Source organism: Aspergillus heteromorphus (genome assembly GCF_003184545.1).
Source record: "Aspergillus heteromorphus CBS 117.55 chromosome Unknown BO70scaffold_55, whole genome shotgun sequence".
Classification (NCBI taxonomy): domain Eukaryota; kingdom Fungi; phylum Ascomycota; class Eurotiomycetes; order Eurotiales; family Aspergillaceae; genus Aspergillus; species Aspergillus heteromorphus.
The window spans coordinates 1-141,250 of NW_020290460.1; the positions used below are offsets into that span (position 1 = coordinate 1).

At 25.2% G+C, this 141,250-nt stretch overlaps 24 protein-coding genes across 24 annotated transcripts; 8 read left to right on the plus strand and 16 right to left on the minus strand.

Moving 5' to 3' along the window:
* Positions 1-12,009: 12,009 nt before the first annotated feature.
* On the minus strand, positions 12,010-12,165 carry BO70DRAFT_302652 (uncharacterized protein; the record flags this gene model as incomplete). The annotated part of the gene is made up of 1 exon (XM_025539759.1): positions 12,010-12,165. A coding segment is annotated over one exon (156 nt), but the record flags the coding sequence as incomplete, so codon positions are not given.
* A 5,904-nt stretch (positions 12,166-18,069) lies between these two features.
* On the minus strand, positions 18,070-18,234 carry BO70DRAFT_302664 (uncharacterized protein; the record flags this gene model as incomplete). Its single annotated transcript, XM_025539760.1, has 1 exon — positions 18,070-18,234. A coding segment is annotated over one exon (165 nt), but the record flags the coding sequence as incomplete, so codon positions are not given.
* Positions 18,235-31,382: 13,148 nt separating this feature from the next.
* BO70DRAFT_302607 (uncharacterized protein) lies at positions 31,383-31,571 on the minus strand (the record flags this gene model as incomplete). The annotated part of the gene is made up of 1 exon (XM_025539757.1): positions 31,383-31,571. A coding segment is annotated over one exon (189 nt), but the record flags the coding sequence as incomplete, so codon positions are not given.
* Positions 31,572-42,658: 11,087 nt separating this feature from the next.
* Positions 42,659-46,252, minus strand: BO70DRAFT_433479 (uncharacterized protein). The gene is made up of 7 exons (XM_025548411.1): positions 45,484-46,252; positions 45,066-45,422; positions 44,116-44,171; positions 43,875-44,025; positions 43,724-43,821; positions 43,282-43,324; positions 42,659-43,228 (listed from the first exon to the last, which is right to left on the minus strand). Exons 1-7 carry the CDS (start codon positions 46,220-46,222, stop codon positions 42,813-42,815), a joined length of 1,860 nt encoding a protein of 619 aa, XP_025394372.1. The 5' UTR covers positions 46,223-46,252; the 3' UTR covers positions 42,659-42,812.
* A 136-nt stretch (positions 46,253-46,388) lies between these two features.
* Positions 46,389-47,828, plus strand: BO70DRAFT_366855 (prephenate dehydratase PHA2). Its single transcript, XM_025544448.1, has 2 exons — positions 46,389-46,459; positions 46,520-47,828. Exons 1-2 carry the CDS (start codon positions 46,406-46,408, stop codon positions 47,408-47,410), a joined length of 945 nt encoding a protein of 314 aa, XP_025394373.1. The 5' UTR covers positions 46,389-46,405; the 3' UTR covers positions 47,411-47,828.
* On the minus strand, positions 47,762-49,900 carry BO70DRAFT_383412 (translation termination factor eRF1). The gene is made up of 5 exons (XM_025545586.1): positions 49,819-49,900; positions 49,483-49,662; positions 49,371-49,420; positions 48,174-49,302; positions 47,762-48,119 (listed from the first exon to the last, which is right to left on the minus strand). Exons 2-5 carry the CDS (start codon positions 49,601-49,603, stop codon positions 48,115-48,117), a joined length of 1,305 nt encoding a protein of 434 aa, XP_025394374.1. The 5' UTR covers positions 49,604-49,662; positions 49,819-49,900; the 3' UTR covers positions 47,762-48,114.
* A 948-nt stretch (positions 49,901-50,848) lies between these two features.
* On the plus strand, positions 50,849-53,252 carry BO70DRAFT_190430 (putative transporter). Its single transcript, XM_025538498.1, has 6 exons — positions 50,849-51,181; positions 51,247-52,187; positions 52,248-52,376; positions 52,431-52,528; positions 52,612-52,778; positions 52,849-53,252. Exons 1-6 carry the CDS (start codon positions 51,003-51,005, stop codon positions 53,228-53,230), a joined length of 1,896 nt encoding a protein of 631 aa, XP_025394375.1. The 5' UTR covers positions 50,849-51,002; the 3' UTR covers positions 53,231-53,252.
* BO70DRAFT_190411 (25S rRNA (adenine2142-N1)-methyltransferase) lies at positions 53,029-54,315 on the minus strand. Its single transcript, XM_025538497.1, has one exon. It carries the CDS (start codon positions 54,132-54,134, stop codon positions 53,274-53,276), a length of 861 nt encoding a protein of 286 aa, XP_025394376.1. The 5' UTR covers positions 54,135-54,315; the 3' UTR covers positions 53,029-53,273.
* Positions 54,316-54,532: 217 nt separating this feature from the next.
* Positions 54,533-55,812, plus strand: BO70DRAFT_366860 (60S ribosomal protein uL23). The gene is made up of 4 exons (XM_025544449.1): positions 54,533-54,609; positions 54,867-54,928; positions 54,996-55,282; positions 55,354-55,812. The coding sequence occupies exons 1-4, from the start codon at positions 54,582-54,584 to the stop codon at positions 55,439-55,441; spliced, it is 465 nt and encodes a 154-aa protein (XP_025394377.1). The 5' UTR covers positions 54,533-54,581; the 3' UTR covers positions 55,442-55,812.
* Positions 55,793-56,487, minus strand: BO70DRAFT_366862 (Tim10/DDP family zinc finger protein). Its single transcript, XM_025544450.1, has 2 exons — positions 56,225-56,487; positions 55,793-56,132 (listed from the first exon to the last, which is right to left on the minus strand). The coding sequence occupies exons 1-2, from the start codon at positions 56,322-56,324 to the stop codon at positions 55,963-55,965; spliced, it is 270 nt and encodes an 89-aa protein (XP_025394378.1). The 5' UTR covers positions 56,325-56,487; the 3' UTR covers positions 55,793-55,962.
* A 95-nt stretch (positions 56,488-56,582) lies between these two features.
* BO70DRAFT_190555 (BUD31 family protein) lies at positions 56,583-57,374 on the plus strand. The gene is made up of 3 exons (XM_025538499.1): positions 56,583-56,821; positions 56,905-57,035; positions 57,175-57,374. Exons 1-3 carry the CDS (start codon positions 56,650-56,652, stop codon positions 57,316-57,318), a joined length of 447 nt encoding a protein of 148 aa, XP_025394379.1. The 5' UTR covers positions 56,583-56,649; the 3' UTR covers positions 57,319-57,374.
* An 802-nt stretch (positions 57,375-58,176) lies between these two features.
* Positions 58,177-61,665, minus strand: BO70DRAFT_356860 (uncharacterized protein; the record flags this gene model as incomplete). The annotated part of the gene is made up of 5 exons (XM_025541953.1): positions 58,177-60,500; positions 61,120-61,135; positions 61,243-61,274; positions 61,425-61,430; positions 61,662-61,665. 5 exons carry the CDS (start codon positions 61,663-61,665, stop codon positions 58,177-58,179), a joined length of 2,382 nt encoding a protein of 793 aa, XP_025394380.1.
* Positions 61,666-63,216: 1,551 nt separating this feature from the next.
* Positions 63,217-65,629, minus strand: BO70DRAFT_325070 (aspartate kinase). The gene is made up of 4 exons (XM_025540632.1): positions 65,370-65,629; positions 65,224-65,304; positions 63,843-65,092; positions 63,217-63,782 (listed from the first exon to the last, which is right to left on the minus strand). The coding sequence occupies exons 1-4, from the start codon at positions 65,516-65,518 to the stop codon at positions 63,685-63,687; spliced, it is 1,578 nt and encodes a 525-aa protein (XP_025394381.1). The 5' UTR covers positions 65,519-65,629; the 3' UTR covers positions 63,217-63,684.
* A 27,857-nt stretch (positions 65,630-93,486) lies between these two features.
* BO70DRAFT_346758 (C78 family peptidase) lies at positions 93,487-95,468 on the plus strand. The gene is made up of 6 exons (XM_025541560.1): positions 93,487-94,086; positions 94,142-94,609; positions 94,664-94,695; positions 94,745-94,899; positions 94,972-95,176; positions 95,242-95,468. Exons 1-6 carry the CDS (start codon positions 93,598-93,600, stop codon positions 95,249-95,251), a joined length of 1,359 nt encoding a protein of 452 aa, XP_025394382.1. The 5' UTR covers positions 93,487-93,597; the 3' UTR covers positions 95,252-95,468.
* A 244-nt stretch (positions 95,469-95,712) lies between these two features.
* Positions 95,713-96,619, plus strand: BO70DRAFT_366866 (nucleoside triphosphates FAP7). The gene is made up of 3 exons (XM_025544451.1): positions 95,713-95,957; positions 96,065-96,213; positions 96,288-96,619. The coding sequence occupies exons 1-3, from the start codon at positions 95,775-95,777 to the stop codon at positions 96,487-96,489; spliced, it is 534 nt and encodes a 177-aa protein (XP_025394383.1). The 5' UTR covers positions 95,713-95,774; the 3' UTR covers positions 96,490-96,619.
* BO70DRAFT_366867 (non-canonical purine NTP pyrophosphatase) lies at positions 96,294-97,505 on the minus strand. The gene is made up of 6 exons (XM_025544452.1): positions 97,215-97,505; positions 97,069-97,142; positions 96,874-97,018; positions 96,784-96,820; positions 96,670-96,731; positions 96,294-96,617 (listed from the first exon to the last, which is right to left on the minus strand). Exons 1-6 carry the CDS (start codon positions 97,386-97,388, stop codon positions 96,549-96,551), a joined length of 561 nt encoding a protein of 186 aa, XP_025394384.1. The 5' UTR covers positions 97,389-97,505; the 3' UTR covers positions 96,294-96,548.
* Positions 97,506-97,633: 128 nt separating this feature from the next.
* Positions 97,634-98,159, minus strand: BO70DRAFT_190722 (uncharacterized protein). The gene is made up of 2 exons (XM_025538500.1): positions 97,895-98,159; positions 97,634-97,842 (listed from the first exon to the last, which is right to left on the minus strand). Exons 1-2 carry the CDS (start codon positions 98,028-98,030, stop codon positions 97,733-97,735), a joined length of 246 nt encoding a protein of 81 aa, XP_025394385.1. The 5' UTR covers positions 98,031-98,159; the 3' UTR covers positions 97,634-97,732.
* BO70DRAFT_190738 (DIL-domain-containing protein) lies at positions 98,121-99,790 on the minus strand. Its single transcript, XM_025538501.1, has one exon. The coding sequence runs from the start codon at positions 99,597-99,599 to the stop codon at positions 98,289-98,291; it is 1,311 nt and encodes a 436-aa protein (XP_025394386.1). The 5' UTR covers positions 99,600-99,790; the 3' UTR covers positions 98,121-98,288.
* Positions 99,791-104,682: 4,892 nt separating this feature from the next.
* On the minus strand, positions 104,683-106,382 carry nap1 (histone chaperone NAP1; the record flags this gene model as incomplete). Its single annotated transcript, XM_025547518.1, has 5 exons — positions 104,683-104,940; positions 105,003-105,340; positions 105,392-106,105; positions 106,171-106,250; positions 106,336-106,382. 5 exons carry the CDS (start codon positions 106,380-106,382, stop codon positions 104,890-104,892), a joined length of 1,230 nt encoding a protein of 409 aa, XP_025394387.1. The 3' UTR covers positions 104,683-104,889.
* A 1,283-nt stretch (positions 106,383-107,665) lies between these two features.
* Positions 107,666-112,808, plus strand: BO70DRAFT_325088 (putative P-type ATPase). The gene is made up of 19 exons (XM_025540633.1): positions 107,666-108,276; positions 108,327-108,668; positions 108,719-108,853; positions 108,902-108,968; positions 109,042-109,173; positions 109,229-109,578; positions 109,632-109,777; positions 109,828-109,935; positions 109,999-110,299; positions 110,370-110,523; positions 110,582-110,914; positions 110,966-111,054; positions 111,102-111,236; positions 111,315-111,547; positions 111,599-111,722; positions 111,778-111,823; positions 111,900-112,050; positions 112,117-112,265; positions 112,315-112,808. The coding sequence occupies exons 1-19, from the start codon at positions 107,869-107,871 to the stop codon at positions 112,599-112,601; spliced, it is 3,690 nt and encodes a 1,229-aa protein (XP_025394388.1). The 5' UTR covers positions 107,666-107,868; the 3' UTR covers positions 112,602-112,808.
* On the minus strand, positions 112,743-112,960 carry BO70DRAFT_302633 (uncharacterized protein; the record flags this gene model as incomplete). The annotated part of the gene is made up of 2 exons (XM_025539758.1): positions 112,743-112,808; positions 112,871-112,960. 2 exons carry the CDS (start codon positions 112,958-112,960, stop codon positions 112,743-112,745), a joined length of 156 nt encoding a protein of 51 aa, XP_025394389.1.
* A 185-nt stretch (positions 112,961-113,145) lies between these two features.
* BO70DRAFT_366873 (CDC2/CDK family serine/threonine-protein kinase) lies at positions 113,146-115,728 on the plus strand. The gene is made up of 8 exons (XM_025544453.1): positions 113,146-113,744; positions 113,794-113,875; positions 113,927-114,023; positions 114,073-114,227; positions 114,291-114,318; positions 114,375-114,588; positions 114,636-114,830; positions 114,889-115,728. The coding sequence occupies exons 1-8, from the start codon at positions 113,635-113,637 to the stop codon at positions 115,667-115,669; spliced, it is 1,662 nt and encodes a 553-aa protein (XP_025394390.1). The 5' UTR covers positions 113,146-113,634; the 3' UTR covers positions 115,670-115,728.
* Positions 115,729-116,147: 419 nt separating this feature from the next.
* BO70DRAFT_366876 (D-3-phosphoglycerate dehydrogenase) lies at positions 116,148-118,155 on the minus strand. The gene is made up of 7 exons (XM_025544454.1): positions 117,697-118,155; positions 117,331-117,638; positions 116,691-117,280; positions 116,594-116,636; positions 116,479-116,537; positions 116,344-116,425; positions 116,148-116,279 (listed from the first exon to the last, which is right to left on the minus strand). Exons 1-7 carry the CDS (start codon positions 118,011-118,013, stop codon positions 116,251-116,253), a joined length of 1,428 nt encoding a protein of 475 aa, XP_025394391.1. The 5' UTR covers positions 118,014-118,155; the 3' UTR covers positions 116,148-116,250.
* A 3,713-nt stretch (positions 118,156-121,868) lies between these two features.
* Positions 121,869-124,302, minus strand: BO70DRAFT_366878 (serine--tRNA ligase SES1). The gene is made up of 7 exons (XM_025544455.1): positions 124,003-124,302; positions 123,864-123,934; positions 123,617-123,778; positions 123,136-123,557; positions 122,983-123,073; positions 122,558-122,926; positions 121,869-122,502 (listed from the first exon to the last, which is right to left on the minus strand). The coding sequence occupies exons 1-7, from the start codon at positions 124,133-124,135 to the stop codon at positions 122,326-122,328; spliced, it is 1,425 nt and encodes a 474-aa protein (XP_025394392.1). The 5' UTR covers positions 124,136-124,302; the 3' UTR covers positions 121,869-122,325.
* Positions 124,303-141,250: the final 16,948 nt, after the last annotated feature.

Genomic DNA, 141,250 nt, shown 5'->3' on the forward strand with positions numbered 1-141,250 from the left:
AAAAATAATATTATTAACTAAAAAAAGTAGATTTTATACTTGAAATATTTATTAATTATAAAAATCTTAAATATTTTGTAATAAGCTTAAAGCTATTATAAAAATAAATAGAATAAATATAATAATTTATAATATTTTAGTTTTATTTTATTTATTATTTAAATATATAGAATTTTATAAATATATTTTTATAATATTTAAATTATAAAACAAATAGTAGCTAAAAATTATAAAAAATTAAATAAATTAATTTTATAATAATTATCTAATCTACTTAAGCTATAGAAGTCAGAAAATATAAAAATAAAAATTTTATTTATAAATATTAAATAGATTCTTATTTATAAATATATCTTAAATATATAGAAGATTATAGAAAGAAAGATAATAAATAATATTATTATTATAAAGAAATTATATTATAAAACTTCTTTTATAAAGCTACTAGCTACAGTATTTATAATATTAATAAAAAATTAATAAATATAAATAATTTATAAACAATTAAGAGATTTTAAAGACTTTAAGCTTTAAAAATAAATAAATAAAATTTTATAATAAAAAAATTATAAAAATCTTTTATAAAAAGTAAAATAATTATATATCTTAGATAAATATATTCTTAAGCTTTAAATATTTATACAAATTATATAATAATTTTATTATAGATTATTTTATAAAGAAAAAAATATTAATATTAATATTATAATAATTTTAATAGTTAGAGATAAATAATTTTATAAATAAATATTATTAAATTTATAAAATATATTAAAATAATAAAATAATTTATAAAAAATAATAAAAGCTGCTAGAATCTTTATTTATATTCATAAAATTTTAAGAAAAAATAATAATAAGTTTTATTATTAATCTATTTATAAGTACTAGTATTATTAAAAGCTTATAAAAGATTTTTAATAATATTCTAATAATAATAAAATAATATAATAAAATAATCTATTTTATTTTTTTATAAAAAAGTTTTAATAAAAAGAATTTTATAAAAATTTTTATTAAAAAGATTTTTTATTTATATAATATATCTGCAAAGATTATTATAAATTATAATAATATTTTTATAAAATATTTCTAATCTAATTTTATTTATATATTAATAATAAAAAAAGAGCTAAGTATAGCTTATTATTTATAAATTAATAATTAAATTAAAAAATTAAGTAATATTTTTAAATAATGATTATAAAATTATATTAATTTTAAATAGAATATCTAAATAGATTTATTATTTATTATAAAGTTTATATATAATAATATCTTATAGAAAAAGAAAGATAAAGACTAAAGTCTTTAAATAAATTAAATATATTTAGAAAATCTATATTAAAATAAAAAAAATCTAATTGTTACTTATAAAAAACAGAAATAATTTTATAATTATAAAACATAAATAAAAAGCTTTATATTAAAAAAATTTTTTAATTATTTATAAAATATTTTTTGTAGAGTGGCTAACAGCCAGGTCAGGTCAGGTTAATTAGAGTTTTTATATCTAACCGCCAGATTATAATCAGATTAAAAAAATTTTTATATCTGATTATAATATAGCTAAAAACTAGATAATTAATTATTTTAATTATTTTTAATACTAAGATCTACTTACTATATTTTTTTAAGCTCTAGTATAATTAAGATATATTCAGATTAAATAATTATTAATCTGACTATTTTTATTATTATCTAAAAATATATAAAAAGAAGTTTTTTAAATTAAAAAAATATAACTAAAAAAAAAATTAGTATCTTCTTTATTATTATTTATTAAAAATAATAAGAAAATCCTAGTTATATTAATAAAATTTAGCTTTTTATAAAATTATTATTCTTACAGTGAGAAATATATATAAAAATATATAATTATTACTCTGTTTTAGCTATATATTTTAATTATATTATAAAATATTAGAAAAACTATATATTAATTATTAATTAAAATATTAAAAATAAATATATTATTTCTATTCTATTATTTCTTCTGGATTAGACTATTCTTAAATTTATAGATAAAATATAATTTAAAGAGCTATTAACAGAATTAAAAATAAATAGATAATTAAAAAGATTATAAATAATTAGATTATTAGAATAAAGCAGATTAAATAAATTAAATAGATTAAATAAATTAAATAAATTAAATAGATAGAATAGATAAATAGAATATTTAAATAAAATATATTAGATTTATATTATAATATTACAGCTCTTATAGAAGATTCTATAAAAACTTTTTATAAATCTTTTCTATAAATATCTATTTTCTATTCTAATTTATTATATCTTAAGCAGCTCTATTTAAAAAAAAAGATTATTTTATAATTTTAGACTTTAGATATAAATTTCTATTTACTAGATTTATTATTAAATCTATAATTAGAGACTAAATTTTATTTTATTATTATATTAAACTTTTATTTTAATCTAATATTTATTAAACAGAGTTTTCTGCTTTTATTTTTCTATATCTATTATTTATAAAATAGTTTTAGAATTATAAGTTAATTATAGTTATTTAATTTATTTTTAAAAAATATTATTAAGTCTTTTTTTTCTATTTCTCAGATCTTTATAAACTATAATAATATTTAAATTAAGATAAGCTTCTTAAATCTTGAGATTATATATATTATAAAGAATTAAAAGATTATTTTATATTTAGCTTTCTAAGAAAAGCTCTTTATTTTTTAGAATTAATAATAAAAAATAATCTTTTTTAAAGACTATATATAAACTTAAAAATTACTATTTTACTTTAATTAAAAAAAATTATTAATAATATAAAACAACTTTTAGAAAAATATATTATTTTTTAATAAAATTTTTTATATTTACTATATTATATATCTTTATATCTTATAATACTTAAAAATTAAAAACTCAGAAACTAGTTCTATAAGCTATTATCTTTATAAAAATTATAAAAAAAAATTATTATTAATTATATCTAAATAAATAATTAGTCAGATACTGAATAAAGAGTTATTATAGATATTTATCTATTTTTTTAAGATAAATTTTTTCTAATTATTATTTTGCTCTAGATTTTTATAGTTTATAATAAACAAAATTTTTAGAATTAAGTTTTATATTTTATAATTATCTATTATCTACTGTTCTAAATTATTAAATATATTTAATTTAAATAAATAATTAATTTTATTATTTTATCTCTCTATTAAAAATTAAATTTTTTTAATTAAATATAGATTAAAGAATATTTTATAAAATTATCTAAAAAAATATATATATAGCTGTTATTAAAATTTCTGAATATTAAATAAATATTAATTATAATAAATTACTAAATCAGTTTTAATTAGAAAATATTTCTTAATTTAACTAAATACTTCTTAATAAAAGATATAGACTATTATAAGATTTTACTAGATTTTTAATTAATATTTAAATCTTATATTAATAAAAATCTAGCTGTAATTATTCTATTAGTCTTATATAAATATAATCTTATCTATTAATTATTAGATATAATAATTAATAATATTAATAATAATAATATAATATTTAATATAATCTTAGCTAAACTCTAAACTTAATTTAGTTAGAGTACTTAATTTTATAATATTTTAATTAACTCTAATTTTTTAAAAATTATTTAAAATTAGTATTATATTCTCTATCTTATTTATATAATTTAATTTATAATTAATACTCTTCTGCAGAAACTTTAGATTAAGATCTTGAATAATATTATTAAATATATATAAGAGAATAATAATAGAAGTTTTAAAGTCTCTTTTAATATTTTAAGAATTTTTAAAAAAATATATTCTAAGAATTATCTATAAAAAACTAATATAAAATCTTTTTTTATAAAAAGCTTTTAAAAATCTTCTATCAGTTAGTTTATTATACTAATTCTTAATTATAGATTTAGAAAATTATATAATTTATAAATATAAATTTTTAATATTATAAGAAGTTCTTATTTATTTAATAACTTAAATCTAACTTAATCTACTATCTTCTTCTTAATTATAAAACTCACTGGAACTTAATCTATTTTATTATTTATTAAATATTTAAATTTTATTAAGTAATTAAAAGTTTTATTTAGTACTATAAGTATAATAATATTAATTATTTTTATTTTATTATAATAAAATAAAAATAAATAGAATATCTTCTTAAATTTTTATATCTCTTTTTTTTTTTTTATTTTCTATCTCTCTAAGAATAATAAGTCTATTATTTATAAAATTTATAATATCTATAATAATCTCTTTAATTATCTAAATTATTTAATTAATAGACTGAAAAGAAAGCAGATATTTTAAAAAAAAAAGATTTTTAAGAATTTATATAATATATATCAGAAGCTCTGAAAGTATTATTATTATATTTATTAAATAAAAGATTATATTTATATAATTATAATTATTCTGAACTTAATATTAAAGCTTAAAAAATTTAAGAAAGATATATAACTAAATAATAATATTAACTAATATTATAAATACTAAACTATTTTTAAAAAAATATTTTTTTTTTATTCTAGTTAAAATTTAATAATTAATATATTATTAATAATCTTCAGATTATTATTAGATCTAGATAAGATTTTTTATAATATCTCTAAATATCAGAGATTCTTATTCACAGTTAAAATATATAAAAAACTTAAAATATATCTAGATATTAAAGATATATAGTTTTTTAAAATATTTTTAATTAAACTAATATAATTTCAGATATTATAAAATATACTAATATTTTTATTTACTAAAAATTCTGCTGTAATCAGTTTTTTATTTTTTATTAGATAATTAAAAATTTTTTCTTAATTATAATTAATAATATTAGTATTAAATATTTTTTTAATAATTCTTAAAATATCTATTATTATTATCAGAATTATCTTAATTCTGATATAATTAAAGCAATTATACTTTAAATATATATTAATTATTTTATTATAAATAAGAAGTATTAAAAAATACTTAATAATCTTAATCTAGATTTAATTATTTTTATATTTAAGAAATAAAAAAAAAATAAAATAATTACTATCTTTTATATTAGTAAGAATAAAAATATAGATAATCTTAAAGATAATTTAGAAAATAGATTATTATTAGAATTAGAAGAACTAGTCTTATCTAAATCTTTGATTATTATATATACTTAGATAGAGATAGAGACCCGGTCTTTATAATTTCTATATTATTATAATTATTATTCTGAATAATATAAAAAATAAATATTTTATATCTTTTTTTATTTTTTTTTATACTAGATTTTATAAAAATCTTTTTCAGAGTATAATATATTTCTTGAGAATCTAAGATAATTAATTAAGCAGATCAAGTAGTAGACTATATCTAAAGAAATAAGAATATTATTATATTTATACTATAATTAAATATATATTATATTTTATATATTATCTATATAAGAAGTATATATATATTATAAATTAATCTATAATTATTAATCTATCTGCTATATCTGATCTTTCTGATTAGTAGATATAAATAATTATAGTAATAATTATATCTTAATCTAATTTTAACTATATAATTAAAAAATTTTTATATTTTAATCTAATTATTAGATTATAGCCAGATTAAGATTAAGATATAATAGTCAGATTAAGTCACTCTAATTTTTTGCAAAGATAAACTAGTAAGAAACTAGATTTATAAAATAAAAAATTTTATTATATCATTAAATAAATAAATTTATAAGTCTATAGACTGAAATTATTTATAAAATTATAAATATATAATATATTTTATATATTATTATTTTATAAATATTAGAGTGGCTTAATCTGACTGTTATATCTTAATCTTAATCTGGCTATAATCTAATAATTAGATTAAGATATAAAAAATTTTTAACTATATAATTAAGATTAGATTAAAATATAATTATTATTATAATTATTTATATCTGCTAATTAGAAAAATCAGATATAATAGATAGATTAATAATTCTAAATTAATTTATAATATATATATTCTTTTTATATAGATAATATATCATGAAGACATAGGAAGCGACCACACAAGGCGACGGGAAACAATAAGTTGATTCAGAGGGCAGGGGCCAGGGATTCTGATATCTGAAATAAAAAACGCGGTTATATATTCTGAAGTAATTATTATTAATATATTCTTTAACTATAACTTCTAAAATTCTATAGATTATTTAATTAGATAATATATATAAAATTATAATAAAATAATTATAAAAAAAACTATTTTTTTAATTCTTAATTACTGCTTTATCTCTTTAAGATAAAATATTTTTTTAAATACTTTAAATTTTATTATTTAAAAAAACTTAGTCAGTCTATCTACTATATTCTTCTTTAAAAAAATCTAATAAAACTTAATCTATTCTTATTTTTAGATATTTCTAATAAATTAAATATAATTATTAAGCTATTTAATAATCAGAGTATAGCTCTTCTTATAAACTAGATTAATAATATTCTAATAATTTATATAAACTAAAATATAATTAGATATTAATATACTAAGTATTTTAATTAATCACTTAATTTATAAATCTTTTTTAATAATCTTTTTATATATAATTAATTTAGTTAAAATTAAGAATTTAATAATAATGTTTTATTTCTTGCTTAATTAATTAATTAATAATTTAATAAAAAAATAATAAATATCTTTATTGATTTATAATCTAAATAATTCTAATATATTATATTATATTATATCTCTATAAAATTAATATATTTCAGAGCTAAAATAAGATTATATTTATTATTCTTAAGATAATAAAAAATATTGTTTATAACTGTTATATTATATAATATTAAACTTTAATAATAATATTATAAATAAAAAATAGAATATATAATATTAGATTTTATATATATTAATAATTAATTTAGTTTATTTATTATTATTATATAATTCTTAATATTATTATTATTATATTTCTAATTTTCAGGTCTAAATCTCTACTATTTAGAATTTATAAAATAATTTTTTAATAATATTTTATCTATATTATAATATTTTAAAAGATTTTTAATATAAATATTCTAATTTATAATAATAATTTCTTTCATAGTATCTCTATTAATATTATAGCTAAGAAAATAAGTTAAAATATCTAGATATTTTATTTTAAAACTTTAATCTAAATATTTATATATCTGATTAATATTAGTCTTTATATAATCTATAATAATAAAGTTATTAATATATAATATAATTAGACTTAATTCTTAAAAATAGAAATAAAACTTTTTAATAATATTCTTAAAATTAAGTATTTACAGTTATTTATTAAAAATCTTATTTTAAAAATAATCTGCTTATTTTAAGCTATATAATATATATTTAATAAAATAAATATTATTATCTTTCTTAAATCTAATTAATTATTTTATATAAATAAGTCTATTATTAATAGCTATATATAAATATATAATAGTTATATTAACTTACTTTTATTTAAGTTTTTTAATAATAATCTTTATAAATCTTATTTTTATAGTAATATTAAAGATTATAGATATATATATAATATTATAGTTTTTATCTATTTATTAATAATTATTATAGATTATTTAATAAGCTTTAAAATAATTAATATATCTATTTTTATTAATCTTTATTATATAAATTTATTTATCTAGAATTATATAAATATCTTTATATATTAAATAAAATATAATCTTAAATATTTATATTTTTTATAGATTTTATAATTTCTCTAGTATAGTCTTCTGTCAGTAATTTATATATAATAATAATATTACTGATTTATATATCTTAGAAATAGATATATTTATTATATATATCTATATATTAGAGACTGCAAGAATTATTTTATCTTTTAAATAAATTAAGAATTTATTTTTAATCTTATAATTTAAAATTTATATTAATTATATTATTTTTTATTTTTTTTTAATAATATACTTTAATAATACTGTGATCTTATTGCCCTGAATAATAATAAAGATATTATTTTTAATTATATTAAAATTATTAATTAAATCTAATTAATCTATTAGCTTGCTGATACTTGATAATTCTACTTAGTATAAATAATATAGAATATCTATAATTTATATAATATATATATTATTAAATAAGAATCTTATATACTTATTCCAAGTATTTTCTCTTAATTAAAAATTATATACTCTCTTTGACTGCAGAATAATATTATTATTAAAATAAGAATATTTAATAATAATTTAATTAATATTATAAAATAGATATATTTTTTAGGATATTAAGAGATCTTAAATTATAATAATTCTTACTAAGATCTGCTGTAATTAATCTTTATTAATATTATAATTAGTAAAATTATTAAAAAAATTATAAAGATATTTTTCTGATCTTTAATATTCTTATAAATAGAAGAAAAAATAAGTCTAATAAAAGACTGAATAATATTATTATCTTTCTTAGTTTATTAAGAGTCTTTTAGATAGAATATAATTAATTAGATAAGATATAATTTCAGAGATAATTAAGAGATTATTTAAATTCTTTTATATATTAGTAATAGATTTCTTGTCTAAGAATTCTTAATAATTATTTTATATTTAGTTATAGATAAAAAAATAGTATAATAATCAGGATTATTCTTTCTAAATCTAATAAATTATAATTAATATTCTATAGAAATTTCTGTATCAGAATCCGGATTATTCTTATTATTATAATATATTTTTATTTTATATAGCTTAATATAATATAATTAATAAATCTTATAATTTAAAGAACTTTAAATCTTTAATATATAATTATACTCTTTTTTATAATTAATTAAGTATTTTTTAATTATTTTTAGAGATATTTTTCTTATCTGTATATATATTTTCTTAAATAAATAAATATATATCTAATATCTAAAAATATATAGAAAATTAAGAATAGACTTTAAATTAAATAATCTATAATATTTATATTATTTTTATAATAAAGACTTATTAATCTTATTATTTAAATAGATTAGTTAATTAATAATTAGATTAGCAGTATTAATTATAAAAAATTATATATTCTTAGATAGATTACTGTTAATAATTATTATATAAATTATTTAATTAAAATAATTTTTATATTACTTTAAAGATCTATTAGTCTCGGATATATAATATAATATTAAAATAATATATATTAATTAGCTTCTGGCCTATTTAATAAAGAGATTAAACTTAGTATCTTTATTAAAATATTAATATTATATTTACTTGCCAGTTAGTATCTTATACTTTTTAATAAAGTATTTTAGTTTAATATTTATATTCTTAATTTTTAGAAAGCAAACTTCAGATTATTAAGTAATAAAATTAATTATAATTAAATATATATAATATTTACTATATTTTATTAGCTTTATTAGCTGAGTATTAGTAGTTTATAATATTAAGAGATTTATATCTATAATAATTAAATCTTAGCTAATAACTTATTTAGATTTTACTAACAAGTATAACTTACAGTTAGATTATATAAAATTATTAATCTTAAATTAATTAATTATTATAATAACTTTTAATTTAAAAATATTTATATATTCTAGTTATTAGTGTAGTAATATCAGATTAAGTATTATAATTAATATGATTCTTAAATTCTTATACTTATTTAACTTAATAAATAGAACTTTATATTTTTTATAAATTTTATTAATAATTTTCTGAATTCTAATACTCTGAATAATAGTATCAGAATAATCTTATATATTATATATTTTATAAGCTGAGATTCTGCTAAAAATCCCGAAATTTATATCTAGATAATAATATATAATATTATATATCTCTATCTGTTCTCTGTAGCTATTATTAAAATAAAGAAAAATTATATTATAATCTAGAGTATAATTTATTATATTATTAAAGATATTAAATTAATATAAAATCTTATTTAATTAATAAAGAGTATAATTAATAAAATAGTTATAATTAGAGATAATATAATAATTAATTTTTAAATCTTAAATCTATTAATTTTTTATATTCAGGATTCTTATATTAAGAGTTATAGATTAAATAAATATAATAATATTATTAATATCTTTATCTATCTTGGTATAAAGAAAGAAAAATAGATATTTTAATATACATTTTTTTTTTATTATCTTCTCTGTAGAATCTAGTATAATATATTATATTAAATAATAAAAATTCTTATTATTTAATACTATTACAGAGATATTAGACTGTTTTAAAGAATTCTTATATATAATAAACTAATTTAATATAGTAGTTTACTTATTATTCTTAGATTAATATTTTTAGATATTTTATTTAGATATCTAATCTAAATCTTGTAGCTTTAAAATTAAGTAAAAATAAAAATATAATTTATAATTATTTAAAATCTTATAATATATATATTTATTATCTATTTAATTATTAAGATATTTTAATTAATATTATTAATAATTATAATTTATTATATTTTTTAAAGACTATCTCTGCTATCTGTTTTTTAATATTAATTTTATATTAATATTATTATTCTTTTTTTTCTTTAAATTAGATATCTTAGACTTAAATATTTTTATTTATAAATTAATTAAAATAACTAAAATTATAAGAATTAAAAAAATTATAATAACTATCTTCTCTGTAGTTTTAATATAAAAATAATTAAATTATTATTCTATATATATCTTTAACTTAATCTTATTTATTTCTAATCTCTAGATAATATATTAAAGTAGTATATTATTCTTAAGCTTATATAATAATATAATTATAGAAATATAGAAAAAAAATATAATATTAAAATATATAAGAACTTTTCTTAAGAAGTAAGAACTTTTCTTAAGAAGACTTTATTAAACTTTCACTTTCTTATACAAATTAAATGTAAAAGTAAGATAAAAGTGAGAGAAAGATAAGAGAAGTAAAAAATAAGAAAAAATTAAAGATTAAATAATTAAATAAGAACTTTTCTTTAATCTCTTAGAAAAACTTTACTGAACTCTCACTTTCTTATATAAATTAGATATAAAAGTGAGATGAAAGTAAGATAAAGATAAAAGAAAGATAAAAGAAAGATAAAAAAATAATAAAAAGAATCAAAGATTAGATAAATAAGAAAAAGACTAAAAGCTAATTCAACTTGATTAAAACTTATTAAAAAACTAATTAAAAACTAAGAGATCTTTTTTATTTATATTTATAGTCAATTGGCTATTAAAAGCATATAAAAACATATAAAATTATATAAAAATCATATAAAAATTATATAAAAATTATATAAAAATTATATAAATAGAACAGGGCCAAGAATAATAAAACCAGTAATTAAATAGAGACTAGAATAATTAATAAAAGTAAGATCTCTTACTCTGCTGCGGGATAGATAAAACTTGAAATTATTAGTCTATTAACTAATAGTCTAAAACAGTTAACTAATCTGAGACTATAAATTAATAAATCTTAAACAGCTAACTAACAGGTCTTAGACAGCAAACTAGCCAGTCTATCTATATTATTAATATATTCCTGCAGTTTTGATAAGATAAAATATTAAAAAAAACTAAAGTAAACAAATTACTAAAAATAGAAAATAATAATAATAGAATTTAATAAATTACTATATTTAATTATTTAATAAATTAAGTATATTTCTAATCAAGAAACTGCTTAGTCAGGCTATTTATTTATATTTTATTAATAGATATTTATTAAATATTAATTATTTTATTCAGAACTTCTTGCCTTAGCTAATAATTAATAATATTAATATATTTCAGACTAGTCCAGAATAAGAAATTCTTATTAGTAAGAATTTTAATTATTTAATAATTATTAAATAATATAAAGAAGTATTGATTAGAATTAAATTCTATTTATTTAAAAAATCTTTTTTATTAAAAAAATTATTTAGCTGCAGTAGTTAGAACTAATAATTCAGCTTTAATAATTAAAAGAATTATATAATACTATTTCTTGCTTAGCTAATTAATAGAGCTATTAAATAAATAAATAATATATCTTATTAAACTAGTATAATCTTAATTATCAGCAAAACTAGTATTACTGGCTATATAAAATAAAATAAAGCTAGAACTAAATTTAATAATCAAGTTTTTTATTTCTTTTAAATAAAAGATTAAATAATTCATAGTCTTGAGATATTTAGGACTTGGATTAATCAGATATTCTAAAATTAACTAATATAATTTAATAATATCAGATTTAGTTTAAACTATAGAATATAAAACTGATTCTATTTTCTGCTGAAATTTATAAATTTAATTAATAATAATCTAATAAAATAGATTCTTTACTAATTTCTTGTTTAGAAGTAAGAATTTAGGGCTTTTTCTTTGCCCTAAATTAAACTTATTAATAATCTTATTAATATAGTTTGATTATTAAATCTATAACTTTCTATTTAAGTAATTATATAAGATTTAAATATTAAGAAATAAATTAATCTCTTCAAGATCTTTGAATTTAAATAATATTATTAATTCTTGCTTAAATTTATTAAATTTTTAATAATTTGATTTATAAAATATATAAATTATATTATTTATAAAAATTATTAAAATTATAAATTTATTAATAAAAATATATTAATCTTTCTGAATAGACTTAAGTTCTAGAATTATTAATCTCTATTTCAGAGTATTTTATCAAAAAAATAATAAATATCTTAATCTATATAAGACTTTTTATAATAGAAAAACTGTTTATTTATTTTCTAATTCAGAAATTAGATTTATATAGATTTTTTTCTTAATAAAATTATTAAAAAAGGCAATAATTATATTTAATTAATTAATTTCCAGATCAAACACAGTAATTAGAGCTAAAAGAATTTATATAAATCTGGCCGCAAGAATACTAGTATATATTTCTAATTAATCAGATATCTGTAAATTATCTTTAATATAAATTCAGACTTTAAAATCAGTCAGATAATTAGTTTTATTAAATTTATATAAAAATATCTATTTTAATAATAATACTTCAGCTCTATTAGTTTTATAAATTAAATATATATTCTAAATATTTAGGGCTTTTAATTAATTAATTTCAGTTTTGATAGTCTGAGTAAATTAACTTAAAAATATATAATTTTTTATTTCTCACTAGTTAATAAGCAGAGATAAAAGTAATAAAAAATTAATATAAAAAATTTTATTTTTATTAATATAATTAATTATTATTTAAATAACTTAGAGAGTAAGCCTAGTTTTTTTAGAATTAGAATTAAATAATTCTGAGCGGGTCTGTTTCAGATCTCTGATTAATTTAATATCTAAGAACTTAATTTTATTAATCAGCTTATTAATATTTAAATTATTAATAAGAATCTGAGATAATAAAAAAAATAAATCAAACAGTAAAAATAATAAATCTTCTATAATTATATTATTATTTTATAAAATATTTAACTAATTATTTAAGACTATTAACTGGCTTGATTCAGCAGCTAACTAATCTAAGATTATTAACTAATCTTATTTTAATTAATTGCCTGATAAAGATTTAGATGTTTATTTTAATATTTCTGAATTAGAAAGATTTTTATTTATATTAGATTTTTTAAATTCTTCAGAAATAGAGATATCTGATTATTCTAATTAAATAGAATTAACTAATTCAGTTATTTTTTATTTTATTAATAGATTTTCTAATTCAGTATATTATTTATAATTAAAATTTTTATTAAAAATAATATTATAAGCCGAAATTATTCTTTTAAGAATAGATACTTAGATTTATTAAATATTAGTTATCTAATAATTAATTAGATAATTAATTAGAGCTCTGGATTTTAGTTTATTTTTTTTGAGCAAGTTACTGATTCAGATATAAATATATAATTTATACTTTCTTAAACAGAAAATATCTAGTTTTTTAAATAATTATAAAAGACTTTTTTAAATAATTTTATATAGTATTTTCTAATTTAGTTATTTATTTAATATTCTGTTTAGAAAAAAAATAGCCAAATTTATTATTTTAAATTATAAAAATATAGAAAGTCCTGAATTAATTAATAAACTTCTTATTTTAAAAATAATTAGAGCTCTGAATCTTTCTGTATATAAATTTTACTCTAACTAATAAATTAGTAAATAACTAATTAGTAGATTTTTAATACTAGTCTAGATTAGAAAAATATCAAGATTCTGATTCTGATTAGAATAAAATCTCTTGGATATTATCTTAAATTAATTAATAATTAATTAAATTATATTAATAATTAATTCTGAAATATCTGATTTAAAAGTTAGGGCTTGCTCTAGATAAAATTTTAAATAAAAATAATAAAAATAACTAATATATCTCTGTTTATTAATTTTATTTATTATATAAATCAAATTCTAATAAATTAATTTAAATACCTGACTTTTTTTCTTAAATTTTTATCTTAAAATTTATCTTTCTAATTGGCTAATTTTATATATAAAATATTTTTTATTTTAGCTTAATTTATCTGAGCTAGTCTGTTTTAATAAATTAGTAATATTAATTCTCTGAATTAAATTACTTAGATAATTTAGAACTTTTTTATTAGAATACTCTAATTTTTTATATTATTCTTTAATTATTTTAGATATTATATATTAATATTCTGAGAGTTTGATTGGCTTAAGACTATGAACTAATAAGTCTGAGATAGCCAACTAGCTTGTCTTAATAATAATAATTATAATAAAACTAGATTTTTGTTTTTATTAAATATAGTATATTTTTTTAATTTTCTTAATTTAATATAGTAGAATTCTATCTGCTTGTTTAAAAAATTTATCTTTTCTATTTAAAAATAATCTCTTTTTGTCAGCTTTTGCAGCTAAGAAAATATTTATATAAAATTAAGAAATATAAGCTACTTCTTTAAGTTTAAAATATAGATCTTTTTTATTTAGATAAGTAAAATAAAAAATAACTATTTTATAGTCTTAAATAACTGAGATAATATCTTCTATTCTTACTAATTTACTTTTATTTATAATAGAAGTATAATTAATAAAAAAATTTAAAAAATTATAGATATAATTATCTGAAGCAGTATTAAAAGTCTATTAAAATAAATAAAATATTAATAATTATTCTAAATAAATAATTTATTAATTTATTACTAAGAAGATCTTTTCTGTCTTAATAATTATTTTATTATTCTTATTAAATAAAGACAGTATTTAATAAGTCTGATAGTATTATTTAAAGAAATATCTTAGTTTAGAGCTATTTTTAAAAATATCTCTAAAATAATTTAAGATTTTGATCTCAGGCTTTTATTCAGAATCTCTTAGTTTTTTATTAATATAAAAATAATTATTAAAATTATAAAATCTATTATTCTTGTCTGATTTATATAGACAGGGCTAATTCTTAAATCTTTATTTTTTTATTAATATTTTACTATTTTAGAAAGTTTGTTTTAATTTAGTTATTAAAACAGTTGTTGAAACAGTTGATTTAGAATTATCTGAAAGATCTTAAAAAAAAATATAATTAATTTTATTATTATTATTGCTAACTAGCTTGATAAATTATCTAATTTAAGAATTTAAATAAATTTAATTATATGTTCTTTATATTATTTTAAGAAACTTAGATAATTCTTTCTGATTATTTTTATTATTAATTAATTTTAATTATTAAATTATTATAAAATTGCTTATTATTTTCTGAACTGATTTAAGAAAGTTATAGATTATTTAAATAAAATTAGTAATCTTGCTTAATTTCAGCTTTACTGCTTTTAAATAAATAAGCTTTTATTAAATTATATAATTCTTAATAGAATTCTTTGTTCTTAAGAATTATAGCTTATAATATTTATTAATAACTTCTTTTATATAGAACTAATTAATAAAGATAATTTTTTTTTTTAGAATTTATAAAATTTAATAAGATTTTTCTAAATTAAATATAGTGTGCTGATTTTGCTTATTTAATATAAAATTTATTAATAAACTTAAAAAGACTAGTCCAGAGATAATTTTCTTCTATTTCTTAAATTAATAATTAAATTAATTTATAATTTTCTGATATAAAAGATAGTCTGATTTACTGAGATCTATTATTAAAGTAATATAATAATTAAAATCTAAAATAGATATAGTAACTAGCTTAATAGAGTAATTAAGTTTCTCAGATAAATCTGGATTTATATATTTTTAGATATTTTTATTAATAATAAATAATTAAATTTAATTAATCCAAAGAAATTAATCAGATTAATTATTAAGAATAATAGAAACTTTCTTAAATTACTGATTTTAAGATATAATAAAGAAATAGTCAAAAGAATTTGAGAATTTAAATAGATCTTATTTTTTACTTAAAAGTTCTATAATTTCTTATACAAATTTTAAGTTAAAGATAAAGTAAAAATAAAAGAAATAAAAGAATATAAAGAGTCTCAGAGATATTAATAAAAAATTAATATAAAAATATAATCAGACTTATAACTAAGAACTTTTCTTAAGAAATAAGAACTTTTTTTAAGAAGACTTTATTAAATTTTTACTTTCTTATATAAATTAGATACAAAAGTGAGATAAAAATAAGAGAAAAATAAAAAAAATAAAAAATAAAAAAAAATTAAAAATTAAATAATTAAGTAAGAATTTTTCTCTAATTTTTTAGAAAAACTTTACTGAACTCTTACTTTCTTATATAAATTAAGTATAAAAATAAGATAAAAATAAAATAAAAATAAAAAAAAGATAAGAAAAAGATAAAAAAAATAATAAGAAGAATTAAAAATTAAATAAATAAAAAAGAGACTAAAAACTAATTTAACTTGATTAAAACTTGTTAAAAAACTAATTAAAAACTAAGAGATCTTTTTTATTTATATTTATAGCCAATTGGCTATCAAAAATATATAAAAATATATAAAATTATATAAAAATTATATAAAAATTATATAAAAATTATATAAAAATTATATAAATAAAACAGGGCCGAGAATAATAAAACTAGTAATTAAATAAAGACTAGAATAATTAATAAAAATAAGATCTCTTATTTTATTATAGAATAGATAAAACTCAGAATTATCAGTCTGCTAACTAATAATCTAAGATAATTAACTGGTCTGAAACTGCAAACTAGTAAGTCTTAGATAATTAACTAATAGATCTTAGACAGTAAACTGACCAGTCTGTTTATATTATTAATATATTCCTGCAGTTTTAATAAAATAAAATATTAAAAAAAACTAAAGTAAATAAATTACTAAAAATAGAAAATAATAATAATAGAATTTAATAAATTATTATATTTAATTATTTAATAAATTAAGTATATTTCTGATCAAGAAACTGCTTAGTCAGGCTATCTGCTTATATTTTATTAATAAATATTTATTAAATATTAATTATTTTATTCAGGGCTTTTTATCTTAGCTAATAATTAATAATATTAATATATTTCAGACTAGTCCAGAATAAGAAATTCTTATTAATAAGAATTTTAACTATTTAATAATTATCAGATAATATAAAGAAATATTAATTAGAATTAAATTCTATTTATTTAAAAAATCTTCTTTATTAAAGAAGTTATTTAGCTGCAGTAGTTAGAACTAATAATTTAGCTTTAGTAATTAAAAAAGTTATATAATACTATTTCTTACTTAGCTAATTAATAGGACTATTAAATAAATAAATAATATATTTTATTAAGCTAGTATAATCTTGATTATCAACAAAACTAGTATTATTAATTATATAAAATAAAATAAAGCTAAAACTAAATTTAATAGTTAAGTTCTTTATTTCTTTTAAATAGAAGATTAAATAATTTATAATTCTAAGATATTTAAGACTTAAATTAATCAGATATTCTGAAATTAACTAATATAATTTAATAATATTAGATCTAGTCTAAACTATAGAATATAGAACTGACTCTACTTTTTACTAAAATTTATAAATTTAATTAGTAATAATCTGATAAAGTAAATTTTTTACTAATTTCTTACTTAGAAGTAAGAATTTAGAGCTTTTTCTTTGTTCTAAATTAAATTTATTAATAATCTTATTAATATAGTTTGATTATTAAATTCACAACTTTCTATTTGAGCAATTATATAAGATTTAAATATTAAGAAATAAATTAATCTCTTCAAGATCTTTAAATTTGAATAATATTATTAATTCTTGCTTAAATTTATTAAATTTTTGATAATTTAATTTATAAAATATATAAATTATATTATTCACAAAAATCATTAAAATTATAAATTTATTAATAAAAATATATTAATCTTTCTAAATAGACTTAAGTTCTAGAACTATTAGCCTCTGTTTCAGAATATTTTATCAAAGAAATAATAAATATTTTAATTTATATAAGACTTTTTATAATAAAAAAACTATTTATTTATTTTCTAATTTAAGAATTAGATCTATATAGATTTTTTTCTTAATAAAACTATTAAAAAAGGCGGTGATTGCATTCAGTTAATTAATTTCTAGATTAAATATAATAATTAGAGTTAAAAAAATCTGTATAAATCTGACTGTAAAAATACTAATATATATTTTTAATTAATCAGATATCTGTAAATTACTTCTAATATAAATTCAGGCTTTAAAATTAGTCAGATAATCAGTTTTATTAAATTTATATAAAAATATTTATTTTAATAGTAATACTTTAGCTCTATTAATTTTATAAATTAAATATATATTCTAAGTATTTAGAGCTTTTAATTAATTAATTTCAGTTTTAACAGCCTGAGTAAATTAGCTTGAAAATATATAATTTCTTATTTCTTATTAGTTAATAGACAGAGATAAAAGTAATAAGAAATTAATATAAAGAATTTTATTTTTATTAATATAATTAATTATTATTTAAATAATTTAAAGAGTGAGTCTAGTCTTTTTAGAATTAGAATTAAATAATTCTAAGCGGGTCTGTTTCAGATCTCTGATTAATTTAATATTTAAGAACTTAGTTTTATTAATCAGCTTATTAATATTTAAATTATTAATAAAAATCTAAGACAGTAAAGAAGATAGATTAGATAGTAAAGATAATAAATCTTTTATAATTATATTATTATTTTATAAGATATTTAACTGATTATTTAAGACTATTAACTAGCTTAATTTAACAGCTAACTAATCTAAGATTATTAATTAATCTTATTTTAATTAATTATCTGATAAAGATTCAGGTGTTTGTTTTAATATTTCTAAATTAGAAAAATTTTTATTTATATTAGATTCTTCAGATTCTTCAGAAATAGAGATATCTGATTATTCTAACTAAATAGAATTAATTAATTTAGTTATTTTTTGCTTTATTAATAGATTTTCTAATTCAGTATATTATTTATAATTAAAATTTTTATTAAAAATAATATTACAAGCTAAAATTACTCTTTTAAGAATAGATATTCAGATTTATTAAATATTAGTTATCTAATAATTAATCAGATAATTAATTAGAGCTCTGGATTTTAATTTATCTTCTTTAAGTAAGTTACTGATTTAAATATAAATATATAATTTATATTTTCTTAAACAGAAAATATCTAGTTTTTTAAATAACTGTGAAAGACTTTTCCAGATAATTTTATATAATATTTTCTAATTTAGTTATTTATTTGATATTTTATTTAAAAGAAAAATAGCCGAATTTATTATTTTAGATTATAAAAATATAAAAAGCCCTAAATTAATTAATAAACTTCTTATTTTAGAAGTAATTAGAGCTTTAAATCTTTCTATATATAAATTTTGCTCTGACTGATAAACTGATAAATAATTAATTAATAGATCTTTGGCACTAGTCTAGATTAAAAAAATATTAAGATTCTAATTCTAATTAAAATAAAATCTCTTGAATATTATCTTAAACTAATTAATAATTAATTAAATTATATTAATAATTAATTCTAAAATATCTGATTTAAAAGTTAGGGCTTGCTCTAGATAAAATTTTGAATAAAAATAATAAAAATAGCTAATATATCTCTATTTATTAATTTTATTTATTATATAAATTAAGTTCTAATAAATTGATTTAAATATCTGATTTTTTTTCTTAAATTTTTATCTTAAAATTTATTTTTCTAATTGGCTAATTTTATATATAAAATATTTTTTATTTTAACTTAGCTTATCTAAGCTAGTCTGTTTTAATAAATTAATAATATTAATTTTCTGAATTAAATTACTTAGATAATTTAGAATTTTCTTATTAAAATATTCTAATCTTTTATATTATTCTTTGGCTGTTTTAGATATTATATATTAATATTCTGAGAGTTTAATTAGCTTAAGACTGCGAACTGGTAAGTCTGAGATAGCCAACTAGCTTGTTTTAATAATAATAATTATAATAAAACTAGATTTTTATTTTTATTAAATATAGTATATTTCTTTAATTTTCTTAATTTAATATAATAAAATTCTATCTGCTTATTTAAAAAATTTATTTTTTTATTTAGAAATAGTCTTTTTTTATTAGCTTTTATAGCTAAGAAAATATTTATATAAAATTAAAAAATATAGATCACTTTTTTAAGTTTAAAATATAGATCTTTTTTATTTAAATAAATAAAATAAAAAATAATTATTTTATAGTCTTAAATAACTAAGACAGTATCTTCTATTCTTACTAATTTATTTCTATTTATAATAAAAATATAATTAATAAAAAAATTCAAGAAATTATAGATATAATTATTTAAAGCAGTATCAAAAGTTTATTAAAATAAATAAAATATTAATAATTATTTTAAATAGATAATTTATTAATTTATTATTAAGAAGATCTTTTCTATCTTAATAGTTACTTTGTTATTTTTATTAAATAAAGATAATATTTAATAAATCTGACAGTATTATTTAAAGAAATATCTTAGTTTAAAGCTATTTCTAAAAGTATCTCTAAAGTAATTTAAGATTTTAATCTCAGATTTTTATTCAGAATCTCTTAGTTTTTTATTAATATAGAAATAATTATTAAAATTATAAAATCTATTATTCTTATCTGATTTATATAAACAGGGCCGATTCTTAAATCTTTATTTTTTTATTAATATTTTATTATTTTAGAAAGTTTATTTTAATTTAATTATTAAAACAGTTGTTAAAACAGTTGATTTAGAATTATCTAAAAAATCTTAAAAAAAGATATAACTGATTCTGTTATTATTACTATTAACTAGCTTAATAAATTATCTAATTTAAGAATTTAGATAAATTTAATTATATATTCTTTATATTATCTTAAGAAACTTAGATAATTCTTTCTAATTATTTTTATTATTAATTAATTTTAATTATTAAATTATTATAAAATTACTTATTATTTTCTGAACTGATTTAAAAAAGTTATAAATTATTTAAATAAAACTAGTAATCTTACTTAATTTCAGCTTTACTATTTCTGAATAAACAAGCTTTTATTAAATTATATAATTCTTAATAGAATTTTTTATTTCTGAGAATTATAGTTTATAATATTTATTAATAACTTTTTTTATACAGAACTAATTAATAAAGATAATTCTTTTTTTTAAAACTTATAAAATTTAATAAAATCTTTTTAAATTAAGTATAATATACTGATTTTGCTTGCTTAATATAAAATTTATTAATAAATTTAAAGAGACTAGTTCAGAGATAATTTTTTTTTATTTCTTAAATTAATAATTAAATTAATTTATAATTTTCTAATATAAAAAACAGTCTAATTCACTGAGATCTACTATTAAAATAATATAATAATTAAAATTTAAAATAGATATAATAACTAGCTTGATAGAGTAATTAAATTTCTCAGATAAATCTAGATTTATATATTCTCAGATATTTTTATTAATAATAAATAATCAAATTTAATTAATCCAAAGAAATTAATCAGATTAATTATTAAGAATAATAGAAACTTTCTTAAATTACTGATTTTAAGATATAATAAAGAAATAGTTAAAAAAATTTAAAAATTTAAATAGATCTTATTTTTTATTTAAAAATTCTATAATTTCTTATATAAATTTTAAGTCAAAGATAAAGTAAAAATAAGAGAAACAAAAGAATATAAAAAGTCTTAAAAATATTAATAAAAAATTAATATAAAAATATAATCAGGCTTATAACTAAGAACTTTTTTTAAGAAGTAAGAACTTTTCTTAAGAAGACTTTATTAAATTTTTACTTTCTTATATAAATTAGATACAAAAGTAAGATAAAAGTAAGAGAAAGATAAGAAAAATAAAAAATAAAAAAAAATTAAAAATTAGATAATTAAGTAAAAACTTTTCTTTAATCTTTTAGAAAGACTTTACTAAACTCTTACTTTCTTATATAAATTAAGTATAAAAGTAAGATAAAAGTAAGATAAAAATAAAAGAAAGATAAAAAAAAGATAAAAGAAATAATAAAAAAAATTAAAAATTAGATAAATAAGAAAAAGACTAAAAACTAATTTAACTTAATTAAAACTTGTTAAAAAACTGATTAAAAACTAAGAAATCTTTTTTATTTATATTTATAGCCAATTGGCTATCAAAAACATATAAAAATATATAAAATTATATAAAAATTATATAAAAATTATATAAAAATTATATAAAAATCATATAAATAGAACAGAACTAAGAATAATAGAATCAGTAATTAAATAAAGACTAGAATAATTAATAAAAATAAGATCTCTTACTCTACTGTAGAATAGACAGAACTTGAAATTATTAGTCTGCCAACTAATAGTCTAAGACAGCTAACTGGCCTGAGGCCGCAAACTGGCAAGCCTTAGGCAGCCAACTGGCGGGCCTTAGGCAGCGAACTGGCCAGTCTGCCCATATTGTTGACAATATATAATATAATTATATATCTTATAATATATAATAATAAAATCCGGAATTAATAAATACTAAATTTTTTCTAAAATAATAAAATTATTAATTATATTTATAATCTATAGCTCACTGCTGTTGATTATAATATTATATATAATAATTTATATATTATTTATATATTTAATAAAAAAATCAGGATTCTGTAGTTTTTTCTGTAGATTATTTAATATCTAACTTAATAATTATATAATTATTTATCTAGATTAACTCTGCTATCAGTAATAGTATTCAGAGTTCTGAATAGATTAAGATATATTAAAATTAATAAATTATCTATAGTTAATAATAATTAATTTCTGTCTGATTTGTCAGATCTAATTCTTATATATAATTATATTATTAAGAATAGTCTGAAGATTATTAATTATAATTAAAAATATAGATTTAAATAAGTATTTCTCTTAATATATCTAATTAGTTATAAGAGATAAAGTTATATTATTAATATTACTGACTATACTTAAAATAGCTAAAATATTAAGAATATAAAATCTAAAATTAATAAATTAGATTATCTAGAAATATATTTATTAATATTAATAAAGATAACTCTTTAGATCTATCTCTGTTATTATAGAATAATAATATATTATATTAATATATTAAAAAATTAAACAGAGAACTTAAGAAAAAATCTGCTAAATAATATATTTAAAATATTTTATAATAATAAAAAATATTTATAAAATATTTAAAAATTACTAGATATCTTCTAAATAACAAGCCGCCGGGCTTATAATCTTATAAAGATATAGAAAGTAATTATATAAAATAATAGAAAATAATAAGTTAATTTAGAGAACAGAAACCAGAAATCCCGGCATCTAAAGTAAGAGACGCGGTCACATGTCCTGGAGCAGCCACCACCAACAATATATAAAGTATAATATATATTTAATTATAATATAAATATAATAATATTTTTTAAATATAATCTACTACTTGATCTGCTTAATTAATTATCTTAAAAAATATATTATACTCTAAAAAAGTCTTTTATAAAATTTAATATAAAAAGAATAAAAAAAAATATAAAATATTTATTCTTTATATTATCTGAAATAATAATTATAATAATATAAAAATTATAAAAATCAGGTTTTTATCTCTATCTCTATCTAAATATATATAATAATTAAAGATTTAGATAAGACTAGTTCTTCTAATTTTAATAATAATTTATTCTCTAAATTATTTTTAAGATTATTTATATTTTTATTTTTATTAATATAAAAAATAATAATTATTTTATTCTTCTCTTACTTCTTAAATATAAAGATAATTAAATCTAGATTAAGATTATTAAATATATTCTAATATTTCTTACTTATAATAAAATAATTAATATATATTTAAAATATAATTATTTTAATTATATTAAAATAAAGACAGCTCCAGTAATAATAATAAATATCTTAAAAATTACCAAAAAAATATTTAATATTAATATTATTAATTATAATTAAAAGAAAATCTTTAATTATTTAATAAAAAATAGAAAACTAATTACAGCAGGATTTTTAGTAAATAAAAATATTAATATATTTTATAATATCTAAAATTATATTAATTTAATTAAAAATATTTTAAAAAGCTATATATTTTTAATATCTAGATATATCTTAAGTTTTTTATATATTTTAATTATAGATAAAAGTTTTTAATATTTAAAAATATTATAAAAAATCTTATCCAGATTTAATAATAATTTAGAAATTATTAATAATATATTAATTATTAGATTCTGACTATAATAAAAAAAGAATATCTTTTTAAAAATAATTTAATATTTATAATATTAGTTAATATTATTATTTAATTATATATCTTTCTTAAATTTCTTAAATTTTAATATTAGATTTAAAATAGTTATAATTATATAAATATAATTTTTTATTTAATAAATATAATAATAATACTTTCAGAGCTTTTAATATATATTATATAAATTCTTAAGAATTTATTTTTTAGAATATCTACTTTCTTTTTAGTTTATTAATTAAATAATTTAAATAATTAAAAAAATTATTATAGATATTATAGATCTTATAAATAATAAATCTATTATTTTTAAAAAAATAAAAAATATAAAAAAGAAAAATATAAAAACTTAAAAAAATATTCTATTTATTTTTATTTAATTATAATAAAATAAAAATAATTAATATTATTATACTTATAGTACTAAATAAAACTTTTAATTATTTAATAAAAATTAAGTATTTAATAAATTATAAGATAAATTAAGTTTTAATAAATTTTATAATTAAAAAAAAATAATAAATTAAACTAGATTTAAATTATTAAATAAATAAGAAATTTTTATAATATTAAAATTTTATATTTATAAATTATATAATCTTTTAAATTTATAATTAAGAATTAGTATAATAAACTAATTAATAAAATATTTTTAAAAATATTTTATAAAAAAAGATTTTATATTAATTTTTTATAGATAATTTTTAGAATATATTTTCTTAAGAATTCTTAAAATATTAAAAAAATTTTAAAGATTTTATTATTATTTTTTTATATATATTTAATAATATTATTTAAGATCTTAATCTAAAGTTTCTATAAAAAAATATTAATTATAAGCTGAATTAAATAAATAAAATAAAAAATATAATATTAATTTTAAATAATCTTTAAAAAATTAAAATTAATTAGAATATTATAAAATTAAATATTCTAATTAAATTAAGTTTAGAATTTAGTTAAGATTATATTAAATATTATATTATTATTACTAGTATTATTAGTTATTATATCTAATAATTAATAAATAAGATTATATTTATATAAGATTAATAAAATAATTATAGCTAGATTCTTATTAATATAAGATTTAAATATTAATTAAAAATCTAGTAAAATCTTATAATAATTTATATTTTTTATTAAGAAATATTTAATTAAATTAAGAAATATTTTTTAATTAAAACTAATTTAATAATCTATTATAATTAATATTTATTTAATATTTAAAAATTTTAATAATAATTATATATAGATCTCTTTAAATAATTTTATAAAATATTTTTTAATTTATATTTAATTAAAAAAACTTAATTTTTAGCAGAGAGATAAAATAGTAAGATTAATTATTTATTTAAATTAAATATATTTAATAATTTAGAATAATAAATAATAGATAATTATAAAATATAAGATTTAATTCTAAAAATCTTGTTTATTATAAATTATAAAAATCTAGAAAAAAATAATAATTAAAAAAGATTTATTTTAAAAAAATAAATAAATATTTATAATAATTTTTTATTTAATATCTGATTAATTATTTATTTAAATATAATTAATAATAATTTTTTTTATAATTTTTATAAAGATAATAACTTATAGAACTAGTTTCTAAGTTTTTAATTTCTAGATATTATAAGATATAAAAATATATAATATAATAAATATAAAAGATTTTATTAAAAAATAATATATTTTTTTAAAAATTATTTTATATTATTAATAATTTTTTCTAATTAAAATAAAATAATAGTTTTTTAGTTTTTATATAATTTTTAAAAAAATTATTTTTTATTATTAATTCTAGAAAATAAAAAGTTTTTTTTAAAAAATTAAATATAAAATAATCTTCTAATTCTTTATAATATATATAATCTTAAGATTTAGAAAAAAAAAATCTAATTTAAAAAATTTATCTTAGTTTAAGTATTATTATAATTTATAAAAATCTAAAAAATAAAAAAAAAAGACTTAATAAAATTTTTTAAAAATAAATTAAATAATTATAATTAATTTATAATTCTAAAGCTATTTTATAAATAATAAATATAAAAAAATAAAAGCAAAAAACTCTATAAAAATAATTTATTTTATTTTAAAATATAATTTTATATAAATATAATCTATTATATTTTAATATATAATTAATATATTTATTATATTTTATTTATTTTAGTAAATTTAATAAATAGAAATTTATATCTAAAATCTAGAGTTATAGAATAGTTTCTTCTTTTAAATAAAATTATTTAAAATATAATAAACTAAAGTAAAAAATAGATTTTTATAAAAAAAATCTATAAAATATTTTTATAGAATCTTTTATAAGAGCTGTAGTATTATAATATAAATTTAATATATTTTATTTATTTTATTTATTTATTTAATTTATTTAATCTGCTTTATTCTAATAATCTAATTATTTATAATCTTTTTAACTGTCTGTCTGTTTCTAATTTTATTAATAATTATTTAAATTATATTTTATCTATAAATCTAAGAATAGTCTAATTTAGAAAAAATAATAGAATAGAAGTAATATATTTATTTTTAATATTTTAATTAATAATTAATATATAGTTTTTCTAGTATTCTATATAATATAATTAAGATATATAACTAAAATAAAATAATAATTATATATTTTATATATATTTCTTATTATAAGAATAATAATTTTATAAAAAGCTGAATTTTATTAATATAACTAGAGATTTCTTATTATTTCTAATAAATAATAATAAAAAAAATACTATTTTTTTTAATTATATTTTTTTAATTTAGAAAGCTTTTTTTATATATTTTTAAATAATAATAAAAATAGCCAGATTAATAATTATTTAATCTAAATATATCTTAATTATATTAGAGCTTAAAAAAATATAGTAAATAAATCTTAATATTAAAAATAATTAAAAAAATTAATTATCTAATTTTTAATTATATTATAATTAGATATAAAGATTTTCTTAATCTAATTAGAACCTGGTGATTAGATATAAAAATTTTAATTAATCTGATCTGATCTGACTGTTAGCCACTCTAATAAATATTATAAAATAAATAGAATAAACTTATAAAAGTATTTTCTTATAAAAAAATAATTATAAATATTATTTAAAATCTTATTAATTTTATAGAGTTAAAATAAATTCTTAAAAATTTTAATTAAATAAAAAAATTATTTTAATAAAAGAAATATCTAAAAATTAGCTATAAATCTATATTATTTATAATTTTATAAAAGGTTTATTTATAAGTATAATTTTTATTTAAAAAATAAAAAAAAGATAATATAATAAAATAATAACAAAAATTATTTATAAAACTTTTTATTTAATTATAATTTAAAATATAAGATATAATAAATACTTATAAAAATAAAAATAAATAGATTAATTATTTAATTTATAAAAAATAGATTTTATAATTAATCTAAATATAATTATTATATCTCTATCTATAATTATTACTAATATATATTATAAATATTCTTAAGTCTAAGAAATTATAATATATATTATATATTTAATTAGAAAAAACATTAATTAATTTTAATTATAAAAAAAGTCTTATAGAGCTAGACTTAGATTTTTAATTAATAATAATTATTAAATTTAATAAAAAAAATAGATTTTACTATTAGCTGTATAATTTAATATTTTTTTAATTAAATAAAGATTATAATTTTATTTAAAAAGAAAGATCTAATTAGAGTGGCTAACAGCCAGATCAGATTAGGTTAATTAGAATTTTTATATCTGACTATCAGATTATAATTAGATTAAGAAAACTTTTATATCTGATTATAATATAGCTAAAAAATTAGATAATTAATTATTTTAATTATTTTTAATATTAAGATTTATTTATTATATTTTTTTAAGTTCTAATATAATTAAGATATATTTAGATTAAAAAATTATTAATCTAATTATTTTTATTATTATTTAAAAATATAAAAAAAAAGCTTTTTAAATTAAAAAAATATAATTAAAAAAATTAGTATCTTTTTTATTATTATTTATTAAAAATAATAAGAAAATTCTAATTATATTAATAAAATTCAGCTTTTTATAAAATTATTATTCTTATAATAAAAAATATATATAAAAATATTTAATTACTACTTTATTTTAGCTATATATTTTAATTATATTATAAAATACTAGAAAAACTATATATTAATTATTAATTAAAATATTAAGAATAAATATACTGCTTTTATTTTATTATTTCTTTTTTAATTTAGCTTAGATAATTTATTATATTCTTATTTTTTATTTAAAAGAGCTGAATTATTTATATTAGAGATTAAACTTTTATATAATATTATTTACTTAGATATTTTTAATAATTATATTTTTTAATAATTATTTAACCAAATATTACATATTATATATTAAAAAACAGACTAATATCTAATTCTTAGTCTAACTAAATAATAGAAATAATAATTTTAATTAAATACTTTTTTATAACTAATTTTCTGAATTCTTTACTAGCTATTAGATTAGATTATTCTTAGATTTATAAATAAGATATAGCTTAAAGAGCTATTAATAAAATTAGAAATAAATAAATAATTAAAAAAATTATAAATTATATATAGAATAGTTAGAAAGAATAATTAGATTATTAAAATAAAGTAAATTAAATAGATTAAACAGATTAAATAGATTAAATAAATAAAATAAATAAAATAAATAAAATAAATAAAATAAATAAAATAAATAAATAAATAAAATAAATAAAATAAATAAAATAAATAAAATAAATAAAATAAATAAAATAAATAAAATAAATAAAATAAATAAAATAAATAAAATCAATAAATAAATAAAATAAATAAATAAATAAATAAAATAAATAAAATAAATAAAATAAATAAAATAAATAAAATAAATAAAATAAATAAAATAAATAAATAAAATATATAAAATATATTAAATTTATATCAAAACATTATAGCTCTTATAAAAGATTTTATAAAAAGTTTTTTATAGATTCTTTTTATAAAGATTTATTTTTTATTTTAATTTATTATATCTTAAGCAGTTTTATTTAAAAAAGGAAATTATTTTATAATTTTAAATTCTAAATATAAATTTCTGTTTATTAGATTTATTAAAATAAATAAAATATAGTAAGTATCTTAGCTATATATTAAAATATAATAAATTATATTTATATAAAATATATTTTAAAATAAAATAAACTATTTTTATAGAGCTTTTTATTTTTATTTTTTATATTTATTATATATAAAATAGCTTCAGAATTATAAATTAATTATAATTATTTAATTTATTTTTAAAAATAATATTAAGTTTTTTTTTATTTTTTAGATTTTTATATATTATAATAATATTTAAACTAAGATAAATATTTTAAATCAGATCTTTTCTTTTTTCTTAAATCTTAAGATTATATATATTATAAAAAATTAAAAGATTATTTTATATTTAGCTCTTTAAGAAAAACTTATTATTTTTTAAAATTAATAATAAAAAATAATCTTTTTTAAAGATTATATATAAACTTAAAAACTATTATTTTATTTTAATTAAAAAAAATTATTAAGAACTTTTCTTAAGAAGTAAGAACTTTTCTTAAGAAGACTTTATTGAACTTTTACTTTCTTATATAAATTAGGTGCAAAAGTGAGGTGAAAGTGAGAGAAAGATAAGAGAAGTAAAAAATAAGAAAAATCAAAGATTAGATAATTAAGTAAGAAATTTTCTCTAATCTCTTAAAAAGACTTCACTGAACTCTTACTTTCTTATATAAATTAGATATAAAAATAAGATAAAAGTGAGATAAAGATAAAAGAAAGATAAGAGAAAGATAAAAGAAATAATAAAAAAAATTAAAGATTAGATAAATAAAAAAAGACTAAAAGCTGATTCAACTTGATTAAAACTTATTAAAAAACTAATTAAAAACTAAGAGATCTTTTTTATTTATATTTATAGCTAATTGACTATCAAAAGCATATAAAAATATATAAAATTATATAAAAATTATATAAAAATTATATAAATAAAATAGGATCAAGAATAATAGAACCAGTGATTAAATAAAGACTAGAATAATTAATAAAAATAAGATCTCTTACTTTGCTGCGGGGTAGGCAGAACTTAAAATTATTAATCTATTAACTAATAATCTAAGACAGCTAACTGATCTGAGACTGTAAATTAATAAGTCTTAAACAGCAAACTAGTGAGTCTGTCTATATTATTAATATACTCCTGCAGTTTTAATAAGATAAAATATTAAAAAAACTAGAGTAAACAAATTACTAAAAATAGAAAATAATAATAATAGAATTTAATAAATTATTATATTTAACTATTTGATAAATTAAGTATATTTCTAATTAAGAAACTGCTTAGTCAGACTATCTGCTTGTATTTTATTAATAGATATCTATTAAATATTAATTATTTTATTCAGGGCTTCTTATCTTAGCTAATAATTAGTAATATTAATATATTTTAGACTAGTCTAAAATAGAAAATTCTTATCAGTAAGAATTTTAACTGTTTGATAATTATTATATAATATAGAGAAGTATTGATTAGGATTAAACTCTATTTATTTAAAAAATCTTCTTTATTAAAGAAGTTACTTAACTATAGTAGTTAGGACTAATAATTTAGCTTCAGTAGTTAAAAAAATTATATAATATTATTTTTTACTTAGCTAATTAATAGAACTATTAAATAAATAAATAATATACTCTATTAAATTAGTATAATCTTAATTATCAGCAAAACTAGTATCACTGGCCATATAAAATAAAATAGAGCTAGGGCTAAATTTAATAGCCAAGTTCTTTATTTCTTCTAAATAAAAGATTAAATAATCCACAGCCCTGAGATATTTAGGGCTTGGATTAATTAAATATTCTAAAATTAACTGATATAATTTAGTAATATCAGGTCTAGTCTAAACTATAGAATATAGAACTGATTCTATTTTCTGCTGAAATTTATAAATTTAATTAGTAGTGATCTGATAGAATAGATTCTTTACTAATTTCTTACTTAAAAATAGGGATTTAGAGCTTTTTCTTTGCTCTAAATTAAATTTATTAATAATCTTATTAATATAGTTTAATTATTAAATCTATAACTTTCTATTTGGGCGATTATATAAGATTTAAATATTAAAAAATAAATTAATCTCTCTAAGATCTTTGAATTTAAATAATATTATTAATTCTTACTTGAATTTATTAAATTTTTAATAATTTAATTTATAAAACACATAAATTATATTATTCACAAAAATTATTAAAATTATAAATTTATTAATAAAGATATATTAATCTTTCTGAATAGGCTTTAGCCCTAGAGCTATTAGTCTCTGTTTCAGGATATTTTATCAAAGAAATAATAAATATCTTAATTTATATAGGGCTTTCTGTAATAGAAAAACTGTTTATTTATTTTCTAATTCAGAAATTAGACTTATATAGATTTTCTTCTTAATAAGACTATTAAGAAAGGCGGTGATTATATCCAGTTAGTTGATTTCCAGATCAAACGCGGCAATTAGGGCCAAAAGAATCCGCATGGATCTGGCCGCAAGGGTGCTAGCGCGTGTTTCCAACCAATCAGGTGTCTGCAAATAATGGTAATACTTCAGCTCCATTAGTTTCATGAATTAAACATGCGTTCCAAGTATTTAGGGCTTCCAATTGATTGATTTCAGTTTTGGCAGCCTGAGTAAATTGGCTTGAAAACATGTAATTTCTTATTTCTCGCCAGTTGATAGGCGGAGGTGGAAGTGATAAGAAATTAATATAGAGAATTTCACCCTTATTAATATAATTAATTATTATTTAAATAACTTAAAGAGTAAGCCTAGCTCTTTTAGAATCAGAATTAGATAATTCTGAGCGGGTCTGTTTCAGATCTCTGATTAATTTAATATCTAAGAACTCAGTTTTATTAATCAGCTTATTAATATTTGAATTATTAATAAGAACCTGAGACGGTGAAGAAGATAGATTAGATAATAAAGACAGTAAATCTCTTATAATTATATTATTATTTTATAAGATATTTAACTGATTGTTTGAGACTGCCAACTGGCTTGGTTCAGCAGCCAACTGATCTTGTTCTAATTAATTATCTAATAAAGATTTAGATATTTATTTTAATATTTCTGAATTAGAAAGATTCTTATCTGTATCAGATTCTTCAGATTCTTCAGAAATAGAGATATCTGATTATTCTAATTAAATAAAATCAACTAATTTAATTATTTCTTGCTTTGTTAATAGATTTCCTAATTTAGTATATTATTTATAATTAAAATTTTTATTAAAAATAATATTACAAGCCGAAATTACTCTTTTAAGAATAGATATCCAGATCTGTTAAATATTAGTTATCTAATAGCTAATCAGATAACTAATTAGAGCTCTGGATTCTAGTTTATCTTTTTTAGATAAGTTACTGATTCGGGTATAGATATATAATTTATACTTTCTTAAATAGAAAATATCTAATTTCTTAGATAACTATAAAAGACTTTTCCAGACAGTTTTATATAATATTTTCTAATTTAGTTGTTTATTTAATATTCTATTTAGAATAAAAATAGCTGAATCTATTATTTCAGGCCATAAAAATATAAAAAGCCCTGAATTAATTAATAAATTTCTTATTTTAAAAATAATTAGAGCTTCAGATTTTTTTATATATAGATTTTGCTCTGGCTGATAAACTAGTAAATAATTAATTAGTAAATCTTTGATACTAGCCTAAATTAAAAAAATATCAAGATTTTAGTTCTGATCAGAATAAAATCTCTTGAATATTATCTTAAACTAATTAATAATTAATTAAATTATATTAATAATTAATTCTGAAATATCTGATTTGGAAGTTAGAGCTTGCCCTAGATAAAATTTTGAATAGAAATAATAAAGATAGCTGATATATTTTTATTTATTAATTTTATTTATTATATAAATCAAGTTCTAATAAATTAATTTAAATATCTAATTTTCTTCTTTGAATTTTTGTCTTGAAATTTATCTTTCTGATTAACTAATTTTATATATAAAATATTTTTTATTTTAGCTTAGCTTATCTGAGCTAGTCTATTTTAATAAATCAGTGATATTAATTTTTTGAACTGAATTACTTAAATAATTTAAGACTTTTTTATCAGAGTATTTTAATTTTTTATATTATTCTTTGACTGTTTCAGGTGTTATATATTAATATTCTAAGAGTTTAATTAGCTTGAGACCGCGAATTAATAAGTCTAAGATAGCTAACTAACTTGATTTAATAATAATAATTATAGTAAAACTAGATTTTTATTTTTATTAAATATAATATATTTCTCTGATTTTCTTAATTTAATATAGTAAAATTCTATCTGCTTATTTAAGAAATTTATCTTTTTTATTTAAAAATAGTCTCTTTTTATCAGCTTTTATAGCTGAGAGAATATTTATATAAAATTAAAAAATATAGATTACTTCTTTAAGTTTAAAATATAGATCTTTTCTATTTAAATAAATAAGATAAAAAATAACTATTCTATAGTTTTAAATAACTGAGGCAGTGTCTTCTATTCTTATTAATCTACTTTTATTTATAATAGAAGTATAATTAATAAAGAAATTCAAAGAATTATAGATATAATTATCTAAAGCAGTATTAAAAGTCTATTAAAATAAATAAAATATTAATAATTATTCTAAATAGACAGTTTATTAACTTATTACTAAGAAGATCTTTTCTGCCTTGACAGTTATTTTATTATTTTTATTAAATAAAAATAATATTTAGTAAGTCTGGCAGTGTTATTTAAAGAAATATCTTAATTTAAAACTATTTCTAAAAATATTTTTAAAATAGTTTAAGATTTCAGTCTCAGGCTTCTATTCAGAATTTCTTAGTTTCTTATTAATATAGAAATAATTATTAAAATTATAAAATCTATTATTTTTATCTGATTTATATAGACAGGGCTGATTCTTAAATCTTTATTTTTTTATTAATATTTTACTGTTTTAGAAAGTTTGTTTTAACTCAGTTATTAAAATAGTTGTTAAAACAGTTAATTTAGAATTATTTAAAAGATCTTAAAAGAAGATATAGCTGATTCTACTATTATTATTATTAACTAATTTAATAGATTATCTAATTTAAGAATTTAGATAAATTTAATTATATATTCTTTATATTATCTTAAGAAACTCAGATAGTTTTTTCTGATTATTCTTATTATTAATTAATTTTAATTATTAAATTATTATAAAATTATCTATTATTTCCTGAACTGATTCAAGAAAATTATAGATTATTTAAATAAAACTAGTAATCTTGCTTAATTTCAGCTTTACTGCTTCTGAATAAATAAGCTTTTATTAAATTATATAATTCTTAATAGAACTCTTTATTTCTGAGAATTATAGCTTATAATATTTATTAATAACTTTTTTTATACAGAACTGATTAATAGAGGCAATTCTTTTTTTTAGAACTTATAAAATTTAATAAAATCTTTTTAAATTAAGTATAGCATGCTGATTTTGCTTATTTAATATAAAATTTATTAATAAACTTAAAGAGACTAGTTCAGAGATGATTTTCTTTTATTTCTTAAATTAATAATTAAATTAATTTATAATTTCTTGATATAGAAGGCGGTCTGATTCACTAAGATTTATTATTAAAATAGTATAATAATTAAAGTCTAAAATAAATATAGTAACTGGCTTGATAAAATAATTAAGTTTCTTAGATAAATCTGGATTTATATATTCTCAGATATTCTTATTAATAATAAATAATTAAATTTGATTAATCCAAAGAAATCAATCAGATTAATTATTAAAAATAATAGAAATTTTTTTAAATTACTGATTTTGAGATATAATAAAGAAATAGTTAAAAAAATTTAAAAATTTAGATAAATCTTATTTTTTATTTAAAAATTTTATAATTTCTTATATAAATTTTAAGTCAGAGATAAAGTAAAAATAAGAGAAATAAAAGAATATAAAAAGTCTTAGAGATATTAATAAAGAATTAATATAAGAGTATAATCGGGCTTATAACTAAGAACTTTTCTTAAGAAGTAAGAACTTTTCTTAAGAAGACTTTATTAAACTTTTACTTTCTTATATAAATTAAATACAAAAGTGAGATAAAAGTAAGAGAAAGATAAGAGAAGTAAAAAATAAAAAAAATTAAAAATCAGATAATTAAATAAGAAATTTTCTCTAATCTTTTAGAAAGACTTTACTAAACTCTTACTTTCTTATATAAATTAGATACAAAAGTAAGATGAAAGTGAGATAAAGATAAAAGAAAGATAAGAGAAAGATAAAAAAAATAATAAAAAGAATTAAAGATTAGATAAATAAGAAAAAGACTAAAAACTGATTCAACTTGATTAAAACTTGTTAAAAAACTGATTAAAAACTAAGAGATCTTTTTTATTTATATTTATAGTCAATTGGCTATCAAAAGCATATAAAAACATATAAAATTATATAAAAATCATATAAAAATTATATAAATAGAACAGGGCCAAGAATAATAGAACCAATGATTAAATAGGGGCTAGAATAATTAATAAAAATAAGATCTCTTACTCCACTGCGGGGTAGGCAGAACTTGGAATTATCAGTCTGTCAACTAGTAATCTAAGGCAGTTAACTGGCCTGAGGCCGCAAACTGGTGAGCCTTAGGCAGCGAACTGGCGAGTCTGCCCATATTGTTGACAATTATTAATAATATAAGATAGTTTTTTAAAAAATATATTATTCTTTATTTTTAATAAAATCTTTTATATTTATTATATTATATATCTTTATATCTTATAATATTTAAAAATTAAAAACTTAAAAACCAGTTTTTTAAATTAGTATCTTTATAAAAATTATAAGAAGAAATTATTATTAATTATATTTAAATAAATAATTAGTTAGATATTAAGTAAAGAATTATTAGAAATATTTATTTATTTTTTTAAAATAAATCTTTTTTAATTATTATCTTTCTCTAGATCTTTATAATTTATAATAAATAAAATTTTTAAAATTAAATTTTATATTTTATAATTATCTGTTATTTATTATTCTGAATTATTAAATATATTTAATTTAAATAAATAATTAATTTTATTATTTTATTTTTTTATTAAAAATTAAGTTTTTTTAATTAAATATAAATTAAAGAATATCTTATAAAATTATCTAAAAAAATATATATATAATTATTATTAAAATTTTTAAATATTAAATAAATATTAATTATAATAGATTACTAGATTAGTTCTGATTAGAAAATATTTTTTATTTTAATTAAATATTTTTTAATAAAAGATATAAATTACTATAAGATTTTAATAGATTTTTAATTAATATTTAAATCTTATATTAATAAAAATTTATCTATAATTATTCTATTAATCTTATATAAATATAATCTTATTTATTAATTATTAAATATAATAATTAATAATATTAATAATAATAATATAATATTTAATATAATCTTAGCTAAATTTTAAACTTAATTTAGCTAGAATATTTAGTTTTATAATATTCTAATTAATTTTAATTTTTTAAAGATTATTTAAAGCTAGTATTATATTCTTTGTTTTATTTATATAATTTAATTTATAATTAATATTTTTTATAGAAACTTTAGATTAAGATCTTAAATAATATTATTAAATATATATAAAAAAATAATAATAAAAATCTTAAAACTTTTTTTAATATTTTAAGAATTTTTAAAAAAATATATTCTAGAAATTATTTATAAAAAATTAATATAAAATTTTTTTTTATAAAATTTTTTAAAAGTCTTCTATTAGCTAGTTTATTATCTTAATTTTTAATTATAGATTTAGAAAATTATATAATTTATAAATATAAGTTTTTAATATTATAAAAAATTCTTACTTATTTAATAATTTAAATCTGATTTAGTCTATTATCTTTTTTTTAATTATAAAATTTATTAAAATTTAATCTATTTTATAATTTACTAAATACTTAATCTTTATTAAATAATTAAAAATTTTATTTAGTATTATAAATATAATAAGATTAATTATTTTTATTCTATTATAATTAAATAAAAATAAATAAAATATCTTCTTAAGCTTTTATATCTTTTTTTTTATATTTTTTATTTTTTTAAAAACACTGGGCCTATTATTTATAAGATTTATAATATTTATAATAATTTTTTTGATTATCTAAATTATTTAATTAATAGATTAAAAAAAAGTAGATATTCTAAAAAAAAAGAATTCTTAAAAATTTATATAATATATATTAAAAATTTTAAAAATATTATTATTATATTTATTAGATAAAAGATTATATCTATATAATTATAATTATTTTAAATCTAATATTAAAGCTTAAAAAATTTAAGAAAAATATATAGCTAAATAATAATATTAATTAATATTATAAATATTAAATTATTTTTAAAAAAATATTCTTTTTTTATTATAATCAGAATTTAGTAATTAATATATTATTAATAATCTTTAAATTATTATTAGATTTAGATAAGATTTTTATAATATTTTTAAATATTAAAAACTCTTATCCGCAGCCAAGATATATAAAGAACTTAAGATATATTTAAATATTAAAAATATATAGCTTCTTAAAATATCTTTAATTAAATTAATATAATTCTAGATATTATAAAATATATTAATATTCTTACTTACTAGAAGTCCTGCTATAATTAATTTCTTATTTTTTATTAAATAATTAGAGATTTTCTCTCGGTTATAATTAATAAAATTAATATTAAATATTTAAATTTTTTTAATAATTCTTAAAATATTTATTATTATTGCCAGAGCTATTTCTATTTTAATATAATTAAAATAATTATATTTTAAATATATATTAATTATTTTATTATAAATAAGAAATATTAGAATATATTTAATAATCTTAATCTAGATTTAATTATCTTTATATTTAAGAAGTAAGAGAAGAATAAAATAATTATTATTTTTTATATTAATAAGAATAAAAATATAAATAATCTTAAAAATAATTTAAAGAATAAATTATTATTAGAATTAAAAAAACTAGTCTTATCTAAGTCTTTTATTATTATATATATTTAAATAAAAATAAAGATCTAATTTTTATAATTTCTATATTATTATAATTATTATTTTAAATAATATAAAAAATAAATATTTTATATTTTTTTTTATTTCTTTTATACTAGATATTATAAAAGTCTTTTTTAAAATATAATATATTTTTTAAAATAATTAATTAAGCAGATCAAGCAGTAGATTATATTTGAAAAATATTATTATATTTATATAATAATTAAATATATATTATACTTTATATATTATCTTAGCAACAGCAGCTTCTTAAGTATATAATTATTTAAGATTAATCTCTCTTACTACTAAAGCTGATAAATAGTTTTTTTATTAATTAAATTATTTAAGTATATCTAAAAAAAATAATATTATTATATTACTCTATTAATTATAGTATATTTTAAAAAAAAAAAAATTTATTAATTCTTTTTTTTTTTATAATAAAGCTTTTCAGAATAGATATTATACTATGCTTTAATTATATTAATAATATTATTTTATATAAAACTATATATTTTCTTAACTAAAATATTAAGCTTTTTATAAAAAATATCTGCGGGATTTTTAGCTGAGAATTTATTGATAAAATTATTTTTATTTTTAAAAAGCTAAAAATAATTTATATTATTAAAAAGCATAGCTTCAGGGCTCTATTTATTAAAATAAATAATTTTTTTATTATTTTGTTTTATTATTATTTTTAAGAAATCTGATTAATAGTCTACTCTTTAATAACTTAAGATCTAATTTAATAAATAACTTAGCTAAAGATACTATATAATTATTTATATAATAAAAACACAGATAATTTTTTAATATATTAAAGATTTTATTAAAATTATTAATAGTTTTTTAATATTAATACTAAAAAAAATAGTTATAATATATATTCTTCTTTTTTTTTATATAATATAGAGATATAATATACAGAATAAATAAAATTTATTAAATATTTAAGATATATTAGAAATATAGTTAATACCTAAAATAGATAATATATTAATATTATTAATAAGATACTTACTCTTGCTATAAGAGAAATTTCTTTAATATAATAAATTATTTTTATAATTATTCTTTATTATAATACTGAGCTTCTTTTAATTATAAGAATATTAAAAAAAATTAAATTATAATTTACTCTTTATCTTAATTCTTAAAATAATTAATAATATTTATTTATTAATTCTTAGAATTATATTATTAATAATTATATAGGACCGCGGTACAGGCTAGAGATAATAAATAAAAATTAAGATTTAGATTTTAAATATATTATTATTTTATATTCTATAATTTATACTGTCTCTTTTATATTATATTATTAAATATAGAACTAATTTAATATAGAATATTAATAAAATTATTATAACTGATAAATTTTAGAAATAATAAAGAATTCTTTTATTTATTAATATTATAATCTTTTTTAATAGCTCAAAGTAATATATAATTATAAATAATATTATATATATAAAATATAGCTATATAATTTATATAGACTAAAGATAGATTATTATTAGCTATAAGATACTAAAATTATATTTTTATATTTTTAATATAAAAGTAGTTAAAATCTAATAAGATCTAGAATATATTTTTATTTTTTTTAAATATAAAAATACTTAAATCTGGCTCTATATTAATAATATCTTAGTAATATAATATATTAGAAATAATATTATACTCTTTTTATAATAAATTATTTTTAAATATTATAAAACTATTAAATAATATAGAATAGATTTAAAATAATTTTTAGATTATATAAATATTAAAAATAATAAAACAGTAAATACTCTAGCTAATAAAAAAATTAAAAATAATATAATTTTAAATAATCAAGCTTTATTTATTATAAATAGCTTAAAGTTTATTTATTAAATTCTTCAGGCTGAAGTCTAGCTATAATAATAAATAATAAAATAATTATCAAGATTATTATATTAAATTAGAATTAAAATTAAATATATATTATTTATTATTATATTATTAACTTATTTTATATTTTTCTTATAAAGATTTTAACTAATATTACTATAAGTTTAATTATATTAATACTAAATTTATCTATATCTATAATTATATTAAAAGTCTAAAATATCTTATTTTTATTAATATATATAATATATTTTTACTAACTGACTAAGATAATTTTTAGTATTCTTTATTAAATAATAAAAGACTCTAAATTATCTATAGATTTTTAAATTTAAAAAATTCACAGATTTTTTTTAAATTATAGAGTTTTATTTTAAATTCTGCACCTGCTAAGTTTATAATATAATAAATCCTAAATATATTATATTTATTTTTATCTTTTTTTATAATAATATTTATAATCTTTTAATTCTTTATCTATACTATACTCTTATCTGTATTTCTAATATTTTAATAATAGCTAATCTTAGTTCTATTATTTTTTTAAGTCTTATCTTTTCTATTTTTATCTATAATTTACTAATCTGTCTGAATTTTTTATATATATTTTATAAATCAGAGAAATACTATAATCAACTAATAAATTCTATTACTATTAATAGTTAGAAATATCTTTTATAAGTATACTTTATATATATAATCTCTATAGCTTGACATGTTTCTATATCTTATGGGAGGTCTTTGGACCCTAGACATCGCCCAAGATCCCCCGGATGTTAAACAATACAACAACAACAACAATAACAACATTTAATTAAATTAATATAATTCTAGATATTATAAAATATATTAATATTCTTATTTATTAAAAATTCTACTGTAATCAGTTTTCTATTTTTTATTAAATAATTAAAGATTTTCTCTTAATTATAATTAATAATATTAATATTAAATATTTTTTTAATAATTCTTAAAATATCTATTATTATTATTAAAGCTGTTTTTATCTTAATATAATTAAAATAATTATACTTTAAATATATATTAATTATTTTATTATAAATAAAAAATATTAGAATATATTTAATAATATTAATTTAGATTTAATTATTTTTATATTTAAAAAAAAAAATAAGATAATTACTATCTTCTATATTAATAAAAATAAAAATATAAATAATCTTAAAGATAATTTAGAGAATAAATTATTATTAAAATTAAAAAAACTAGTTTTATTTAAGTCTTTAATTATTATATATATTTAGATAGAGATAAAGATTTAATTTTTATAATTTTAATATTATTATAATTATTATTTTAAATAATATAAAAAATAAATATTCTATATTTTTATTTATTTTTTTTATATTAGATTTTATAAAAGTCTTTTCTAAAGTATAATATATCTTTTAAAATAATTAATTAAATAGATTAAATAATAAACTATATTTAAAAAATATTATTATATTTATATTATAATTAAATATATATTATATTTTATATATTATCTATATAAAAAAAATATATATATTATAAATTAATCTATAATTATTAATTTATTTATTATATCTAATTTTTTTAATTAATAGATATAAATAGTTATAATAATAATTATATCTTAATCTAATCTTAATTATATAATTAAAAAATTTTTATATCTTAATCTAACTGTCAGATTATGGCCAGATTAAGGTTAAGATATAACAGTCAGGTTAAGCCACTCTAATTCTTCTTAAAACAGTAATTCTTAATATTTACTAATTACTAACTATTTAGTAATTATTATACTAGATCTAATTCTTTAAATAATAAATACTAGTCTTTATACTTTGTTCATGCATCTTATAAGTAATTAATCACAGAGATTTATCCTGATTAGGCCTTAGCGGGCTACTAAGAAATTGACACTAACCTAATATGTTAATTGTAAATGTAAATGACCGTTGCAGAAGGTCTCTATTACCTACGTACAGTACCTTCCATGCTCAGTCCGTAGATGCCGTTACGTTTCAAATGACATAGATTCCTGAAAAGATCTTTGCAGCAAGGTGACGGCTTCATTTCGCTGTCTATGACGACATAGCTAGCTACCGCTGTGTTTGCATTACTGCAATAGTTTATACTATCGAGCCGATCAACGAGTCAAGATTACATCCCGTCCGTCCCCCTTCAGTCACCTCCGAGTCTTCGTCCAGGACCTCTTCTGTTCCAGGGACTTTGGAAAGACGAAGCCCACCCACCCGAAGATGGGTTCTGAGCTTGGTCCGCAGCACGAAAGACAGTTCCATAAGCACGAGGACCGGGCCGCGGGGTTTGAGCGGCAAAGTACTGGCTGATGAACACCGGGGTGATAAGGTGGTTTCTACCACCACCAAATGTCGGATATATGCGGGTAATAAAATCGTAGGCATGCGCAGCAGCTATACCCGTGCTATCACGCAAGGCTGCAGGCCATCCAGAGGTGACCAGAGTCCAAGTGAGCATAGCCCACGGGAGGAATTCGACAGGTATTTGGACGACAAAGAAGGTCACCTTTCTACCTCTGTTGTCTTGAGAGAATGTGTAAACGCATGCTAGGATCAAGGCTAGGGGCGCGTCAGTGTTGATCGGCATAAGAAATATATTGCCATGAGCTCACCAGACGTGAAGGTTATACAATTCAATAAACATCCTGCTGTGAGCTTCACCTTGTTAGTGTGGGTGATTCAAGCAGGCTACATAATAAAAGGGGGGAAGGCGACAGTCTATATGAACAGACAAAGAAAGTAGATATTAAATATGTAGGGCACCATAACCACCAGAGTGAACTGATTTCATCACACTGGCTATCTCACTGGTCGTCCCACCATGCCTGCAACGCAGCATAGCCCTAAGAATCAGAAGGAGGTACTATGTGGGATGCAAGGGCGATCTTCCTCGTTTCCAGGAACCGCTTCAGCTGAGGTTGCGCTGGGCGGGCAGATATGCGAGGTGACTATGAAACAACAAACAAACATTGGCGCGAAAAATGGAAAGCAGGCAGGTCAGATGACGGGGTTCTCATCCAACGACACTTGAATCAAAATGTTTCAACAACTCACCACGATCACTGAGGCTACGAAAAACAGGTATGTGACAAAGTCACCCGGAGCACTGAGCCGAGACGACCCAGTTTCCAATTGGCTGCCATAGGTATACACTATGGGTGGTTAGTTGATAAGCCTGTTATACCAGGCCGGCGTAATAGCATACTGAAATAAACATCAAAAATCAGAGAAATGCCTGGACCGGTAATCATGAAGGGCGAAAATAGCCTCCATATTTCCGGGAGAAATTTGAAGACAAAGTGACGTTGAAACACCACATAATAGCCATTCAGTAGGCCACCATGGACCAAGACAGACTGTAGAATGGTAAGTAATGTTATAGTTCTATTAGAGGGAAGGCCTGTTAGTAAGAACCGTAAGTGGACTCCGGTGGTATTAGAGCATACCTGGTGACAGGAGGAGCAGCCCAAAACAGGTCCATTGTAGTCCAGGAGCCGCTGTACTGAGGAGTCTCAGGAGAGAGAGGGGAAGGGGGGCTAATCAAGTAAGTTATATCCTATCCAAGACACGACATTCGGTGCCACTCAGTTATAGGAGGATGCTGCAGATGGTCGAGCAGCAACGTGCGAGGAAAGAACAATGGAGCGGAAGATGGGCTTTTATAGGAAATTAGGAATGTGTGTATTAGCTTTAGCTCGGATGCTATTTATCCGTTCCGACAAGCGCAAATCCACAAGTGAGCCTCTCCTGCAAATAATAAAGGACTAGATTAATACCTACTAGTACACCTACCTTACGGAGTAGTACGGAGTGGTACGAATAACTACCACCTGGTAGGTTAGTAATCTACTACCTAGGTTACCTAAAGAGAAATCATAGGCTATTCTCAGGGCTGCAAAAGAAAAAATTATAGCTAATGTTAAGCATTTGGTTAAGACCTTCCAAGACAGCCAGTGGAAGGAATTTAGGAAGGATCATCCGATGCCGTATGGAGCGCCAGTACGGAATACGGAGTATTCTCTGCCAGGTGTGATTTACGCTGTACTGAACGCGACGCCCACTGGTTATTCCTTTTACCAGGTTTACTGGGTTTACCGGATTGTAAATTTACTGCCTCCAAAGAATTATGTCCTCGGAGAAAAGTATATACACGAGACCTTCGAAATAAGACATAGTTGAGATAGCCCACACAAAAATCTCACTGGGAAAAGAACGTAGTCCTTTTTCAAGCCCGAGCGGTCTCGCTACTGGGCATCCGGATAACTCTACCTTCTCGAGACTAACTAGGGAAACAAATGACTGACAAATCCAAGCCGTTTTCTGGGTCCGAATGTCAAATCTGTGACCACACTGCACGAGTACCATCACATCTAACCAGCGTGGGTACGGGCAGTACCTCGCACGGCAAGTCGCCCGTTTGTGCCTTCGATCCAAACATCCCAGGCTGTGTGGTGCTTGCCCATTTTGGGCTTGCCACAGATGGCCAGCTCCTCTTCAACATAGAGGGGAGCAATGTTCTTATAATAAATCTCCGAGATCGCCAGTCCTAGCTTACTTAGTGAGGCCTGCAGTGCCGTGAGAAGCAATGTTAAAGTCAGCGGTCCATGGACGAGGAGGTCACGATAACACTCCACATTTCGCGTGTACGTCTCATCGATGTGTATAGCATGGGCATTAAATGTAAGAGCCGAGAAGCGAAACAGCAGGGCTTTGTTGGGTATTATGCTGTGCCGGAAATATGGATTGGAAGGTGCTGGTAGGGACGGGATGTCAGTATGGAAATTGTGACTGGTGGTAATCAAGTCCTTGCGCACATTTAACAGCCCTACGATCTGTATCAAAGCAAGCCTTGTCGTGGGTGAGCTTTCCAGAGGGGTTATCGCGCATGAACACCAGACTCCTGTCCTCAATAATAGATGATTGACCAGCTTCGTCCGCGTCTTCCTTCCATAGCCGCTCTCTGATACTGCGTTGATCTTCATCCTCTTGGACTGTTCCTATCCGCCTCTCAATTCTGACATTTACCCTTTCATCCCCTGGCTGACCCGTTACCGTCACATCACGAATCGTTTCGAGGCAAACAGCCCGACTACCATCGAGACAAAGCGAATTGTCAGCCAGAAATCGGACCCGGCCCCCGGCCCACAGCCGCCTGTTAAAGGGACTTCCCGGGGTATGTAACGTATCAGTCCCGTCTGGCAGTAGCTGTGACAGTGAGACCTGGGGAGGGAAGTAGACTAAATGGTGACCTGCCGACAAGGGAGGAGGTGTGCGAACAGAAGGGAGATCACCGGGCGCCGAGCTTACCGCTGGGAGGAGATCAAATAATGTTAAGTTCAAGAGATGAGACGGCTGGGGATGCATATAATCAAAAGCTAAGGGTACGTGCCGTGAGGTCAATTCCCGATGGAGATGCTCGGAAAGAGATGAGTATGCTCGTGTGGCTAGGGGAGGGGGGCTTTGTAGCTGCCACCCTACACGCTGTAGGAGACTTCCATGTTGCCGGCCTCTCCGTATAGAATCAAGAGCCACATGGATGCGTAATGGCTGCATCTGGTAAAGAACCTGGCGAACAGGTAGGACTGGGTCTCGAGATTAATAGCCAACCGCGGACGGAGCTTCAGTTTATTTTAAGTTGAACCTAGTTGATCACTTATGTCAGCCGCAATCCCAAGGAAAAACAAGGGACCTCTTGGCAGGAGGTCAGGACAAAGCAACCCAACAGGTAGCGCCATCATGAAGTCTATGAGAATCGCGTTCTTGGGCCCTGCGGCATCATTCTCTCACCAGGTCAGGAAATCACCAGGCCCGCCCACATAACAATAACATCATTAACTCATTGCCTTCCAGGCAGCGGTTGAAAGCTTCGGGTCCTCGGCCGAGCTATTGCCCTGTGTGTCTTTTGCGGATGCTTTCGCTGCAGTGCAAGACGACAAGGTAGATTACGCTATCATTCCCTGCGAAAATTCAACAAACGGCTCTGTTGTACAAACCCTTGATCTATTGGCGGATCCAAAAGGAATCTACAGCGATGTTGAAGTGTGTGGGGAGCATTATTTGACAGTCCATCACTGCCTTCTGACTCGAAAAGGTCTGTCCCCCCCGGGGCGGCCGGGCTACAGCTCAATAACCAAGCTGTATACTCACCCGCAGGCATGGGGTCAATGTGAAGGTTTTCTTGAAGGAGCCTTCAAGGGCGTCGAAAGGCAAGATGTCTCATCGACCTCGAAGGGCGCGGAGATCGTGTCAAGAGAGACAGTTGAGCGAAGTGCCGCGATAGCCAGTCGCTTCGCTGCAGAACACCACGGCTTAGATGTCTCGGAGGAAAACATTGAGGACAAGGCCAACAACACCACGCGCTTTCTGGTATTCAGAAACGTGACGTCGGGCCGTGCAGGTCGACTTTCCTTCGAGGATATCCAAGTCTCGATGGCGCAAGACCCCACTTCAGTCACCCGAACTGCGCAGAAGACATTAATATCCTTCATGATTCGCCAGGACTGTCCAGGAGCATTGGCAGAAGCTCTTCTGATCTTTAAGGATCGCGGTATCAATTTGACCAGTATTAACACCCGACCGAGCCAAATACAAGCGTGGAAATATGTATTCCTAGTCGAGGGCCAGGCTATTCCAACCGGTCAACATAAGGATTCAATATCTCAGATCATGGAGAGGCTAGAAAGAGTTACTGAGAGCTGCAGACACCTGGGATCATGGACCGATCGGTTGGTGCCATTTTAGGACGCAATGACAAATGTTAAACAAATTACTACTTCAACGAGCCAACTATTTGGTGCATCTGCTGCATGTGCCATGGACATACTATAGAATCTTCAAATGAAGTGCAAGTTCTGGGGCATTCGGTTTTCATGCAGGCCTTCTATTTCGTGTGAAACCAGCTCTACAGGCATCTACAGTCCTGCTGAAAGAGGGAAAACAGAGAACAGAGGGGGAAATCTGGTTTCCTTTTTGTTGATATGGCAATGAAGTGCAATGACGAGCAAAACAAAAAGATCAACTCCAGTACTGTGATATACTGGTCTAAACAGTCCAAGCATGCCTGCCCAATGATTATGGAATCGACAACCATCGGTGGAAAGCTGCTTGAGGCTCCGTGCGATAGATTTATCATCTTTTTGAAATATAAATAAAAAACCAAGCGTCAACCTAGATTGTCTAGACAACTTCGGTGAATATGTTACGGAGCTTGGATGGCCCTGCTGAGATACTGTCAGATATGAAAATTGCTCTCATAAGTAGTTTTCACACAACATACCACTAGGCAGCTTCACGGGGGTTTGACCAGGCAAGCTTATGGTGTGGGCCATTGCAGCCATGGGTTTGCCATGAGAGCCGCCGTCACGAGTCGTGGGGCGAGCCGTCAGAAGATCCACCTTTGGAGCTTCTGGGCCTTCATCCTCGCTCTCCGCGAGGTCGCTGAACCGTCAATCTACAGGGGAGGCAAAATTAGCACATGGACTGATACATGATCAACAAGACATACCGTCATAGAACTCGTCCTCGTCTTCAAAGTCAGCAAGTTGTTCGAAATTAACCTTGTACCGAAGGATGGCTCCGATACCACCGAAGCCCTTTACAAACTGGTTTCCCTCACTGGACTTGTCCGAAACAAACTCCAAGGCCGCGCCAAAGTCTTTATAGCTTTCAGCTAGCCACTCAAGGAAAGACATCTGTTCGCTAACTTCCATCTCGGTACCAGTTTCCTTGTCAATGAATAATTCACGGTTGTCCTCTTGAGACTTTGTAGTATGGATAACAACGTCCGAGCCACTGGAGCTCTTCAGGACCCACCGAGTGACGTCCAGATTCTCGTACACAATCAAGGTCTCCGCTGCGCCGAGCTCCAATGCCTTCAGTGTGTCCTCGATGCCGTAGCAAACCTTTCCAGTATCTTGGCTGATTTCTTCGAAGTACTTCCCGATAAGCTTCTTCTCCTGGACGAATTTGACGTTGCTCAGGGTCTCCGAAGCCAGCTCAATGGCCTGGTTAAAGCCGTTTTCTCCGCCATAAGAGACATCAACAACTTTAATGACTTTAGCCTGTAGCCTTTGGTCAAACATATCGGATTGGTTAAGATCATTCTTGAAATCAGCAGAACCGGCCAAGATCAGTCCCGCGACGTTAACCTTATCATTGGTAATATAGTTCTGGACGGCCAACTCGGCAATCTTCCGCACGTAATTATGGCGTTTTTCCTCGCGGAGACGAGCGAAACGCAACGCCGACTGACCACCGCGGCCGTGCTTCTTGGGCAGATCAACGCTCAGCTTCTGGAGAATCTCTCTGGTATTGCCGCTCAGTGTTCCGAACAATGCACCATTTCCATCCATAATGATGAAGCCGAATTTCTGGTCCGATTCAAGAAGCTCGCTGAGAGCCTCGGTATGGAACTTGTTGTCACAGAGATAAAGAGACGTGTTTATGGGTTTGAAGGGCTCGAAGTCAATGTTTATCTTCCGCTCTTTTCCTTCGGAGGTGATGATTTCGCCGCAGTAGACCACTAGACCATTTGGTGGAACCTTGTTGTAAAGCTTGAGGCGCTGTTGGGTGGAAGTAATGGCGGACAGGACAGAGAGACGGTTGACCCGGGATTTGATGTTAGATGCAGTGCCCTGCAGTATGTAATTAGTGGAATTCATGGGCAAGCAGCCCCGTCGGTCCTGCGGTCACGGTGACTCACAAATTCTTCGGCCAACATCTTTGCCGCTCTGGATACCTGATCCTTGGGGGCTGTAGAGCGCTTGGGGTTAGAAATCTTGTGCTGACGGAGTTGGGGGAATGGGGACACGCACGAATGATAAGAGAGATCATGGAGGTTCCATTTCCTCTAGCTAGCTCCAACCGCTTGATAAGTTTCTTCACCTTCCATATCTCAATGTTCTTCTCTGCTTCATTCGCCTGAGCCGCGCTCATGTTGGGCGAGGCGACAATATTATCCGACCAAAAGAAGATGAGGGCGTGGCCTTGCTTTGCTTTGAAACCGTCAGCGGCAGTAGCTTCCCAAGCGGATAATTTGGGGAAGGGGGGGTGGAAGGGGGGGCTACTGTTCTGGAAAAATCGTAGGAAGAAGCGATTAAAGGGGGAGTAAGTGTGAATGATTTGGGATGGGGGGCAGCCAGGTCACATACCTACCTCTCTCGCGGCTGGTCGATATGCCGTCCAAGTCCAGCGGGGTGTTAAGCAATTTTCATCAGGCACCGTGGGGGGCGGATGGGGGGGCGACCGGCGACAAGTCGGTCGGTCGGGTCGCCTGTTAGTTAGTGTAGCGATGACATAAGCGGGTGCTCACACAAGGATGTCGGGTCCACAGTGGTTAGACATGTTGCTGGCTGTCCGTACCATTACTATGTATGTATGACCTGATACTGTTGATTTCACGGTTAGTACCTACTACGTAGTTACGGAGTACCTGACGCTACCTTAGAGCTGAGGGTGCTTACACAGCAAGGTAGTGTTTAGATACCAAGTACCTAGTTCTTAGGTACTTGATGGATATACCTTACTTCTACGGTAGTGCACCGTACAACGGAGTGAGTAAATGCCCTTCTCTCCTTGGGTTCAATCAATCCAAGGTCCATCCATCCCTGTCCCATCTACATATACATATTCTGGATAGGCTGGAAACCCCATCACGCCGCGGGTGCTTTCTCAAATCCCAGTGGGATGACGTCTCCGTTATCGCAAGAGGCTGTGTCTCCCACCCAGCACATGGAGTACATAACATGATATGGTGAACCAACCCCAATTGCTTATCGACCACCGCTACGGAGCATGTACCTAATAGGTATACAGATGATAGTCCATGACTACTCTGTACCAGGGCAAGAACCCCATTTATGTGCAGTAGTAATGATGTAGTTTCAAGCAAACCCCACACCTCTTCCCCCAAAACCCACAGAAGCTCTCCTCTATCTCGCCATGATTTCTCATTGGACTTATCAATAATCATTGTGGAAGCTTCCCGTCCTTTCCTGTTTGGGAGGTAGCTAACCTGTTTATCCATAACCGCTGTCTGCTTATCAGTTTCCTACCAGCTATCGTGTTGTGCGGCCTGGTGACTGCTGCGCCTTTTAGTATCCCTGATAGTGTCTCCCACTGACCTTGCGTTCGCCTGGCTTGTTACCCGTCCCTTTGCCGTGCAAGATCGATTTCTGAATCAATCATCCAAAGCAAGTCCGACATTGGAAACAGCTGTTTTTTGCATACAGGCCCCCCTCTCGCACGTATCCTCGACAGCTGTTACAACTGCCACCCAAAGCAAAGTCCTATTACTATATACACGTCAGTCATAGGGAAAGAACGGGGCAAGAGGATGTCCGGTTTCTCAACGTCTGTTGGTGCAGACGCCGAGGCAGGATCTAGCCATTATGGGCGCATGATACATGGTAGCGGAAGTGCCGATTCGGCTTTCGGATCCGAGGTGTTTCCCAGTGGACTAGCAGCCAGTTACGACAGCTGCCCTAGAGAAGAGCATGATTTCCAGAGGTCAAGGTGATTCCCGCTTCCTTCCCTACTTGCGGCGCTCTATCCCTTAATTGACCTTGTGCGGTACGCAGATCGGGATCCTTTTCTGCTCGTTTTAGGCAGGCAGGCGGTGTCAATAGCATCGACAATTTTGCCCGGTCATGGCAGCGAGCTGCATACTTTCCCGAAGTTCTACCCCGACGATCCTCATTCACGACAGCTGAATCGGATGAAGAATGGGCTGCGGCGGCAAGCAATACTTCACGATCGCGTGATCTCCTCAATCAAGAGACCGGTCTTACAAGACCATTACTGAGCATCGACGGAGAAGCAGACGACAGTACTTTAGCAGGAATTGACGATTCAAGAAAGCGGACTTCGACTGCAGATATACTCGAACCATCGCTTGGAACTTCATATGGCACAATCTCTTCTCGCGTTAGCGAAGCCACGCGAAAGCATGCCGTACAGTTCCACAGAGAGCAACAAACTTACAGCGATGCGCCCGCGGAGCACAATAGGAAGCTTCTACTTGTCAAGCAAGTGCAACACGAGGATGGTACACGGGAGTGCGTTGTCGTCGGTCAATCTACTGTTCCACAGACAATTTTCAATTCCGTCAATGTCTTGATAGGTGTTGGCCTGCTAAGTCTGCCATTAGCTATGAAACAGGCCGGGTGGCTCCTTGGACTGCTATTCCTTCTCTTCGCGGCAGTCACGACATCATATACAGCTAAAATTCTTGCAAAGTGCCTTGACGTTGATAAGAGCCTTGTGACCTATGCTGATCTAGCGTATATCAGCTTTGGCCACCATGCACGCTTGGTGACAAGCCTCCTGTTCTGCTTGGAACTTATTGGGGCCTGTGTTGCCCTTGTTGTACTCTTTGCAGACAGTCTACAGGCCCTCATCCCCGGATTGAGCATTCTGCAGTGGAAAATCATATGTGGGCTTTTGCTCATCCCTCTCAACTTTGTGCCTTTGCGATTCCTGAGTGTGACAAGTATCCTTGGCATACTTTCTTGTACATCTAGTATGTGCTTCTTCCTTCTCCAACTTATATTACCCAAAGCAAGCTAAGCAACAGTTAAAGTCGTTATTATAACATGCATCGATGGGTTCATGAAACCAACCGCCCCAGGTTCACTTATCCAACCCGCGAGAACATATTTATTTCCCGACCATTGGGCCACTATTCCCCTCAGTTTTGGTCTTATTATGTGTGAGTCGATCTTTAGGCACTGGGAATATAAGGCAACTGCTGACTTTTCAAAAGCACCGTGGGGTGGTCATGGTGTGTTTCCTAACATATATCGTGATATGAGACACCCACAGAAGTACGGAAAGAGTCTCTGGGTGACGTATATCTTTACGGTGAGCAAACTCGAAGCGGATGTCAGAGAATAACATGAGAGGGGTTTGTTTCCCTCCAGTTCTAACTAGAATACGTCTGCTAGTACTCCCTAGATTGTGCAATGGCCATAGTGGGTTGGATGATGTTTGGTGACGGAGTTCGGGATGAAGTCACCGCCAACATCTTGCGGACCGATGAATATCCACGAGCATTGTCTATTTGCATGATTATATTTATCGCCATCATTCCAATCACTAAAGTACCGCTAAAGTAAGTTTTATTAATACACCGTGGTCACTTCCGTCTTCCTCGAACATGAAACCTTAATTGACACATACAGCTGCCGGCCGCTTGTGGCCACAGTCGAAGTCCTTTGTGGACTTGGGTCTGGCCCTGAACTTGACACGGATCACTCCAAAAGCATGAAATCGATGCTTCAAAGATTGACAAGAGCCACTATACGCATATTTATTGTGGCAACAATAGTTTTTATGGCAGTCCTTTTCCCCTCCTTTGACAGAATCATGGCATTGATGGGGTCAGCTTTATGTTTCACAATCTGCATCATATTGCCGCTTGCATTTCACCTGAAAATATTCGGCGATCAGATCAGTGGAGAGGAACGGCTGCTCGACTGGTTTCTTCTAATATTATCATCAGTATTAGCACTGGTTGGGACTGCGTGGTCATTCCTACCACAAGAGACCATTTCTGCAATGTGATAACTCGGATAAAGGGGCCCTTCCCATCCCATATGCGATCGTGTCACTTGACCACGATTGCAAAATTGTTCCTCGTCTTGCCGGGATTCATTGCATCTTTCTTGAATACCTTAGGCTTATAGTCACCATTGTGATCCCAGAGTTGGAATATCAGCTTGGAAGTTTGCTTGCTCTTGGACAAGACAAAGCCCATGCTGAACATTATATCTTCCAATCTGCCTGCCGTGAGGTAGCGCGAATTGGTGACGCAGGCAACCGGCAAGACCAGGAACAAACTGGGGATGATGGCAATGGAGGATCCGGGGGGAGATGAGTTCGTCAGGAAAGATACACAGCGTTTCAACATCTCACCTCGGCCGGCGGCATCCGCAACATAGTTAAGGACCAAGGAGAGGCTGATCACATGAAACTTATCGTCTTCGCTTTTCGGAAGTGGTCTTTCCATGAAGTCCTGCCTCAGGATCCCCGGTTCTTGGGAGTTCAGATCAATTCTAGTGACATCAAGATATCTGTTCATAGAACAAGCGTTTTTGGTACTCAGAGCTCCAATCTCCAGCACTCGTAACTTGTACGGCGTGGTTTCCAGCGGTCGTAATCGTGAAGCTACCCAATCGACTAGGGCCTTGCTGGAGTCCCCTCCGCGGTCTAATGATTGGCCAAGTTTGCTCGCGAGCTGATAACTCTCCAAGCCCCCATTCTCCCGGATTTGCGCATCAATCTCGCTGGCTAGGATCTCATCGCCAGCCTGCAACGCCTGTGCCCGCGCTTTGAGGAGGCGATGATGGGACCGGATAAGATTCCGAGTAGCTTTGGACGATAAAGCTGCGTGATTTGCCCGGGCTGTGGGAGGCCGAGTGCGAGATAGAGGAATGGGCCTTTTGCGCCGTGTAGTAGATGAAACCATATTCTGTAAAAGAATCCCTAAAAAGAGAACGGGAGATTCCGGTATTCCTTGCCTTGAGGTGTCTTCGAGTGCCGTAGCGGTTTATCTGTCTGTGGGTGCTGAATGGCAAGTAGGTACGAAGTACTCCGTAGCAGTGGCAATAATGATGGCCGATTACAAGCGCGCCGTACCTACAGTACGCTAATGCAAACCCAATTAGTGACTTCAGTTATTTTGTGACTCCGGGTAATGCTGGTACTGTACCGTATCACGTGTACTCGGCTTAAGGTGGAAGGGCTGAACTAGCCTGTTCGAGTGGCGGGCGCCAAGAGATCCAAACCTTCCGACAATGAGGGCTGGTCAGGTGACCCACACAGCAAGCCGTAGGTTTTTCATTAAGCGAATGTCTTCCAAATAGTTCGACACTCGACACCGCGACAATCACCACGACAGCGCCGGACGACAGCCATGGCCCCTAAGTCGGAAAACAAGCAAGGTAGGTAGACACTGTGCGATATGATCGTCCCCTCCAAATTGCAAAGTTTCTATCTTCCGGACTGCGGTTTTGTGAGCGCCCAATTGTGGTATCTGCAAGACGCGACACTTGATTGTGGTCCTGTCAGCACGAGCAACAGCACATCTCGATTAAGCAAGACAAGTTTTGTTTCTGCCATGACTGTGATGATCGCTCAAGAGACGGAACTTCGGCCAGCTCTTGGATTAACGGTCACGCTAACGTGTTGAAATTTATAGGCAAGACTAAGCCCAGCGACAGGGCTGGTGCTGCTGCCAAGGCAGTCTTGAAGGGTGCAGGTGTACGTTCTCATCTCATTATCACCAAAAATGTGGTTTGTGGGTTACTGAAGTTGTTTGATTATCCAGGCGCATAAGGCTCGCAAGGTCCGCACTTCGACGACCTTCCACCGCCCCAAGACCCTCCAGCTCTCCCGGTCGCCCAAGTACCCTCGCAAGTCGATTCCCCATGGGCCTCGTCTCGACTCCCACAAGGTCATTCTGTACCCTCTGAACACGGAGAGCGCCATGAAGAAGATCGAGGAGAACAACACCCTGGTCTTCATCGTTGACGTTAAGGCGAACAAGCGCCAGATCAAGCTCGCTCTCAAGAAGCTGTACGACGTTGATACTGTCAAGGTCAACACTCTTGTTAGGTATGGGGATCCTACTGGGCGTGAAAATAACGGATCATTTGCGGGACTTAAGTTGTCTAACCTCTTTCTAGACCCGATGGCTTGAAGAAGGCCTTTGCCCGCCTAACTCCCGATGTCGATGCTCTGGACATTGCCGCTACCAAGCTTGCTATCGTCTAGATAAACTTTTTTCTGGGTCTGGGTGAACATTTCTATTTTGCGCGGTGGTCCATGAATACCGGTCATACAATAAACTGCCAGTGCTTCAACGAAGACTGAATGATCTTTCCAAAAAAAAGAAAAAGGAATTACTCGAATGGATGATTGTTATCACGAACAAGACTTGTTCTAGGCTTCGTAGTTGTCGACCTTAGTCTCCGGACTCTATACTCTTGATCCTAGAACTGGCATTGAGCTCCGTGGTTGAGCCGCTTGGAGCAGGTCCTATTGTCGAAATCAGGCATCTGTATTTAATTTCAATGGTTTCTCGGGCGCTTTTAAACAGTGATACGTGCCTACAGATAGTAGTGACTAGACCATATATTTTCTATCCATACTAGTAGTACATGAGGGAATCTGCATGTTTGACAACGGTAGATTGATCCACATGGGTGAGCTAATAGATATGACCATGCCCATTATGAAAATCACAGGCAAAAATACAGGCCATCTTCAGTGACCCCGTGGGTGAGAAAAACAACCTATTGTCCACCACGTAGGGTTTCAAGGTGTTTCAGGACTGCAAAGTTGGTATCCATCCACCGTTCCACGCAATTTTGTGCACAAGTATCCTCTGCCTGGTCAAGACGGCCTGATGAGATGCTTCCGGTGATGCACTTCTTCCAGCAAATATCGGAAAGATGGTGGACGGCTGATAACGGCTATTAGCAGTTGATCACGCCAAAGCTTTCAAAGACGGGGATGCTGATTTGAAAAGACGCAGTGATATGTCTACTGACTTACTCTGCTGGATTGTACTCTTCTGTGCCTCGCTCGTAAGAATCTGGGTCAACTCCTTCTTGTCGGCTTCACTGAGCTTTGAAACATCGAGCTGCTGGTCCATTTTGATGCCGGAACTAGGTTGGGGCGCCAGGAAAACAATGGGATCAGAAAAGGGGGAAAGGGGGAGGGTTATAGCTTGGGGAGAACACCGCGTGGGTATGTTTGATGCAGTTCTCAAAAAGACGTATATATTTTCCTTTCGATGATGTTCAATTGAGTTGGGCGACTCTCCCCGAAAGAATTAAAGGCGGTGTGCTGTGGCAGAAGAAGCAACCACCGCTACGCCGCGTATTTCTTGAAGCATCCATCTCGGCGGAGCCTCGGCGCATTCAGGTGCAATATCTTCGGCACCCACTCATCATCCTGTCAATCGTTACAGCCCAAAAATGCCCCCGGTCCGGACCTCCCGCAATCGCAAGCCTCCTCCGGCAGGCTTTGATGACATAGAGGATACATTACTGGAGTTCAGCAATAAAATGAAAGATGCCGAGAACGCATCGCATGATGGCAAGAAGAAGCATGAGATGCTATGGCCAATTTTTCAGATAAGCCATCAGCGTAAGCATTCTTGACCGGCATTGCTTTTCCAGCATTTTCAATCCTTCCTGTTAGCGATTCCATAAGGCTAATGCTATGCATAGGCTCTAGATACGTATATGACTTATACTACGAAAAGGAAGCTATATCAAGACAGCTTTACGAGTGGCTTCTCAAGAATAACTATGCGGATGCAAACCTGATTGCTAAATGGAAAAAGCAGGGATATGAAACGGTTTGTTCCTCTTATCGTTTGCCCTTTCTGTTATTCCTCCTCCTCTCCCCCTCCAACGCCTCTGGCAAGACCAACCCACCAGAGTCTGTCGATTCAGGCCAGTAAATAAGGTTACTGATTCGTTCCTCCGTGTATGCAGCTGTGTTGCCTCCGTTGCATACAGACGAAGGAAACAAATTTCAACGCAACCTGCATTTGTCGGGTCCCAAAAGCGCAGCTTAAGGAGGATCAGATGATCCAATGTGTCAGTTGTGGATGTCGAGGCTGTGCCAGCAGCGACTAGACCGGTCGTGGAAACGACGAATATTCAACGTCGTTAGCGAATCAATTTCTTTTTTGTGGAAACAGGAGAAACCCTGTGGCAGGTTCCCCTCTATTTATCTATGGCGTTGGGGTCAGGAACTGCGAACTACTCGAATATCTTTTCTATTTGCTAATCTTGCTCTCACCCCCACCCCCTCTCTCCCATGCTCTTTAGCGGACACATCCATGATTGTTAATCTAGGCACCAGTCCGTGATCTATTGGGCCATGCTCACAATAAAGAGCAACTATACTCACGAAAATGTATATTGTTGAGTACGTATCTAAGATTTGAGAATCGTGTGCAGGTGTTTCATTGGCTTCCCAACATCTCAAGAACATAACGAGAACTGTGCCACCCCACAGTAAACAGGCTAACCGATAGATCCAAGCATTATGAAGAAAACGTGTTAAACAACTTGGAAACAGCCATCAAAACAAACTAAATCAAAAGTGCATGCAGAAACCCAGGTTCGTTCAAACATACCATGCTCATGTACATCTTACCAAATGTCGTCATAAATGTCGTTAAAAAAAGACAAGCTCATCCCAAGCCCAATAAATGTTAGATCCGACTGCCCCTTGAATCAACCCATAACTCCAAGAATCCCAACGGCTAGAAGGCGAAGCAGTACGAAAACAAAATAAGAGACCTTTCCTAAAAAAAAAAACAGCCCTGGCGTCCCAGCTCGCATGAACTTGTTGAAAGCTGTACGCAACACAAAGCAGATATATCCTTCCTTAAGCACTTGCTGAGAAATATTGAGTAATATGTTGTTAGACTCGGGTATCGGTTCTCCTCGTCATCACACCTGTTGGTGAAACTATGACCCTAAGCATCAGAACAGTGAGGTATTACTTCGAGTATTGCACTGAGGTCGTGGCAGGTATGGTTTAGACCTCGACTGTCCTTCCTTGTTTGAACCACCGATCTTCTGAAACCCTTGCAGGAGATCCACGCCATCTACTTCGGCGGGACTTTCATCGAAAAGGTGAAAAGAAAAGAAATCGTCATGAGCAGTATCAATGAAACGCCCCGGTTCGGACCGTTTAGATGGCGATTCGGGGAAAAGTAGCCCCTTCGCTTTTGCTGTTGATGGTAACGATTGTATACTCATCCTGCCGTTGGCATTGATGGCCGTGATGTCAGCCAGTATGTTACCATTTGATCCCGTGGCATCTGTTCGAACGCGTTTGACTGAACGCTTCTCTGGCGAACCATAAGCCGACGTCGAGATATCTTCCGTGACAGGGTCCGCAAAGACATCAAAACTTGAGTGAAGATTATCAGTTGGCGTGAATGTCTCGTCCTGGATATTAAAGGCTGGGCTCCACGGAAGATCTTCGTCGGCGAGACCCAGATGTTTTATTGGAGAGTTGACCATTTGCTGGATCTTCTTGCGGTGGTTTCGGAGATTTGTGTTCGGTGATACTGAAGGTGGCGGTTTGACAGGCTTCTTGAATTTTATGACGGGAGTAATGGGAGGCGGTAGCATGCTGACATATTCACCACGAATCGGAGACGAGCCTACTAGCAACCCTGACTCCTTCAAGATGCCACATTGGCTTGGGCTAATGTCATGTGAAGAACTTCGAATGCGAGCAATCTCCTCTTCCGCTCGACCCCGTTTGATGCGAGGTGGGTCAATATCGAGGTCCGAGGTCAAGATATGACCAGCCTTATTTGGCCGCATTGCAGAAGATTCCAACGAGGAAAAATAGCCACTATCATTCATTGCAGTAGATTTTCGTTTATTATCAATGGGAATGATACTGGAAGTGACGGTCTGAGACGGAGTTGGGGGAGTTCCCTGCCGGATATAACGGGGTGGTACGACAGGAGGTGACGATTGTATAGGTTGGAGGGGGGATGAACGAGCAGGAGCTTGAGACACGTGAAGGTTGGAATTATCGTCATTCACGTCTTCCTGGAGAGCAGGATCAGAAGCAGGAAGGGTGGCATCAGAGGATAAATCCACCGGCTTTGCGTGATTTACTGCCGATGGGTATGTGGACGGCGGTATTGTCCAGGTTGCAGAATTTGAAGGCCGCGAATGCACATTGTCCTTAGGAGCCGCTGGGAGAGGAAGACTGGACATGGTTGCGCGGCGCTGAAGCTTGTCTTTGAGAAACTGTACTTCCATACCAGGTTCAATAACCCAGTAGTTCCCTTTCCCTGGATCATCCTTCGGCCTTTCTTGCTTGATGAATGCCTTGTTTAAACTGAGGTTGTGTCGAATGCTGTTCTGCCAACCAGGATCACTGTTTTTGTAATACGAAAATGTGTCGGAGATCCATTTATAGATTTGTGCTAGAGTCAACCGTCTGTTGGACGCACGGAGTATAGACATTCCGATAAGAGTCGCGTAGCTGTAGGGGGGCTTTGTGCCATCATCATCTATAGTGGGCATTTCATGAGGTTCCGGCAAACATATTTTACTGGAACCTTCACGCTTCTGCTTCTTGGTTGATCCTTCTTTCAGTGGCGCCGCATCCATAAGCATCCTTTTCAGAGGAGCGTTAGATACCAACGAAGGTTCGGGGAAGTCGGCAAAATTATTGCCAGGAGGCTCATCTAGAGGTTGAGCTTCCTTCGGCGACTGTTTCCCGGAGCTCACTGTCGAGAAGGTCGTGAATAAAGCGGATTGAGGCATTGAGGACGAAACCGGAGTGTTATGATGATACGTAGTGAAGGCCGACCTCTTGGACGGAGAATCTGTTGTAAACGCCGGGGGGGGCGGAGCCGTTATGGGCACAAATCCTAGTTTCTCACGTCCAGAAAATGAACTGCCCGAGCCACGAAACGGCTTTTTGGGAGAAGGCTTATGTGGCCTGGAGGATGTCGGATTGAGGACACAGTCCTGCTCGGACGATGCATTTTCTGTGGCCTGCAGAGGTAAAGGCGAAGGTTCTAGGCGAGGGCGTGATTTAGAAATAGCTTTGTATGACGAGAGTCCTGAGGTTGACTGCGCGGTTGGCGCAGGACGTGTAGGACTCATACTGCCGCGAGCTAGACCTCGTCGCACTAACTCAGTATCACGGAACTTTTGACGCGTGGCAGATTTGGAGACACGAAGTGCTTCGCGGAGAGATGAAGGCTTAAGCACCTTAGGCTCCAATAGGGCACCAAAAACGGGGCAGTTGGCTTCAGGAACACACCGTACTAAGACGAATGCAGTCCTCGGGCAGTAGTGTAATACAAAAGCACAATGCGACAGTATTTGAGGATCAAGCCACCAAGCGCTCAGAGGCGCGAACGAGGCAGCGATCCGAATTAGAATATGGCAGAACGAAAGGGCCCCAGGACAACGGCTATATCAAACGACGCGGAGATAGAATCGGTCGACTAAGTCAAAATGCAGTCAGGTTTCGTGGAATGAAGCTGCTCGCTCTCTTGCCGTCTTTGCGCTCCTGAGAAGGAGTTGGATGATGGCAGCGCGCAAAATGATCTTGAAAAGACGAGAGATCCGGCTACCTAGATCAAGTGGGTTATCAGTGAAAAGAGCCCTGGGAGATAGATGGGCGGGAACGCGGCTCGACTCTAAAATCAAATCCCTTTGCCCGGTCCCTTCAAGCAGGGTGGGGGGGAGATATGCGCAAGATATTGTGTGGATAATGCTTAGTTGACTGAGGAATGAAAGGAAGAGGACGGTGCTGCACCTGTTGATTTCCCACGCGCCTCGTCTGATGTGTATGGTATGGTTACGGCGCGTCCGCGTCACGCGTCGAGCCGTCCTCGGGACGAGCCCAATGAAGGTATCCAGTATTGTCACACTACCTACCCAGGTACAGGTGTACCTATAGTAGGTAGTACTCAGGTACCTACTAGGCACCGAGTGTCAGGAATACATTTCTCCTGATATATTGAGCAGTAGAAAGATCCGGGAAAATTAAGAATTGCTTACTATCTCCCTTACCCAGGTACCGTGTACAGTATCTGTAATTAACCAGTTACCTAAGGTAGTCCTCCGTAGCTGAGGTAGGTAAGACGTAAGTACCGACCTAGCTACCTACCTAGGTAAGGTGAGGTGGTACAACACTAGTCTACCTCAGGGGCTACTCGAGATATTATTACTTCCCTACTTACTCCGTACTATGTACCTTATGCGGAGTACTAGGTATGCTTTACATTGAATGTACCAAAACAAAGTATGGTGGTAGTACGGAATAGTACGACTAGAACTCCGTATCTCGGAGGTATGCAGGCCTTGACACCGCCTTGCTCATCCCGCCCAATGAACGGGCGGTCTATGCAGATCCAGGGGACCCACGGTCAATTGATGAAAAAGCCTTCCGGCCCAGCGACTATAGTACTACTATCTACTCATAGTGCTATTATTTAGTACTCCTCACTCCCTACGGAGTAGTGACCTGTCATTTAAACACCACCACCACCTATCATCGGCCCATGATCCAGATACCTATATTCACCTTGTACCAGAAATACATATGGGGCTTCAGTACTCCGTACAGCACCAGCGACTCAATCAAGTCACCAATTCCTACTACAAGTACGCACTTTAAGTGTGTGGGCGCCTCGCGACAATGGGGATTGAAAGAAGGAGATTGGGTTAAGCCAGGGGCCCTTGCAATAATCCAGCTAGGCTAAGGCAGAAGACAGTATGGAGTAGTGTGTCCAGCTGGTCCTTATAATTTACCTAGGCAGTGCGCAGTGCTGCTTGGTTGATCCCCCTGGCGGGTTAGGCCGGGCACAGTTCAATGTTATAACGTGTAGTACGGATAGACCTAATTTAAATATATATATTTGTGTGTGTAAGATTATTATCCTTTATAATCTATATTAAGATTTTAGAAGATAGATTAATATTTTAGCGATCAGGATAAGTATTACCTAAGTAATCTTCCTATATATAACGGTCTCGCCCTACCTACTACTACTATTACTAGCCAAGGCGAACCCTCCTTTATTGGTTTTTGTTATTCATGGAGCAACGCCTACGCAAAGAAGATTTGGATGGCCGGTTTTCCTAGTGCAGACTTTGTTGGAGCTGTATTTCGAGGCAACGATCTATCAAATATCTTATTATGTCTAGGGATCAAGGGGGGAGGGGTGGAAGGGGTAGATAGAGGATAGAGGAGAGAAGGGGGCAGGGGGGTGCTAATCCTCCGTAGAAAAGGTTTACCTCAGAAAAACTCTACATTGGATTATAAATGCAGTATGGCGATGTCAACTAGGTACCTAAGCCGAGAACAAGATATATCTAATGTTATCAAGCAGAGTATAAATGGGAGATGGGAGGAACCTAAGAAACAACATTTGTTTCTATTCAGCCAGTAGGGGGCATTTGCGATCTTGTTTTAATAATCTTCTAGGGTTAATAGTAATCGTTTGGGATGAAGAGATATGGACGAATAGCCCACCAGGCAATAGTATCAAATATATACAGGTTCTGGATTTTCTGTAACTAACTGTAGATTATGATATTATCTATGGGCAATGACATGTTTTGGATCATATACTCTATCTTTTGATCATCAGGGTGTACTCTGTAAGTATATCTTAGATGTTAAGTCCGTTTTTCTAATAAGTGTAATGGAATATCATATAACATGACAACTTAACATTTAGGCCGGTAGAATAATATTACTCAAGTCTCAGCAGAAGGGGTACATATCATAAGTATTAGATTACTAACTAATAATATCCATGATAATTACCTTCTCTCGAACCTCTACAATACCTATCTTTAAAGGTCACTGTAGTCTATAAGTACCTAGTACTATAATATAGCAATTTAGAATACGTGTTATTTCTATGCTACTCCTCCTCTCTTATTCTATCATGAGGTCCTGCACGCCTATTTAAACAGCAGTCTGAACACTCAAACATAGATAAACTGACTTTTAAGTAGCTTTGCCGAGTCTAGTATATAATTAATTTGGTTCAGAAATCTGTGACCTCGAACTGCAACTTCCCAGATCAGGGTCAGTGAATGTTTTTTAAGTACATGGAGATGGCGAGAGAAAAGGGCCAAAAAGGGCAAGAAAGATCGAAAATACAAAGGGAAGAGATATGAAAAAAAACAAAGCGGAAGAAATTAATCTATTTAACAAGAATCAAAGGTCCGTGGTGCATTTTAACTCCAATATATGAACCAGAAGCGAGGCTGGAGGGAACACTACTAGTGCCCAGAAAAGCCAACTGCATCTGAAGGCACCTGCAACCCAAACGAGTATAAACCAACCATACAATGATTTGCATTCAATGTCCCTTGTTAACTTCAAGACATTTTCTTTTCAAGGGAAATCATGGCGTCAGAGATGTTGCCATGAAAACTCTTGAAGATACTGTGGGAGGTGGGCGATATGCAACGAAAAAGGCACCATTAGTCTAAGAATGTAAACATGCTGGTGTGGATTATATTCAAAGCCCGGTCAGCGTCTCTCTCTTCAATAACGCAGGAAATATTAATTTCGCTTGCACCTGTAAGACAAAGTAAGATAAGCCTCTGACGATCAATAAAAATGAGCAGGTCGAACTTACCTTGAGAGATCATCTCGATGTTAACGTTGTTTTCACCAAGTGTCGAGAACATCCGGCCAGCGACACCAATCATGTTTTTCATTTGCTTCCCAACAAGACTAAGAATTGCCATCTCCGGGATGATGTCAACCGTGCCATATTTTTGCAAGTCTCGTAAAGCGCCTTTGAGATCCTCATCTATGATTTGGTATTCATCTCTTCCAACACCATTAAGAAGGGGCATTTCCGAATGAAGGGCCATGGATACATGAACCTCACTTGTGGATATTAGATCGATTGAAAGTCTCCACCGGTCAAGGACAGAAAATATTCCAGCGAAGAACCCGTGCGAAAGCGAGCGCTTGTTCGAGTGTACATTGATCACCAATATCTTGTGCTTGATTGTAACAGCCGTTGGGCGTTTCGGACGCTGTACAAGACTTGGACTCCGGGTACGAAATAGTCTCGGATCGTGGCCGGGGGTGGTCTTGTCCAATTCAAAGGTAGAATCAGGGAAAATCACTGTACCATCCCCTCTTGGATTCATAACGTTTTTTATGCGTATTGGGATCTTTGCGCGGATGACTTGCTCCATAGTAAAAGGATGAATCACCTCCGAGCCGTAGAATGTCAACTCAGCTGCCTCAGCTGGAGTTATTGCAGGAAGAAGGCGCGCGGTGGGAACTTTTCGAGGATCTGCGGTGAATATCCCATCGACTTCTTTCCAAACCTGTAGTTCCCTGGCATTTATTCCCACGGCAACCAGAGCGGCGCAAAGATCAGTATAACCACGTCCGATCTGATCAAGAAGACCTCCGGGGACAGTTCCAAAAAACCCAGTCACAACTGGGACTTTATTTTCACAGGCCCTAATCTTTCTGCCAAGGGCAGCCGCAAGATTGTTGTAGAATGCCTGGTCGAGACCCTGATTCGAGATGGGAAAATCAATGATCTCAGCTAAATCCACATACTGCGAATCCACACCACGGTCTTGAAGGAAAGCCGCCATAAGTCGACAGCTCAGCTTTTCCCCCGTACTGATCACTTTATCCACACACCGTGCACTGATTTCTCCCAGTGTCTGTGCAGCTTCCAGGACTTTTAGAACCTTGTCGCATTCGCTATTTATATCTGAAATCAGTCGGGACTTGAGAACGTTAGATCGGATTTGGTCGTCGACAACTTGTATATGCTCCAGCCGGACTGCCTCTACGAGGGAGGCATACTGTTGCGATAGAGCGTCTTCAGCGTCCCGCGCCGCTCGCAGTAAACTACCGCATGATATAGAGTCAATTTTAAATCCATGGTATGCCAGACGAGACAAAAAAAAAGCAGAAAGGAGATATGTAACTGGAAGGGTTTAAGGGAAGATGGCAGTGGTAAGGTTAGAGAAATGACTCACCGATTCGTGGTACCTGCAGCTTTCGTCGAACTGCTCCGCGCTGAACACACTATAGCCACACGATGTTCTAAAAGGCTCGGTCTGGTTAGAAAATGCTGTTAGTAGACAACTTTATCACTTGATCGAGATTCGCAGAAGATACTTACAATATCACCTGATCGATGATATTCAGAGCAAACTTTCCAACGCTTGTACCCCCGAACTTCTGTACAACCCAATTGCTACCCAGTGAGACTTTTTGGTCACTATCGACCAACGGCAAAGAGTCTGCCTTGTACTGCTGGTGGTCATCCATGTCGGTTTTTAGTAGCAAGTCAAAGCCTTACAGTCCAGAGATGGATGACACACCGGTCGGTGCTTGCACTTGGCTCCGGTAGCGGGACGCCTTTTTTATGTGCACTGGCGGGGTTGCGAAAGCGGAGTACCGGGCGATAGCATCGAGGGATGAATGGTTTTTCTCCGGGCTACCCCTTCCGCCTTCCCTAATGAATCAACCAATTAGTTATCAAGGGCGGTAAATCTTACCTAGGCAATTGTCTTACTCGTGCCACCGCAGGCAGGAATATTGAACCATTACATTATACCGTATGAGGTACTGGGGACACGCCTGCTTCTTCTATGTCTTGATTAGTCCATAATTATTTTTATACTTACATGCCAGAGTATGTAAAGGTCTTATCGCCCCCCACCCACTTATTTATAGAGTATAAGAGCTCTAACTGTGTAGTAGTATGAAGATTTATCAGATACGGCTTAGCAGTAGTTATAGGTAGATAATCATAGTAAATTATTCTTCGCCCGTGGCCAGCTAGTAATTAAAGCGCTGGCATGTAAAATCACTAGGGCTCTAACCAATCAGTATGGATGTTTAATACCCGCTGTTCCCTATTTCTTTACTACAGTAGTTGATAGTTCTTCGCTCTGCAATAAAATAAAACGTGGAGTTGAGTTAATTATACTTAACTCCCAGTCATGCCTGCAGGTCAATCAATACCTTAGGAGATACTACAGTAGGCATACAATCCTCCGAAGCCGGGGGGTGTGTTAGGGGAATGATTGAATTAAGCTAATCCAATGATTGACTGTTAATACAGAAGAAATTAATAAAAAAAATAAAAAAATAAAAGTATTCTGTATTCATGTTATATTTTTTTATTTTTTTATATAGTGCTATTTCTTGCTTTATTTAATTATTTATTTAATTATAATATACTAAACAAAATATTCACGCAGATATTATTAAATTTTTAAAATTTAAAGAATTTATATAAAAACTTTATAATAATATTTTTTATTTTATATATATCTATCTTATCTATAAATAGTTTTAAGATTTCTAATTTATATATTATTTTTATTATATAAAAATTTACTCTCTATATAAATAATAATTCTTTAATTTTTTTATTATTTTTAAATATAATTCTATAAATAATCTGATATTTTTATATTATTTTTTTATTTAATTTTTTTATATTTTTATTTATATATTAATATAATTTTTTTCTAATTCTGTAATTATAGCTGAAGAAGCTAAGTTTAAAAATATTTTTTTTATAATATTTATTTATTTTTTATATAATCTTACTAAATCTACTTAGACTAATTTATATATTAATAAATTTATTATACTTATTTATAATTTTTTTTTAAAAAAAACAAGTATATAATTATATATTTTATAATTTAAAAAAATAAGATTTTTTATTAATTATATTATACTAATCTATAGAAGAAAGTTTAAAGATTTTTTTTATATAAATTTATTATTTATATTAGTTTACTATCTATTATATAAATAGATATTTATTTTTTAAGATTTATATAAATATTATTAATATATATTATAATTCTTTTTTTATTAACTAAAAACTATTTATTTTTATATATTAATATTATTCTTATTATCTTCTGTAATTTATCATAATTTATTTTATATATTAATAATATCTGATCTATCTTCTTTAAAGATATTTAATTATTTAAATACTAAAATAAATATTATAATAAATATAAGTAAAAAGACTATAAAGTCTATTATATATATATTATAAAAATAAAATAAAATATTAATTTATAAGTACTGCACTGCTTTTTTATATTATTATTAAAAAATTAAATAAATTAAATAAATTAAATAAAAAGACTTTTTTATTTATTTTTTTTATTATCTTTTTATTTTTTTATAAAAAATAAAATTTTATTAATTAAAAAAATATTATTAATCAATTATCTGAAGAAATTTTATTAATTAAATAATATTATTAATTATTTATTTAAAGATCTAAGAATTATTTTAAATTTTAATTAATTATTAAAAACTTTAATTTTTTATAAAGCAGAGATTAACTCTTAATTTATATAAATATATTTAATCTATTTAATTTTATATTAAAATTATACTTTATAATCTTTTTATATATATTTTTTATTTTAAATCTTTTTTATTATAAATTCCTTTTTATTATTAATTATTAGTTCTGATAATTATATATTATTTAGTTCTTAAGATAATAATAAGTCTGATAATATAGAATAAAGAAAATCTATATAAAAATTAAATAAATATCTATAAATATACTTAGTTATATAATATAAAAATTAATTATTCTTATAATTATATATTTTATATTTTTTTAGTTAAGTTTCTTATAGAATTAATCTGTATAGATATTTTTTATATTTAATTATATTTTACTTTTTTTATATTTAAATATTAGATTTTTTTATTAACTTACTTACTTTTCTATATATTTTTATATATAAATTATTAATATTTATATTTATTCTTAAGTCTCTTTAATAATTTATATAATAACTTTTTTTATTAGATTAGATTTTATATTAATTCTTCTACTAAGAATTCTTAGACTTTAATTAATAAAAATAATATAAGATAATATTTATAAATTATAATATAAAAAGTTTTTTATTTTGATAAATAAAAATATACAGCTGTTTAGAGTAATAAAGAAGATACTGATTTCTTTCTTAGTTATATTTTTTTAATCTAAAAAGCTTCTTTTTATATACTTTTAGGCAATAATAAAGATAATTAGATTAATAATTATTTAATCTAAGTATATCTTAATTATACTAGAGCTTAAAAAGATATAACAGATAGATCTTAATATTAAGAATAATTAAGATAATTAATTATCTGATTTTTAGTTATATTATAATCAGATATAAAGATTTTCTTAATCTGATTATAATCTAGTGATTAGATATAAAAATTCTAATTAACCTGACCTGACCTGGCTGTTAGCCACTCTAGTTTAGAATCAGCTGAGCAGCTCTTTTAAAAATAATAATTATTTTTAATTAATTTAATTATATAAAATATAAATATAAATATATATTTTAATTATATTATTTATTTATTTTATAACTTTATCTATCTTTAAATAACAGACTATAGAGAGTTTTTATTAAATTTTTATTAATTAATATATTTATTTTTATATTTTATTTATAAATTATATTTCTTAATTAAATATAATAAACCTTAAGATTTTATATTTTTTTATAAATAATTATATAATAGTTTATATAACTATTTCTTAATTAATTTTTATTATAAATTTTAAGATTATATTCTTTAAGAATTAATCTATTATTATTAAAATATTTAAACAGTTTTTTCTTCAATAGATTAATAATAATATTTATAATAATATTTTTTAATATTTAATTAAATATATCTAATAATTTTAATAATTTTTCTTTCTAGATTTTTATATAATTATAAATATTATAGTTTCTTATAAATCTCTAAATATTTTTTAATATTATAAATTAGAAATATTATCAGCTAATTAGAATATATATTATTTTATAATTAGAATATTCTAATAATATTAAATTATAAATATATTAAATAATATTTATACAGAGAAGTTTAAAATTTAAAATTTATTTTCTTTTTAAAAAATAGATATAAATTTTATTTATTAATATATATTTAATAATAAATATTCTAAAATCTAGTTAAGATAAAAATTTTCTCTGTTTTTGAATTAGTATTTTAATTTTTTTTAATATAATTTATTATTATTTTAAGTCTCTCTTCAGCTTTTTGTATTAATATATAATATTTATTTTAAGTTATTTATAATTTGTATTAAAATAGATAGAATAACAGCTATATTAATTGATCTATTTAATTAAAAAAATAATAAAATTATATAATTTTAAAAATAGTTATTCTTATCTGTGAATATATTTTATTTACATTATAATAAATTATTAGTCTATTTATTCTTTTTTTATTTTTATAAACTAATTTAAAATTAAATCAGTTTAAAAATAAAGACTATTATATATATTATTTAATCAGCTTTCTTAAAAAATATATTTTAGATTTTTATAATTAATTATTACTTAAAATATTTTATACTAATCTTAATTCAGTATTTTATTATTTAAAACTTTATATAATAATAAAAAGTTTCTTATTATAAATTAGATAATTATATTTTATTAATATATTTTATTTTAAGAAGTATATATAAGATTATAATATATAATTATTATTATATTATAAAAAAACCTTTTTTGTATCATAATTAAATAAATTTATTTCTATAATTATTATATATTCAGAATAAAATAAAGTTAGAATTAGATTAAAAAAATATATTTTTTAATTTATTAAAAGCTATCTAATAATCTGATATTTATTTAAAGATTATATTTAAGAACTTTTCTTAAGAAGTAAGAACTTTTCTTAAGAAGACTTTATTGAACTTTCACTTTCTCATATAAATTGGGTGCAAAAGTGAGATGAAAGTGAGAGAAAGATAAGAGAAGTAAAAAATAAGAAAAATTAAAAATTAGATAATTAAGTAAGAACTTTTCTCTAATCTCTTAGAAAGACTTTACTGAACTCTTACTTTCTTATATAAATTAAATATAAAAATAAGATAAAAATAAGATAAAGATAAAAGAAAAATAAGAGAAAGATAAAAGAAGTAATAAGAAAAATTAAAAATTAGATAAATAAAAAAAGACTAAAAGCTGATTCAACTTAATTAAAACTTATTAAAAAACTAATTAAAAATTAAGAGATTTTTTTATTTATATTTATAGCCAATTAACTATTAAAAGTATATAAAAATATATAAAATTATATAAAATTATATAAAAATTATATAAATAAAACAGGGCCAAGAATAATAAAACTAATAATTAAATAAAGATTAAAATAATTAATAAAAATAAGATCTTTTATTTTACTATAGAATAGACAGAACTCAGAATTATTAGTTTGTTAACTAATAATCTAAGATAATTAACTAGTCTAAAACTATAAACTAATAAGTCTTAGATAATAAACTAATAAGTCTGTCTATATTATTAATATATTCTTATAATTTTAATAAGATAAAATATCAGAAAAAACTAAAGTAAATAAATTATTAAAAATAAAAAATAATAATAATAAAATTTAATAAATTATTATATTTAATTATTTAATAAATTAAGTATATTTTTAATCAAGAAACTGCTTAGTCAGATTATCTATTTATATTTTATTAATAAATATTTATTAAATATTAATTATTTTATTCAGGACTTCTTATCTTAATTAATAATTAATAATATTAATATATTTTAGACTAGTTTAAAAGAGAAAATTCTTATTAGTAAGAATTTTAACTATTTAATAATTATTATATAATATAGAGAAGTATTAATTAGAACTAAATCTTATTTATTTAAAAAATCTTTTTTATTAAAGAAGTTACTTGACTGCAGTAGTTAGAACTAATAATTTAGCTTTAATAATTAAAAAAGTTATATAATATTATTTCTTATTTAGTTAATTAATAAAGCTATTAAATAAATAAATAATATACTCTATTAAGCTAGTATAATCTTAATTATTAGTAAAACTAGTATTACTAATTATATAAAATAAAATAGAACTAGAACTAAATTTAATAGTTAAATTCTTTATTTTTTTTAAATAAAAGATTAAATAATTTATAGTCCTAAGATATTTAGAACTTGAATTAATTAGATATTTTAAAATTAACTAATATAATTTAATAATATCAGATCTAATCTAAATTATAGAATATAAAGCTAATTCTACTTTCTGCTGAAATTTATAAATTTAATTAATAATAATTTAGTAAAGTAAATCCTTTACTAATTTCTTACTTAGAAATAGAAATTTAGAACTTTTTCTTTACTCTAAATTAAATTTATTAATAATCTTATTAATATAGTTTAATTATTAAATCTATAACTTTCTATTTAGATAATTATATAAGATTTAAATATTAAAAAATAAATTAATCTCTTTAAGATCTTTGAATTTAAATAATATTATTAATTCTTACTTAAATTTATTAAATTTTTAATAATTTAATTTATAAAATATATAAATTATATTATTTATAAAAATTATTAAAATTATAAATTTATTAATAAAGATATATTAATCTTTCTGAATAAACTTAAGCTCTAAGATTATTAGTTTTTGTTTCAGAGTATTTTACTAAAGAAATAATAAATATCTTAATCTATATAAAGCTTTTTATAATAGAAAAACTGTTTATTTATTTTCTAATCTAGAAATTAGACTTATATAGATTTTTTTTTTAATAAAATTATTAAAAAAGGCAGTGATTATATTCAATTAATTAATTTCTAGATTAAATATAATAATTAGAGTTAAAGAAATCTGTATAGATCTGGTTATAAGAATATTAATATATATTTTTAATTAATCAGATATCTGTAAATTATTTTTAATATAAATTTAGACTTTAAAACCAGTCAGATAATCAGTTTTATTAAATTTATATAAAAATATCTATTTTAATAATAATACTTCAGCTCTATTAATTTTATAAATTAAATATATATTCTAAGTATTTAGAGCTTTTAATTAATTAATTTCAGTTTTAATAGTCTGAGTAAATTAGCTTGAAAATATATAATTTCTTATTTTTTATTAGTTAATAGATAAAGATAGAAGTAATAAAAAATTAATATAGAGAATTTCACTTTTATTAATATAATTAATTATTATTTAAATAACTTAAAAAATAAGTCTAGCTCTTTTAAAATTAAAATCAGATAATTCTAAGTAGATCTATTTTAAATCTCTAATTAATTTAATATCTAAAAACTCAGTTTTATTAATCAGCTTATTAATATTTAAATTATTAATAAGAATCTAAGATAATAAAGAAGATAAGTTAAATAATAAAAATAATAAATTCTCTATAATTATATTATTATCTTATCTAATTAAGATATTTAACTAATTATTTAAAACTGCTAACTGGCTTAATTTAGTAGTTAACTAATTTAAGATTATTAATTAATCTTATTCTAATTAATTATCTAATAAAGATTCAGATATTTATTTTAATATTTCTAAATTAGAAAAATCTTTATTTATATTAGATTCTTTAGATTCTTTAAAAATAGAGATATCTAATTATTCTAATTAAATAAAATCAACTAATTTAGTTATTTTTAATTTTATTAATAGATTTTCTAATTCAGTATATTATTTATAATTAAAATTTTTATTAAAAATAATATTATAAGCTGAAATTATTTTTTTAAGAATAGATATTTAGATTTATTAAATATTAGTTATCTAATAATTAATTAGATAATTAATTAGAGCTCTGGGCCCTAGTTTATCTTCTTTAAATAAATTACTAATTTAGATATAGATATATAATTTATATTTTCTTAAATAGAAAATATCTAATTTCTTAGATAACTATAAAAGACTTTTCCAGACAGTTTTATATAATATTTCTTAATTTAATTATTTATTTAATATTCTGTTTAGAATAAAAATAGCCGAATCTATTATTTCAGGCTATAAAAATATAAAAAGCCCTGAATTAATTAATAAACTTCTTATTTTAAAAATAATTAGAACTCCGGATCTTTCTATATATAGATTTTGCTCTGATTAATAAACTAGTAAATAATTAATTAATAGATCTTTAGTACTAGCCCAGATTAGAAAAATACTAAGATTCTAATTCTAATCAGAATAAAATCTCTTGAATATTATCCTAAACTGATTAATAATTAATTAAATCATATTAATAATTAATTCTGAAACATCTGAAGTTAGAGCTTGCTCTAGATAAAATTTTAAATAAGAATAATAGAGATAACTGATATATCTCTGTTTATTAATTTTATTTACTATATAAATCAAGTCTTAATAAATTAATTTAAATATCTGACTTTTTTTTTTAAATTTTTATCTTAAAATTTATCTTTTTAATTAACTAATTTTATATATAAGATATTTTTTATTTTAGCTTAGCTTATCTAAGCTAGTCTGTTTTAGCAAATTAATAATATTAATTTTCTGAATTAAATTACTTAGATAATTTAGAATTTTCTTATTAAAATATTCTAATCTTTTATATTATTCTTTAGTTATTTCAGATATTATATATTAATATTCTGAGAGTTTAATTAGCTTAAGATTATAAATTAATAAATCTGAGATAGCTAACTAGCTTATTTTAATAATAATAATTATAGCAGAACTAAATTTTTATTTTTATTAAATATAGTATATTTTTTTAATTTTCTTAATTTAATATAATAGAGTTTTATCTACTTATTTAAGAAATCTATTTTTTTTATTTAAAAATAGTCTCTTTTTATCAGCTTTTGCAGCTAAGAGAATATTTATATAAAATTAAAAAATATAAATTACTTTTTTAAGTTTAAAATATAGATTTTTTTTATTTAGATAAATAAAATAAAAAATAACTATTCTATAATCTTAAATAATTAAAACAATGTCTTCTACTCTTACTAATTTATTTCTATTTATAATAAAAATATAATTAATAAAAAAATTTAAGAAATTACAGATATAATTATCTGAAGCAGTATTAAAAATTTATTAAAATAAATAAAATATTAATAATTATTTTAAATAAATAATTTATTAATTTATTATTAAAAAAATCTTTTCTATCTTGATAATTGCTTTATTATTCTTATTAAATAAAAACAGTATTTAGTAAGTCTGACAGTATTATTTAAAGAAATATCTTAGTTTAAAACTATTTCTGAAAGTATTTTTAAAATAATTTAAAATTTTAATCTTAGATTTTTATTCAGAATCTCTTAGTTTCTTATTAATATAAAAATAATTATTAAAATTATAAAATCTATTATTCTTATCTAATTTATATAAACAGGATTAATTCTTAAATTTTTATCTCTTTATTAATATTTTATTATTTTAGAAAGTTTATTTTAACTTAGTTATTAAAACAGTTATTAAAATAGTTAATTTAGAATTATCTAAAAAATCTTAAAAAAAATATAACTAATTCTATTACTACTATTATTAATTAACTTAATAAATTATCTAATTTAGAAATTTAAATAAATTTAATTATATATTCTTTATATTATCTTAAGAAACTTAGATAGTTCTTTCTGATTATTCTTATTATTAATTAATTTTAATTATTAAATTATTATAAAATTATCTATTATTTTCTGAATTAATTTAAGAAAATTATAGATTATTTAAATAAAACTAGTAATCTTGCTTAATTTCAGCTTTACTACTTCTAAATAAATAAGCTTTTATTAAGTTATATAATTCTTAATAGAACTCTTTATTTCTAAGAATTATAGCTTATAATATTTATTAATAACTTTTCTTATATAAAACTAATTAATAAAGATAATTCTTTTCTTTAGAGCTTATAAAATTTAATAAGATTTTTCTAAATTAAATATAGTATACTGATTTTACTTATTTAATATAGAATTTATTAATAAATTTAAAGAGACTAGTCCAGAGATAATTTTCTTTTATTTCTTAAATTAATAGTTAAATTAATTTATAATTTTCTAATATAAAAGATAGTCTGATTTACTAAGATCTATTATTAAAGTAATATAATAATTAAAATCTGAAATAGATATAGTAACTAGCTTAATAAAATAATTAGATTTTTTAAATAAATCTAGATTTATATATTTTCAGATATTTTTATTAATAATAAATAATTAAATTTAATTAATTCAAAGAAACTAATCAGATTAATTATTAAGAATAATAAAAATTTTCTTAAATTACTAATTTTAAGATATAATAAAGAAATAGTTAAAAAAATTTAAGAATTTAAATAGATCTTATTTTTTACTTAAAAATTTTATAATTTTTTATATAAATTTTAAGTCAGAGATAAAATAAAAATAAAAAAAATAAAAAAATATAAAAAATCTCAGAGATATTAATAAAAAATTAATATAAAAATATAACTAGACTTATAATTAAGAACTTTTTTTAAGAAATAAAAACTTTTCTTAAGAAGACTTTATTAAACTTTTACTTTCTTATATAAATTAAATATAAAAATAAAATAAAAATAAGAAAAAAATAAGAAAAATAAAAAATAAAAAAAATTAAAAATTAAATAATTAAATAAAAATTTTTCTTTAATTTCTTAAAAAAACTTTACTAAACTCTTACTTTCTTATATAAATTAAATATAAAAATAAAATAAAAATAAGATAAAAATAAAAAAAAGATAAGAGAAAAATAAAAGAAATAATAAAAAAAATTAAAAATTAAATAAATAAAAAAAAGACTAAAAACTAATTCAACTTAATTAAAACTTATTAAAAAACTAATTAAAAATTATAAGATCTTTTTATTTATATTTATAGTCAATTGACTATCAAAAGCATATAAAAATATATAAAATTATATAAAAATTATATAAAAATTATATAAATAAAACAGGACTGAGAATAATAGAATCAGTAATTAAATAAAAGCTAGAATAATTAATAAAAATAAGATCTCTTGCTTCGCTGCAGGATAGATAAAACTCAGAATTATTAATCTGCCAACTAATAGCCTAAGGCAGCCAACTGGCCTGAGGCCGCAAACTGATGAGCCTTAGGCAGCGAACTGGCGAGTCTGCCCATATTGTTGACAATATTTTTTATATTAATTAATTTAAAGACTATACTATCTCTAAGAAACTTTTAATAAATTATTTATAAAAATTAATAAAGCTTAGAAATTCTTATAAAAGTTTTATAATTATTAAAGTTTTTTATTTTTAAATAGCTTAAATTTTTACTAAATTTATCTAAATCTTTATTATTTATATAATAAATCTAAGATATTAAATTTCTTTTAAAAATTTATATTTTTTAATATCTAGATATAGTTCTGCTTTATTTAATTTAATAAAAATATTTTATATATATTTTTAATATTTTTTTAAAAAGTTATTTAAGTAAATAAATATATTATTTATATGGACTAAATATAAGGATAGTAATTCTTATAATCCTTGTGATATAATATATTATAAGAAATACTTATACTATAAAGACAGTCTCTTACAAAGTAATTATACTAGTATAGTATATAATTTATAAAATTCTTATAAATATATTTATTTATAAGAAAAGCTAGATAAAAGACTAGCAATAATATTTTGAATAATATAAATATTATTTTAATTTCTAATAGATATTTTTTTTTATATTATTTTAATATATATTCTTATAATTTTATTACTTAAAATCTATAAGATAATTTATTAAAACTATATTTATATAAAATACTAAATATTATATTTATAAGAATTTTTCTAATCTTCTAAAAATTAATTATAAAATTATTATAAAAAAATAATTAAAATAAATATAATCTTATTAGCTTTTAAAAATCTTTATAAATAATTAAATATATTTTAATAAATTATAGAATTAAAGCAGAGACTTAAAATTTTTATAAATAATAAAAAAATTTATAAATCTTTAAGTAATTCTAATATTTTATCTATAAAATTAAAAAAAACTAATATATATATATATTTTTTATAAAATAGTAAATATTATAATATTTATAATTATATTACTTTTTAATTATTTATTACTTAGCAAGAGTCTATTATAAAGATTAATAATTAAAATAAAGATTAATAAACATAAATTATAATAATCTATTTAATTTATATATTTAATAATTTATAGAAAGATAAAGCTGTGAAGTTTTTTTAAAAGAATAATTAAATAGATTTTTTTAAATTTTTTAAGATATAGCTAGATAATCTAGAAAATTATAAATAAAAAATATAATTATAAATTCTAAGAATAACTTCTTATAAAAAAAGAATTTTATATATTTATAATACTAAAAAAAAATAAAAATAAAATTAGATTATAAAGTATAAATATTAAATATTATATAATTATATTTATTTTTTAAATTATTTCTATAAAATATAAAATAAAAAATCTATAAATAGCCAGATTTTTTATTATTAAATAAGATCTAATTATATTACTCGCAAAACTAAGACTAAGTATTAATTAATAAAGTAAAAAAACTGATTATTTATAAAAGAAAATATTATTATTTATAAAAAAAAATATTATTATTTATAAATTAAATAAAATAATTTAATAATTAAAATTATTATAAAAGATTTTTATAAAAAAATATTTTATAATTAAATATATCAGAAGTATTTATTTTATAAGATTTTATATTAATATTTATAGAAATAATAAAATACTTTAATTATAGAAAATAAGATTATATAATAAAAGATTATTATTAATATAAGAATAAAAATTTTAAAGAATAACTTACAGTTTAAATAAATTATAAGAAACTAATAAATATATCTTTTATAATATATTTTATTCTAAGATTATAAGAGTAATTACTTATACAGAATAAGATTAATCTATTTAAAGAAATTAATATCTTAATTAATATAAATATAAAAATAAATCTAATATTTATAATATTAATAAAAATTATAAAATAATTTATAATATTTATAAAGCTTTTTATAAGACTATTAAATAATAGTAATATATAATTAAAAAAAACTATAATATTTAAAATAAATCTTATAAATATAGAAAATAATTATGAAAAATTTATAAAAGAATTATTATTATAATATTTAATATAAAGAAAGTTTTATTAAATATATTATAAATTTAAATAAAGATCTCTATTACAGAGTTTAATTAATATTATTTAAGATTTTATAAGAAATAATAAGTTAAGATATAATATATTATTATAATAAAGTTTCTTATAAAGAAATTAAAGATTAAATAATTATAAATTATAATAATTAAATTTATTTATAAAGAAATAAATCTAAAAATACTTTTAAAATAATTTTATAAATTTAAAATAATATTTATAAAAAATAAAATAATAGATTATTTATTTTATAATTAGATATTAATCTGAAAATTTATTTTTAAAAAATTATAAATTAAAAATAGAATTAATTTATAAAATATTATCTACAGAGTAGAAAATACTCTAAAAATATTTATAAAAATATCTTATATATAAATAAATTTAATATTTAAAATTATTTATTAAAATATTAGTTCTTTTTATAAAAAAAAATAGAAGCTTATAAATATATATTAATTATTATAAATTAAATAAATGAATTATTAAAATAAATATTTATTATTATAAATTAATAGCTGTATTAATTAGCTTGCAGAAATATTATAATTTATATAATTTAATTTTTATAAAATCTATTATAAAATAAGAATTATAATAAACTATAAATATAAAATAATCTTTTAGAGAAAATATAATTTATTTAAATATTTACTTATATTATTTAGATTAATTAATATATTTATAAAATTTTAAGATTTTATAAATTTCTTATTTACAGAGTACTTAAATAATTTTATAATTATTTATTTTAATAATATTATAATATACTTACAAGATTTAAAAATATATAAGAAATAAATTTATAAAATTATATAAATCTTAATTAAAATAAATCTATATATAAAGCTAAATAAGTATTATTTTATATAAATAAAGATTAATTTTCTTAGATTTATTATTAATTATAAAAATATATAAATAAAATCACAATAAATTATAATAATTTATAAATAATTAAAGTTATAAAATATAAAAAATATATTATAATTTATAAGATTTATAAATTAATATTAATAATTTATTTAAAAATACTTATAAATAATAATCTTATTTATAAATTTTATTAAGAAATTTTATAAAAAAAAAGAAAATCTAATATAAATTTTTTTATAATTAATATTTATAAAAATTTTAAGCAGCCGAAGATAATATTTATAAAAAATATTATAATTATTTATTTTAAAAAAAATAAATATATATATATTAAAATAAATATATCTAATTTTATAATTAATAATATATTATTATAAAAAAATATAAATAGTTAATAAACTCTAATTATATTTTATTTATAAAAAATAATTATAGTAGAAAGAAATTATAAAATTTATAATTAAAAATTATTTATAATAATAAAATTATTTAAAAAATAATATTATTAACTAAAAAAAGCAGATTTTATAATTAAACTATTTATTAATTATAAAAATCTTAAATACTTTATAACAGGCTCAGAGCTATTATAAAGATAAGTATAATAGATATATAATTTATAATATTTTAATTTTATTTTATTTATTATTTAAGTATATAGAATTTTATAAATATATTTTTCTAATATTTAGATTATAAAAAAAATAATAATTAAAAATTATAAGAAATTAAATAAGCTAGTTTTATAATAATTATCTAATCTATTTAAATTATAAAAGTCAGAAAATATATAGATAAAAACTTTATTTATAAATATTAGATAGAATTTTATTTATAAATATATTTTAAATATATAGAAAATTATAAAAGAAAAAAATAATAGATAATATTATTATTATAAAAAAATTATAGTATAAAAATTCTTTTACAAAGCTACTAGCTGTAGTATTTATAATATTAATAAAAGATTAATAAATATAAAAAATTTATAAAGAACTAAGAGATTTTAAAGATTTTAAATTATAAAAAAAAAATAAATAAAATTTTATAATAAAAAAATTATAAAGATTTCTTATAAAAAACAGAATAATTATATATTCTAAATAAATATATTTTTAAGTTTTAAATACTTATAAAGCTATATAATAATTTTATTATAGATTATTTTATAAATAAAAAAATATTAATACTAATATTATAATAATTCTAATAATTAAAAATAAATAGTTTTATAAATAAATACTATTAAGCCTGTGAAGTATATTAAAATAATAAAATAATTTATAAAAAATAATAAAAATTATTAAAATCTCTATTTATATTTATAAAACTCTGAAAAAAGATAATAATAAATTTTATTATTAATTTATTTATAAATATTAATATTATTAAAAACTTATAAAAAATTTTTAATAATATTTTAATAATAATAAATTAATATAATAAAATAGTTTATTTTATTTTTTTATAAAAGAGTTTTAATAAGAAGAATCTTATAAGAATCTTTATTAAAAAAATTTTTATTTATATAATATATCCGCGAATATTATTATAAATTATAATAATATTTTTATAAAGAATTTTTAATCTAATTTTATTTATATATTTATAATAAAAAAAGATTAAGCACAGCTTATTATCTATAGATTAATAATTAAATTAAAAAATTAAATAATATTCTTAAGTAATATTTATAAAATTATATTAATTTTAAATAAAATAATTAAATAATATTCTTAAGTAATATTTATAAAATTATATTAATTTTGAATAAAATAATTAAATAAATTTATTATCTATTATAAAATTTATATATAATAATATTTTATAAATTTTTATAAAAAAATTATTCTTTTATATTATTATAGCAGAATATTTATAAGTAATTAAAATAAATTTTTATATAAAAAAAATAGAGACTAAAGTCTTCAAATAAATTAAATATATTTAGAAAATCTATATTAAAATAAAAAAAATATAATTTTTATTTATAAAAAATAAAAATAATTTTATAATTATAAAAAATAAATAAAAAACTTTATATTAGAAAAAATAATTTAATTATTTATAAAATATTTTTTATAAAGATAGATTAACAAGAAACTAGATTTATAAAATAAAAAATCTTATTATATTATTAAATAAATAAACTTGTAAGTCTATAGACTAAAATTATTTATAAAATTATAAATATATAATATATTTTATATATTATTATTTTATAAATATTATAAAATAAATAGAATAAACTTATAAAATATTTTTTTATAAATAAAAATAATTATAAATATTATTTAAAGATCTTATTAATTTTATAAAGTTAAAATAGATTCTTAAGAATATTAATTAAATAAAAGAATTATTCTAATAAAAATAATATTTAAAAATTAATTATAAATTTATATTATTTATAACTTTATAAAGAATTTATTTACAAGTATAATTTTTATTTAAAAAATAAAAAAAAATAAAATAATAAAATAATAGAAAAGATTATTCACAAGAATTCTTATTTAATTATAATTTAAAATATAAAATATAATAAATACTTATAAAAATAAAAATAAATAGATTAATTACTTAGTTTATAAAAAATAGATTTTATATTTAATTTAAATATAGTTATTATAGAGTGGCTTAACCTGACTGTTATATCTTAATCTTAACCTGGCCATAATCTGACAGTTAGATTAAGATATAAAAAATTTTTAACTATATAATTAAAATTAGATTAAGATATAATTATTACTATAATTATTTATATCTGCTGATTAGAAAGATCAGATATAATAGATAGATTAATAATCACAGATTAATTTATAATATATATATTCTTTTTATATAAATAATATATAAAATATAATATATATTTAATTATAATATAAATATAATAATATTCTTTAAATATAGTCTACTGCTTGATCTGCTTAATTAATTATCTTAAAAAATATATTATATTTTAAAAAAGACTTTTACAGAATCTAGTATAAAAAAAATAAGAAAAAATATAAAATATTTATTTTTTATATTATTTAGAATAATAATTATAATAATATAAGAATTATAAAAATCAAGTCTTTATCTCTATCTAAGTATATATAATAATTAAAGACTTAGATAAAACTAGTTCTTTTAATTTTAATAATAATCTATTCTCTAAATTATTTTTAAAATTATCTATATTCTTATTCTTATTAATATAAAAAATAATAATTATCTTATTCTTCTCTTACTTCTTAGATATAAAAATAATTAAATCTAAATTAAGATTATTAAGTATATTCTGATACTTTTTATTTATAAAAAAATAATTAATATATATTTAAAGCATAACTGCTTTAATTATATTAAAATTAAGATAGCTTTGATAATAATAATAGATATTTTAAGAACTATTAAAAAGATATTTAATACTAATATTATTAATTATAATTAAGAGAAAATCTCTAGTTATTTAATAAAAAATAGAAAATTAATTATAGCAGAACTTTTAGTAAATAAGAATATTAGTATATTTTATAATATTTAGAATTATATTAATTTAATCAAAGATATTTTAAGAAATTATATATTTTTAATATTTAAATATATCTTAAGTTTTTTATATATTTTAATAAGAGCTGAATATAAAATAATCTTCTAATTTTTTATAATATATATAATCTTGAGATTTAAAAAAGAAGAAAAAATCTGACTTAAGAAGCTTATCTTAGTTTAAATATTATTATAATTTATAAAGATCTGAGAAACAGAAGAAGAAGACTTAATAATATTTTTTAAAAATAAATTAAATAATTATAATTAATTTATAATTCTAAAGCTATTTTATAAATAATAAATATAAAAAAATAAAAATAAAAAACTCTATAAAAACAGTTTATTTTATTTTAAGATATAATTTTATATAAATATAATTTATTATATTTTAATATATAACTAAGACACCTGCTATATTTTATTTATTTTAATAAATTTAATAATTAAAAATTTATATTTAAAGCCTAGAGTTATAAAATAGTTTTTTTTTTAAATAAAATTACTTAAAATATAATAGACTAGAATAAAAAATAGATATTTATAAAAAAAATCTATAAAAGATTTTTATAGAATCTTTTATAAAAGCTGTAGTATTATAATATAGATCTAATATATTTTATTTATTTATTCTATTTATTTAATCTATTTAATTTATTTAATTTATTTAATCTATTTAATCTGCTCTATTTTAATAATTTAATTATTTATAATTTTTTTAACTATCTGTTAGTTTCTGATTTTATTAATAGCTCTTTGAGCTATATTTTATTTATAAATCTAAGAATAGAGTGGCTTAATCTGATCATTATATCTTAACCTTAACCTGGCCATAATCTGATAATTAGATTAAGATATAAAAAATTTTTAACTATATAGTTAAAATCAGATTAAGATATAATTATTATTATAACTATTTATATCTGCTGATTAGAAAGATTAAATACAGTAGATAGATTAATAATTATAAATTAATTTATAATATATATATTTTTTTTATATAGATAATATATAAAATATAATATATATTTAATTATAGTATAGATATAATAATATTTTTTAAATATAGTTTATTACTTGATCTGCTTAATTAATTATTTTAAGAGATATATTATACTTTAAAAAAAACTTTTATAGAATTTAATATAAAAAAAATAAGAAAAAAATAGAATATTTATTCTTTATATTATCTAAAATAATAATTATAATAATATAAAAATTATAAAGATCAGGTCTCTATCTTTATCTAAATATATATAATAATTAAAAAGTTAGATAAGACTAGTTTTTTTAATTTTAATAATAATCTATTCTCTGAATTATTTTTAAGATTATTTATATTTTTATTTTTATTAATATAAAAAATAATAATTATCTTATTCTTTTCTTATTTTTTAGATATAAAAATAATTAAATCTAAATTAAGATTATTAAGTATATTCTAATACTTCTTATTTATAATAAAATAATTAATATATATTTAAAGTATAACTGCTTTAATTATATTAAAATTAAAATAGCTTTAGTAATAATAATAAATATCTTAAGAATTATTAAAAAAATATTTAATATTAATATTATTAATTATAATTAAAAGAAAATCTCTAGCTATTTAATAAAAAATAAAAAACTAATTATAACAGAATTTTTAGTAAGCAAGAATATTAATATATTTTATAATATTTAGAATTATATTAATTTAATTAAAAATATCTTAAGAAGCTATATATTTTTAATATTTAGATATATTTTAAATTCTTTATATATCTTAACTGCGGGTAAGAATCTCTGATATTTAGAAATATTATAAAAAATTTTATTTAAATCTAATAATAATCTAAAGATTATTAATAATATATTAATTACTAGATTTTAATTAAAATAAAAAAGAATATCTTCTTAAAAATAATTTAGTATTTATAATATTAATTAATATTATTATTTAGTTATATATTTTTCTTAAACTTCTTAAGCTTTAATATTAGATTCAGAATAATTATAATTATATAAATATAGTCTTTTATTTAATAAATATAATAATAATATTTTCAGAGCTTTTAATATATATTATATAAGTTTTTAAGAATTTTTTTTTTTTAAAATATTTATTTTTTTTCTAGTTTATTAATTAAGTAATCCAGATAATTAAAGAGATTATTATAAATATTATAAATTTTATAAATAATAAATCTATTATTCTTAAAAAAATAGAAAATAAAAAAAAAAAATATAAAAACTTAAGAAAATATTTTATTTATTTTTATTTAATTATAATAAAATAAAAATAATTAATATTATTATATTTATAATATTAAATAAAACTTTTAATTGCTTAATAGAGATTAAATATTTAATAAATTATAAAATAGATTAAGTTTTAGTAGATTTTATAATTAAAAAAAAGATAATAAACTAAGTCAGATTTAAATTATTAAATAAGCAAGAATTTCTTATAATATTAAGAATTTATATTTATAAATTATATAATCTTTTAAATCTATAATTAAAAATTAATATAATAAACTAGCTAATAGAAGATTTTTAGAAGCTTTTTATAAAAAAAAATTTTATATTAGTTTTTTATAAACAACTTTTAGAATATATTTTTTAAAAATTCTTAAAATATTAAAAAAGATTTTAAGATTTCTATTATTATTCTTTTATATATATTTAATAATATTATTTAAGATCTTAATCTGAAATTTCCGCAGAAGAGTATTAATTATAAACTAAATTATATAAATAAAATAAAAAATATAATACTAATTTTAAATAATTTTTAAAAAATTAGAATTAATTAAAATATTATAAAACTAAATATTTTAATTAAATTAAGTTCAGAGTTTAGCTGAGATTATATTAAATATTATATTATTATTATTAATATTATTAATTATTATATCTAATAATTAATAGACAAGATTATATTTATATAAGACTAATAAAATAATTATAGCTAGATTTTTATTAATATAAGATTTAAATATTAGTCAGAAATCTAGTAAAATCTTATAATAATTTATATTTTTTATTAAGAAATATCTAATTAAATTAAAAAATATTTTTTAATCAGAACTAATTCAGTAGTCTATTATAATTAATATTTATTTAATATCTAGAAATTTTAATAATAATTATATATATATTTTTTAAATAATTTTATAAAATATTCTTTAATTTATATTTAATTAAAAGAATTTTATTTTTGACAGAGAGATAAAATAATAAAATTAATTATTTATTTAAATTAAATATATTTAATAATTCAGAATAGTAGATAATAGATAATTATAAAATATAAAACTTAATTTTAAAAATCCTGTTTATTATAAATTGTAGAGATCTAAAAAAAGATAATAATTAAAAAAAATTTATTTTAGAAGAATAAATAAATATTTATAATAATTTTTTACTTAGTATTTAACTAATTATTTATTTAGATATAATTAATAATAATTTTTTTTTATAATTTTTATAAAAATAATAGCTTATAGAACTAGTTTCTGAGTTTTTAATTTCTAAATATTATAAAATATAAAGATATATAATATAATAAATATAAAAAATTTTATTAAAAAATAATATATCTTTCTAAAAATTATTTTATATTATTAATAACTTTTCTTAATTAAAATAAAATAATAATTTTTAAATTTATATATAATCTTTAAAAAAGATTATCTTCTATTATTAATCTTAAAAAATAAAAAGTTTTTTTTAAAAAGCTAAATATAGAATAATCTTTTAATTCTTTATAATATATATAATCTTAAGATTTAAGAAAAAAGAAAAGATCTGATTTAAAAAGCTTATCTTAATTTAAATATTATTATAATTTATAAAAATCTAAGAAACAGAAGAAAAAGACTTAATAATATTTTTTAAAAATAAATTAAATAATTATAATTAACTTATAATTCTAAAGCTATTTTATAAATAATAGATATAAAAAAATAAAAACAGAAAACTCTATTTAATAAATATTAGATTAAAATAAAAACTTAATATAATAATAAAATAAGATTTAGTCTTTGATTATAAATTTAATAATAAATCTAATAAATAAAAATTTATATCTAAAGCTTAAAGTTATAAAATAATTTCTTTTTTTAAATAAAACTGCTTAAGATATAATAAACTAGAATAAAAAATAGATATTTATAAAAAAAATTTATAAAAAATTTTTATAAAATCTTTTATAAGAGCTGTAGTATTATAATATAGATCTAGTATATTTTATTTAAATATTTTATTTATTTATTCTATCTGTTTAATCTATTTAATCTATTTAATTTATTTAATTTATTTAATTTATTTTATTTTAATAATCTAACTATTTATAATCTTCTTAACTGCCTGCTTATTTTTAATTCTATTAATAATTCTTTAAGTTATATCTTATTTATAAATCTAAGAATAGTCTGATCTAGAAAAAATAATAAAATAAAAATAATATATTTATTCTTAATATTTTAATTAATAATTAATATATAATTTTTCTAGTATTTTATAATATAATTAAAATATATAGCTAAAACAGAGTAATAATTATATATTTTTATATATATTTTTTATTATAAGAATAATAATTTTATAAAAAGCTGAATTTTATTAATATAACTAGAATTTTCTTATTATTTTTAATAAATAATAATAAAAAAGATACTAATTTCTTTCTTAATTATATTTTTTTAATTTAAAAAGCTTCTTTTTATATACTTTTAGATAATAATAAAAATAGTCAGATTAATAATTATTTAATCTAGATATATCTTAATTATACTAGAGCTTAAAAAAATATAGCAGATAAATCTTAATATTAAAAATAATTAAAATAATTAATTACCTGATTTTTAATTATATTATAGTCAGATATAAAAATTTTCTTAATCTAATTATAACCTGGCGGTTAGATATAAAAATTCTAATTAACCTGATCTGACCTGGCCGTTAGCCACTCTATCTAAGAATAGTCTGATTCAGAAGAAATAATAGAATAAAAATAATATATTTATTTTTAGTATTTTAATTAATAATTAATATATAATTTTTCTAGTATTCTATAATATAATTAAGATATATAGCTAAAATAAAGTAATAATTATATATTTTTATATATATTTTTTACTATAAAAATAATAATTTTATAAAAAGCTGAATTTTATTAATATAATTAGAATTTTTTATTATTTTTAATAAATAATAATAAAAAAGATACTAATTTCTTTTTTAATTATATTTTTTTAATTTAAAAAGCTTCTTTTTATATATTTTTAGATAATAATAAAGATAGCCAGATTAATAATTATTTAATCTAAATATATCTTAATTATATTAAAGCTTAAAAAGATATAGCAGATAGATCTTAATATTAAGAATAATTAAAATAATTAATTATCTGGTTTTTAGCTATACTACAGTCAGATATAAAAATTTTCTTAATTTAATTATAATCTGGCGGTTAAGTATAAAAATTCTAATTAACCTAACCTGATCTGGCTGTTAGCCACTCTAAGTTATTATATCTTTATCTATAATTATTATTAATATATATTATAAATATTCTTAAGTCTAAGAGATTATAATATATACTATATATTTAAAAAAAAAAACTAGTCAGCTTTAATTATAAGAAAAATTTTATAAAATTAAATCTAAATTTTTAGCTAGTAATAATTACTAAATTTAATAAAAAAATAAATCTTATTATTAATTATATAATTTAATATCTTTCTTAATTAGACAGAGACTATAATTCTATTTACAGAAGAAAATCTAATAAAATTATTAATATAATTATAAAGATATTAATAAATTAGTTTATTATAAATAAATTTATAAACTAAATTAAAGTTTAGTTTATAATTCTAATATTCTGTGAGACAGATTAATCTTAAATAGATTTAAATATATTTTTTAAAAAAAAGAATAATTTATTTATTTATAATTTAGAAATTATAGAAATAATAAAATTATTATTAAGAATAATAATATTATTATAATAATAGATTATAAGAAAAATATATAAAATAAAACTATAGAAAATTAGATTATTTTAAAAATTTTAATTAATAAAATAATAAATTATATATAAATTAACTTCTTATACTTTATAAAGAAAACAGATATCTATTATAAAAGAAAAAGAAAAAAGAACTATAATAGAAATAATAATAATATTAACAGCAGTAATAGTAATATTAAAGACAGTAGTAATAATAATAATAATAATAGCAGTAATAGTAATAATAATTATAAAAATAAACTAATCTAGCTCTATATTAATTATAAGATATAAAATAAATCTTTTTAAAAAAGTATGTATTACAAATATTCGCGGAAAAAAGAAAAGAAAGAAAAAGATAAAAAAAAAATAAAAATTTAATAATAAAAATAATAATTTTTTTATAAAAAAAAAGCAGTAAATATATAATATAAAAAAAATATTAAGATAATTAGTTATAATTTCTAGATTAGATTATATATATCTTAGATTTATAAAATAATAAATATTTATTAGCTAATATAAGATTATAAAATATTATATCTTATAATTTAGTATAAATATTTTAAATCTGTAAGAATAAAATAGCTATAAAAATATAAAAAAACTATAAAAATATAAAATAATTATAAGAGTATAAAACAGCTGTAAGAGTATAAATAATTATCAGAATTCTTTAAATAAATACTTACTTATAATAATAATAATAATTAAAGAGAGAAATTATAGAGATTAAAAAAAAGATTAGAAAATAAAAAAAATTAAAAGAAAAAAAATTAAAAAAAATATTTTTTCTTAAAATTCTGGTTCTAAGCTTCAAATTCTAATTTATATCTAAATTAAAAATATTATATTATATTCATTATCTAATTATAATTATAGAGATATTTATTATATTTATTATTTATAATATTTATTATTCAGCTATAACTATAAAAATTTAAAATATAATAAATAATAATATAATTATAGTTATATAAAACAGCTATAGCAGGCTTATATAAAATAAATATTATAAAAAAAAGAATTATTTTTTTTTTAATTAATTTTCTTATAAAGAAGATTTTATAATAAAAATTTTAATAATATCTAATTTTTTATAAATAATAATCTTAGAGATTAAGATTTTAAAGAGAAAAATAATTATAAAAATAATATTTTTTATAATTCTTATAATATAATATATTATAAAAAATATTTATATTATAAAGATAATCTCTTACAAAATAATTATACTAATATAGTATATAAATTATAGAATTCTTATAAATATATTTATTTATAAAACTAAAAGAAATTAAATAAAAAACTAATAATAATACTTTAAATAATATAGATACTATCTTAACTTTATAATAGATATACTTTCTTCACATTATCTTAACACACACCCTTATACTAAATAGAACTTATGTAGATATTTTTTAAAGATTTAATTAATAAATTTCTAAAAAATACTTAAAATATTAGTAAAATTAAAAAGAATTATTAATTTTTTATATAGTTTATATTTTATATAAAAAACTATTATTTATTCTTAATTTCTAATAATTTATATATAATAAAAGACAGAGAAAATATTAAGTTTAGTAAATTATTTTACTTATTTAATCTAATTAAGTATTGTATAAATTAAAGATAAAGAATATTAATTTTTTTAATAATTATATTTAATATTTAATAATTATATTTTATATTTAATAATTATATTTTATATTTAATAATTTATATAAAAACAGAGCTTTTTTTCTAATTTTTATATAAAAAAATAAATGTTATAATAAATAAATAGCTAACTTTAACAAAATTCTTACTTAATAATTTTATTAATATTTTCTGTAATACTAATAATTTATTATAAAATATATTATATAAAAACTCTTATAATATTTAAGAATTTTATTTATTTTTTTATATTAATTTAATTTTATAATTTATATTTTTATTATAATAAGATAATAATTTATCTGCAGGTAGAAATTTAAAAAATTAAAAAGAAAAATAATAATATCTAAATAGTTTTATTTAAAAATTAATTAATAATTTTAAAATAAAAATTCTTTAAATATTATTTATTATAATAATAAATATTTTAAGATTTTTAATTTTTATATATTAATATTATTATATATATATATTTATAACAGCAGCAGAAATCTGAATAATTTTTATTTTTAATTCTTTTTTAAATTAAATTATATAATTCTAGTTTTTATTATATAAAAATATAATTATTTTTATTTTAGCTTTAATTATATATTAAATCTTTTTATTTAAAATAGTTCTAAAATAAGATTATATCTAAATCTATTTAATAAAATATAAAAAAAGACTTTTTTCTCTAAATATATATTTATATCTAAATAAATTTATATAATATATATTAGATATTTTATTTATTTAATAATTTCTTTTATTAATTAGAAAATAATTTTTATTATTAATAATTTATTTTATTATATAAATATTTTATTAATTACTTTATAACTTAGACAGCTATTATTTATTAATATTTATATTATAATATTATAATTTAGTAATATTTATATTATAAAAAAATTTCTTAGATATATTTTTATAAAATATTTCTAATTTAATAATATTTTTTTATTATTAATATTCTCTAATATATTATTTTATATAGAATTTATTCTTTTTTAATTTTTTATTATCTAAGATTTTAATAGATTTTATTATAATTATCTTATTTAATTTATTTTTATAATCTTATATAAAATATTTATAATTTTTATATTTAAAATAAAGTTCTTCTTATCTTTTTTTTAAAAACTTTTTTTTTTAAATTTATTATAAGATAGTATTCTTCTGAAAAAGATTTTTTTTAAGAAAGTTTTTAAATAAAAAATTATAATTTTAGTATATTTATATAATAAATATTATAATTAATGTTAAAAAATTAATTATAATATTAGTTGTATAAATCAGCTTTCTTTATTTTAATTATATTTTTATTAATTATTTAATAAATAATAATATTAAGCTTGATCTTTTTTAATTATTTAATTAGCTAATATTATTAATAATAAAAAAAATTTTATTAAATTTTTTAAAAAACTTTTCTAGACTCTTCTTTTTTTATTTTATTATTATAATTTATACAAAAACTTTTTTTATATTTAATTTTTTAAATAATTATTTTATTATATAATTTTATTTATTTTTTATTTAAATATAATCTAGAAAAATATATATTATTTAGTTTTTTTATAAAAATAATTATAAATATAATAAATTTTTTTTTGAAAAAATTCAAGATTTAAAAAATAAATTTAAAATTATATAATTAAATATTAAATAAAAAATAATACAGTCAGTATAAGTAATAATATAAAATATTATTATAAATTTTTTAGTTAGATTTATAGCTAAGTTTTTATTATTTAATATTTTTATTATTATTAATTAAAATATATTTATTAATTATTTAAATCTATTTATAAATTATATACTATTTATATAAATTTTTAAATAATATTTTAATTATTATAGATTATTAAATTAAGAGAATTTATTATTTTTATATCTTAAATAATTCTTAATTCTTAAAAGATTACTCTTTGATAATAATTAATTTCTAATATTAAAAAAATAAAATTAAGCTAATCTAATAATTAATTATTAATATAAAAAAAATTAATAAAAAAATAAAAATAAAAATATTTAAATTATATTGTTTTATTTTTTTTATACAGTATTATTTTTTATTTTATTTAATTATTTATTTAATTATAATATACTAAACAAAGTATTTATACAGATATTATTAAGTCTTTGGGATTTAGAGGGTTTATACAAGAACCCTATAACAGGATGGAGGTTTTACTTATCCATAAATTAGCTGATACATAAAGTCACTAACTAATACAGGTTAGAAACAGAAATAAAGAGTGCTGCATAGCCACACTAGAGACCTTCTGCAATAGTTATTTACTATTAATATTTTAATTCAAAATCAGATATAGCAGCCCGCCCCTGGTAATCAACTATAGAATTATTTAAAAAATAATTATAACTGATTCAGTGATTAATCTGCTTAATAAGATAAAAATCTTATTATTTAATAAAGTTATAATTAAGTAATATATTCTAGTTAAAAATAAGAATTCAGCTACTCTGATTAGCTAAATTATTTTATTATCTTAATAAATAGAAAGTATTCTCTGTCACACTCACAGCGCAGCATTGGGTACGCATTGTGATGCTAAACTGCTGCACTATCAACAAAAGGACTAGTATATAAAGCCGGTAGCTTTATACTGTATATATTATATAAAAAGATTTCAGAACAGAACAGGCAGGTTCAGAATAGATAATAATAGTAGTAGATATTATATTAATACTATCTCATACAACCAACCCCTAATATATATATACAGAGCAAATTAAGAATTATATTAATATAAAAAAGATTAAGAAAATCTTGCAGATATAAAGTTTAATAAAAAATAATTAGAATTATTAAAAACTAATTTTAATATTCAAAACTTTAGAGATTCAAGATTGTATTCTGAGTTAGAAATCTATCAAGAAGACTTGAAATTTTTAGAATAATAATTTATTTTATATTAATTCTTCTCTGTATATTTTCAAATATTAAAACTATTTAATTAGATAGCTAATATAGTCTTAATTTAATAAATATAATAAAATTTATCATGAAATAAGATTTATTGTGAGGTGTGGCCGACCAACACCCTTGCGGGTGTGGGGCGGCCAAGCAACTAGTGGTGTAGGCGACGAGTACCTGGTGTTCTAGGGTTTATCAAGGAGTCATTGACCAGCTTGTGCTTATTGTTAGTTCTTGGCTCTATTTATAGAGCCGTCCGCACTGTCGCCGCATTAATCATCTGATATAACTAACAGGAAAATTATTATTGTCTTCAGTTAATACACTAAAGCCTCCCCTTTCTTGGCCCAATTTGCGTTAACTTTAACCAAGATGGACCATAGTGACTCAGCATGTCCTTTCTGTTCATTCTCTAACCCTGACAGTAGCGTTGTTGCGGAGCATGTGGAGACTTGTCACCCCGAAGATAACATGCAAGTCTTATATGGTGCACAACCCGCAAACATGCTGGACATATCACCTAAATTGCAACAATCGCGACCGTCGCATGATAAGGAGGAATGCCCGGGCGGCTATACTGGATGTCCACACGGCTGTGGGGAGATAGTGACTGATGCTGAAATATCCTCCCACCTTGATTTGCACTTTGCAGAAAGTGTTGCTCTCGAAGACATGCCTGCATTGCCGGTAGAACGGCGCACTAATGCTGATAACCCACCACAAGAGCCAGGCGCAACAAGCCAGGCGCGGCTGGAAAAGGCGGCTCGAAAGTTACCGATTGAAGAGGATAGATCAGGTATTCCCTGGGTGCAAGCCGGGGACTCCAAAACAATGTACAGCAGCGGAATGAAACGACTTGGGGTATCGGACTCTTCAGCTGCCCTTATTCAATGTTATACACTAACATTAACCCTAGCGTACAGAGCTGGGCCCCCATGCTCATGAGAAACAGATGCCATCTTGGCTGCGAAAAATGCTAGAAAGGAACCCTAGATCAATGTTGTCGAACACGCTTGGCCTAGGTGGCACGTTTCGGAGACATGAGACGGTTGAAAATGAGACAAGCGATGTCATTCCGGTTCTTGCTCGACTGTGTGAGCAGGACAACTCAGTTCAGCGTGCTTTCTTCTGCAGTCCAGCGGTCCATCAGATCTCTAAAATTCCGAGGGAGGGTGGATTCTGTGGCTACAGAAATATCCAAATGCTAATATCTTACATGAAAGAAACCCGAATGTCGGGACATGAGTGCTTTCCTGGGGACCTGCCTACAATTTTCGAACTTCAGGACATGATTGAAGACGCATGGGACAAGGGCTTTAATGCTGCTGGGCGAATCGAGACCGGAGGCATTCGAGGTACCAGAAAGTATATCGGTACACCTGAGGTAGGATGAATCAATAATCATTGCTTGGTGGTAACCCCCTAATCATCTCTGTAGGCGCTAGCCCTCTTTTCAAGTCTTGAAATACAGTAATGTCCTCCCTGGAGTCCCGAGATATACAGCTCTAATATTCAACAGGTGTGAAGCCAATAGTATTGGAACAACAAATAACGTGCGCGCTCATGATGCTTTGTTCATGAACATTGCATCTTATTTCCGAAATGCATGTTCATTGGATGGAAGAAACAAAGTCATACAAACAAGCCTTCCCCCTATTTATTTTCAGCACCAGGGTTTGATAGCCTCCAACCATCCTTTTTAACTAGTAAAAGTATCATACCTAACATGTGTTTTATGGCCACTAGGACATTCTTTGACCATCATTGGCTTTGAAGTACGAGATAATGGTAGTGCAGACTTACTAGTTTTTGACCCGATGTTCAAGGCGCCACCGGCAGTGAAGCGTCTCAAGGGGACCAAAGCACTGACCCCAGACCCTGAGCGAATTTTGAAAGGGTATAGACGGGGTACAGCGTATCTGCAAAAATACAAAACATTTGAACTTCTCAAGTAAGCTTGGGTCTTGATAACGTTGGTGTCATTATTGTTGGGATGGCCAAGCTAATGGTCTCTAGAATCGCTTAATTTGCTTTATACTGGTACAGTCTCATTCACTGTAATAATAATACACAAGTGATTTTGAATAAGCAATGGGGAAAATACAGCCAGGCGTTTGTTACTCATGGGACCAAAGAATATTAACAAAGTCACAATGTCCAAATTCTTAGTACCTGTTGGCATTAGTACACGAGTGGAAATTGCTGTTGGCTACTCTGTATAGTCTTTATCATTTAAAAGTAAGAATACCAAAACTTGAGTAGTGCCTGAGTATAGATGTTGCCAGTATCCAGAGCTTCACACTACTACTACTACTACTACTACTACTACTACTACTACTACTACTACTACTACTACTACTACTACTACTACTACTACTACTACTACGACGTAGTGCAGATAGAGACGGCATATCGGAAAGTCTAAAATTCCGATTTAATGCCTGAGGAAGAAAGTACCCCACAGAAAAATTCCCCTTCTACCATCAACTCTATCTTAATCAGGCACCTCAAACAGGCAATTGACACAGTGATATTTAACTGGGTTCAGAATGCGAACATCTCCGAATGTGATAGTAACAGGCACGCCTGGCGTAGGAAAAACTGTTCACTGTGAACAATTGGCCCAGGAGACTGGGCTACGGCATCTTTCAATTAATCAGGTCGCGAAAGATCGGGGCTGCTATGAGACCTATGACCATGAGCTTCAAACCTGGGTCGTGGATGAAGACAAAGTACGTCCTGCATGACATTTGCTTTAAGCTGTGTACCTATTTGCCTGATAATTCCCATTTCGCTTTCATTCCAATTGCATCGCGCAAATCTAACTGAAATCTTGCAGCTCCTAGACGCTATTGAGGATGAGGTAATCCAGGGCGGCTATCTAATTGATTGGCATGCGTGCGATTTATTCCCAAGGTCTTGGATTGATCTGGTGGTGGTTTTGCGCTGTTCGTCGACATCTGTGTTATATGACCGTCTCGCAACAAGGTATTTATCAGGACGATTTCATCACTTGTTTTTTTTTTTGGCCAGCCGAACTGACTGGAGCCCGTCAACTACAGGGGCTATAACCAGACAAAACTGCAGGAAAACTTGGATGCGGAGATATTTGGTGTCCTTCTCGAAGAAGCTCGGGAAGCTTTTGACGAGGAAGTCGTGGTTGAATTGGATAGTGAAAAGGACGGTGATGTAGAGTCTAACTGCGCAAGGATTTCTAGCTGGGTGGCGTCTTGGAAAGAGAGCCGGGCAGATGATACGGACTGATGCACATGGGAAAGCCGAAAATCCACACCGTCTTTCAACAGGGACTCGGACGAGTAAAATCAATGGCCTCCATCGGTCAACCAATCCTGCAACTTGATCAGAGCTTTATATCTATGTGAAATAACATTCTGCGCTAATGTCAGTGACTGGCGAATAAAGCTGGTGGGCCTGTCATACTACCTTCTCCTTTTTGTCCATTTCAGCATATGTCTTGCCGTGGTACTCGAATATGGGATCCCAACCTAGGTTGAGTTGATCAGTATCGGCATGCACGTGGCCGTCACTATAACATACCAAAATTGGCTGGACCCCTGGGTCTCACAATAACTCCCTTGCCAAGGACGTCAGGTTCTAACAAGAAATGTGATTCTATTTGGATCTTACCTCTGTCCTACCTTGGAACAGGACGGGGTCTGAGCCGGGGCCACTGCAGAATGCAAATGTGCAAACAGCGTCTGCTTTCCTGGTCTCGAACGAGTCAAGGAGTTTATTTAGTCCTTCATGGCCCAGGGCGTCAAGGAACGACTTGCTTGATAAGTGTTATTACCAGCTCCAGAGCCTAAACAAAAAAAAGCATACATATATGGACCAGGAAGTCCTCCCAGCGCATGGAACTCAAGAGCAGTATCCTCCGTCAGAACCGGACCCCCGATCTAGCCGAGTCATGTCAGCGTGTTGTCTCTTGATCAAGATTTCCAGCCTCATCAAAAGATCTTGTCACTCACCGCATTTGCCGCACGTCGGCATTTCTCTGTCGCGATATCTTCGACTGTGCCTTGTATTTCTGGCAAGTCAACGGCTTGGTTCTCGACATCGATCAAATTTCCTAGGATCGCTTTCACTTCTGCCACCTTGTTCTTGTTACCGGTGATGAAGTTTAGCTTCGTCAGGGGGACCATGGCTATAACACAGGGTGGAAAGAGACGGAGAGGGTATGCGACGTGTCCGTAGAAAGCTGGCAGCTGCCTTTGAGGCTAGGATTGCTCGATGGTTGCTTTTGCGGCAGGTGGTTGGACTCTCAGAGTCGCAAGTCTACTAGATACGCACGGAGATTCTTGTCCCCCGCAGCCCCACCAACCCGCAGCCCCGTTCCTCGCAGGTATGAGAACGAGGTAGGAACAATTAATAGGCCGCATTACATCTGGCTGAGCAATTCAGAGACAGATTGGTGATAAGACATAGACACTCATCATCATGGCTTCTAAAGGAAATAAATACATCACTAATCCTCATGTACAAAGCGCTAGTCATTAGACACTACGCCACCTTCCACCATCTCCAACCTTTCCTGCTGAGCCATCGCTTGAGCCGACACAATTTCAGCCAGCCGCTTTAGTCGGGGTGTTTGGAGCCCTTCAAAACTATTAGCAAAAATGTGACACCTTTGACTACCTCATTGACTTACATGATGGTGTGTATGTCTCCAAAGCTGTAATGACACGTGGCTCCGCGATCTCATACGGACCACTGTCTTCCATATCAACGGGCGTGAGAAGAAGCACATCGCTCTTCTCTGTGACACGAGATGCCACAGCTTTCATGATTTCACCATTGATAGGCTGCTCATAATCGGCCACAAGATATTGGTTCAGAAGTTTCTGTATTTGGTTTGGAGAGAGCCTAGATAATGTGTATTAGCACTGCGCATCTCCTAAGAGAATGAAAAAGTTGTAAAACTCACATCCAACAAATATCCTGTATAATTTCAATGTCATTCAATGTTGCCTTCTTGAGCTGAAGAAGTTTTGTTGCTTGCTGCAAAGGTTTCATGATCAGCGGCGGTATTCTTTCTTGGCTATTTAGGTCTTCCTCACCATCAAATGCTCGAGCTGGAGTGTGCCCTCCGGCATATCGTGGCTCTTACACCACTCCTCAATCCGGGTAATGTTGTAGTTGATCTGTAGACCACGTTTCCAAGAGAGAAAGTTTCTCCGCATGAGAAGGTCATTGAAAGCCGTGACACCAACGAGGCGAAGAAGTTCGGTGACGGTCTGCGTTATGATAGAATCTTCAAGATAGAAAGCTTTCATGGCCTTGTAGACGTTGTTCAAGAGACTGAGAAGATTATCCATGCTGTACGCTGGATTGTTGTTGGAGGGCAAAAGCTTCCCGAGGAATCGATTTGTCTCACTTGTAACAAATCCCGGAAGAGACTGAGATTCGATAATTGCTGGCACGATCATTTTGTAAAGTTTCTTCTTTAGCACTTTCATCCACGTGTGATAGATGTTGAACTCTAGGCTTTCCAAGTCATGCTTCACAATTTCCAAGAGACGGTCATACTCGAAATTGTCGGTCTTCTGAGCTTCGTACCAATCCTCGGCCAAGAATACAAAGGAAAGCATCTCATGGACGTTGGAAAGCCAAAAGGCGCCAGGGTTGATAGCATCATCGCCATCATGTTGCATAACTTCTTGTTGAATTGATTGCATCACGTTGGCCAAAAAGCGTTCGGATTCTTTCACAAACCCGTTATTCCACATCTCCGAGGTAACAAGATTTATCAGATAGGCCGGGAACAGAACCTCCTTCTCCGTGGGTGGTGGAGTAGAGCTGGGTAGCGGGATCTTGAGGTTGCGTATCAGACCCATTGTCACCTCCTCATTCAAGTCCTCTTCTTCAGACAGCAAGTTCTCAAGTTCCACCTCGACAGAATCCAATCCCGGAGAAAAGGCATTGCCCGAAAAGTGCTGACGACCCATGGCTGAGCTGGGGATGGCCATCGAAACAGGCCTAGGGTTGTAGGCTCCGCTAAAACGATCAATATCAATTTTTTCCGCACCAGCACTGCGTCTTTTAGGCTTCGGCTTCTTCGAGGAAACAAGATTTATCAAGCCGTTTGCCGGAGGTTGAATAGGCCCGCCATTTTGCTGGTCCCCGTTCAGTCCATTTGCAGGTATGACTCTCTTTGCAACCTCAAGTTGTTCTTCGAGATCGACAATTTGCTGGCGAAGGGAAGCCTTCTCGTTTTCAGCCTCAGTATTTAGCTGTTGGAGCCTCTCCAACTCCTGATTAGTAGAGCGAATGGATTCTCGTGAAGCCTTCTCCTCTTCCTGGAGGCGTTTAATCATTGCCTGTGCATCGCTATGGTTTTGCTGTAGCTTGCTCATCTCATCCTCCAGTGCGGTCAATCGAGCAGCAGTGATACCCGCCTGGTTTGCTTCAGCCTGTAGTTCTCTTGAGCGATTTTCCAGCACATTGTGGCGGCTTCTCCAAGATTTCAATTGGGTCTCATAATTTTCCAGTTGTGAATTCAACGACTTGTTTTCACGCTTCAAGGATTCGAGGTATTGAGTCAGCTCTACCACCTTATTTTCCAGTTTGTAGGAGATCTGCTTTAGGTCCCTCGCGTCTTCACGAAGCTTTTTGTATTCTTTCCTCGCCTCTTTACCTCTCCAAAGATTCTGAACAATGACCACCTTTCGTCGATATTGCCTCCAGGCACGCAACTGTCGCCAAGATCGGAAAGATCGCTGTATCACCTTCGCCGCATTACCATGTATAGTATCCAGGATACTCTGCCGACAGAGGAAACCCTTTGCGACTGATTGGAAAAGGACAAAATTGGCACGGATGTGATTGTAGGCCCTCCTTTCCTTTTGTCCTCTCCACACTCTCTGGATTGTCGTGGCAGATTTGATTTGGCGTATCTCAGCGGCACGCTGCCTTGCCAGGAACCCTCTCACCAATGCCTGCGTAGTGAGAATGGAAGCACGAGCTTCAAGATACCTGCGTCGGTAATACTTGCATCGCAAGTTTTTCTGAATCATCACTGCGCATTCATTCAATCTGGATGTGCGAAGGTTTTCCAGGAAAGCAAGCATGCCTGCCCTAAAGAATATTTTCGTCAAACCCAACTGGTATTTATCTTGCTTTTGCTGAGTACCATCGCCGAGAGCTTTCTGTAGAATAGCATGGCACATGTCCCTAATTTCCGACGTCCACTGCGATGAATGACAAAGCATATAGTATCGAATCGCAAACTCCTCGTAGGTCCAGCGGGTAGGATAACCGGCAGTACTGATTCTGACAGTTTCAAGAACACCACAGGCTCTCAACTGACTGAGAACCATTGGCCCTTCGAACTTCCAAGACTCTTTGGCTTCATTAGGCTTGATGCAGCGTATGTAGTGTACGTCAGTGGAATTGATTGTATTCATGAGTTCAATCAAGGATGACTTGAAAATGCCGCCCAGCGTTGGCTTGCGATTGACAGCGACTCCAATCTTCCGCCCAGGAGCCGCGACAGGCTTAGATGAAATAGATGCCGAATCTTTCTCGCGAACGGCGGCTGCCGTGTCTAAGATATCTTTCACAAATTCATTGGAAGAGCCGCGCAAGATCTCCATATGCTCGTCTGGAACAGTGTCCCTGTTTTTTTCTATGAATCCATCGGACTCGTAGGTTACATCAACTGCATAATGGCATATTGTGAACGCGGACTTGCCAAACCGGGGCTTCTTATAAAACTTCTGCTTATCCGCAGCAAAATTGTGGTGAAGTTTGGTGACAAATTGTTCATCGGAACCCATTGGCAGACGGGATTCTTCGTCCAGGAGGGACAAGATACCTAATTTTGCTTCGATCAGGTCAATACAAGGCTGGTTATCTGAGAAGTCGATGAATGTCCAGTCTATCTGTTCCCGGACATATTCTTCTTGTTCAAGCTTGAAAACATGCTGATTGAACTCTTGCTGCAACTTTTCATTGGCGTAGTTGATGCAAAACTGTTCGAACGAGTTTTTTGCAAAATGCTCAAACCCGTAGATATCCAAGACGCCAATGAAGGACATGAACTTGTTCAGAACCTTATCGGTAGCCAGACCGGAATTGATCCTATCGACAAGCCAGTCAAAAAGACTAGAATAAATGAATTTTGCAACAGAATCCCTGACAACTGTGGCTTGTTGTGCCGTCAAGTTGGACGTAATCTTTTCCCCCCGAGTAATCAACTGTTTCTTGACTATCCATTTAGCGAACTCATTGACGTCAATCCCAAGCATTTCGCAAGCGCGGACAAGCGAGGGTTCGGAAGAAGACAGGCTGGAGTCTGTCCTTGTGGCAGTGATCTTAACATTCCCAAGGTGTAACAAAGCTGCAAGGACTCGGAATATTTCAACTTGCGTCTTTTCCGGAACCCCTATGGTGCTCAGCGATTTCTTCGTTGCATTGAATTCGGCCTTGTCGTCAACACCGTCAATTGTTGGTGTTCCACCTTGACTGAGGTAGTCAAAATCCTCGATAGATGCAAGACCAAGTTCTTGTCTTTCATGTTCTGTGGCACCGGCAACAAGTTGATAGAATATATGATAATTTCGCTCTTTGAGTGGCTGGAACACAAGTCGGGACCTCTCCAGAAGGTACGTTCTTATCTTTGCACCAATTATATTGGTCTTGTCATCGAACATTATCTCGATGTACTTTCCAAAGCGCGAAGAGTTATCATTGCGTGTGGTTTTGGCATTTCCGAACGCTTCCATAACAGGATTTGTGGCCAATATTTGCTCCTCGGTCTCACTGATTGCATCGGCTCGACTTGTGGTATATTTGCCTGGCTGGTCAGAGGACTCACGGGTTGCGAAATACCGCATGATGTACTTGGCGCTGACAGTTTTCCCAGCACCCGATTCACCAGAAACCACAATAGTCTGGTTCTTCCCATCACGCAACATGTCACTGTGTGATCAGTTGTGAGTAACAAAACAGGCACTAAGGAGACAGCAGCTCTTACGCGAAAGCTTCCTCGGCAATAGCAAATAAATGTGGCGCCTGTGATGCCCTGTGTTTTCCTGCATATACTTGCACCATTTGTGGGACATAGAGTGAATCTACCCGTGCAAATGGATTAGTAGCGATGAGAACAATGCCACTATATGTATATATTTCCTTTTGCGCATAACGTAATTTTATAGCCTGCAAAACTTCAAGATATTCAGCAAATATGAGTACTATAGGTCAAGAAGAACGCATACCAGCTGGTTCATTGAGGTGAGACAGGTTTGTAAGGTCTTCACTGGCTTCGAGCATAGCAGGATTCATCAACGGAGGCAGCTTTGGGTTGTTGTCTACCTGCAGCTCAAACTGGGTGGTTTCCAGGGTTTTTGCCTTCGTCATAAACTGGTCAGTGTTGTGAAACCATGCTTGGTAAACTTTGACACGAACCTCCCCATTTTCCATCAAAAAGACGAGTCGCACTTTGTCCCCCTCAACCAACCTCTCCTTGACTTCAGATGCAACCCATCCCTCGGTTGGGTCAGGCTGCCAGGCCCGTGTTCCGACCTCGTAGCTGTGCGCCATTAAGTAATCGTTTCTGGATATGTTGACCGCTAATATTTTACTGAAAGCTGAGCAAGCAACTTATGCGGGACGTTTGATGGCTCTGTTTGGAAGATCGATGTTAAAGGCATCTAGCAAAGAGATGATGACCTAGCACAACTGATTGATCAAATGGAGACAAATAACCCGTCCGATGGATCACGTAACTGACGGGTTCTCTTATTGATGTATAGGTTGAAGGCAAGCTTCATGCTTCAGTCGAAGGAGAAATTCCTGGGCTGGTTAACAGCTGGCGTTACCGAGCCGCAACCCCTGAGGCGGCGCCTGGAGAACCGCGCCACTTGTCGAAAGGATCCCCACAGTTGTCAAAGCTAACGCCAAGAGCCGGGAAACAAGAACATCATTGGTGACCGGGATGAAGTATCACTCTGTACTCTCAGCTTCCTTATGTAATGTTATTGATGAGACATAAGAAGAGTATCTACAGAGTGCGGAGTAGACAGGCACCATATATAATGATCTTAATGTATGCACGGCTGTCAGCCCGACAAAGCAGGTATTACTGCTTCTTGTACGGAGTATTCCGTAGGAGTATATGGAAAGGAATGTGTCCCGCATAGGCGGTGAGGAGCACGTTGTAGGTACGGCCACTCAAACACCTTATCTGATAACCTAATGAAGAATTGTATTTATCAACAGTAAAAGGCATTTTATTTCTCAGTCATATCAACTAGTAGGGGCTTTACATATTATATTAGCATATAGAATTATGAAAATGTAGGGGGTGCGCAGGAGGAGTACTTGTATAAATCTGGAACGACCGCGGTGAATGGCTTTTGCTTACACACATCCTTACCACACCGCATATTTCTGCCCCCCATGCCCACCACTAGTAGTAGTACTAGTAAATACTAGATAGTGCCAGACCCAAATTTATTTGTACTGGTTCTTGACCGCTTTTATCTCGCAGTACGAAGTACACTTACAGCAGCTCCTTTCACATACCCACCAACAAGATAGCCAAAGCTTTGAAACCCATCTCATACATCTCAAGCATCGGTACGGAGTGATCTTGTGATTTATGGAAGTACGTTGCTCAGAGCCACAGCTCTTGTATGGTGTGGGTATACGCCGTATCCAAACTAGTACCTACTAGGGGGCTAAGAGCTCCTCGGACTCCCAGCCTTTCTAGATGCTGGAGCTGGTAAGGTTGCATGAATACGTACAGAGCAAGGCTATTACCTATACTTCATATACGGAGTATAGTAATTTATAAAAGGAGAGAACGGGCTGCAGGGTAATTATATTTTTACACCGGGCTGCTGCCCCGTAGATACCGTACTTGGTTTTGTTGTTAAATAAAATATAAAGTAAATTTTTAATATTCCCTACTCGCCATCCGTACCAGTAAGAGCTTTGCTCTATACCTAGTATAAATTATAGAAAGCTTTCGAACCTGCCTGCGCGTAGTAAAGTAGGTAGCAATACGAAGTAGCATACTATTATTACATACTTTAGAGCAACAGTAGCATTTGTATAAAAAGGTCTCAATCCTGACAAATCTGATTTGAAATCGACCAAAATCCTTTCCTAAATTACCATATACATACAGAGCTTCGCTACAATAAAAGTGCTTGACTATGTTTGCAAAACAAAATACCAACTGCTTGATCATAGATAAACCGCCCTGTGGAAAAGACATGCATGCCATTGTTGGCATGCGTGTGGTCTTCTTGCGGCTGCTAAAACATTGAGCTAGAATATATGCTGTTTTAGACAAAGTTAATTAAAAGCTAAGACACTAACGAGACGAATAGCTTTTACTCTTCATCGCCGACGATTGAGTCGACTGATGGCCTGCACGTACTCATCGAACTAAATCTGAAGGAGTATGTTCATACTTGGCACAATTGCTTGGACACAGGTATGGACGGAAAGTGATTAGAGATATGAGCCAGACAATCTGAGGCAAGATTAATAAGTGAAAATGAAAACATTAGAATAAGAAGGAACATGGAGAGGGACAAGTAAAGACAGTATAGCAAAAGATAAACACCTCATTAGAGGCTGGACTCGAGGGGTCGGTTTACACTCGGAGCTTGCTTCTTTTCTCGATGGATATCCTCAGCTCTGTTTACATTCAGCAGCCTCTTTCTTTGGCTTGGAAGTTCCGTCCTGTTCTGGAGTCAGTATGATAGCTTTGAGAAGAGGATAATGGTAACGAAGGAGACGCTTACTTCTTCATCAGAGTCATCATCAACTTCCCGGTCGGATCTGTCATCATCGTCCTCGTCCTCATCCTCGTCCTCGTCTTCATCGTCCTCATCATCAAATTCATCCTCATCCATGTCATCACCCAGTTCCTCAAACTGAAGGGCCTCTCCTGTAAACCAATCAATAGCTCTAGGTATGAGTTTCTCCTTGATGTCTTCGCCAAGCTGGTAGTCAAGTTCCAAACGCTCCTCGATATCGGTAGCAACAGTATCATCGTCAGTCGGGGGCTGCGGAGGAGAAAAGAAGTTGAAAAATGACTCCGTGGGGACAGCGATCTTGACAACCCGAGTCTGCTTAGTATCTGCAAAATATTAACCATCAAGTCCACCAGTTGAATTATTTCACAACTTACTCTTGTTTCTCTGCTTTTTGCTCTCGACACGCACGGTGAGGTCTTTGTCGGTCTTCCAATCGATTTTAGAGCCTTCGGCATGGTCATAGATAAAATCACCCCCATAGCCATTCTCTTCCTTGTAGTAGTATGTTTTAGAGATGACCTTGTTCGTGAAAAAAACGTTCTCGGAAAACTCAAAGATAAGACGGAATCCTGGGCGATCAAGATATTCCATACGGATATCAATGAGAGACTTCAGGGCCTCTTCATCGCGTTCGGTGATCATCTCCGCAAGAGAAATTTGGTTCTTCATGGCCGAAAGCCAAAACTCAGGTATACCGGCAATGGATGCGTCTTTGTCCTCTTCCTTGGCACTTTCACTATCATCTTTGGTGTCAATATCCTCGTCGTCGCCCTGCCCTGCTTCGATTTCATTGTCGGTAGGCTCTGCAGCTCCATTGACTATCGTAGCACGTCTCTTATACAGAGGAGTGAACTTTGCGAAGTACTTCTTCTCAAGCTCCAAAACCTCTTCCTGGAACTGAGCCTCCAATGTAGCGTGCTCCTTCTGGATACCTTTTAAACCAGCGACACGCCGGCGGACTGACACAGGCAAGGATTCAATGTAGCCCGAAGAACGGCCAACAAGGGATCCCAATTTCCCCTGTATCATCGAGACAAGCGCCGGGTTGCGTGCAAACAGAGAAGCTGCTGTGGCATGGTCAAGGGACTCTATGGCAGTTGATTGGGGTTAGATGGATACTTCCTGGAGAACATGGGTAAAATAAGGAAATCACCTTCTTTGATGCTGGCTATTCCAGGCTGCTGGGCATGAGAAGAGATGGGGGCATTGTTGGCCGGGGTATTCTGTGGTGTCCTGTGGCCGCCACATGTCATCAGAAATCTAGACATAGCATGCGGCAAAATTCGGCAGACTTTGTTAAAGAACAAGGGATACTTACGGGGCCACGGGGAAATCCGCCTTCTTATTCCTGATGGGCTCAGACATGGTGAAAATGTTATTTTAAACAATAACACGAAAACAAAAAAAAGATGGCTGAGGGGCTGTTGGCGGAGGTTAAGGAAGAGTTTGATACGCCTTAGTTTTGCGAGGTCTGGAATACTGGCTTGGTGGGATCCTTAGCGCCCTTGGGCCGAGGGGCTTGGCGGGACGGGGGCGCTGCCTGTTGAGAACTTTTCCAGACTCCCAACAATACTGTATCAATGGCTGGTGCGGACAGGTAAAGAGATACTGTTTTTCTATAAGAAATACACGTCCATTTCGATAAACTAATCCAGAGGTTGTGAACAAATGCCCAAAAAGCTCGGAACTACACTCCAGCATATCAATTTACAGCCAGTACGTTTTATCGCTCTGCCCCAAGACAGTACCTTAGATATATACCTACGGTAACGTATGAATCGCAAGGCATGTTGCAGTAAACTAAACATTGGGACATTGTGTAGCCCACCCACATAGGCAGTATCACCTTGGAAGAGTACCGATGTTTTCACTATATAGAGTAAATCTACCATTAACCATATCTTTTTAATACTGTATTGGGAAGAGATGAGGATATTAGTCCAGGTAGCAATATGAAACAAGGAAAGCCAAACATAGATGCTTCATGGAGTGCCGAAGATAATTGGCTCCCAATCTGCAAGAACAACATTTCGATGCAAATAGGTACGCAAGGGGAAAGAAGCGCTGTGGGCGCTATTTTTATAGCCAAGTGGCTGGGGCTGGGAGCTTGGAGGCTCCCAGATACTACTCCGTAGTCCAAGCATCTTTGTAACTACGTACTACTTGCGAGATTACCAAACCTCTCCAAGCCTCAAGAATTCACGACATCACGTGAAGATAAGACACTGATGTTACTCGATTCCAAAGTCGGCCATTAATGGGAAACAATTTGATTATCGAAGCCCCCTCTTTACCACTTGAGCGAGCTGACCAAACGGCATGTTCATGGACATTGTCCTAGAATACCTTCCAATTACTATCTAGAGTGGACTTGCTCGAAATGCAACGAACTGCATAATCATTATCATTGTCACTTCCCACGTACTGATGTCCAAAACCAGGCACATATTACATTTTCTCAGATTAGGCACCAAGAGTCGAAATTATTCATCTTCGGCAGTATGGAGAACAACGCCAACCCATCGATGGAAGTTTTTCCTCCTGTACTTTCTCCCGGAATCAATGATCGACGCAGCTCCATGAGAAGCAGGTACTTCTCAATACACAACAACTTTCCCAGGCTATGCTGATGATTGCCAAGCTATAGTTTCATTTCAGATGTTGAAATGGCTCGCAGCGAGGTGCGCCCACCCAGAATCATGCGTATGGAATAACCGTGTAACTAGCTCAACAGATTTATGATGGTCCGATATCCGAAAGCATCCCATCCAGCATTGTCTCCTTTTCCCACCGTCGTAACCGGAATGGCTCTACTGCCAGTTTCACGTACTTTCAAGAACATGATGAGCACATGGAGTGGCCCAACGAAACCGCCATAGATGCCGACAGTGATGTTGATGATGTGTCGGAGTTTGGCGCCAGCATGAGGAGCGAGTCCATGAGATCTTCTAAACGACCGTCATATTCTAGAGATTCTGTCGAAGATCCACTTCTACAGCGATCATTCTCCGCCGGCTCCTATCCCCAGGGGTATAAAAGCGACAGGAGAGTAAGCCAGAAAGTCCACATCATTTCTGAAGACTTGACTATTGCGATTGCGGGCTTCTCGACGAGCCTGGTCGGCCAGTTATTGTATTATGTACTGTGTACATTTTCCTTTGGAATTTTCTACCTGTGGTTTCGATGGTTTCCAAGATACCGGGTTCGCTTGCTGGGAAACCCAACTCCTCTTCAGGCATGTGATTGGGTCGCATTGGAGGTATGCATAACAGAGCACTGTCATATTGCTTTCCTGCTGACCCCGAGTAGGATCAATGGAACCAATTCAGTGTCCATCAGGTGCATAAGCAAGAATATGGCCGCCCTCTTTCCTCAGTTTTTACCGACCCGGAATGCCATCTTTATGACGAAGACAATGATTCAACCATCTCATGGTTACGATACATCGACTACAGATATCTTCGACTATTCTACCATCCCACCGAAGACAAGTTTTGTTTGATCAGTGGTTGGAAGGATCCATTCTGGACAAATGCGAAAGAGATGAGAACTGGACTGGATGCCGATGACCGTGATAGTCGCGAGCAGGTATTTGGAAAGAATCTCATCGATATTCATCAGAAGCCCGTGTTTCAACTTCTAATGGACGAGGTACTTTTTCAATACCCCAGTATGCTAGATTGACATTCTCACCTTCTCAGGCATTTCATCCATTCTATATCTTTCAACTCGCAAGTCTCGTTCTTTGGTCCCTCGACCAGTACTACTATTATGCTATCTGCATATTTTCCATCTCTGTTATTAGTATATCTGCTACTATCATTGAGACCAAAACAGTATGCTTTCTCAATTACAAGTTTGTCCTCGTATACTAATTGTACCAGACGATGAATCGGTTACGGGAAATATCCTTGTTTGAGTGTGATATACGTGTGCTGAGAAATGGTTTCTGTAAGTTCAAAAGCTTTTCGTTGCTCTTTTGCTTCTTAAAAGTGGTTTGATTAATGACATATCCCCTCGGCAGGGAGATCCGTTCCCTCTCGCGAACTAGTGCCTGGTGATGTCTTTGAATTCTCTGATCCTTCACTGAGTCATGTCCCCTGTGACTGCATATTGCTGTCTGGTGACTGTATTGTGAATGAAAGCATGCTTACAGGTTTGATATTCAATATGTCTAAACATCCAGAGAAAAGCCTAACAGGTAGCAATAGGTGAATCAGTCCCTGTTTCGAAAGTTCCGCTGACAGATGACGCTCTCAATTATCTGAACCTGGGGGCTCCCTCAATTCATCCTGTGCTCGCAAAACATTTCTTGTTCAGTGGAACAAAGGTAATACGAGCACGCCGCCCACAAAATGTCGATGATGATGAAGCTATTGCGTTGGCGGTAGTTGTAAGAACAGGGTTTTTGACAACCAAGGGGGCCCTTGTTCGGTCCATGCTCTTCCCAAAGCCTTCAGGATTCGGATTTTATCGAGACTCATTTCGTTATATTTTTGTTATGGCTATGATTGCAATTATAGGCTTTGTAGCCTCATTAATCAATTTCATCCATCTAGGCGTAAGTAGAACGTGATACGACCAACCAAATACTTGGCAGCTAACAAACTTCAGCTTTCCTGGCATCTAATCATTGTTAGAGCTCTCGACTTGATCACTATTGTTGTGCCTCCAGCTTTACCGGCCACACTAAGTATTGGCACAAACTTTGCTCTGTCACGACTAAAGACGCATAAGATATTCTGTATTAGTCCACAAAGGTGAGAACAATTACAGTTCACTTGAAGACCTGTTTTTAACTGTCGAATAGAGTCAATGTAGGAGGCAAACTTGATGTCATATGTTTTGACAAGACTGGTACCCTCACAGAAGACGGCTTGGATGTCCTAGGAGTGCGGATTGTTGGCCATGACAAAAGGTTTGCATTCAATAATACCGATCCAGTTACACTATGTTGCGTCACACCTGCTAAATTTCATAGACTTTCGGACTTGCTCCCTAAGCTACCGCTTAATTTGGGAATGTCAAATGATTTGGGCACCATTCGGAGCACTAGCGCATATAAAAATACGGTGTACACCATGGCAACATGCCACTCTTTGAGAGTTATAGACGGTGAACTTCTAGGTGACCCCCTTGATGTCAAAATGTTTCAGTTTACCGGATGGTCCTTCGAGGAAGGTGGGAGTCATACTGAGCAGCCGGATTTCGAGACAATACTGCCTTCTATTGCAAGGCCCCCTGCAGGTTACACAAGTGTTCAACAGCAGGGCAGTTTAGATGTCAGGGGCCTTTTTCCTTCTAAATTGACGCCCTTTGAGTTTGAGAGAAAGCTGACCGTCCTGTATGCAGACCCCAATAGAGCTCGGCATCCTACGCAGCTTTGAATTTGTATCACAACTTCGCCGAGCGAGTGTAGTTGTAAGGCAATATGGCGACAGTGGCGCTAGCACGTTCGTCAAAGGTGCACCAGAAAGCATCAAAGCCATATGTCTTCGAGAGAGCTGTCAGTACACGTTAAGGATTGAATTGTTTTATCAAGCAGCTAATGCGAGATTTCATAGTACCTTATGATTTCGATGGCCTCTTGAGTCACTACACCAATAAGGGATTCCGTGTCATCGCATGTGCAGCAAAATACGAGCCAAAATTAAGTTGGATGAAAGCACAGAAAATCTCCCGAACCGAGGCTGAATGCGACCTGGAATTTCTTGGATTTATCATCTTTGAAAATAAATTGAAGCCAAAGACTGCTGATACTATCATGGAATTAAATCGGGCAGGAATACGCAACATCATGTGTACAGGTGATAACATACTCACTGCAATTAGTGTCTCACGTGAGTGTGGTATGGTTATGGGCGAGGAACAATGCTTCGTTCCTAGATTCGTGCAAGGTAGGCTATCATTCCCTACATGACCTTCAACTCCATTAACTCTTGTATTAGGTGGTTCTCTCGACCATGGTTTGGACTCATCACTTTGCTGGGAAAGTGTAGATAATCCAGCATTGAAACTCGACCCCAATACCCTTATGGTGAGTCACCATCATTTATAAAGAAGAATATATCTAAGAGCCACTAGCCTTCGCTTGATCCCACAGATGTTGATTTGTCTATACCTGGGAATGTTTGCAGCCTCCGCAAGTACTCTCTTGCCATCAGTGGAGATGTGTTCAGATGGATTGTGGATTTTGGTAGTGAATCACTACTGAAAAGGGTATGTACATTTCGGCTATTTCGCCCCAATTCTCCATACATTAAGTAACCTAGATCTTATTACAATTTCTACTTGCAGATGCTTGTACGTGGCAAGGTGTTTGCGAGAATGTCGCCCGATGAGAAGCATGAACTTGTGGAAAAACTCCAATCTCTGGACTATTGTTGTGGATTTTGCGGTGACGGTGCTAATGACTGTGGGGCATTGAAAGCTGCTGATGTCGGCATTTCACTGTCAGATGCTGAAGCCTCAGTTGCCGCTCCGTTCACTAGCCGTTGTTTTGACATATCATGTGTTCCAACGCTGATCAGGTATCCTTTACTTTTGTGCCGTATGAAGCGATCGAACTGACAGTGTTGTAGAGAAGGTCGAGGTGCCCTGGTCACAAGCTTTTGTTGCTTTAAATACATGAGCCTTTATTCAGCAATTCAATTTTCGACCGTCAGTTTCTTATATGCATCGGCATCAAACCTTGGTGACTTCCAGGTAATCGCTTTCACTTTTCTCTACACAAACAGCCCCACTGATGAATTACCAATAGTTTCTTTTTATTGATTTGTGCCTGATTCTACCAATCGCGATATTCAGTAAGTGCATCATCTCATAAAAGACCTAGAGAGGGGAATCCATATTACAAGCATTACAACTGACGGTTTTCGAAAGTGGGATGGACCAATCCATATCCTGTCCTTTCAAGAAAACGACCGACTGCCAACCTTGTATCGCGCAAGGTTTTGACACCACTTTTAGGTCAAATAATATTATGTGTTCTCACCCAACTTTTGGCTTATGAAACAGTCCGGTTACAACCGTGGTGTGTATAGATTTACCTTCGTGGATACACCTTACTCGTAAGGCACTTATTGACTTCTACCTGCAGGTTCCAGCCTCCTCTGATAGATTTGGAGGAGAGCAACATTGAAAATTCCGAGAACACTGTGCTTTTCCTGGTGTCTAGCTTCCAATACATACTATCAAGTGTTGTTCTCAGCGTTGGGCCGCCCTTTCGTAAACCAATGAGCTCGAACAGTCAGTCATCATTCATATTCCAACTCATACAATTGCTGATATTCAACAGAGCCATTCCTATCCGTCATAATTATAAATCTGGGAATCTCATTCTACATGATGTTCAACCCCTCCCGTTGGCTGAAGCAGGTTATGCAGTTGACATACATACCAGAAGGCTTTGCCTGGTGGATGTTGGCAATTGCCACTGCGAGCTTTCTATTCTCTTGGGTAGCTGAGAGGAAGCTTTTCCCTATATTGGCTCGTACTATGGGGCACATACATGCAAACCTCCGTGCCGGTCATTCTAAAAAGCGCCGCCAATACAAGGCGCTGCTCGAGGAAATGCAAGGATAAATAAAAGTCCATGTGCTATTTGACCCAGGTAACTATTCCATTGTTTCAAGTGTCGAGCGGCAAGATGGAGTGCGATTCTGGATTTGAACTTTGTTTCGGGCAACTTCATGTGAAGGTGCCGAGGATTGAGGTCTCACGTGCTCAATGGTCCCAAGGATGCTTCCAACCCAACAAAGCAGGGCCATCCTTCTTAGCTCGATACATTAGCTGCATATGAAGAAGAAAGTAGTTAGCATTTATCACAAAAGAGGATTGTGGGAGATCCGTACAAAGAACCACATGCTAGCTCCTAGAGCAGTTGCAGTAAAGCGGTAAAGAGGTCGCGCAGGATGAATGTGGATTGGGTGGTTAGCAGCCATGTCTGTTCAATGCATGTTAGCCCCGAGAAGAAAGATTGCAATGAATTTATGAGGTTCGTACTTTCCTGCCGTTGGACAACGTAGCGAATAGAGCAGATCCACCGTTATCGTGGATGATAGATACTAAGGTTTGAGTATGAGTTCTAGTAGGCGGAGTCGGACAGAATGTCACGTGGCAACCAACCCAGATTCCTGGCTTGAAGTAGATGTGAAAGGCACGCTACATGGACAGTTCTACTTGTACTAACATCTTTTTAATCAGGCTACTGATGAAATAAAAGTCATCCAGAACAATTTGCTCTGATAAGGCACTATGTTGCCTGCAGGTTTAACAATATTTTCTCTCATACTGTCTTGAGTCGCTCTTTACTTCCCTTGTCATACCACTGGCCTCTCTGGATACTTACAAATCTTCGTCGGTTGATTCGGGCCGGTTCTCATTGAACACTTCAACCTTGCCATTTCGCTTTATATCTCGAGGAGGGTTTCGGCTACCAGGTCAAGACACACAAGTATCCACTGTTGCCTGGCACGGATACCTCATTCTGGACTTCAAGTCGGCCTAGGCTGGTGTTGGGCAGACGGGTGGCCATATCTGAACACCCACCACATAGCATTGATATTCTTATCCACATATGATTTACTGCCGGTGAGGAGCAAAGTGTTGGCGGAAAATGGTTATAATATCCCTCGAGAGAGAAAGCAATGGCAAGACCAGATTCCGCGGATGTACCAGCATTCGTGATTTTGAGTTCTTGGGTAAGCTTGGTGAAGGTACTTTTGGGTAGGTTTCATAAAACTGGCGAATGTGCCTGCGTATTGAAAATATCTAGGGAGGTCTACAAGGCACGGTCGAAAAAAGACAACACTGTCGTTGCTCTCAAAAAAATACTCATGCACAACGAGAGAGATGGGGTAAGAGAATCAGACTCACTATCAGGCCACTTTGGTTGATTATTGTCAAAGTTCCCTATCACCGCTCTCCGCGAGATCAAGCTCTTGAAGATGTTATCTCACACAAACATCCTACAACTCAGAGAAATGGCCGTGGAACGGAGTAAAGGTAAGCAAAAAATACTGTCGCAAAAAGGAACTCGCTTATTCAAACAAAGGAGAAGGACGAAAAAAGCCTAGCATGTACATGGTTACCCCATATATGGAACACGACCTTTCAGGTCTCCTGGAGAATCCGACTGTTCATTTTACTGAGGCTCAGATCAAGTGTTATATGGTACAGCTCCTGGAGGGGCTCAGGTATTTACATGAGGTATCGATATATATAGTGGGGGTGGAACGGGGGCGCAAACCAGTATGTTCTGACTTTTGACAGAATCGTATCTTACACCGTGACATGAAGGGTTTGTGTGGCCGCAGATAGCGAAGAAGAAATGACCTTGACTAACAGTTCTGATAGCCGCCAATTTGCTTATCAGCAACAAAGGCATACTTCAAATTGCTGACTTTGGCTTGGCTCGACCATATGAAGAACCCCCTCCTCAGCCTGGAAAGGGTGGCGGAGAAGCAAGACGAGATTATACCACCCTTGTCGTAACTCGATGGTACCGCCCTCCTGAGCTTCTTCTTCAGCTTCGGCGTTATACTACGGCGATTGATATGTGGGGTGTCGGGTAATTGAAATCACCAGTATCGGATGGTCTCTTTCTAATTTCTATAGATGTGTTTTCGGTGAAATGTTCAAAGGAAAACCAATACTTGCTGGTAACAGTGATCTCAACCAGGCTCAACTCATTTTCAGCCTGGTAGGCTCACCTACCGAAAGGAATATGCCAGGGTGGAGTTCACTACCAGGATGTGAGGGCGTAAAGGATTTCGGGAACAGACAGGGCAATCTATGTGAAGTCTTCAAAGGGTATTTATTGACTTCCTCTTCAAATATCCATGCGAATAAGCGCCTGATGCATTAGCAGCCAAAGCCCCGCCGCAATATCGTTGCTTAGTGAGCTTTTGAAGCTTGACTGGCGGAAAAGAATCAACGCCATGGATGCTTTGAATCATCCATACTTTTCGAGCCCGCCATTGCCTGCACGACCTGCTGAGCTCCCGTCTTTTGAGGACTCGCATGAGCTTGATAGGAGAAGATTCCGTGGCCAACGGGCCCCTATGCCACCGGCACCTGCAGGAGGTTCCGTAGGAGTTGGTGGCCCGAATGGAAGCTGGGCCACCAGTTCTGGAAACAGAACAGCCATTGATGGTAGACACAGTCGCCTTCCAAGCGCCGCCCTTCCGGCATGGCCCAATATCAACGGAACTCATGGAATTCCATCGCAGCGCTCTCTCGACAATCGAAGTGGTGAGGCGTATGTCGGTCGAGTGAGAATGGGTATCGAGGAGTCAGGTCATAACGGTAGCCTGCCACCTCGACCGCCCGCATCAACCCACCAGACATGGACCACCGGCAACACCGGCAGAGGGCGTGATAGAAACCAACAGGGTCGCTTGGGCGGGCGATCAGAAGGAGGTTTGGACTCGTATGTTCCAAGTCATATTGCTTCAATTGAACGCAACCGCGAAAGAGATTATCATAATTCGGGAAATTATGTGGACCGGCGTGAAATCAGCAATGATCAGACCTACCAGGCCGGGCGCAGAGAGTATTCCCGAGACAACAACCCTTCGAGGAGAAGGAGTCGAAGCCCGGATTTTAGAGAGAGGAATCGAGATTTTACGAGAAACTTGTATCGCCGATAATTTAGTACTCATATTGGATAATCTAATATCATTTTCTAGGTGTGGATGATGACCAGTCTTTCGACCTTTAGATAGGTGAAAGTGAAATTATGTTTACCAGAAGAGGGAAACGAATTATGTACTTTGATGTCGATGAAATACTTTGTAACCTCGGAAATCTTTTGGTATTCTATTCTAAGCGGGAAGACATGGAAATCATGTCAGACGCGTACCCGTTTCCGTATAAATAAATGGAAGCAAGACAGGGACACGAGATGAGTTGGACGGCGGTGTTGAACATGCTACCAGTAATGGGACATCTGCCATAGATAGGCGTAGCTCGGTCAACTCCTATAACCGAGTAACCTATACGAGTATTTTGTAAGAAAAAGATTACAAGCAGCCAGTGAAATACAAGCTGGTCTGAGACGTCGAAGAATGCGGTGCTTGGAATCCAACCAAACCTTGAAGCCGTACAGTTAAATGCCGTTGAAGGACTTCTGCTAGAAAGCAAGTGTGCGATCAATTATATCACTTCATTCTTTGTTAGGGAAGAGTGAAAGAGTTGAGCATCGGGTCATGGTGAGAGTCGGATCAAACCTTTAGTATAAGATTCGCGTCATGATCCGGGCTGAAATGTCCAGGAAGTGAGTGTCAGCGGCTTGACGGGGGGCCAGGAATGGAGGACTCCTTACATTCAAGGCTCTCCAACCTCTCATACAGATCCTTAATAGTCATATTGTCAACGTCGCTGATATCGGCCATTAAGTAGGCAACCTGGTCATAGTTAATCCCAGACTCTGAGCAAGCACCATGGAGTAGATACTTACATCGCCTCTGCTATCAGTCATCTGTTTGTCAACGTTGTGATCACCAAGGATCTCGTTAACTATGATACATAAGCAACTCCAATAAGATACTACAGGTGACTCCGACATATCTTACCTTTGCGCAAGACACCGGGAATATTCTGATGAATGAAGATAACCTGGGCCAAGATTTCAGTCACCGAATAATAAAGATGTGCCGTATCATTACTCACCCGAGCATGGTTTGGTTCATCCATTGTGAGAGAACGCAGAGCTACCTCTGGTATGTTGACGGCACCCAATGTTGTGCCTTCATTGACGTATCTCACTAATGCGTCCGCGACTTCGACACCAATTGCACGCTGCGCTTCCTCTGTGCTCCCGCCGATGTGTGGTGTAAGGATCAAATTCTTAAGACCACAAAGATCCGATGCCCAATCATTGAGCCCTTCGTTGAAGTAATCACCATTACCAGCGGGCTCATTAGGGTAGACATCAAGAGCAGCGCCAGCAACTTTACCCGAACGCATTGCGTGAATCAGTGCGGGAATATCCACAACACTCCCTCGGCTAGCGTTAATCAAGTAGCTGCCAGTCTTCATTTGTTCAAACTGGTGTTGCCCTATCATATTCCTTGTTTCTGGAAGCTCAGGAACATGGCATGTGATGAAGTCTGCCTGGGACAGAAGATCATCCAGGGTTGGCACTTGACGAGCAGTACCTAAAGCCATCAGATTCACTACATCGTAGAAAATAACCGACATGCCCATAGCCTCTGCTAAAACCGACAACTGGGCACCAATATGGCCGTAACCAATAATGCCTAGGAGGGAAATTAGCTGATATTTGATACAAGTGACAAATCGAGCATACCGAGGGTCTTTCCACGAATTTCCCAGCACTTATTGCTCACTTTGTTCCAAGTGCCGCTGTGCATCTCATTTGAACGATCACCCAACTGGCGAGCGAGGGCAATGATCTCAGCTATAACCAATTCGGCAACGCTCCGAGAGTTGCTGAAAGGGGAATTAAAAACCGCAATGCCATGCTCGGCCGCATATTGTAAGTCGACCTGGTTGGTTCCGATGCAAAAACAACCAACAACAATAAGATTTCTGGCTTCCTTCAAAATGCGGGCACTCAGCTTTGTCTTGGAGCGGATTCCAATCACATGAACATCCCTATTGATTGGCGCGAATAGTCAGACAGGAAATTGTAACATATTTTGGTGATACTGACCGAATTTTCTCAATCAGCTGGTCTTCTGGAAGAGAAGATTTGAGAAACTCCACTTGATAGCCCTGCTTGGTAAGGATATCCCTGCCAGTTTGATTGACATTCTCCAGCAGCAATACCTTAATATCTTCCGTTGCAAACGGCTTAAGGTGCTTTGCATTGGCTAAAGGGATCGTACGGCTTCCAAAGGCCGAACCTCCGTGACTAGACGGAGCTGACTGGAACGAGGCACTAGGGGAGGTGGAGAAGTTCAGGCTCTGCGAAATATTATGGAATGACCCATCTTGATGGGGGTTTATATTCCTTGGGGATGTTGCCATTGTTTGGAGCTCGCGCAATTGAAAGAGTGGTGGAAACAGAAGATATACTGTGGAACTGTGGAAGAAATGGGCAATTGGACGGAATACAACCAACCTCAAGAGGTAAAGAAGCGGCTGAGTTTTAAGTCCTCCGGAACCGGACTTCAACAGCGGCATTCCACTGGAGCATTATATTTTGTTTGAGTCATCACCGCAAACATGACATAATTAATTACATGCCCAACTGCGGAGGGGTAAGGCAGGTGGGGCAAAGGTTGTCACCCCTAGAGCAAAGTACAGTTGAATTCCGACATCCTTGTGTGTTTCAAGGCTGGACTCTCCACCCGCTTTATGTGCGTAAAAATATAACTACTAACTACTCCTCTCTACCCGGTAGTAATCAGTCTTATGCATCTTAACTGTTCCACCTTGCTGAAAATCCCTATTCTGAAATCCTATTTGTTCTTTAAAGAAGACACACTGACCCCTACCAAATATACAGTAAATACCTTAAACCCCCAAAAGCCCTCTGAATATATGAAGTAATGGGCGAAGTATATATGTATATAGAGAAGCCTTATTCACATGGGGCTCAATACATGCAAATGTGATACTCTTTGCATCTTGCCATACTAAGCCTATGACTGTAAAGTTATCTCGCGTAGTTACTATGAACCATACAATATGCAAACAACCTGCCAGCGCATACCAACCTAATTCACCTGCCTGTCTGTGTGTGGGTACTTTAGCATTAGAGACCTTCTGCAACAGTCATTTATATTTATAATTAATATATTAGATTAGTGTTAATTTCTTAGTGGCCTGCTAAGATCTAATCAGAACAAATCTCTGTGATTAATTATTTATAAGATATATAAATAAAGTATAAATACTAATATTTATTATTCAAAAAATTAGATCTAATATAATAATTACTAAATAATTAATAATCAGCAGTTATTAAGAATTACTATTTTAAGAAGAATTAAAGCTATTCAGACTATTTATATATACTTAACAGTCTAAATAAGTATAATAGACAAGTATTATAATTACTAGTAAGTATATAAAGATTAGACAAGGGTCTTGATAAAGTAATATAGAGCAGTAAAATAATTAAAACAGGCTGTTTTAAAAAGCTCTAAAGAGCTTATATATATATATATTTATATATAAATTAATACTGATTTGAAATAGAATATTTTCTGCCCGCTGAAATAATAAAATAAATATTTTTAAATAATTTTATAGCTGATTACTAGAGGCGGGCCGCTATACCCAATTTTAAATTAAAATATTAATAATAAATAACCATTGTAGAAGATCTCTATTGTTTCTGTGCATAACCACTTTGATTAAATTTCTTCATGGATATATAAGGATGCGTATCGAGGTAGTGTGAAGAAAGTATATCTATCGCGAAGTCAGGATAGTGTCTGTATTGCTTCAAGTATTGTTGCTAGTCTTCTATCTAGCTTCTCTCGCGGATAGATATATCTGCAAGGATTCTGTGGGTCATGTGCTATACTAGCATGACTACTTCGCGAGGGACTGCCTCCGCAGCGTGGGCATTCCTCGCGATATACTATATCGCGAGGGTTATAAGGATTACTTTCCTTACAGGATATATGTAAGGTGGTAAAATGGCCTAGGTACTGACTATATGCTGTAATTTATATACAGGCTAGCCTGAATAGATTTAGCTACACTATACATGATGTATATTAAGTATAGAATAATATAATGTAACCGACCCCTACGCGGCTTACCGCTCCGAGGTCGCCTGTAGAGCAACCTCAACGCCTTAACAGAGTTGATATATTAATATAATTAAATAAGAAATATAATTCTTTAAATAATTATTAATTTTTTAAATTTTAATAAAACTAGATATTTCTTATATAAAAATAAAGCTTAATAATTATTCTAATTTTTTAAATATCTGGATTTACTATATAATTAATTCTTAATTTAATATATATTAATATAATTTAATTATAATCTTTTTTTATCTTATATATAAGTAAGATTTTTTTTTAATAATATTATATTTTTTTTTAATTTAATTAATTTTAATAAAACTATTATTACTAATAACTTCGCCTATCTGTAGATAATATTTAAAGATTTTTTTTAATTAGATTAAGTAAGAACTGCGGCTGTAGATTAATCTAAATTCTATTTTAAAATATTAATAAAATATATCTATATTATATATCTTTTAATTAATATATTTAGATAGTATTTATAATTTAAGTCAAGTTTCTCTAAATAAAAAAAATAATTAATAATAGTTTTAATTTTTTAAATTATTTTAAAATTATTAGAGTATTATTAAAGAAGAAATTATTATAATTATTAATATTATTATTAAATAGAGTATAGAGCTGTTTCTTTATTATTTTTTAAATAATTATCTTAAAATTTTAAAAAATTAATTTTATTAGACAAAATTTATACTATATAGTCTAATATTTAAATATTTTAATTTAAATAAAGATAAATATTACTAGAAAATCTTTTTTAATAAAGATTTTATAAATAATCTAAATAGCTGTGATAATTATTTTATTATATTAATATTTATAAATATAAAAAATCCTAATATCTAAAAATTATAAGATATAATTTAAATAAAAAATTAAGATAAAAAAAATAATCTTATTTTTTTTATAATATTTTATAAATTTATATATTATTATATTATATAAGATCTATAGCTATTATAAATTAGAAATTAATATTTTTTTAATTAATTATTTTATAATAAGATTAAAATATTAAATTTATTAAAATATTATTTTATTTATTATATAATCTAATTTAGTAATTTTAATATATAAATTAGCTTTAAAATAATTAAATTAATTCTTTAAAATATATTTTTTTAATATTAAGATAAAAAGAGATAAGATCTCTCTAATTATATTAATTATTTTTATAATAATTATATATTCTTTATTTATATTATTTTTAATATAGTAATATTATTTAAAATCTTAAGTAATATTATAATAATTTATTAATTTTTTTTAATATTTATTTAAAAGTCTGTCTTATTAAAATTCTATATATTATTTAAAATAATTTTATATTTTAATATAATCTTTTTATATTATTAAAACTAATCTTTAAGTATCTCTGAATTATAAGTATATTTTTTATAAAATATTTATAATTTAAGTATATTTTTTTTTATATTTAAGATATTTTTTAAGTTATCTAGAGAATTATCTCTTGCTGATTATAAAAATTAAAATAATTAAATTAATATAAATCTTTTTAATTATATTATTTATAATTAAAATAATTATTTTTAACTAAATTAGAATAAATTATTTATTAAATAATTAAATATAATATAGTAAAGCAAGATTTTAGACTTTATTTAATTTTTAATAAAAATATTTTTAATTATTATAAAAATCTTTATTTTTTAATCTAATATAAAATCTGAATACTAATATTTTATATTCTTATATAAATTATATAATATTAGATTTCTGAATATATTTTAATATATAAATAATCTATTAAATTTAATTCTTAATTTTATAATAATCTATAGATATTATAATAGCTTTAAAAAATATAATTTAATAAAATAATTAATTTTTTAAGAAAGATAATATTAATATATTAACTTTGTTAAGATGTTGGGGTTGCTCTACAGACAATCTCGGAGCGGTAAGCCGCGTAGGGGTCGGTTAGCATCGCATGCTAAGTCCTTACCACATTGGGAAAGGAACATTGGCCAAACAAGCCTCTACACATACATACATACCTAGTTCCTTAACTGTGCGAGTCAGGTTTAGTATACAAAAGAATTGGGTTGGATCAAATACAGCTAAAGTACTCGGTACTAGGGCTGACAAACTGCAACGAAATTTGGCTTCAGGGGTATCATAGAATTAAATCCACATAGCCGCACACCATTTTGCACGGTACAACAGTACTAAGGTAATCAGTACAGAGTATAGAACATGTAGTGCACACCAGTTTGCTTTCATCTACTAAAGCACAGCGCCTATTAGTATTGAGATTCCTCCCTTGCTATCATCAGTGCGATCAACATGCACCAGATAGCTTGCTCACTACTCCATACCTCCATAGGGAGAACACTTGCAGCTCCACATGATGTACAGAACATGTATTCTGGCATTTATTCTATGTAGACCCTTCTCAGATTCCTTTTTGGGGAATGCGGAAATTTATTCAAGACTAAGGTCCCTAGCACGCCTCTTTTGTAGAATATTTGATTGAAATGTCTCACTAGACGAACCATTGGGCCAATGAGCTTGTCTCCTTGTCTGAAGTATGTAGATAACTTCAGTTAAACCTGAAGGTCTTGCATTTGTTTGGCAGTTTCTTCTGGGTTACTGGCGTTCTTCGAAGCTTGCTTAGCCTTGGATTTGACAGAAGTACTGTCCTTAGGGAGGTCTTTCGTATACGGAAGAAACTCGGGCATGCCTGGAATATATTTCCTCAGAGGCTCCGGCACAATTATTCCCTAAAGAAACCATCAGCATGATCAAATATATATACAAGTCCGAGGAAACACATACATCTTCCGTTTGATAATTTTCTAGTACACAGCAGAGTGTCCGTTCGGTAGCACACAAAGTCGCATTCAAAGCATGGACATATGACTTTTTGACATCGGTGGCTTTCTTCGTACCGTAGCGAATTTCTAGTGCTCTAGCTTGGTAATCGGTACAGTTGGAGCAAGAAACTAATTCTTTGTACTCTCCTTGGAATGGGAACCATGCCTCGAGGTCATACTTCTTGGAGGCGGCATTGTTCAAAGCCCCCGAAACAATAGCAACGACCTGGTACGGCAGACCGAGGGATTGATAAAACTCTTCAGAGGTAGCCATCATTTCATCAAATATTTGCCATGAGTCTTCTGGTTTTGCGAGAACAAATTGTTCAATCTGCATCAAGGTAAGTAACGGTGAGGAAGGAATGCACATAGTCAAGGTCCAGTCACCTTTTCGAACTGATGAACACGAAAGATCCCCCAGGCATCTTTACCGTGAGAACCCGCTTCCTTCCGATAGCATGTGCTGTACCCAGCATATCTGTGCCCAGGTTAGCCTATATCGAATAGAAGAAACGTAAAAGCCACAAAACCCCAACCTACTTGATTGGTAGATCCTTGTCTTGTAGCCACTCCCCATCATGCAGGGCAGACAATGGCTGCTCCGAGGTGGCAATGAGGTATTTGTCAGTGGACTTGTCCTCGCTTTCTGTGACCTTATACAATTCCTCATCAAACTGCTCGAGTTGAGCAGTCTTGGCCATCATCTCCCTGAGCATGAATTGAGGGGGCTGGTTTGGCTTGTAGCCTTTTCCCCATAGAAATTCTAGGCCATAGTTTATGAGGGCGAGATTGAGGAAAAGTCCATAGCCAGTCAAGCAGTAGCCGCGGTGACCAACCACCTTGACTCCACGCTCCGAATCAAATCCGTCAAGACGCGTGAGTACTTCATGGTGGGAAAGGCAATCGCGCTTGTCAACCTTGACGTTGTCTGGTGCCCACGTTCTTAATACAGCATTGTCATCCTTGCGAGAACACATGAGTCAATTTGGCTTAAATGTGTAGGACAAAAGACAACACTTACTTCATTGTTGCTCACAGGGACAGACTCGTGAACAAGGTTACCAATTGTTCCAATTTTGCTGTCCCTTTGCATTTCCTTTTGAATAGCAAGTTCCTCGGCATCCTTCTTTGATTTCTCCAGGCCAACTTTCTGCTCCATTAACTCACTAGCATCTTCCTTGTTCTAGTGTTGAATGACCGAATTAGAAAGAACCTGTTTCTCATACATAGATGCAGTGGAACAAAGTAGGAGAATTTGAGGGACTAACCTTTTTCTTCTTTCCGATTTCTTTTTGGAGAGCATTGAGCTGCGAATTTATCTGCATAACCTGATAGCGTGCTACCATACACACAATATAAGCTGAAAACCCCCTATGAAGGGTGGGCGATTATTTATGGATACCATACCATGCCGTGCTTCTTCGTATAGAGCAAGAACCTCATCAACGACATTTTCAGGTGCATAGCGTTTGCGCTGGCTTTCCTTGATTTTGTTTGGGTTTCCACCGCGGTCACTGATAAAGTCCGCAAGATCAAGCATGTCGAACAGCTTCTTGTTGAAAGTTTTGGGAAATAATCCAGGAAAGTAGTGCTTGTTATGAAAGAAGAGGGATCTTGGGTCTGTTGGGGCGGGGAGAAGGACAGTTGGTCGACAGAAAAGAGGGGCCGGAAACTCGGTTGGTGTTAGAATTAATTGAGGGGCAGAAATTTAGGGGCTTGACTTTTCAAGTATAGCCAGCTTACGGCAAGTACTGGTAGAACTGCGGAGGCGGTGTGAAAGAAATCGGCGGGTACTTCCCACTAGTACTAAGTACTAGGTTGGGCAGTACGGAGTACGTAGGAGTACTGATGTGGTGCCAAGCGGTAAGGATGACTGGAGATACTGTCCCTTAGGGAAAGTTTGCATAGTCACGCTAAAATCAGGCTGTATATATATATTTTAATTAATATAATTATTTATCTCTGCTTTTTTTATTATTAATATTATTATAATTAGATATTCTCTATAATTTCTAAATTTAAATTTAAAGTAAAATTATATACTAAAACTATTTAATTAAGCTTATATTCTAGATTTTTATTATAATAAGTATAAACTAATTAAGATCATAAAAAAATTAAAATAGTTTATATAAATTATTTATTTAATAATAATATATATATTTTAAAAATTTAATAATATCTTTTAATTATATTCTAATTAACTAGAGTGGCTAACAGCCAGGATAGGTTAATAATAACAGTTAAAAAATTTAGATAATAGTTAAAATATTTTATAAGAATTAAAATAATTATATAATTAATTTCTAAGTTATATAATATATAAATATTACTATAAATTATTTAATAATTAAAAATTATTATATAAAATAAACCCTAAATTAATTAATTATATATTAAATATAGTCCAACTATATTAATTAATATTTAAAATATAATTTATAAATAAATATAAAATATTTTTTTAAATTTAATTTTAAAAGTTGTATTTTATAATTTATTTAGATTAAAATATTTTTTTTAAGAGATTGATTTTTAAGCTGTATTTTAACTGTTAGCCACTCTATAATTAACTAAAAAAGATTATTAATAAAGATATATAATATATTATTTTGTTATGGGATATATCCCAGAACTATTCAACTCAGCTAGTCTGTCTTAGTAGACTAATAATCTACTGATTTATATATATATATAGAATTATTAGATTTCTGAGAATTTTCTTTAAAATATTAATTATTTTTTTATATATACAGACTTGATTTTTTATAGCTTATAAATTCTATTTCTAATATTAGAATTTAGAAATAATTCTTAAAAAATATTATATTTTAGTAATTAGTTATATATAAATTCAAATAGATTAATTAAAATATTATAGCTTAATAATTAACTATAAAATTAAAATATTAATAATTTATAAAATAATATTATAAATTAATAATTAATTATATATAAAAAAATAATAGAAGATCTGATATAAATATAATATTTTATTAATTTAATATATAGATTAGAGAAAGCAGAATAATAAATAATAAAATAATAAACTTTTATTATAAAATATAAAAATAGAATAAATAAAAATAACAATTTAATTAATAAATTAATAAATTATAAAAAATTATAAATATTTAAATAATAAAAGAATTTATTATATTAATAAAAAATATTTTTAAAACTTTTATAAATAATTATTTAATTATATAATTAAGACTTCTTTATTTAAAAATTAAAATCTTTAATAAAATTAATAAATAAGACTTTCTTATCTTTAAAATATATTTATATTTGAAGTCTATAATAAATATAGATATATATTGTAATAATACTATTAAGATAATTTATATATTTATATATTTAAAAAATAATATAATAAAAAGAATCCTATTCTAATATGAAAGTTTAGATAATAAAACTATTTATATTAATATTATTACTAAATTAAATAAGATTTATAAAAATTGAAATTAAAAAATAAGAATATTAAATAAGCTATACTTAGAGTGGCTTAACCTGATTATTATATCTTAATCTTAATCTGACCATAATCTGACAGTTAGATTAAGATATAAAGAATTTTTAATTATATAATTAAGATTAGATTAAGATATAATTATTATTATAATTATTTATATTTATTAATTAGAAAGATTAGATATAAAAGATAAATTAATAATTATAGATTAATTTATAATATATATATTTTTTCTATATAGATAATATATAAAATATAATATATATTTAATTATAATATAAATATAATAATATTTTTTAGATATAGTCTATTGTTTAATCTACTTAATCAATTATTTTAAAAAATATATTATATTTTAAAAAAGAGTTTTATAAAATCTAGTATAAAAAAATAAGAAAAAATATAAAATATTTATTTTTTATATTATTTAGAATAATAATTATAATAATATAAAATATTTATTTTTTATATTATTTAGAATAATAATTATAATAATATAAAAATTATAAAGACTGGACTTTTATCTTTATTTAAATATATATAATAATTAAAAACTTAAATAAAATTAATTCTTTTAATTTTAATAATAATCTATTTTTTAGATTATTTTTAAGATTATTTATATTTTTATTTTTATTAATATAAAAGATAATAATTATCTTATTTTTCTTTTATTTTTTAGATATAAAAATAATTAAATCTAGATTAAAATTATTAAATATATTTTAATATTTCTTACTTATAATAAAATAATTAATATATATTTAAAATATAATTATTTTAATTATATTAGAATAAAAACAGCTCCGGTGATAGTAGCAGATATTTTAAGAATTATTAAAAAAATATTTAATATTAATATTATTAATTATAATTAAGAGAAAATCTTCAATTATCTAATAAAAAATAAAAAACTAATTATAGCAAGACTTTTAATAAATAAGAATATTAATATATTTTATAATATCTAAAATTATATTAATTTAATTAAAGATATCTTAAGAAATTATATATTTTTAATATTTAAATATATTTTAAGCTTTTTATATATCTTAACTGCGGATAAGAGTCTCTAATATTTAAAAATATTATAAAAGATTTTAGTCAGATCTAATAATAATTTAAAGATTCTTAATAATATATTAATTATTAAATTTTAACTATAATAAAAAAAGAATATCTTCTTAAAAATAATTTAATATTTATAATATTAATTAATATTATTATTTAGCTATATATTTTTTTTAAACTTCTTAGACTTTAATATTAGATTTAAAATAATTATAATTATATAAATATAGTCTTTTATCTAATAAATATAATAATAATATTTTTAAAATTTTTAATATATATTATATAAATTCTTAAGAATTCTTTTTTTTAGAATATCTGCTTTCTTTTTATTCTGTTAATTAAATAATTTAAATAATTAAAAAAACTATTATAAATATTATAGATTTTATAAATAATAGACTTATTATTTTTAGAAAGATAGAAAAAAATAAAATATATAAAAGCTTAAAAAAATATTTTATTTATTTTTATTTAATTATAATAAAATAAAAATAATTAATATTATTATATTTATAGTACTGAATAAAACTTTTAATTATTTAATAAAAATTAAATATTTAATAAATTATAAGATAGATTAAATTTTAATAGATTTTATAATTAAAAAGTAATAATAAATTAAATCAGATTTAAATTATTAAATAAATAAAAAATTTTTATAATATTAAAAACTTATATTTATAAATTATATAATCTTTTAAATCTATAATTAAAAATTAATATAATAAACTAACTAATAGAAGATTTTTAGAAGCTTTTTATAAAAAAAGATTTTATATTAGTTTTTTATAGACAGCTTCTAGAATATATCTTTTTAAAAATTCTTAAAATATTAAAAAAGACTTTAAAACTTTTATTATTATTTATAATATTCTCAGAATATAGTCTTATAAGAATAAAGTCTATCTTCTTCTAGATATATCAGAGTATATATATAGGATTCTAGAGATTCACAGATAATTACAGATAATATTAGTCTTTTGACTAAGTAACAATAACTCTTCTAGATTGTAGTCTTACAAATTTTAAATTATCAAAAATTAGCTTAGTATAAAAAAGTATATAGTCTATAGATAAATCTTTTCTTTAATGAAATAAATAACTATACAGAAACTTTAGAGAAGAAGAGAAATAGATATTTATTCTTATTATAAAAAAATAAGAATATCTGATTAGAGAATATAATTAAAATCTTTTTATTTAATTAACTATGTAAGCCGCACTTGTGATTTAAAAAAGGATTAATCTAAGAAGATCTTAGATAATTATAAGAATTATTAAAAAAAAATAGTCTTTATATAAAATTATAAATAGTAATATTTAAATAGAACAAATAGTTTAAATTAAAATTATTTTAATAATTAAAATTAATAAGAAGAAAATTATTAATTATATTATTTTTATATAACTAAATATTAAAATATATATTAAATCTAATATTTATATATATATAATAAATTACCTGCTCAAGTATGATATAATTTAGATTTATCTTAATTAAAAAGATATAATAAAAGAATTAAATTAAGCTAAAACTATACTTATTTTTAAATAATTTAATTAAGATTAAAAATAATAATAATAATATAATTCTCTCTAAGCAAGATATTAGCTATTATATTCTAAATCTAAATCAAAAAAAAGAATTTTAAGAATAGATATAAAAATATTTACTATATTATTTGAAAATATTAAGAACATTCTATATAAAAAGTTAAAACTAAATTTTAAAAATATATTTTCTCTATATTATTAATAGTCTTAAACTCTTTGAATTAAAAAATACTAAAGCTCTTTCTCTGTTCTATAATTTAAAAATTAATTATAATATTAAATTAAAATAAAAAATAGTGAGAGTGGCTAACAGCTAGAGTAGGTTAATAATAACAGTTAAGAAATTTAAATAGTTAAAATATTTTATAAAAATTAAAATAAATATATAATTATTATTTAAATAATAAGTATAATCTAAACTAGATAATTATATAATTAATTTTTAAATTATATAATATATATATATATTATTATAAATTACTTAATACTTAAAAATTATTATATAAAATAAACTATAAATTAATTAATTATATATTAAATATAATCTAGCTGTATTTGCTAATATTTAAAATATAATATATAAATAAATATAAGATATTCTTTTTAATTTAATTTTAAAACTTGTATTTTATAATTTATTTAGATCTAAATATACTTTTTAAGAGATTGGTTTTTAATCTGTATTTTAACTGTTAGCCACTTTAAAAATAGTAAGACTCTTTAATTATTCTAAAAATTATTTTATAATATATTAAATTATAAATTATAATAATTTATAAAATAATCAGAGTTATAAAATATAAAAAATATATTTTAATTTATAAGATTTATAAACTAATATTAATAATTTATTTAAAAATATTTATAAATAGTAATCTTATTCACAGATCTTATTAAAGAATTTATAAAAAGAAATTTATAAAAAAAAATTTAATATAAAATCTTTTATAGCTAATACTTATAAAAGCTTTACATAACTAAAGATAATATGTATAAAAAATATTATAATTATTTATTTTTAAGAAAAAAATAATATATATTAAAATAGATATATTTAATTTTATAATTAACAATATCTTATTATAAAAAAATATAGATAGTTAATAAATTTTAATTATATTTTATTTATAAAAAAAATTACAGTAGAAAGAAATTTTAAAATCTAGAATTAAAAATTATTTATAATAATAAATAGAGTGGCTTAACCTGACTGTTATATCTTAACCTTAACCTGGCCATAACCTGGCGGTCAGATTAAGATATAAAAAATTTTTAACTGTACGGTTAAGATTAGATTAAGATATAATTATCACTATAATTATTTATATCTACCGATCAGAAAGATCAGATATAGCAGATAGATTAATAACCGCAGATTAATTTATAATATATATATTCTTCTTATATAAATAATATACAAAGTATAATATATATTTAATTATAGTATAGATATAGTAATATTCTTTAGATATAGCCTACTGCTTGATCTGCTTAATTAATTATCTTAAAAGATATATTATACTCTGGAAAAGACTTTTACAGAATCTAGTATAGAAGAAATAAGAAAAGATATAAAATATTTATTTTTTAAACTATTCAGAATAATAATTATAATAACATAGAAATTATAAAGACCGGATCTCTATCTTTATCTGAGTATATATAATAGTCAAAGACTTAGATAAGACTAGTTCTCTTAATTCTGATAATAATTTATTCTCTAAATTATCTTCAAGATTATTTATATTTTTATTTTTATTAATATAAAAAATAGTAATTATCTTATTCTTCTCTTGCTTCTTAAGTATAAAAATAATTAAATCTGGATTAAGATTATCAAGCATATCCTGATATTTCTTACTTATAGTAAAACAATCAATATATATTTAAAGTATAATTATTTTAATTATATCAGGATTAAAACAGCTCCGGCGATAGTAGCAGATATCTTAAGAATTATTAAAAAGATATTTAATACTAATACTATTAATTATAATCAAGAGAAAATCTCTAGCTATCTAATAGAGAATAGAAAACTAATTATAACAGAACTTTTAATAAACAAGAATATCAGTATATTTTATAATACCTGAAATTATATTAATTTGATTAAAGATATCTTAAGAAGCTATATATCTTTAATATCTAGATATATCTTAAGTTCTTCGTATATTTTAATAAGAGCTGGATATAGAACAATCTTCTAATTCTTCACAATATATATAATCTTAAGATTTAAGAAAGAAAAAAAGATCTGACTTAAGAAGTTTATCTTAGTTTAAGTATTATTATAATTTATAAAGATCTGAGAAACAAAAGAAAAAGACTTGATAATATTCTCTGAAAATAAATTAAATAATTATAATTAACTTATAATTCTAAAGCTGTTCTATAAATAATAAATATAAAAAAATAAAAATAGAAAACTCTGCAAAGATAGTTTATTTTATTTTAAAATATAATTTCATATAAATATAATCTATTATATTTTAATATACAGCTAAGACGCCCGCTGTATCTTATTTATTTTAATAGATCTAATAATCAGAAATTTATATCTAAAGTCCAGAATTATAAAATAATTTCTTCTCTTAAACAGAGCTGCTTAAGATATAATAAACTAGGATAGAAAGTAGATATTTATAAAAAAGATCTATAAAAGACTTTTATAAAATCTTTTATAAAAGCTGTAGTATTATAATATAGATCTAGTATATTCTATTTATCTATTCTATCTGTTTAATCTATTTAATTTATTTAATCTATTTAATCTATTTAATCTGCTCTATCCTAATAATCCGACTGTCCGCAATCTTCTTAACTGCCTGCCAGTTTCTAATTCTATTAATAGCTCTTCGAGCTATATCTTGTCTATAAATCTAAGAATAGCCTGACCCAGAAAAAATAGTAGAATAAAAGCAGTATATTTATTTCTAGTATTTTAATTAGTAATTAATATATAATTTTTCTAGTATTCTATAATATAATTAAGATATACAGCTAAAACAAAGTAATAATTATATATCTTTATATATATTTCTCGCTGTAAGAACAATAATTTTATAAAAAGCTGAATTTTATTAACATAACTAGGATTTTCTTATTATTTCTGATAAATAATAATAAAGAAGATACTAATTTTTTTCTTAGTTATATTTTTTTAATCTAAAAAGCTTCTTTTTATATACTTTTAGACAACGGTGAAGATGGCCAGATTAATAATTATTTAATCTGGATATATCTTAACCATGCTAGAGCTTAAAAAAATATAACAAGTAGATCTTAGCGCCAAGAATAATTAAGATAATTAACCGCCCGGTTTTTAGCTATACCGCGGTCAGGTATAAAAATTTCCTTAACCTGATTATAATCTGGCGGTTAGATATAAAAATTCCAATTAACCTGACCTGACCTGGCCGTTAGCCACTCTAATAATAAAATTATTTAAAAAATAATATTACTAACTAAAAAGAGTAGATCTTATAATTAAAATATTTATTAATTATAAGAATCTTAAGTATTTTATAACAAGTCTAGAGCTATTATAAAGATAAATATAATAAATATAGAAATTTATAATATTTTAATTTTATTTTATCTATTATTTAAATATATAGAATCCTGCAGATATACTTCTATAATATTTAGATTATAAAAAGAAATTATTAAAAATCATAAAAAACTAGATAAACTAGTTTTATAATAATTATTTAGTTTATTTAGATTAAAAAAGCTAAAAGATATAGAGATAAAAGTTTTATTTATAAATATTAAATAAAATCTTACTCACAGATATATTTTAAATATATAAAAGATTATAAAAAAATAATAATAAATAATATTATTATTATAAAGAAATTATATTATAAAAATATTTTTATAAAGATACTAGCTGCAGTATTTATAATATTAATAAAGAATTAATAAATATAAAAAATTTTAAATTATAAAAAAAAGAAAGTAAATAAGAGAAAAATAATATTTTTAATTTTAGATTTTTTAATTATAGCTGTAACAATCAGAAAAAATATATTTAATATATAAAAAAATAAAATAAAAAACATTTAATAAAAATAATATAAAAAAATATCATAATATTTAAGAAGCTATATTTAAAGAAATTAAAAAAATTAAAGAATTATTATTTATATAAGAAATAAATTTTTTATATAACAGAACTGATATATAAATTAGAAAATTCTAAAATTATTTACAAATAAAATACATATATATAAAATAAAAAAAGAAATATTATTACAAAATTCTTATATAAATTCTTTAAATCTTAAAAACTTAATAATATCTATATAAATATTTTATTTAATATACTGTAATTAAATAAATAAATAATTAAGATAAAAAAGAATTACTATATAAGAAGAAATAAAAAAATATAATTTAAATATCTTTATTTTTTTTATTTATTTTTATTCATTTCTTCTGCATCAATAGTTAATCATTGGATTAGCTTAATTCAATTATTCCCCTAACAATTTATTTCTTACAGTTCTTACAAAGATAATAGCTTATAAAACTAGTCTCAGAATTATTAATCACTGAGTACTATAGAATATATAAGTATATAATATAAAAATATAATTAATTTATAATAATCTATTTATCTATATAAATAATAAAACAAAATAACAAATTAGAAATATTCTAATTATATAATATAACTTTATCTTCAAATATATATTAATACAAATATAATTTATTATATCTATATATATTAGAGTTATATAATAATAGTAAGTTTTTATTAAAGATATCTTTTAATCTTATTTATAAATAAGATTTTATAGTATCTAATAATTATTATATAAAATAGTTTTATAAAAGCTGTCTATAAATCTAGAATTATTTATAAAAGACTTTTATAAATAGCTTCTACAAAATTCTTTAAAAGCTTTTTATAAATAATTTTTAATTTTTATTATAAATTTCTTTTATAATAGAATTTATAAATGTTTTTTATAGATCTTTCTAGAATACTATTTAAATTTCTTTTATTATTTTTAGAAAGTACAGATTTCTAGATAAATTAAATAAACAGAATAATATAAAATATTATAATTAAATAATATAAATAATTTACAGTATCTAGATTTATAATAAACTTTTAAAAGATTATTTAAGTCTATAAAATAAATAATAAGTCTGGATTTTATTATATAAAAAAATTTATTAAGAGATTTACTAATCTTAGAGAATTATTTAAAAAATATTAATAATTTATAAATAATATATAGCTAAAACAGAGCTGTAAATATATATATTTATTATTATTTTATATTATAAAACAGCTTTTTATTAAAAGATTAATTTCTGTTATTATTTAAGATAATCTTAAGTTAATTAAATTAATATAAAATAAAATATACTGTTTTCTGTTTTCTAATTATTTTTAAAATTAAGAAGATTTATCTTATATAAATTATTAATAAAGATTTAAAGAATTAGAATAGACAGAGATTAATCTGAATATATTTTATTTAAATTAAGATCTAAAAAAATATAACAAATAGATTTTAATATTAAGAAAAATAAAAGTAATTAATTATTTTATATAAAATAGCTGTTCAGTGATTAGATATAAGATAATCTTATATCTAATTATTAATCTGACAGCAGATATAAATCTTTCTATTAATCTATTCTACCCTGGCTATTAGCCACTCTAATAATATATATCTAAAAATAATAATTAAAAATTTTAATTAAAAAAGATAACTTTTATTTTCTTTATTTTTTTATAATTAAAATCTTAAAAGTCTATATAAATCTGTTTAAGAAATTAAATAATATATAAAATAAATATATAGCTTTATCTTTTAATCTGCTTAATAAATATATAAATTTTATATTTATTTTTAAACCATTTATTTCTTTTTTTAAACTATAAATTCTTTATATTTAAATAAATTAGATATAGAGTGGCTAACAGTTAAAATACAGGTTAAAATCAATCTCTTAAACAATATATTTAAATCTAAAATAATTATAAAATATAAGTTTTAAAATTAAATTTAAAAGAATATCTAATATTTATTTATAAATTATATTTTAAGTATTATATAATACAGCTAGACTATATTTAATATATAACTAGTTAATGCTAGACTTATTTTATATAATAATTTTTAACTGTTAGATATTATACAGTAATATTAATATATTATATAATTTAGAAATCAATTATAAAATTATCTAGTTTAGATTATATTTATTATTTAAATAATTATTATATACTTATTTTAATGCTTATAAAATACTTTAACTATTATCTAAATCTTATAATTATTATCATTAACCTACCCTGGCTGTTAGCCACTCTAAATTTAGATATTTGTTAAAATAATATTTACTAGAATATTCTAAATATTAATATATTAAATTTTATTTTTCTTCTTTAATTATAATCTATATTTTCAAAAATTATTAAATATATACAATATTTAATTTTTTATAAATTAATTAATAAAATTATAAGACATTTTCTTATATTAAAATAAATTATTCTTTCTATTTTTTTTTTATAATTCTTTTATTTTCTTTTTAAAGCTGATAATCTTATTTAAATTCTTATATTTTATATTTGTCTATACAGAATATTTTTAAAAAGAGAAGATTATTTATTAAATTTAAAATATATATAATATTTTCTAGTCTTATTATAAAATTATTTAATAACTTAAATTTAATTATTCTATAATTTTAATTAATAATATATTATTATTAATTACTGTAAGTATTTTTTTATATAAAAATTAAAAAAGAAATAAAAATAATATTTTATAATATAATAGGTTATTTTATTATCTAAATATTATTAATTAGATTTAATATAGTTACTAAGTTCTATATTAATATTCTTTATAAATCTTAATTTAATATTAGTATTATTAGAGATAATATAGATTTATGTAATATAATAATATATTTATCTAGATAATAACCTTTTTAATAAATTATTTTATTAAAGTTTTTATTATTATAATTTTAATTTAATCTATTATTAAATTAGTAATTAATAAAGATTTTCTTATAATTAATCATTATTTTTTGTTTAGTTTTTTTATTAAATTTATCTTCAGAGTCTTAAGAGTTAAGATTCTAATTTTTTTAAATAATAACCTTTTATTATATAATTCTATTTTTAGAATAAGAAGAGATTATATTTTTTTATTAAATTATATTTTTTTAAATCTCTTCTTATTATTGAAAAACTTTGTTAGATTTTTATAATTATTCATCTGATTTATAATATATCTCTAAATTAAGAATATATTCAAATTTATTAATATATTTTTAAAACTTAAATATTTATCTAATAGACTATTTAAATATTATATAATTATTAGATTTTTAATATTTATTATATTTTCTTTTTAGATATTTATTAATTACTAAAAAAGATTATTAATTTTATGAAATATTTTTTTTAATATTATTAAAACTTTTCTTTAATTAGCTAGTTTTATCAGCTGCTGTAATTTTAAAAATTCAAATAATTTTATATAAACTTTCAACAGATATTTTTAAGTCTTTTAATATATTTAAAATTTTAAATTAATAAAATTATAATCTTTATTTAGGTTTATTTATATAATTATAAATATTTTTATATCAATTTCTTATTAATTAAAACTAGATTTAATAAACTCTGTTGAGATCTTTTTTAAAATCTAATTATATTTTTTTATAATTTATTATATATATTATATTTTTAATTAAAGTAATATTAAATAGAATTAATAATAAGTATTTTCTTAGTTAATTTATTAATCTTAAATTTATTTATTTTAATATCAAAATTTTAAACTAATTTCTTTATTACTAGCTTTAAGTTTTTAGGTAGAATATTTTAATAATTTAAAATTATTTAGTAAAATATATCAATTAATAATATATATAATTTATTTAAGAATTAGATATAGGAATAAAGAAGATTAAGTAATCTCAATAAATGATTAAGCTAATATAAATCTTATAAAATATAGATTTTAAAATTGAATAAATTAATAAGTCTAGATTTATAATTAATAAAATAAATTCTTAGAGATAGAAAAACTTTTAGATATCTTACTTATATATAATCTAAAATATAAAAATCAAATATTAATTAAAAATAAAAAATAATATTTATTAGAGTTATAATATTAATAATATAAATATTTAAGAATTTTTATTAATAATTATTAATAGATTCTTTTAAGAATTTTTTAGAATATATGTTTATTTAGCTAGAGATAGAATAATCATATTTTATCTGTAAATCTAGCTGCATTATATCATATGCATGTGTGAGTCAACATCAAGATTAGATAAGTACATAAAAACATGCTGGGCATACAGCTCTGGCAGACTCAGAAAAAGTTGCAGCAGACTCAGGCTGGAACTGGAGAAATAGCTTTAATAAATTTAGAAGATAATAATAGAATCTTCTAAGTCTTATAAAGATTTTAAGTTTTTTAAAATTTAATTATATAATTTTTTTAAATTTATTAAAGTTTTATTATATAATTTTTTTAAATTTATTAAAATTTTACTATATAATTTTTCTGATTTTTATAAAACTATATTATTTAATTTATTTTTTTTATTAATAATATATCTTCTATATATAAAAATATCTTAATTTTTATTTTAATCTAGTTTAAACTAATTATATTTTTATTTTAATTATATATATTATTATAGCTAATCCAAAAATTATTATTAATATTATTTAATTTATAAATAATATATTTATAAATTAGATACTTTTTAAATCTATTAATATTATTATTATTTTATTTTTTTTAATTTAATATTATATTTTAAAATTTTATATTTTTTATTAAAGGTTTAAATATTAATATTTTTAAAAATAATCATTTAGATAATACTTTTATTTAATTAAAAATAATTCTAAATCTAAAAATAATTTATTATTATTTTACTTTTTTATTTTTTTATTTTTTTATTTTTTTATCTTTTTATTAATAAATTTAATATTTAATATAGAGATTATAATTTATATAAATAATGAATTTAAGATTAAAATTAATAAAATTTATAATTATTTTTTATTCTCTGATTATTCTAAAATTAAAAATAATAATATAAATATTATTTATTTTATATATTATTAAAATCTAATTCTAATCTTAGCTAAATTTATAACAGAGAAAAAAATTAATATAATTTTTATTTAAGAAAATATTTAAGATAAGTTTATTTTAAGTTTAAATTCAATATAAACTTATAATCTTTATAATTTAGATTTAATATAATTTAAAATCTTTTAAAAATATATATAAGATATCTTTTTATTTTTATAATATATTAATAAATTAAAGATTAACTTAGATTATAATTTAATTTAAGATTAATTTTATAAATATACAGAGATTAAATAATACTAGTATTATAATTTAAATATTTTTTTTATTTTATATCTTAAAATAAGATTATAATTAATACTTTATAAACTTTATAATAATATTAATTTTTATTATAATTATATGATTTAGTTAATTCTGATTAAATACTTAAAAAAATATTAAAAAATAAGTTTATTATTTTTTTATATTATAATTAATTAATATTTTAGATTTTTTAATATAATATTTTTATTATAAAAAGAAAATCTATATATTTTTTATAATTAAAAAACCTATTTCTGTTATTATTTATAGATATTTAAAAAAGAATTAATATATTAATTAATAATTTTTTATTTTTAATATTTAATAATTATTATAAAGTTTTTTTAATTATTTAAAAAATTTAAATTAAGAATCATAATATATAGCTATAATTATTAAAAGATAAAATATATAAATTAATATTTATTATTTTAAATTATTAGCAGTAAATACTATATATATATTATTTAAAATATATTATTAAATTAATTAATAAATATCTAGATATAAATTTTATAATAAATATAATTTTATTTTTATTTAAGTTTTATTTAAATTAATATAAATTAGAATATATATACTTATAGAATCTTTAATAAATTTTTTAAATTGAGTATTATTTAAAAATTAAAATATAATTTATTTATATCTCTAAATTAGAATTAATATTTATTTATAATTTTAATAATTTAATTCTGATATTTATATATATTATTCTTTTTATTTTAATTATTAATCTAGATTATAAAGAAGATTAAGTTAATTTTAAAAATTATAAATATTTTAGACTTAACTTTAAATATATTTAATCTTTATATAAACTTATTATAAATATATATTAATTCTAAATTTAGAAACGTTTCTTATATTATTAAAATATATTTAATTAATAAATTTTTTTAAATTAAGTTCTTTAAAAAGATTTTATTAAAATCTTAATATTAAAGACTATATAACTGCTTTAATTAAAAAAAAAGATTATTTTTATTATTTTAATAAAACTAATAGTATTAATATATTTAAATATATCTATTAAGATTATATCTAATAATTTTAGAGATATTATAAGAATAAAATTATAATAAAAAGAAAACATTAGATTAATAAATTTAAGATATTTATTTTTTTAATAAATTATAATAATATTATTTTCATTATTTTTTATTTTTATTTAATTAAATATTATATTAATACATATAAATTTTAATATTTATATTTTTATTTAATTAAATATTATATTAATATATATAAATTTTAATATTTATATTTTTATTTTTATTAATTTAAAAATATAAAAAGTATATTATATAATATTTTAGTAATTATTTTAAATTATTAATAATATTTTCTGCTAGAATATATTCTTTTTATATATTTATTAATCTAAGAGAAATATTTATATTATTATAATAAATATATATCTTAAACAGATATTTAATATATTATTTTTTAAGTTTAAATTAAATTCAAATTTTATTAAAATTATAATTTAATTATTTTCAGAATTTAATAATTCTTTTTATAAATTTAATTTAATTTATAAATAATTAAAATACTTATTATATATTCTAAAGTTCTGCAGAGTATATATATGATAAAACTTTTAAAAAGAAATTAAAAATTATATTATTTTAAAAATTTAATATTAAATATAAAATATTATTTTTAAAAATAAAGCTTTTAGAATTATAGATATAATATATATTATTTATTTTAAGAAAAAGCTTTATTCTTAACTTTAGTATAAAAAAGATTATAGATTCTTAATAAACTTTATTTTAATTAATTTAAGATATTTTATTAATAATAAAATATAATTTATAATTATATAGATATTTCTGGAAATAATTATATTCTAAATTAAAAAGAATTTTTAATAAAAAATATTCTTAAGTAAATTTAATCTAGATTTAAATTAAGTTTAAAGTAAGATAAAATATTTATTATATTAATAATAAATTAGATTAAAAAAATATTCAAAAAAGATTTAAGTCAAGTAAAGAATATAAATTAATACTAATATTAATTTAATATAAAAAATAAGAATAATATATTTTAAATTATAAAGAATATTAAACAGATTAATAAATTAAAATATTATTTCTTTTTATAATAAGCTAAAAATTATTAGATAAAATTCCAAAAAAATAATTAATTATTAAAAGAAATATTCTTAAGCTTTATAAGATTCTCAGAATTTTTATAATATATTTTCTTTAGATAATAAAAAAATTTAAAATAATAAGAAATTAATTATTAAATCTTTTATAGCTAGACTAATAAATAGATCTAATATTAAGATTATTTTAAGATTTTTAACTATTTAATCTATATTAAGAATAAGCTTAAGAAATATTATAACAACTTAGAATTTAGATTTAAATTTATAAAAACAGTAGTATATATATATATTAAAATAGAAATAAGATAAATTAAAAAAAAAAAAACTATTACTATAAAATAATTAAATTAAAAAATAAAAAATCTTAAAAAAAAGATTACTGTTATAAAAAATAATTTAATATTTTAATTTAAATTAAGTTTAATTTTTGTTTAAATTTTATAAATATTCAGTTCTAGAATAAAATATATATTTCTTTTTATTTATATTTTATTATAATATTTACTTTACTTTTTATATTATTTTAATTTTTAATAATTTAATATATAATCTATAGTTAATTTTTATTAGAGATGAAATTTATAAATTATAAAGAACTAAGTTTATAAATATAAAAAAAATAATTAGTATTAAAAAGAAAATTCAAAGTTTTAATTATTTTATATATATAAATAATTTAGTAAATATTTATTCTTAATTTAATAAAATAGATTATTATAAAATAGATCTAATTATTAAAAATAAATGTATAATAATATTTTTTATTAAACTAAAAGATTTATATAAATTAATTAAATATCAATTAACTAGTTATTATATTTTATTAAAAAAAATATAATTTTAATCTAAAAATATATAAAGATTTTCTTTTATTAGAGACTAGAATTACTTTAATATAAATTATATATTAAAAACTATAAATTTTATTAAAATAAGATTTATAATACTTAATTATTTTCTTGTAATTATATTATTTTTGAAAAGATTCAAATATATCATTAGAAATACTTAGTT

What these genes read in the sequence shown, in the direction of transcription:
- BO70DRAFT_366876 (XM_025544454.1), bottom strand. Translation starts at nt 118,013, where the DNA reads ATGGCAACATCCCCAAGGAATATAAACCCCCATCAAGATGGGTCATTC. An exon ending in CAGCTGATTGAGAAAATTCG is followed by an intron (nt 117,639 to 117,696) that starts GTCAGTATCACC and finishes GCCAATCAATAG; the next exon opens with GGATGTTCATGTGATTGGAA. An exon ending in GAGGTTGGAGAGCCTTGAAT is followed by an intron (nt 116,280 to 116,343) that starts GTAAGGAGTCCT and finishes TGGACATTTCAG; the next exon opens with CCCGGATCATGACGCGAATC.
- BO70DRAFT_325070 (XM_025540632.1), bottom strand. Translation starts at nt 65,518, where the DNA reads ATGGATGACCACCAGCAGTACAAGGCAGACTCTTTGCCGTTGGTCGAT. An exon ending in ATCATCGATCAGGTGATATT is followed by an intron (nt 65,305 to 65,369) that starts GTAAGTATCTTC and finishes TTTTCTAACCAG; the next exon opens with ACCGAGCCTTTTAGAACATC. An exon ending in GCTGCAGGTACCACGAATCG is followed by an intron (nt 65,093 to 65,223) that starts GTGAGTCATTTC and finishes ATCATGCGGTAG; the next exon opens with TTTACTGCGAGCGGCGCGGG.
- BO70DRAFT_366867 (XM_025544452.1), bottom strand. Translation starts at nt 97,388, where the DNA reads ATGGTCCCCCTGACGAAGCTAAACTTCATCACCGGTAACAAGAACAAG. An exon ending in GCCGACGTGCGGCAAATGCG is followed by an intron (nt 97,143 to 97,214) that starts GTGAGTGACAAG and finishes TGACTCGGCTAG; the next exon opens with ATCGGGGGTCCGGTTCTGAC. An exon ending in TGTTCCAAGGTAGGACAGAG is followed by an intron (nt 96,821 to 96,873) that starts GTAAGATCCAAA and finishes GTCCTTGGCAAG; the next exon opens with GGAGTTATTGTGAGACCCAG.
- BO70DRAFT_190430 (XM_025538498.1), top strand. Translation starts at nt 51,003, where the DNA reads ATGTCCGGTTTCTCAACGTCTGTTGGTGCAGACGCCGAGGCAGGATCT. An exon ending in CATGATTTCCAGAGGTCAAG is followed by an intron (nt 51,182 to 51,246) that starts GTGATTCCCGCT and finishes TGCGGTACGCAG; the next exon opens with ATCGGGATCCTTTTCTGCTC. An exon ending in CAGTTTTGGTCTTATTATGT is followed by an intron (nt 52,377 to 52,430) that starts GTGAGTCGATCT and finishes ACTTTTCAAAAG; the next exon opens with CACCGTGGGGTGGTCATGGT.
- BO70DRAFT_366873 (XM_025544453.1), top strand. Translation starts at nt 113,635, where the DNA reads ATGGTTATAATATCCCTCGAGAGAGAAAGCAATGGCAAGACCAGATTC. An exon ending in GGCCGTGGAACGGAGTAAAG is followed by an intron (nt 114,024 to 114,072) that starts GTAAGCAAAAAA and finishes ATTCAAACAAAG; the next exon opens with GAGAAGGACGAAAAAAGCCT. An exon ending in GGCTCAGGTATTTACATGAG is followed by an intron (nt 114,228 to 114,290) that starts GTATCGATATAT and finishes GACTTTTGACAG; the next exon opens with AATCGTATCTTACACCGTGA.
- BO70DRAFT_366855 (XM_025544448.1), top strand. Translation starts at nt 46,406, where the DNA reads ATGAAGTCTATGAGAATCGCGTTCTTGGGCCCTGCGGCATCATTCTCT. An exon ending in CGGCATCATTCTCTCACCAG is followed by an intron (nt 46,460 to 46,519) that starts GTCAGGAAATCA and finishes ATTGCCTTCCAG; the next exon opens with GCAGCGGTTGAAAGCTTCGG.
- BO70DRAFT_346758 (XM_025541560.1), top strand. Translation starts at nt 93,598, where the DNA reads ATGGACCATAGTGACTCAGCATGTCCTTTCTGTTCATTCTCTAACCCT. An exon ending in GCGGAATGAAACGACTTGGG is followed by an intron (nt 94,087 to 94,141) that starts GTATCGGACTCT and finishes CATTAACCCTAG; the next exon opens with CGTACAGAGCTGGGCCCCCA. An exon ending in TATTTATTTTCAGCACCAGG is followed by an intron (nt 94,900 to 94,971) that starts GTTTGATAGCCT and finishes TATGGCCACTAG; the next exon opens with GACATTCTTTGACCATCATT.
- BO70DRAFT_325088 (XM_025540633.1), top strand. Translation starts at nt 107,869, where the DNA reads ATGGAGTGGCCCAACGAAACCGCCATAGATGCCGACAGTGATGTTGAT. An exon ending in CTATCATTGAGACCAAAACA is followed by an intron (nt 108,854 to 108,901) that starts GTATGCTTTCTC and finishes TAATTGTACCAG; the next exon opens with ACGATGAATCGGTTACGGGA. An exon ending in GAATGAAAGCATGCTTACAG is followed by an intron (nt 109,174 to 109,228) that starts GTTTGATATTCA and finishes AGGTAGCAATAG; the next exon opens with GTGAATCAGTCCCTGTTTCG.
- BO70DRAFT_383412 (XM_025545586.1), bottom strand. Translation starts at nt 49,603, where the DNA reads ATGAGCGCGGCTCAGGCGAATGAAGCAGAGAAGAACATTGAGATATGG. An exon ending in CATGATCTCTCTTATCATTC is followed by an intron (nt 49,421 to 49,482) that starts GTGCGTGTCCCC and finishes AGCGCTCTACAG; the next exon opens with CCCCCAAGGATCAGGTATCC. An exon ending in AGATGTTGGCCGAAGAATTT is followed by an intron (nt 49,303 to 49,370) that starts GTGAGTCACCGT and finishes TACATACTGCAG; the next exon opens with GGCACTGCATCTAACATCAA.
- BO70DRAFT_190411 (XM_025538497.1), bottom strand. Translation starts at nt 54,134, where the DNA reads ATGGTTTCATCTACTACACGGCGCAAAAGGCCCATTCCTCTATCTCGC.
- BO70DRAFT_366878 (XM_025544455.1), bottom strand. Translation starts at nt 124,135, where the DNA reads ATGCTTGATCTTGCGGACTTTATCAGTGACCGCGGTGGAAACCCAAAC. An exon ending in AAATCGGAAAGAAGAAAAAG is followed by an intron (nt 123,779 to 123,863) that starts GTTAGTCCCTCA and finishes ATTCAACACTAG; the next exon opens with AACAAGGAAGATGCTAGTGA. An exon ending in TCCCTGTGAGCAACAATGAA is followed by an intron (nt 123,558 to 123,616) that starts GTAAGTGTTGTC and finishes TGTTCTCGCAAG; the next exon opens with GATGACAATGCTGTATTAAG.
- BO70DRAFT_190555 (XM_025538499.1), top strand. Translation starts at nt 56,650, where the DNA reads ATGCCCCCGGTCCGGACCTCCCGCAATCGCAAGCCTCCTCCGGCAGGC. An exon ending in TTTTCAGATAAGCCATCAGC is followed by an intron (nt 56,822 to 56,904) that starts GTAAGCATTCTT and finishes TGCTATGCATAG; the next exon opens with GCTCTAGATACGTATATGAC. An exon ending in AAAAGCAGGGATATGAAACG is followed by an intron (nt 57,036 to 57,174) that starts GTTTGTTCCTCT and finishes CCGTGTATGCAG; the next exon opens with CTGTGTTGCCTCCGTTGCAT.
- BO70DRAFT_366862 (XM_025544450.1), bottom strand. Translation starts at nt 56,324, where the DNA reads ATGGACCAGCAGCTCGATGTTTCAAAGCTCAGTGAAGCCGACAAGAAG. An exon ending in GAAGAGTACAATCCAGCAGA is followed by an intron (nt 56,133 to 56,224) that starts GTAAGTCAGTAG and finishes AGCCGTTATCAG; the next exon opens with CCGTCCACCATCTTTCCGAT.
- BO70DRAFT_190722 (XM_025538500.1), bottom strand. Translation starts at nt 98,030, where the DNA reads ATGAAAGCTGTGGCATCTCGTGTCACAGAGAAGAGCGATGTGCTTCTT. An exon ending in GGAGACATACACACCATCAT is followed by an intron (nt 97,843 to 97,894) that starts GTAAGTCAATGA and finishes ATAGTTTTGAAG; the next exon opens with GGCTCCAAACACCCCGACTA.
- BO70DRAFT_433479 (XM_025548411.1), bottom strand. Translation starts at nt 46,222, where the DNA reads ATGCAGCCATTACGCATCCATGTGGCTCTTGATTCTATACGGAGAGGC. An exon ending in GATTTTTGATGTTTATTTCA is followed by an intron (nt 43,822 to 43,874) that starts GTATGCTATTAC and finishes AACCACCCATAG; the next exon opens with TGTATACCTATGGCAGCCAA. An exon ending in TCGTAGCCTCAGTGATCGTG is followed by an intron (nt 43,325 to 43,723) that starts GTGAGTTGTTGA and finishes AACAAGGTGAAG; the next exon opens with CTCACAGCAGGATGTTTATT.
- BO70DRAFT_366860 (XM_025544449.1), top strand. Translation starts at nt 54,582, where the DNA reads ATGGCCCCTAAGTCGGAAAACAAGCAAG. An exon ending in CAGTCTTGAAGGGTGCAGGT is followed by an intron (nt 54,929 to 54,995) that starts GTACGTTCTCAT and finishes TTGATTATCCAG; the next exon opens with GCGCATAAGGCTCGCAAGGT. An exon ending in AAGGTCAACACTCTTGTTAG is followed by an intron (nt 55,283 to 55,353) that starts GTATGGGGATCC and finishes ACCTCTTTCTAG; the next exon opens with ACCCGATGGCTTGAAGAAGG.
- BO70DRAFT_366866 (XM_025544451.1), top strand. Translation starts at nt 95,775, where the DNA reads ATGCGAACATCTCCGAATGTGATAGTAACAGGCACGCCTGGCGTAGGA. An exon ending in GGGTCGTGGATGAAGACAAA is followed by an intron (nt 95,958 to 96,064) that starts GTACGTCCTGCA and finishes GAAATCTTGCAG; the next exon opens with CTCCTAGACGCTATTGAGGA. An exon ending in TATGACCGTCTCGCAACAAG is followed by an intron (nt 96,214 to 96,287) that starts GTATTTATCAGG and finishes CGTCAACTACAG; the next exon opens with GGGCTATAACCAGACAAAAC.
- BO70DRAFT_190738 (XM_025538501.1), bottom strand. Translation starts at nt 99,599, where the DNA reads ATGAGCAAGCTACAGCAAAACCATAGCGATGCACAGGCAATGATTAAA.